Source organism: Pithys albifrons, chromosome 3 (genome assembly GCF_047495875.1).
Source record: "Pithys albifrons albifrons isolate INPA30051 chromosome 3, PitAlb_v1, whole genome shotgun sequence".
NCBI lineage: Eukaryota > Metazoa > Chordata > Aves > Passeriformes > Thamnophilidae > Pithys > Pithys albifrons.
The window spans coordinates 94,907,726-95,051,904 of NC_092460.1; the positions used below are offsets into that span (position 1 = coordinate 94,907,726).

General features: G+C 42.3%; 1 protein-coding gene across 3 annotated transcripts; it reads left to right on the forward strand.

Annotated features, from left to right (window-relative positions):
• The first annotated feature begins 51,476 nt into the window (after positions 1-51,476).
• FAM107B (family with sequence similarity 107 member B) lies at positions 51,477-112,455 on the forward strand. Of its 3 annotated transcripts, XM_071552773.1 has the most exons (5): positions 51,565-51,656; positions 53,513-53,633; positions 102,943-103,126; positions 107,189-107,342; positions 109,306-112,455. In XM_071552773.1, exons 3-5 carry the CDS (start codon positions 102,999-103,001, stop codon positions 109,420-109,422), a joined length of 399 nt encoding a protein of 132 aa, XP_071408874.1. In that variant the 5' UTR covers positions 51,565-51,656; positions 53,513-53,633; positions 102,943-102,998; the 3' UTR covers positions 109,423-112,455. The 3 variants fall into 3 exon arrangements, with proteins under 3 accessions (XP_071408876.1, XP_071408874.1, XP_071408875.1); XM_071552775.1 differs by lacking the exon at positions 53,513-53,633 and having other exon boundaries at positions 51,477-51,656; XM_071552774.1 differs by lacking the exons at positions 51,565-51,656; positions 53,513-53,633 and adding an exon at positions 94,877-94,970.
• The last annotated feature ends 31,724 nt before the right edge of the window (positions 112,456-144,179 follow it).

The window sequence follows — 144,179 nt, forward strand, 5'->3', positions numbered from 1 at the left end:
GAGCTCTGCTTCACCATGTACAAACACTGAGATTCACTGTGGTTGGCAGTACTGCTGAGATATAGGCTCTGTGCTCCACTGAGCTCCCTGACCTCTAACCTCATCTGTCCTATCCTAAAGATAAGAAGCTGTCCTAAGAGAGTTGGGGTGAATGGCTTCTCCACACTGCATATGGACAAATCCCACCCACACGGGAGGACTGCTCCATCCTTCTATTTCCACCTTCCTGCCTGAATCCAGGATATGCCCTGGCAGGCAGTCTGCAGGCTCAGATGACCTGTTGGCCTCAATCCACGCCTCACATAAATTCTTCAAGGAAGTCTGTCAATACTAAAATGCCCAAGAAATTAATTTCTATCACAGTCCTCTTATCTGTCATAAGGTATATGAAATCAGATTCTAGCTGACTGTTAAAGGTTTGACCACTTCACCTTCCTGGGAAAGGAATTACTTTCCTTTACATCTTGCATATTGTGAGTCTCCCAACATCCCTTCAGGATAAAATTTTTCATTCTGCTGATATGGCCATGCAAAGTCCTCCAGAGAGTTAGAAATCATTGATCATCTTCAGAAGGTTGATGTAATAAAAAGGAGGCGCTCTGAAAGAAATCCATCTGACAAAATGAATAGCCTGAAAAGGCAGAAGGAATCTTTATGCATGTCTAATCTAACCTCCCAAAGAGCACAGCCATTGACGTATACAGTAATATATAGAACAACAAGAAAATTCAGCAGCTTTTCAGTTTGTCTTTGAAAGAGATGTCTGTTTTACTTCATCAGTTTTGAAAGGAACATTGCTTAGAGCTAAGGAGTGTAGGGGTTATTCAGCTTGTGCAAAAAATGAGAAGGAGACGCAACCTTCTGCTCACTGTCGTTGGCTGGAATTACTTTTTTCTCTACATTCTGCTAGTTTTAGCCTCCTGTAGATATTTTTGCTTGGTTGACTTCTAGGAACTGTTTCTCAGTAAGGAAAGATTCCTTGTTAGCAGCATCCTAACCACCACATTCCTGATGGGCCTTTCAACTCATAGGAAGGCAACACCTTCCTTTTCTTGAAAGCAATTCTCTTGAACAGCGAGGAGTTGAAGGCTATTTGTGCTTGGAAAGCAGAATACAGTCTGATAGGAATGCAACTGTTTGTTCCCAGCCAAAAATCACACCTGTGAGCCTTTGATTCAGGGAATCCTATTGTGATGAAAAAGGCTTGTAAAATAGCAGTGCAGTCTCCCCCTGTGAAAAAGAAGATTAAATCATGATCACCCTGCTGTTGACTCAACTGTTAGCAGCTGAAATATTATTTGCTCAACACACTTCACTCAGTTATGATCTGCAGAAAGATGATGTGGTTAGACTGACTCCAAAACACAATGGAGCTGCACAACTTCCCCATTAAAAGAGAATTATTTTCATTTACCAAAGGGAAAATTAAAAGCAGGTTTTCATGAGAACTTCAAGCCAATCCAACTCGGCCTGACTGCCAAAAGGGACAGTTCTGCTTCCTTGTCCCATCCCACCCAACCCCATTCCTGGGCATGCATTCCTGCCACTGACCCCATGCCAGGCTAGCAGTTGTGAAACCAAACAGTGAGGCAGTTCAGCCTGCTAATCTGGCTGAAAAATGACCCAACAAACTGATCCAACTTGCTGGTAGCTGCATCAGAAGTTGTCCTGACACAGGGGAGCAAACAGAAACAGGCAACCATAGCAGGGAGTAGGCAGGACCACATCTTTGGTTGACAGTGTGGTCTTAGATTGACTTAAATCAATTGTGAACCATGGGTGTAGGGACTGAAGGGTCACACCAGTGTTCATCCTGGTCCAGGGCAGTGAGGTTCTGCTTCCCTCAGAAGGTTTTATAAGCAGAGACCAGAAAATCCTGTGATGAAGCTCAAGAGAAAGGCTGGTGTTGACTGCAACCAGATCATGGAGAATGTGGCTTGAGTGTGATGGAACCCAAGCCCAGCAGCCTGGCCAGTGCCCACATGTGGGAGCACATCACTGGCTCTGCCCTGCCAAGGCTTGTTGTGGTCAGGAGCTGGTTTATGAAATCCCAACCCTTTGCACTGCTACTGCTAAGTAGTTGTAAATGCACATGCTAGTCTTTGCAAAAGGTGATGGTGGTGCCTTCCTTGGACATGTACTTGCAGAAAGGGACCCAGGGAGGCCCCAAACCTTTTCTCCTCATGAACTCCCTGCATTCCTGCATGTGGGTGAAAAGATGAATTTCCTAGGGCAGCAAAAGAGGGAGTAACCTCCTTCACTTTGCTACTACCCCATGCAACATGCATTTAATGAGTCGTTCAGTATAAACAACTCTGTTCCCAGTGCAGCTGTGTCCTCCCCCAATACACACATTATTGGCTGTTCCTGGCTCCCAGGTTTTAATACACCCTCAGCATGGGCATGTCTTTCTCCAGATATAATTTCTGTGGTCTGCATTTTTGTGTGTTTCCTACTGTGCCTCATGCTGTACTGGGCCTCCCGCCCCGCGGCTGATGTACAGCCCAGCTCCTACACATGCCACCTGCACAGAGCGGGGGTTGGAGTAAACTTGGGGATAAATCACTGAGGAGGAACGTGCCCTTTAAGGGGGGACGTGACAAACCCCTATGCTAAGGCGCCACAGGGCTGTGCATGTGGTTTGCATCTTGTGAAAGCAGAACATTTTTAGATCTTTTTGCTACCAACTCTGGTGGTGTTTAGTTGAAAGAGTTTTTCATGTCTCTTTGTCTTTCATGGCTAGGCTTCACGAATGAAGATTTGGGAAGGGCACTACCCACGCTTGCTGCAAGCGTGCTGGTGGCTAAAAAGGCCGATACGGGATAGGCAAATCCGGTCACAAAAAGCACAGCAGAAAGTCTCCTTTGGCGATATTAGTGAGGCCACCTTTTCCAGATCCCTCTCCATGTGGAGCAAGCAGTGCTGTCCTTCGAAAAGGATGCTTGGTCGTTCAGGATGCAACCCCATGAGACTGTCACCTCTGAGGTCAGTCTCGAATGACCAATATCCTGAACCGCCTGCATGCAGGGTTGGGTCTCCGGCTTCCAACTGCTTCCTGTCACCTGCCGTTTTTGACCCTCACCTGTCACTACAATGTGGGCTTTGTAATGTGGGTGAACCCTTCAAGCCTGCGCAATGGATTTTTTAGGTGAGGCACAGCGTGCGCAGAACTGGCTCCACCCTTTACTCCTAAGGTTCATCTGCCAGGACTGAGCGAGCTTGGACGGTGACAGCGAATACCTCAGGACGTAGATTTGGTTAGAGTATCTTTCTCATAGATGGTTGGTCTTACAGGGCTAAGGGAGCTCCATCTGCCCGGGTTTGAAGTTAGAGTTGTCCTCCTAGGATGGTTGCCAAGGGGCTAGTGAGCCCATCCTGCCCGTGGACACACTTTGTCTGACCCTTCAGCTGAGACCTGTCTGGCATGGGAGACCCTACCGGCGGCACAAGCCACTGCCAGCATAGGTCTCAACCTTATGAGGGCATGCAAGCTTCACACCCGCGACAAGGGGGTGTCCCCAGAGAAGTCTCTTTGTCTTATTTTCCTTTCTAATGCCAGCAGAGAAGTGCAGCCCCTCTGATCTGGGTGGTGGATGTTCAGGGATTCCAAGCCATTACTGCTGCAGCTGTCCATCCTCCTTGCGCTGTACATGTGCCATCAGATAGCACCCAAACCACAACAGGGAGCTTTCCTTTTGGCAAATCCCAGCTACAAATATGGGAGACCTAATCCTGAGCCAGCCAGAGATTCAGGGACAGGGCTATAACAAGGCAAGGGAACAGACAGAGTGGTTGAGGCTGAGAAACTGTCCTTCAAGGCTCCTACAGCATAAATTCAAGGTGAAATTTATCATTACAGACCAGCCAAAAAGGGTGATCCATCCTCTCCCCCTACCTTCTTCACATTGCTGTCCTTGTGCTGGCATGAAGACTGGTGCCTTTATAGAGTGACCAGGTATGGGGAACAGTTACAGGGTCACAGTGCTGACATTGACTGAGCAAAGAGTTTCACCCCAACCCAGTTTGCTCCCCTGAAGGTTCCTTGTGGCACTCAGTGTTGGTGCTGACCTAGGGGGCAAGTTAGCATCCATCCTGCCCTTCACTGTCCCTCCCTGGAGCTCTCCCTCTTCTCCCAGGCTGTGAGGATTGCCAGTTTGTGGATCATGGGACCATTCAGAGCCCAGATTTTGTCCTTGCTCATGCTGTGCTTGTGGCTGCCCACAGCTCCCTGCTGAGCACCCTGACCACACTTGCTATGCAGCTCTGGTTACTTGGGAGAGAGAAAGAGCAATAGTCTGAATGGCAAGACACACCACAGCAGCGGATTTCAGAGGTTTTGTGTTGAACACTGCAAGAAATCTCCACTTTTCCATGTAAAATTATGACAGCCCAAGCTTCCAGCAAGTGGGTTCAGGTCCCTCCCTTGCACTTTCTGTTATTTTTCTGAATCCAATGCAAACCTCAATCAGATTGGACTTCCCATTAGTTTTCCTCTGCACTGTTCAAAAGGCTCTACTGCACATGCCCCATAGGACTGTTCTGCTAGACAAAACATTTATTGTTAGAATTATTAAAGCTACTTTGCTGACAAAGATCTCATCCTTCCCTCCCCCAAAAGCTGTAGTAAGTTTCATTAGAAATAAGAGCATAGAGGCTGCTGCTGTTTTGCTGCTGGCTGCCCCATCCCCTACTTTAGGGTTGCAGAGGAGTTTGAGGGTGATCAGTTCATGACCCAGGAGGACCTTTCCAGCCTGACATATCCATATGCCTCTGCCACATGTAGGGACATGGTCTGGCAGGTCTCTCTCCAGCCCACTTCTGACTATACAAGACTACCAGCCTGTTCTTTCCAGCTTGTGGGAAATAGCTGGATTTTCTCCACTGCAGTTCCCCTGAGCAAGACTGAGGGGGTTTTGTCAGGCTCTGCAGGTTTGGATACCCATGGACCTGAGTGTATCTTCTGTGCCTGGTCAGCAGACAGAGCCTGCAGTAGACACTGCACTGTGGGAAATGGGGACACTTACTAAAGGGGTCTAAGTTTGCTCAGACTTTCACAACAAGAACAAGCAGACTGGAGAAGTCTTTATCTATCAGATTATAAGTGACTTAAAGCAAGTCGCTTTCAGGACAAGAGTACAGTGACCTCTGAAGGAGTAATAGCCAAGAAACATTGTTATTACACTAATTAATTTATTGATAGCCAAGTACCAGTCATGAAAGAAAGACACTTGCCTTTCTAAAAAGTTTATCTGAATTTTTATTGCATTACTAATTTGTGCTTTTGAGCAGACCAAGTTGTACATTAATCTGAGTCTAGTTTTCCCGAAGGGCAGTTCAATTCCAGGTTTTCAGCACTAATAGACATTTATGATTGCAGAAGTGAAGTTGAACATAAACCAGAGTCTGCAGAATGCTCTTTACCCTGAAAGTTTGGAGACTTGTGAAGGCCAAGCGGATTTATGTATTTCTGCTTGTAGAGGTCACATATTTTTAGCTTGCAGATAGTTTTGCAAGGTACAGAATAATCTGAATCACTGGACTCTGAGACAAAAGGATGCAGGGCCTGTTTAAAGTTGATTCTGGTGGCTATGTTGTTTGCTCTGGGGTTTTTTTGTCTGGTTGGTTGTTTTTTTCTTTTTATTTATTCTAAGAACAGAACATCATTGAATGTGCAGGGATAGAGAGATGGCAGAGGCTCTTTGAGAGTGAAGAGTGGTGGCAGAAGGAAGAGTGAAGGGGCCATGGTGAAGGGACACACCTGAAACCAGGATATGGGAGTTGAGCAGCCCCTTAAGGAACATATAAAAGATGCTCAGCATGTCCCCAGTCCCCAGGGCCAACAAGGAGGTGTCTGCTAGAGAACCTCAGTTGGGGAGGTTTGCATTGGAGAGAAGGGAAATGGGGTGCTGTGAGGTGCAGGAGGCAAAAATATTTTTGCAGCCATGATTCCAGATGCTAAATCAGGAGAGGTGTTGTGTGGGTGCATGACTGAAGCTGTTGAGAAACCTGGAAAAAGGGAACAGAGACTATGGGTGTACAGGAACTGCTGGGCTTGTATATGTGGTGCATCTGAATATCACAGGGAAGGGAGCTGAAGAACACACATCTGAATAGGGAGATCTGCTTGGTGAATTCTAGTGGTATCTACACACATGTAGTGCACAGCCAGTGTAGTAGTTTTGGCTTTAGTCAGCATAGGTCCCCATTTCTTCAGTTATCTGAAGAAGTTACGTCCTGTGACGTACTGTCAATAGAGGACCTCACTGCAAGGCTGTTCGACCCAAGTGACATCTGGATTGCTGTGTCACTTGAGGCCTCTAGTGTGCCACATGTCTTGGAGAAAAGGCCAGAAAGTATTGAAGATTCAGATTGGAAACATTCTTCAGATTGTCTGTGGCATCTACTTTTGTCCTTACCCTGCCCTGCAATGCTCATTTATTCACAGGATAGGCTTCACCTTCTCTTCACAGACTACCAGGTAAGGTGCACTCACATTCACATCCAAATATGGGATTAAGATTGATTTGAATGAGCCTTTGGGGTGCCCTGATTTTTCTTGGGAGCTGCAGTGACCCCTTGCAAGTACCAAGTAAGTCAGCATCCTTCCCACTCTGTGGGACAGAGGCACAAGGGGACTGTGTGTTCAGTGGGATGCTCATCCCACATCCTGGCTGGCCATCCTGGCACAGAGGCTCCCCAGGCAAAGCACACATGTGGCTGGACAATGGCATTCAGGGACCCAAAGGCAAGAGCCTCCCTGCCCTTTCACGGCTCCACTCACAGGACATGTGCACTGACCATCCTCTGCCATCCCAGAACAATACGATTTCCTTCTGCTGCTGTAGCCTAAAGGAGATCAGCTAAATGTTACAAAAGCAAAAATGAGAAGAAAAAAATCTTTCAGCTGTTCGCCTGCTGTGCAGGAGCACAGGAACAGCTGTGAGGCGTTTTAGCTCCTACCTTCTGGAAGAGGACTTACTGGGAAATGATGAACATTCACCAGCACTTTAAAAGCCATCCTGAGGCAGTCAGTATAATGGACAGTGTTGATGACTTCAAGCTTTGATTTATAATCTGATTATCTAAAGTATTACTGTAGCAAAGATAATACAACACAGTAGTTGTGCTGTGTCTGTCACCCACCCACCCCTGGCCTTGGGATAGACACTTGCCTGTGGGTGACCTGTAGGTCAGGGGATCCTCTAAAATTCCTGGCAATGGGAAAATGACTGGTTTTGCTTTTCTAAGAAACCCCCACGTTTTTGGAAAATGTTTTCCCCATGGTCACCTGTAATCCTCTGAAGTCTCCAAGTTCTCCATCAAACTGAGAAGTGAAACACTACTCTCTCCCCATTTCCTCCCTTTTAACAGCAACGTGAATGGCTGAACAGAGAAGGGAAAATGCATAAGCAAACATTTCTTTGCTTCTTAAATAAATTTCAATCAAATTTATTTAATTAAAAAAATTATTCAATTAAAAAACAAGAGAGAGCACTGCACCTTTTCTACCTGACCCTTCCCCTGCCCTGTCTGCTCTGCTGGAAAAGACCCATCTTGCCCAAATACCCAAGCTCTGCTCAACCAGTAAATCCCCTTGCTCAGCCAGGGTGAAGGCAGTTTGCTGCCTGTTAGTGGTTTGTGTATTTTGGTGTTGCTCCTGCTTGGAAGCTGTGCTGTGTATCCCCAGTGCTTCCTGCATCAAGCACAGGGGAATTGTTGTGGGACACAGAGCCTATATCCCTCCGTTTCCCATCTTTCATGTTCCTCTGCTCCTCTAGTGCAGTTAATGTACTGGTGTCTCTGGTTTGCAGCTATTACAGGGACTCTTCTGCAAAAGCCCAGGGGCAGCAGCCTGGGCAAAGGGGCTTTCAGAGAAGGGAGAGGAGTGAGCAATATGAGTTGGTCTGGGAGTGTCTCAGAGCAAAGCCCACTCCCAGGGAACAGGGAGGCTCCATGAAGGCTTCTTGCTCTAGGTCTCTACTGTGAGTTTGAAGAAATCACCTGCAGTATTTGCTGGGACGTCAGTGGCCTGAGAATACGTTTTCTAGTCCTGGATGTTTGGCAGCTGGTTTTAACCAGAGAAACCAGCAGCTTCTTCTTCCTCAATTCTTATCACAAAGCTTTGCAGCATTGCACATCTTGGCCTCACATCTCAGCCATCTGGCAGTATTACTGCATCAAGGGTAAATATATAAATGAGGATTTGATGAGGATTTCCTTTCTTTTCTTGTTCCCCTTTGGTTTCAACTTTGCTTTCTTACTTGGGGTAAACTTACCTGCCTGTCTTTTCTAGCTATGGGACATAAATGTATGGAAATATAGAATCATTACAGTTGGAAAAGACTTCCAAGATCATCAAGTCCAACCTTCAAACCAGCACCACTGTGCCCAATTAACCACATCCAGAAAAGTCATACTCTTTTTCTGAACACTTCCAGTGTTGGTGACTTCTCCACTTCCTGGGCAGCCTGTTCTAATGTTTAACCACTCTTTCAGTGATGAAATTTATTTCCAATCTGAATGTTCTCTGGTGGAACTTGAGGCCATTTCTCCTTGTCCTATCACTGGCTGCCTGGGAGAAGAGACTGACTCCCATCTGGCTACAGCCTCCTTTCAGGGAGTTGTATGAAGTGATAAGGTCCCCCCTGAGTCTCCTTTTCTTCAGGCTAAACAATTCCAGCTCCCTCAGCTGCTCCATATCCTTCAACTGCAACATCATCTTCCCACAGTACCAAAACTGAGGCCACTATCATGCAGCAAGGGCGAGGAGGTGGACAAGTATTTTTATTCAAGGAAATTATCTTCTAGACTGTATTCTTTAAATATCCAGTCTCTCAAATATAGACACACCCTGATAGGATAACTAGTAGTGTGGGATGTGACGAAAGTTGAAGGAAACTGTTTCCAAAAACTAAATGTCTCAATGACAAGACTTTAAGCAAATGTCAGTGAAAGTAAAGAAAGAAGTAAAGAAGCCTGCATGATTTGGTGGGGGTTTTTTTTGTTAAAAAACTGTGCAAATACTACTGTTGTGATAAACACCATCTGTGTTTGTGCCCTCTATATAGAAAAGTATATGTGTGTCTGCTGTGCAGAGGTGGGGAGACCTGGCTCAGCTCTCTCCCTGTGTCCAGCTACTCTTCCCACTGCCCAGAAACTCCCGTGTATTTGCTGCACTGACATTTAGCTGCCTGCCAGTTTTTTGATGGATCTCCTCTGCTCTGCCTCTGACCTGCTCCTTTATGCAGTGAAAACTTTGACCAGACTCCTCAGTGACAAATTTTGGGCCACAACTCATAGCCTCATTCTGCTTGAGCTGTTTCCATGTGTGGGTTTCCATGTCCTTTTTGGCTCTCGATGGACTCACGATCGATTTTTATGAGCTTTAGCCTTCCTTTCTGATTTGGGGAAAATTCCTCACAGTGTTGTAAAGCTCTTAGAAAAGGAATATAAAGATATTTCTATTTTGCTCAAATACCAAGAAATCCTTTCTGTTGCAGTCTCCTGTCTCCTTAACTTTCTGGAGTAATGACATGTAGCTTTAATCTAATTCCTACCCTCCTCACTGCTTTAGACACTCTACCGTTATTAAAAATGTGGCTATTTCAGGTGATTTCCAGTAAATTCTGGGTTTGGGGAGCAGGATCAGTCTGCACTCTGGAGCTTGTGTGTTTTTTCTCCAAGTGCAGAGCAAATATTGCAGGGAAGGCAGAAAACAGGATAGTAAAAAAAATCAACAAGTTGAGCCCAGGAATGTGCTGTGTCATAGCAGTGAGTTGGTTTTAGATAAGCGGTTTGAAAATCACAGCCTCTTTTTGGTGGATATATTATTCCTGGGAAAACAAAAAGAAGAAAAATTTGATTTTCCTGAAACTGGTACAAAAGCAAGAGCTTTCAAAATGTTCCACAAACATCCTGCATTCTACAAGAAATCTATAAAATGCCGGGTCCCCAGCAAGGTTATGGTATTTTGTATCTTGTATTTATTATAGGACATGGGGTCATCTTTCATTCAGTTTATTTCAGCAAACCTTTTCTCAGATTAGAAATACACTAAAACTGCGTGCCCAGCCTGCTCTCAGGGCCACCTTTGAAACCCAGAGAGTGGAAAAACTGGATTAATCTTCTATTTTTGACAAACAGGATGGAGACTGGAATATGATCCCAAGCTGAGACATTACAGTTAAGTGTTTGAGAGGCCTTTTTTATCTCGAGGTGAAATTAAAATTTGTTGATGCATCCAGTGCATTTTAATACAATCAAGAGGCTTAGAGACAGCCAAAGTGAGGCTTTTATTTCAACTGGAAAGTGGTTTCTGTCCAAAGAAATTGTGAGAAAATGTTTCTGCAAAGAGACAAAGAGGTTTTCCAGGCAGAAAGTACAAAAGATGTTTATATGGGTTTCAGCATTTGATCACAAAGCCCAGGGCAAGGCTGGAGAGAGCTTGTGACAAAGCATTCCTGCCTGAGGAAAACCAACAAGAAGGAGTGAACTGCAGGAAGAGATCAGGCAAGACCAGTTTGACTGGCTTTAAACCACTCCAAAAAGCCAACCCTCTTTGTAAAAAGCCTTTCTACCATGAAGAGGACACTTTGCAAAGCCACTTTGCAATTCTGGCTTTTCCACTAACCTTGTAACTCTAACAGCCACAAAATAAACGAGGTGAGGAGTGAATCCTGTGAAAATAAAAAAAAACTTTCTCAAATCTAATTTTGAGAAATCGTATTTATTTCTATATACCTATTTGTATTTTAAAAAACCAAACCAAATCAAACAAAAAAAGAGAGAGAGAGAGAAAGCAAAGAAGAATCTGGGAAATTCCCTGGTGATTTGCTATTGATTTTATGCAGTAAAAGCTCAGATCCCTCAGCAAAGAGCAGCATACATGCAATTCATAATGCATCTGGAAGCTTCTTCTAGAGCTGAAAACCCTGAGCCAAGAACAGCCTCTGGCTCCGACATGCTTTTGGGCTGTGTGACTTGCATTGTTTAAGGGAAAATGTGCCTGCCTTAGACTCACACCCCAAGCTGAAGTCAAGAGGAACCTCCTCAAGGACCTCTGACCTGGGCAAGGGATGAATGGACATGTGGCCCAGCAGCTGTTTTCTGACCTTGAAGTTAGTCTGGTGCCTTTGTTGAAGGAATAAGATGGGACCACTATTTCTTTTTTGTTAGATTATATCAAGTTTTATACACCTAGAAATAAACATTTCTGGGGATTCCACTAAAGCCAGTTGTAGCCCTGATGAAGTAAAGTTCTTACATATGACTTTATCAAGGCCAATCATACAAACAGTGCCAGTTTGGATGGATTAGAGATGTTCCATTCTCTACCACTTTGAAGACAGAGATTACATCTGGCACCCAGACTGGCTCATGCTGTGCCTCACCATCTCTGGGTCTTGGATTACAGAGACTGGTTTGGCTTTTGTCTCCTGTCCTGTGGTCCTTGTGGGCATGAGCAATTCACAGATTATTGTAGATTCTTTGGAGCTCAGTGTGATGATGGTCATGCTATAAACTTGAGATTCAAAGTGACCTTCACAGTGGCACCCTCCTGCCATTTCGAGAAGAGTATCCATGAAGGGAACATTGGAACCTGTGTCTGTGTCAGGAGTCTGGGCTTTGGTCAGGACAAGCCAGAAAGCTCTTTCTGCTCAGAAGGATTAATTTGACAGTTCTCAGAGGAGGATGTGGATGTTTTGAGGGCAGCTACTAGCCTCCAGGCATTTGTGTGAAAGGGCAGTGGGTTTCTTTGCTGGGATTTTGGAAAGCCTGGGAGCGGAAACTGGGAAGTGTGGGTGGGTGTGATGACCCCCATGGCTTGTCCAGGCTGAAGAAAACCATCTGTCAGATCAAGTGCTCACTGCTCGGCTGGTGGGCAGTGAAAAGATATGGCAGACAGCACATATGTGAACACCCATCCTCCGTCCTTCCTGTGCATCCTATTATCAATGGCTTTTTCAGGATCCCACAGATTTCTCCAAGCTTTACATTTATCCCTAGAGACTTGGTATGTTTAGTTCTTTCTCAGGGACCAAAAAGGAACAGTTTATGTTACAGAGGCACAAAGACAGATTTTCTGTCAAGGGGGGAATTCTGTGGCTTGTCTGTGAACAGTAGAGGCACATCAGAAACAGGTGATGATCAAGCTGGAAGTCTGAATGGAGCCATATTCCTCATATTCTCTGTCTCCTTCCCCTTGACATGGACCTGGGGAGGTGAATTCAGAAGATTTACTGATCCTTTATTCAAGATTTATGGATAGTCACTCATTTACTGCTTGGGCTTCCATTTCAATTGTGTGTGATCTGGGGGACCATTCCAGGGCTGGATATCTCAGGGTCCCATTCAACATGCTCATCCTGGCAATACACAATTGAGCTCTGTGTCTTAGGGAGATGTCCTGGAGCCACCAGAGGCCACACAAGAGATGTGACTGCAAGACTGAATTTATTCAGCCCCAGCTGCCAGCCTCTGAAGCTTATCATGTCTTTGTCTATGAGAGCGAAACACCCCCAAATCTGATCTGAGGAAAGAGGCACAGCTCTCATATAATTGGAGAGAATGATTTCTGTTACCATATCCCACAAGGCCAAGGAGCAACCACAGTGGAGCAAGGGAATAGCTTGGGAAGTGAAATAAACCTTATAGCTCCATCCTGCATACCAGTACAACACATACACAGGGAAGGATAATCTAGCTAACATGTCAGGCTCAAATAAACTGTCAATAGCCAAAGTGAAAGAATCTCTCCATCCAGGAGTGATCGTCTGTCTGTTGCTATAAAGTCTTCCTTGACCTCAGGTTTGGTTTTAACCCACAGTTATAAGAGGCAGCTAAAGATGCTTCTTCTCCAAGCAGAGCCCTTCCAACCTGTCTCTCAGTGGGGCCAGCTCATGGGGGCAAAGAACTCTGCTTCCTCATGCACTCTCCTTGTGTTAGTCCTCTGCCCAAATTTTCAATGAGTTGTGGCTGTGCTGCAGCAGAAGGATGGAGGTGATGAGTTCCTGCTGGACAGAATCCCAAATAATTCTCACATGAGAAGGGTGTCACTGAATTGAAACCAGTTGTGACTTACCAGAGGAGGTGGGTCAGGAGAGAAAAGGGGAGAGCTGAGAGGCCAGGACCTGGCGTGAGAGTCATGCACCCAATTGCCACAACCATGGTCTGCTCTCAGCCCTGTGAGAACTCCCTTGCAGAGTGATACAGCTGCACGCTCTGCTGGGCCAAGGGAAAACACAAAAAAATCAGCTGTAATTGTTATAGGCCAAGTTACACAATGGAACGAGCTGATCGTGTAGTTCATCTCTATGTCATAGTTGGCATAAAGAGCAAATACACACATTTCCAGGGATTATGGGCCAGAAATTAGCTATTATAAATCCTCTTATCTATCCCACAAGGTCCATAAGAAAACCTTTTCTTTTTATCTTGGAAGTGTTGAAATATATATGAAATGTTACTTGCCCTGCACACCCATAAATATGGCTCTTGTCTATCACTGTGCTTTCACTCAAGACGCTATTTCATCCCCTTGGCATGACATTAACCACACCATCCCCTCCTTATCAGCCTACTCCTAACAGAGAGGAGCACTTATGGACTGCTTATCCCGCTTTGTTTTCTGGTTCATTTGGGTTGGGCACATGATCCCAGGTTTGGGTTGTGTGTGTGACCCTCTCTGCGAGGCAAGACACAGGGCTTAGTGCTTATAACCTCCAGGGTCTTTGTTGTATGAAAAGTTTATCTGGGACCCAAACCAGGCTAAACCTGTGCATGGTGTAAGCCCCAGGGATGTGAGCATCCTCCTTTCTCTCAGAAGGGTCCTTGGGAGCTGGCATTGAGAAGATATTCTCATCACTTACTGGCAGGGAGTGTGTTACTCCTAGCTTCCCTTTACTGTTCAAGGCAGCTGCTTTTCTGATAGATAAAAAAATTCATTTATTCTGAAAAATAAAAAAGTAGGAAAGTGTCAGTCTCCCCTTGGATCCACCCAGCAGCTCCTGACTGAGTCCTACATTGCTCTGAACTCCCACCAGCACCATGATCCCACTGACAGTGGAAAACATGTGATGCTGTCACAGAAAATACGGAGGAGAAAAAGTTTTCCCAGCCAAACAGTACACTGGGACTGGGTCATTTTGTCCTACAATCCCAGGAGGTGCATGCAGAAAGTCATTTAGGACCAGGCTGCTGAGTCCTAAGCAGGTTTCATAACAGCTTTTTGGTTTGAAATGCATGGATGTGCACTCACATGTGAGCAGCTGTACCAGGAATTACTCATTATATGTTAAAGCTGCACCTCCAACTACCTTTATGTGTATTGATATATTTATATATCAGCAGGAGTGGGAAGGACAAAGGCATTTCTTGCAATTAGCTTTTTGCTGCAGACTACCATGATGGCATGCTCTTATTCATTCTAGACACAACCTAGAGAGAGGATTTTCCTTCCTGGGAATGGGCAGCTGGGGTATTTGCAGAGGCTGATGTCTGGTGCAGCATCAGTGCTAGTGCATTGCAGGTAGAAAGTGGTAATTTTAATGGATAAAAACCAGAGAAAGTAAATACTATTTACTTCCTTGGTTACTTCTCTGTTTGAAACACTTTGTTACTGGACACTGCATCTGTCTCTAAGCATATTTTCTTTCTTTGGTGCAATGTAAGTTGAAATTTTTACTTACACACAATGAGAACAGGCAGATGCATGAGGTGCATCCCCACATGTGCAGTCAGCTCAGGTATAGCCTGAGCTGGTTTCTATGCATTCAGGAACCCCTGTCCAGCTTCAGTCCTGTATAGTTGTTCAGCGCCTTGTGTGAAGCCACTCATGCTTTGCATCCTTCCTATTGCCCTTCTCTGAATATTTTCCAATCCTGTTATAAGTATATAAAAGGGAAATGTTCTTCAGTTCCCTCATAAAAAGGAAATACTCCATGAGTCTGAGATCACAGAATAATAGAATGGTTTGGGTTGGGAGGGATGTTAAAGATGATCTGGTTCCAATCTGCTTGCCATGGCCAGGGACCCCTTTCACTAGACTAGGTTTCCTGAAGCCCCATCCAACCTGTCCTTGAACATTTTGAGAGATGTGTTACCCAGAATCTCTCTGGGTAGCCTGTTCCAGAGTCTCACCACACTCAAGATATTTAAGTCTGATTAAACTTTGCCAGCAGAAAGTGGTGGCCCCAGGTAGTAGAGAGTTACAGTTGTTTAGATGCTTCCATATTCCACCTTGCAACTACAATAAATGCCTCCCTTACCAAAATTTTTGGTATGCTGCAGTAAAAACTCAGGCAATATAATTTCCTTATCTCAGGGCTCCAACTGCATCCTGATCTGTATCTTCCAGGATATCTGGCTTTTATCTCTCCAAAATCTGCCCAAAATTTCCCCTCCCCAAAAACAGGAGATGGTTTTAGAGATGGAGTATTGCTTATAAGGTGAGAACAGAGCACTTACAGCATACACTACTCAACTATAAGCACAAACCCAAACTAAACACCTGTGAGGCATCTTGGCAACATTCCAAGGGTCACTGCCTTCAATGTCTGATGAATACTGTTGCTTTTAAATTTTCACTAAACATGAAGAATTTTCCACTGAGAATTTTCCTGTGGAGAAGGTTCAAATTGCAGCAATTTAGTGGTGCTGTTAATGGGGTGGCAAGGCAGCTATTGGGCAGCTGCTTGGGGATGAATGATGAGGGAGAGTGAAATGGTGTAGGGTATGCAAAACCTTTGCCTACAGATGGTGTGGCTCCCTGCTTGGCATCTACCCTTGCATCCGACACTGTCAGCTTTAGTCTGTTACAGGGACTTTCACTGTGGCAAAGAAATAGTACAGCAGGTGGAACCCCATGTGCTCCAGAGCAGACACAGCAGTGGAAAGCCAGGGACATGGTAGAAGCTGGTGGTGCCTTCACCCTGCATGTTCCAGTGGCATTGCCTCCTCTTCCTCTCCATCACTGCTGTTGCCAACTCTTCTCCACCCCTATGATTCCCACTTTACTTCTCTCCTCTCCCTGTTCTGCCTCACTAAAGTGATTTTCCTAAATCAATGCGGAGCTTCATTCTCATTCATAGTCTTATTTCCACACTACAAGATTATAAACAAGACTCCAAGTGGAAGAGAACATTTGCTCCTTGCCCCCCACACAGTTGCTTTGTGTAGTTTCTGTCAAAACAATGCTGAATAGCAGCAAACTATTCACTGACCCGTCACTCGAGAGGCTGTTGTTGTCAGCAGGTTCTCCATAACCACCTCATCCATCCTCCAGCTCCACGTGGTGACTTGGGTGTGTGACAGATTTGCAATCCACACTGCATTTTTAATAAGCCTGTCCTCCCTCTTTGGATGTCAAAGGCACCATTCTGAAAGTCAATCTCAGCCTCTGACCTCTCTGAGCTTCCCTCTTATAATTAATCTGGAAATACTACTCTGGAAGACGAATATGATCTCCTGCCTGTTTTATGCACTGGCAGCTGCTTCCTGCCTTGCCAGCAGCTCTGTGGCATTTTGCCATTGCCAGCACTGAGCCCTCCTGTCTGCATCCCTTACACTCCTGTCCATGCCCAGCTCACCCCTGGGTATCCCAGCAGAGGTGTGCACATGGTGTACAGCCTGCAGGAGAGATGTTGGATTTTTCTTATGGGTGGAAAACTGAGGCATGGAGAGATGGAGTAGCATGAGCAGGAGGAGGTGGAATCCAGTCCGTATGCTGGGCTGTACTATGGTGAGAAAAACTTGTTGACACAATGCATGATCCACACTCTATCATTTTGCCATTGCTGCTGAGAAAGTTCTGCTGATGGTATTTTTTCCTATATTGGCAAGTTGGATGAAATCACAGCTTTCTGGGTTTCTTGATGAATATCTGCTTGGCTGTATTCCCTGCATGAGGTCAAGTTGTCCCATTGGCTGCAATGAAGTAAATTAAAGTGAAAAAAGGCACTAAGTATTTTAAATACAAAAAACTATTCACACCAAGGAAATGTTATGGGCTATGTCACCAAAGCTGGTCTGAGTTACCCAGAGTAACTGTCATCTTCCAGTCTGGCACCATGAAACCTGCTTCCATCACACACTCAAACCTCCATCCAGATCTCTTGAATATGTCCATCCTTTTCCCCTATTACATCATATGGTCCTTTCTGACAGGCATTACCTCAAGAGACTTGAAAGTACTAAAAGAAAAATCTTGATTTCTGTTTAAGTTCAATTGCACCTCACAATGGTAATTCCAGACTGTCTCTGGCTGCAGTCTTGCATTGCAACGATCTGTCCATGAAGCATCTGTTCAGTGCTCAGCACTGATTTATATCACAGTACAGAATCACAGAATCATTACGTTGGAATAGTCCCTTACGATCATCAAATCCAACTGTGAACCCAGCACTGCCAAGTCCACCACTAAACCATGTCCCCAAGTGTCACATCTACATGTCTTTTAAATCTGTCCAGGGAGAGTGATGCCATCACTTCCCTAGGAAGCCTGTTCCAGTGCCTGACAACTCTTCTGGTATAGCAAATTTTCCTAATATCCAACATAAAACTCCCCTGGTGAAACTTCAGGCCATTTTCTCTTTTCTGTTAGTTTTTACTCGGAACAAGAGACTAATCACAACTGCACTACACCCTCCTTTCAGGGAGTTGTAGAGAGTGACAAGGTCCTCCCTGAGCCTCCTTTTCTCAAGAACAAACACCCCCAGCTCCCTCAGCTGCTCCTCACAGGACTTGTGCTCCAGACCCTTCCCCATCAATGTTACCCTTCTCCGGACATGCTGCAGCCCCTCAATGTGTGTCTTGTAGTGAGGACCCAGGATCAGAACCCAGGATGCAAGGTGTGGCCTCAGCAGCGCTGAGTACAGGGGGATGATCTCTGCCCTGGTCCTGCTGAAAACATTGTTCCTGATACAGTAGATGGAAAGACCCATCTGATCTTGCTCAAGATGTCTGAGATCTGTGTGTCTATCACAGGACAGTCTCTGGTTCATCATAAACTCTTTCCAGACTCCCCTCAGTTATCTTTGGTGACTCTCTTGGGTGGAACAAGTCACCAGCTGGGGATGCCTGTCCCTGGAGCCTGCAGGGCAAACTTCGAGTAGATTTGGGGCAGGTAAAGCTGAGGAGAGAGGGATATCTCTTGGGACAATGTGCCTAAGACATGTAAGAAGACTGAAGTAGCATCAGGGACTTGCACTGCCACCTCCACAGTCCTACAGTGATCTTCCCCTTGTTCTGCAACATGCAATAACAAAGCTATTTCCACTGCGTTGAATGTAGCTGTACTTGTCCTGCACAGGCAGCATCAGAGGCCAGCAGGTTACACTGTTAATTAGATAAACCCATTTATGAAAAATATTGGGCTGCTTCTCTTAACCAGTCTTTGGGAGATGGTGAATCCAAACTTTAGCTGTGAACAGATTTTTCCTCTGAGTGCTGAAGACATTCAATTACCAAGTGGCAAAGTCTCTGAAAAAATTATAATTCAGCCTTTTGCTTTGTCTGTGGTTGACATCAATGGAATTTTCAAAGCAAAAGAGTTAGTATTTTAATAAGGAAAAGATGAATAATTCTAATAAAACTTTCACTTATGAAGTGGACAGAGAAACTTAATGTCTTCTGCTGGAGCATGAGACAGGCAACACTGGGTTCTACTGCCAAGATTAAATCTTGGGTTTAGAGCTGGCTGCCAGCTCTACCTTTCAAATGCAGTGTAGTTTTGTAAGGCTTCATATGATTCCTGAGCTTCACATTCTCCATATGCACTGTGGCATTATGGGGAGGTGATATCTGACACAGCCCTGCTGGGAGTCTTGCTTTCATATTAGGCAAGTATGTTTGATGAAAGATATTTCTTATGTAATTCATGTTTGTGTTTGGTACTAATATTCAAAATTTTCTGTGTCTTTTTGACAAACAATTTAATGGCTTAGATTTTCCCTCTTGTTATTTTTGTTTTCTGTTTTGTCTTGGAAAATGCAATATAAAAGGAAGAAGAAGATGAAGATGAAGAGTCACCACAGAAGCAGCTGGATTTGCCAGTCTTGGAGAACGAACCCTTACCAGGTAAGAGTGATATGCAGAGCTTGTATCCAATCTGTGGTGCAAATTAAAACCAACCTTTTCTGGATTGACCTGAGCTGGGATGATAATGTGCTGACATTCAGATCATGGCAAACGAAAGGAAAGATCTCTGTGATGACAGGCCTGGGACTTGTTGCATGTCTGGTATAGCTTGTCTATCGTCTTGGGATTTGTTTTAATTTGTTAACATGGTGGTTCTATGGGTCAGGCATTTGCAGCTAATGCAATTGAAATTGCCTTTGACTTTCCCCCCTGCAAAAGATGACTATGGGTACATGCAGTGTTTGATCTCTCCTTCAATTCACACACTGCAGAGACAGGTTCTTACAGCATGAATAAAGAAAAATTTGTCTCTCTCCTCCTTTAAAGAACTTTGTTCTCTTTTTGCTCACAAGAAATGATGGGCCATGAAACCTCTCTATAAAGTTTTCGATATGAATCACAGCCAGACTGAAGGTTGTTAACTCCAATGTGGTAGATCTGCCTGTTATAATCATTGGCTGTTCCCAAAACATCCATTAAAATGGTATGAGGCAGTGACTGTTTTCTGCAACTCTGAGCTTGTTTTGGTGGGAAGTTCCTGCTTCACCTACCTTTATCTGTCCAGACATATTTTTGGGAGTCTAGTGTACCTCCTGCTTCCAGATGTGTGTTGGGACCAGTAGACAAGAGGTATTTCCTAAAAAGAGAAGACCTTAGGCCTGCCAAGAGAGCATCCATCACCAGTGTTCCTGTCACTTCTCAAGTCTAGTGCTGCATTGACTTTGTAGACTCAAAACTCAGACTGGTGGTTAATCTGATGTGTGACCAGACTGTATTTAAATTTGAGTTGATTTGGTGAAATTGTATGAATTCTGTTATTAACCACACTTGATGTATCAGCTGACTGGATGGAAGGATGTTCAGTGAAATTCCTTCAGCTTCTGAGACATGGACTTCACTTACAACAGCTAGAGGGAGGAGACCCCAGATAATCATGATTCCAACGGTGTACAACAGTGAGCATCCATGTGCGAGTGTGGGTTTCTTGTAGCCTCGTGATGCTGTGTGCTGAAGGAATTCTGCAATGATATGGTGATTCTCCTGGTCCTGGATTTGTTAGGCTATTAATCTAGGAGAAATGTGCTCTCTGAGAGCCCCCGAGAAAGGACAAGCAGAGACCACCGGCGAGGACAGGAACAAAAAGGAAGTTTATTCAGGGGAACAGGTTTATATGGACTTTGGAGGGATAAAAACTCACCAATAAGGGACAAGAGGGGAATCTGGCTTTGGGCCAATAGGAGTAAGGTCATTTACATTCAATGGGAAAGGGTTTCAGGTAACATGAGGTCACAATTTTCCCCCAGCCCCCTGGCCTGGCAGAGGACTCTCGGAAGAAGAAACAGTGACACTGCAGCTTTTACATTCAGTACATTCAAACCACATTAAAAACATCAGTTGTTAAAGCATTCTCAGTGGCTGGTTGATTTTCTTCATCAGCCCATTTCTGGCAGGACATTCTCCAAGCCATGTGTTGAGAATGCATTGCTACATCCATGTTTCTTGCAGAGGTGCTTATTATGGACTCCCATAATATTTGTAAGTGTTGAGCACACGTTGATGCCACAGGAGCCTTGTGTGAGAGGTTGGATCCAAAGGGATTATATTTTATCCTTGTGTCTTTCTAGATAATGCAAAACAAACAAGAGTCCAGCACAAATTTCAGCTGTGTAGGGTCTCCACCACTTTTCCCTCCCTACCTAGTTGGTTATGTGCAGAGGAATAAAAATGTTCTCAGCAAATCTGTGCTTATGGATTGAAGTGAGGCCAGTGTTTAATATGGGCCCATCCAGACAGCAAGGGAGAGATCAGAGATGGAAAAGGACCCTGGAAAAAGCTGCCTGGGCATCTGTTTAGGGTGCTTAAAATTTTCTGGGCAAGTGAATTAATTGCTTGGTAATATCCAGTGCTGGAAAATATATGAGCTCTAACCTGAATGCCCTGTTTATTTATGATAATACAAACCATTGTGCAAATGATTGTCCCCAGCTGCATATGCAATGGGAAAACACCACTGTATCAGCTGAGCAGCTGCTGGTCAGGGCAGTGCAGCAGGACAAAACTGCTGAGGGATGATATTTGAGCTGATAGAGCTGTGGAAAAAACATAGGGGGAAAAAAACCATTGAAACCAAGCTCTCCCATCTTCCCCACTCATGTCAGCACTGAATCTGCCTGGCATTGACACATGGGGTTCATGTGCAATGTCTGTGCCATGTCCTGATGGCAGCATTTGTAAGGGAGTAGCAATGAAATGGAACATTTGTACCGATGCAGCTTTTACTCTTCATCAGTTAGAATCAATCTCAAGGTTGCTTTTACTTTTTGTGGCAGAGAAATGAAAGTGAACCTCCTGGCTCTGGCATTTGTGTTACAACAAGCAAATTAGGGAGCAGAGATACTCTGAGAAGCACACAGCCCTGGGACTGGTGTATGAAGAGTCAACTGGAGATCAATACTGAGCCCTCTGAATTATGATTTATCTCAATTCCACTAAAGAAATATTGTGAGCCTGGTTTGTTTAATTTTCTGAGCAGATGACTAACAAATATTTTCCATGTAAAGTCTGAAAAGTTCAGACATAATTTTTATTGTTTTTTAATGTTGCTCACAGGAATGTGCCTTTTTTAAAAATGAAAACCGCATATTTTCCTGGCTTGAGAATAATGGCAAAAGAAAGACAAGTTCATGAAGAATATACTCTTAAAAAAAATCAACAAAGCTAGTTTTTTAAATAAATCATAATATGCTCTGGGAATGGACCTTAAAAATCATCTAGTTCCAACCCCCTGCCAGGTACAGGTGCACTTTTCACTAGACCAGGTTGCTTAAAGCTTCATCCAACCTGGCCTTGAACAATTCCAGGGCTGAATATCTGAATAAAATCCAGTTCAGGACCAGCAAGATGCCAAGAGGAACTGGGAGGAGAGACCAAAGCTGTGGGAACCCCTTTGATGTCTAGCTGCTGTCTGCATCTGTCTGCAGATGACTCTGAAGCACAGAATAGCCTTTCCCAATCCAAACTCAATCCAATCCCAGAGGCTGAACATGGAATCTGGTAGGAGATGTGCTAGGTGGCTGTGAAGCTGCTTTTTGGGCCCTACATAGTGAGGCTGAGGGAGTTTTCCTCTTGGTACCTCCTTAGACTTGCCTCTAGGTAGGGTTTAGATTAGTATCTTCCTCTGCTGCGATTGCCCATGACCTGTGGCTGCAAAAAGGGGTTAACTCCGTCCTTAGGCAGCACCTTCATATTGCGAGGACCTTCCTGGTGAACGTGTAGGTCCCAACTAGCTGCAAAGAGTGGAAGAAGGTGCAGTACCCCAGGCAGAGCCAGGAGGAAAGGGAAGGACATTTTGATGCCTGGGGAGCAAAAGAGGATGGGAAGCTCTGCCACAAATTTCTCATCTTAGTGTCTCCCAACCTTGCTGCAGGAAGCCAGCTCCATCTTTGCTCTCTGGGCTGGAGTGGGCTGTCACCCTTCCCCTCCTCATGTTCTCTTGGTGACAGGACCCTCCTTAGCTCTGGACCACGATCCAAACGTGTGGCACAGGGATTCATGCTAATGGATTTAGTGTAAGCCCCGTGCAATGCAAACAGCAAGTTTTGTCAGCCTTCTCACCACTGCTTTGCAACTGCTTCTTCACCAGCCCCATCATCCATCACTTCTCCCAGCACAGACTCTAAGAGCAGCACTGGCACAGGCTGTGAGTGCCACAGGGAAATGGCATCCTAGGAAAGGTCAACTCCACAGACCAGCTGAAAACCACCATCCCTCCTCCACAAACCTTGAAAGCAAAGCCAAAGTAGGAAACCAAGGGAAACGAAGGAAAAACAATGTTCTGGCTTCTTGCTAAAGAAAACCCTCGGGGTGGCTCCTCTCTTCTTGTTGCTGTGGTGTGGTTACAGCTGCACCACAAGCCAACTGGCCGTGATCCAAGCAAAGCAGAAGGCACATTTCTGAGCAGAAATCAGAGGGTTTGCAGGTAACTGGCAAGTGGATGTAGCTGCAGTAATTTAAGATATTAAGGACTCTGACTGCATGTGCTGCTCATCTGTTTCTGTGCCAGAAAGATGCTTAAATCAGCTTAGAGAGATAAAGAATACCAAAACGCCAGCCCTGAATAGTGAGCTGCCCAGTAAGACATGGGCGTGTGTTCATTTCTGCTGCCTTTCAGGCCAGCCTGTGCTGCCGGTGACACTAAAGCAAACATCTGTTCTGTTGCAAAAAGACTTTTTTTTAAATGCCTTTTTTAACCCAGGGCAGACTTCCTTCAATTCCAGAAGGATCAAGCCACAGGTATTTTTAACCAGTGATGAAGCAACTGCAGTTGCTCAGCTGAAAAACAGACAGTTTTCCTGGTTCAGCAAGTCTCTCCTCTGCTCATGGCTCTGTTGCTCACAGGGCTTCTCCTGTAAGCCACAACTTCTTTCTTCTCCTACCAGAGAATGAAATATTTTGTGATCTGGAACTTTATCCTTTTCTAAGATGGGCTCAACACAAAGCATGAACTGGCCAAGATGTTTCTATTCTTGGCCAAAAAGCTGCTTGAGCAGAAGTAGAACTGCAGGTCAAAGAATGACAAATGAAGAGGGGCCTAAAAAAGTTGCTGAAGTAACCCACTGGTGCCAACTGAAGTTCAATCTGAGATGGATTTGGGTCTTGCAAACCAGAAAATACTCCATGATTCAGATTTATTTCCCTTCTACCTCCCTCAAGGACATTGCAGTTTCTGTGTGTCTGACTGACGATCAAGCCAGTTGTGTCCTTACAGCAAGAGTGTGAGGCTGTGGGTAGGAAGATTTGACTCTGCTTCCATTCCTGTTACAAAGCCATCATATCCTAGGGTTCATATGTGTTCCCCTCTGCAATGCCATCTACAAATGAGAGGTTGAAAACCATGGGCAGTGCTAGAAGTAAACAAAGAGAAAGGATGAAAGGTGTGTAGGTGTTTTATTACAAAGAGCTCCCTCAACATGTCTTACCATCCAGTGACATAAATTGAGTCTTTTCTTGCTCAAAGCACCACCAGCATCACAATTGCACTTCCAAATTATGGCCCTTTTGTTTACATTGAGGTAAAAATAAGAACCTTAAATATATCCCTTCCTGCAGCACAGGATGCAAATATACAGCACACACCTTGAATATAATTTAAAATAGCAACTCATGGCACATGTGACTTGATAAAAAATACAAACTCCATGTAACACATCAGGGACCAGAGAGCAGAGCCTTTCATGTTAGGTAAACTAACTCTAACCTGGCTTTCCTGAGAGCAGGAACCTTTAGCACAGCTCATCTGAAGGTGAACAGACAGAGGCAGAGGGCACTTTGGAAGCTTCACCAGATGCCAGGGAGCTGGGGATGCCCCTCTCCAGGGATGTCCCTTCCCTGCTCTCAGTCGCTGACATGGAGAAAGTGCAGGGAATGGAGCACAGCCAGTGCAGGAACAAAGTGCAGTGGATATTGCTTTCCAAAAAGCAGATGGTTTGCAGTCTCCCTTTGGTATGGTTGTTAAACCAAGCAGATGCTGGGGGACTTATCCGCTTTTCTTGAAATGGCCAAGTGGAGCTGGGGAGTCTGGAGGGATTTTTGGTATTTCCTACTTCCAATCAGACTAAATATACTTAAGGATGACCTTTATCTCGATAGCTTACCTCCACCTCTTCTAATCCTGATGTGAAAAACAAAGCAAAGAGATTCCTGGAAATGTGAGGTTGAAAAAAAAGGTGCTAGTCCTTCTTTTTTCCATCTCTGGAAAGGGAAGGTGGTCATTAAGGGGTTTGGCAGTTCAGCCTGTTTATTATTTTATTCTGTATAAATCCAGAGTTCTTTCATTGTGCTCAGTGAAAATTTCTCCACCTCCTGGCTTTCTATAGAAAATGTAAATCACTTATTTCTAAATTACTTTAGGACCACCACAGATCCCTAGCCATCAGAAACTTCTTACTGGAGTATCTAATGCTCTCAGTTAAAATATCAGTAACCATGAAACAGAGACAGCAAAACTTCTGACCATTTAAATCTTCAGCTTTTAATCATAAATGTCATATCCCAAAGCAAATTCCAGGGGAACAATCTGTTGTCAGCATGGCTTTTAGGGAGCATTGAACCTCTGGCAGACCTGCTAGATAGAAATCCTCTTCTGGAAGCTCCTCTAAAGAGTTTTCCTCCAGCCTTTTGTATCCCACAGATTCTTCCTCTCCAGGATTAGGCCTTCCTCTGTGCTCAGTGGGAGATCAGCCACTTTGGCACTACAGACTTGGTTCAGGTTTTTATTTCTCACTTGGGATTCTTCAGCAGCATCAAGTTAACCTTTCTTAGAAAATTACTTTAAAAAGGAAAAAAATATTAATTTTTTATGTTACAAGTATTTCATGCCATATTTCAGGAAAGTCTGTGTGCAAGGATCCAGATGAACTGTTCCTCTACAAGTTTCCATGTGTAAGGAAGGAGATTCTTCTGTCCTCCTGGAGAGTGTGACTTTGCACATATTCTTTATGTGGTGCAGCCTCCAGCAGACAGACTTTTCAGTGAAGAAATTATTCCCAATATCTGGTCTAAACCTCTTATTTATCTTGTTACAATCTCCTTTATTTTAACCCAAGATAATGAAGTACTATATATATCGTCAAGGTAAATGGAGGTTTTCAAAGTTTTCAAGTTCTTCAGTCTTGAGACCCTTTTGTTTATTGGGGAGATATAGAGCTTGTATGAGTCTACTTAGGGCAAGGCAAATATAAAAAGACCAAATTGAAGAGGTTTTAAGATATCAGCATTTCTAGAAGGGAAATATAATCCTCATGGCTGAAGGGATATGCTTATCTGCCCTTGAAGCCACTGCTTTCAGACTTACCTGGAGGTTGGATACTCAGCTAGCTGGACTTCAGGTCAGATCCTTGGTAGCAATCCTCATGTTCCTTCTGAGCATTCACATGCCACACTGCCTGCAGCTAAACTCTTCCTGATGAGTCAATTTTATCGGTTGGACCTGGCCCTAATTCTCTTCTGTTCTCTTACAATCCCAACAAGTCTCTAAACCAAGTGCATATGAAGCAGAAAATGTGTGTGTTCTGCAGAGTAGGTATGGAGCAGGACTCCAGTCCTGCTGCTGGAAAGAAAATTTCAGCAACAAGGAGCTATTTGTTCACAATTCAAGGATTTGGCAGCTCCTCTTACCCAAGTCAGTAGAAAAGAACAGGCTTTGAGTGTTGCTTTCCACATTTGGTGGCACTGTGTTTACTAGTCAGCACTGGGTTTATTTGTGACAGGAGAGTTGCAAACAAAGGCCCAGCTATCATCCCCAGGAGCAGGGGAGGCTGGATTTCCTACAGGGAGGAAGCTGGACAGGTGGTGGAAACTTTGTGGAAAGATCTGTTTTGCCAGCTGTGGTGCAGTGGGATACATCCCAAGCACCCCACACCTATGCTGCCTTCTGCCTGTCATGCAGCAAGAATAAAACCTTAGGTCTTTTGGGGCTTGTTCGGACTGGAAAGTGCACCCTTAGAGCCAAAAAGATTAGCAGAGTATTTCCTGCCTCTACCCTGCAAAAAGTGGGGTGTCAGCAAACAGCAGCATATTTCTAAGGGACAAGGGGAGACAGGGAAAGTCACTGAGGTATTACACAGAGCCCAGAAGTATTGTTGGAAACTACAAAGAACTGGAGATTTTGTAATATCTGTCATATAAGGACTGACAACCAGTGACAGATTAATTTCTGTTCTTTGCTATAAACAGCACAGTAGCACCCACACTCCCCAGCACCAAGGCATGCCCTAAGCCTTCGACCAGTTAGTTAGCCCAGGCAGGGATGAAATCTCCTGATGCTCTGGGGTTAGAGCAGGCAGGACATCTGCAGACACAGCTGCTGCCTACAGGGGTTATGGTTGACAGGTTAAACAGCACTGCAAAAAATTGACATTTCCCCCCAACCTTCTGTCCTGTTTCAGTGAGGAGAGTGGGAGAATACAAGAGTGATGCCAAGAGGTACCTAAAGGTCCTCCAGCAGCACTGAGAGAAGAGTAAATAAAAAAGCAGATGAATTTAGGTGGTTTTTCACTGATCACACAGTGAAAAATGTGGTCTTCCTCAACTTGTTGCTGGAGAAAGGACTGTCCTTTCTAATGGCTGGAACCGCATGAAGCCTCCTAGTCGTGGGCCCTGCCTGGAGCAGAGTAAATGATGTGCACTGTAAAATATGTCAGGTTTCTGTATCAGACTGGCTAAATATGCTTCTGAGGCAGCAGGATCTCCTCCATGCTAGACTTTGCTGATGTGTTTAAAACAGCTTCTACGCTTCAGCAAGCGCGTTTCCTGTTCTCACTGCGGCCTCCCCAGTCCGTCTGCTCAGGCTGGCAGAGCCCAACTGCAAGAAGCAACAAGTTGCAGGACCATCTGGCTCCGAAACACTGGCACCAGGCAAAGCATGGTCCAATGTAAAGGAGCAAGAACAGAAGAGATCCACGAAGGGTAGTCTGTGCCCACCATGTCCCAGCAGAGCCAATCAAAGTGTCCACAGAGCATATCTACAGAGAAGAGAACTCATGTCATCCTGGATAACTTCAGAGTATTAAAGCTCAGGATACAAGAATAACACACAGTGCTGCTACGATTTGCCCTAGGAAAACTATTCTATGTGTTTGGAACTTCAGGTTTCTCCTGGACTCCAGGACACAGACAGAACACAGATGGAAGGTGAACCTCAGTGTACCTGAATATCTTAGGTTGTGTCTGTGGAGGTGTATATTGGATATTAGGAAAAATTTCCTTAGCAAAAGAATTGTCAAGCATTGGAACAGGCTGCCCAGGGAAGTGGTGGAGTCACCATCCCTGGAGGCATTTAAAGGGCATGTGGATGTGGCACCTGGGGACATGGTTTAATGGTGGACTTGGCAGTGCTGAGTTAATGGTCGGAGACGATGCTCTTAAGGGTCTTCTCCAACCTAAACAGTTCTACGATCACCCCCCAGTTTGTGTCTTAATGACCAGTGTTAATTGAAGGTGATGCAACTTTCTATGTGGGAATGGGGAGGAGGAAAGACAAGCAAGACTGCAAAGAGTTGAACCATTGCAGAAGGAGCACAGGGCACAGCCAGTGCGAGGAATTTGAGAGCATACAGTAAATCTGGCCCAGTGGCAATTTATCTGATGCTTTCTTAAATTTCCACTTGGCTTCCTTTCCCACCCCAGCCCAGCTGCCCACCCTCTCATTGAATATCTAATTTCCCAGCTGGTAATGCTCACCCCATTCACATCCCTGCTGAATGTAGTCTAGACAGTCTAATTGTATATAATCCTAGAGCTGTATCAACACCCCACGCTAAACCCTGCAGTTCTGTGCACGCCAGGGATTCATCTGCACTACTCTCTATTGAGCATTCAGAGCACGTCTCATTAAGGAGAAGGTTGGGGATTAAAAGGTCAGAGTGAGGTGAAGATGAAGGCAGGTCCTTCACAGTGTGAGATAAACAACATTACCTCAGACTGATTTTTGCTTGTGAAGTGACAAATGTTGAAAGGAGTCATGATGCTATGTCAGGGCACCTCTTTGTGTCCTTGCTCTTCTATGGCTATCTCCATTTCTTGCTCTCCTTCTTACCTTGCATGGTCTCCCCCATGACACAGCAGTGGGCATCTGTGCACCCTCCACATCTGTGCATGCTCAACATCTGTGCACGCTCCACATCTGTGCATGCTCCACTGTCTACAGAAGAGCACAACTCCACCAGAAAGACTTCTCTGGTCTCTGTGCATGCTCTGTCTGCCTTGCAGAGGAAGCCATTGCATTCTTCATGGGTGCAATTCAGTGTTGCCTTGTCATTTCCTGCTGTAGAAGCTAGAAATCTCTTGAAATTACAACCTTTTCCCCCTTTTGTCTTCTCTCTCTTGCTGTTGAGGGAGTCAGCCTTGGGTAGGGCCCCCTGTTAAGTCACACTGGGAGACCCGAACTGATCTCAGAAGTGACTCCACTGACCTAGGTAAGGTGTTGTGCGAGATTATGGAAAAGGCTGTTGCACAGTGAAGACCTGACTGGTGTTTTGCTTAACACAGGCTATTTACAACCTGCCTCAAGGGCTTGTCAGCATGCAAGTTTCAAGTTTTGGAAAGTGTGAAAATGAGCTGGATGAAATCAGGAAGGGAACTTATCTGGCTTTGCAGTAGAGACAGGGGCCAGATGCTGAGAGGTTACTGGGAAAAGAGTTGACAAGTTTTTTTATGGCAAGTGTTTATCTTCAATTGTTCATAAGCATTCTTTGTCAGGAGGGGATGGCTGAGGAAGAACAATATCTTCTTCTATGCTTTGAAGCCTTAGAAAAAGAGACACATCCTTGCCATGGCAAACACCCTTGCAAGATCCAACAGCCACATGTAGCAAGGAAGCACTGGAGTGAGTGGGAGATTTTTTTTGGCAGTTTCTGTTGTGGTGCAACACTGGGTGGTGGTATCCCAAAGCACATAAACATTGAAGAGGAACTTCATGGGAGTTGGAGGAGAAGGTAGAGAGAGGACAACCTTGCATTGGGACTGGGCTCTTTGGGTTGTGACAGAGAAGTTTTGGAGTCATTCCATCCAGGTGATGGACTTTTAGGGGCCTGTTCCTAGCAAGAAAGGCTCACACATGGCTTCTCCTGCAGAGAAGACTCACTGGAGGAGATTTAAGAAGCAGAGAGAAGAGAGCAATAAGAGAACTCTTGTAGCACTGATCTGCAGTGCAGTGTGAAAGGACAGCCAAGACATGCCCACGAAGGAGCCAGCTACTCACACTGACATGCACAGCTCTTGAAACAGCCTAGTGAGGCCAGGTTTCATTGTTTTTCCTTCCCTGTACTGACTTTCCTCCCCTCTTTTCTTTTTTTTCTTCACTGTACCCAAAGTAAACAAACTCTCTGCTCAGACTCCTGTCCTGATGCAGCAAGTCTGGCTGGGTTTAATAGCAATCCATGTTTTCAAAGTTCCACTAGATGAAGTGTGAAGGACTTCCAGCCCTGCTTGCAGGCTGGCTCCCGGAGGGGTCAGCGGCTGGTGCAGGGAGCAATGTGTTTCCTGCCCTGCAGCAGCAAACAAGGGGTGAATGGAGGAAACAGATGTGGAAAAAACACCTCCCTTTGCAGTTTGTTGCTGAGAAGCAGCAAAAAGCAGATTTGGGCTCTTTTTCGGTGTGGTGGTCATGACTGCTAAGTTTTGCTTATGGAAAAGGGATGCTGATTCCAACAGTGGGGTTATCATGTTGCCATGCAAACATGCAAAGCAGGAAAAAAACAGATTTTGTTTTCATCTTTTACTATTTTTCTTACCATGAGTCAGGTAAAAACTTCACAGGGCACCTTGTTGAGTTTCTCAAATGCAGCCAATGCAAATACTGTTCTCTTGTAAAACTGACTGCAGAGGCTGGGTGTGATGACTGTTGGTCATCTCCCAGCACCTTGCAATGACAGCTAAAAGGCTGAAAGTCAGGTTCAACAATTTCAAGCGAGCAGAAGAAAGTTTTATCTCCAACAGAAGTGAGTGTTCATTAGTTTACATTGTCTACAGCTCAGGTCCCTGCAAGGGAATAAACACACCACTTACAGATGCAGTAATTGCCTAAGGCCTGGGAGCATAAACTGAAACACTCATTGGGGTTTCCTCTGGAAACAGAATTTGACAGAACTAAACTATTTTGGATAGAAAATTCCTTAAAGATAGGGGGTGCATTCTGCACCACTCAGCAGAGGTTTGCTGATGCTCAGTAAGCAGTATCCTATATGTTAAAATTGATGCACATGCAAGTTCTCTCATCCTAATGTCAGTATCTAGCTGAGAAAAGCCAGGATGGAAATTCCTGCAATTATTAGCTATACACTTAATTTAGTCTTGCTTTCCATTTGATCAGGAAGGGACATCTCATAAGGGTTTGGAAGAGGGTTTACATTCCTCAAAATACTCTATAGAGAATAAATCCATGAGGGATAACATGACTCTCTTGGTTAAATAGATGTGCGTGATCCCAAAATACCTGTTCAGTTCTTACCTATGGTGAATTTCCCAAAGAAATCCCTGTTAGTTCCTGCCATGTCTCCTGAACACCTGGGAATCCAGAAGGCTCCCAGCATATCACTGGTGCAGCCACCTTCCTCTTCTCTTCAGAAGAAAATGGACATGGACATGAACAAGAAAAGTTTTATAAGCCAAGCACAGAGCCAACAGAGCTAGGACTGCTGCCTGGATCAGCCAGCAATCAAATAAATATTCACTAAATGAAGAAAGCACTGCTGTTGCTGTTAAAACCACTGGAATTTTTATCTTTGATTTCACAGGAAACTGGATGGGCCCCTTAATCTCCCTTGCTTAGGGAAGGATAGGAGTGGGAAAATACAACTTTTGCTAAGGAAGAAAAAATTATGCAGATAACGTGTGGTGTGTTTTTCAGGCTCTTAATTGCTGTTGCCAAGGAAATGTATCCTCTTGGGTCAGGGATAGTGTAATGACAAAATGCAAACAGCTTGATTCATGTTTGTAGAGAGGCAGAGCCAAATTCATCCCTGGTGTAACTGGGCCAAAATGCAGAGATGGATTTGGCTTGTTACATAGCTAGCAGTTCTGTATTAGCATGTTCTGCCAAGCTATTTTACAAAAAACACCTAATTTATTAAAAGGGAAAGTTTAGGAAATGTTGGGGGGTTTTACATGATTTATTGCTACTTGCCTGCCAGTTGTTCGAACAAGGACTCCACCAGTCTGTTCTTTTATTTGTTAAAAGAATTGCTCTGGCTTAGGGATTTTGAATCTGCCTCATCAAGCTTTCAAATCAACAGCAGTAATCCCTTTGCCCATGATTATCACTTCTATGTTTTTTTTCAAGACAACATATCTAAAGCAATCAGCAATTATTAAACTCCCATTTGCAATATCACACTGATCACACAACACTTTTACTACCAATCTGCAGTATAAATTATCACTGTAGATCATTGTTACAATTTTAAAGCAAGAGGTTGTAATTAAAATACTTATAAAGGTCTCTTGTGCATTGTCTTCCCTCAGTCCCAGCTCATTCGTGTCCTCATCCTACATAATGAAGACCAATAGGAGCTTTACTGCAGTGTAGGATCACATACACCAATCCGGGCTGTGATTATGGAATAAGCTCCAGGTGTCTGGGTCTGCACAGGACCCTCTGACTTCAGCACAGTCTCAAGCATGATTCAGTCCTTGTTTGTAATTTTGGTGCCTCAGTGCTGCACCTGTGCTGGGTATCGGCACTGGATGCCTTTTCCTTTGCTACACAAAGTGGAAAAATGGGAACATTTGGCTTGCAAAGTTTGGAAATGCTTGGCCACTTGGCTTTCAGATCAGGGTAGGTCCATGTCCAGCCAAGTTAAAGAAGAGCTCAGATCTCTGTGTACCTCTCCTTGTGCTCTGGGGATACACACAGCCTGCCCTTCCTTAGCAGAATTTGAAATAGCTTTTCCTGGCAAAGCAAAGTTGACATCAGTGTCTCCTGCTTTTCCAACAGAACTCGAGATAAAAGCTGAGGTTTTCAAAAACCAAAATGTGTTTTCAGAGTAAATACATTTTATAAGAAACTTATAAATCCCATGATATAAATCTCATGAAAAAAAAACTGTTTCAATGTTCGCAATACAAAACTTAAAATCATCTGATTTGAACCCAACATTTTTTGATTTTAGGGGTTTACAAAAAATCCCAAAGATGTCTGCAGAGGAAATCTCCAGTTAGCCATTACCAGACTGGATTTTGGCAACTCAGGAATGTTGAGCACTGATATGGAAACTGTCAGGGTGAATAAATCTGTTTCTAAAACACTGAAAAGGAAACAAGCTGAGGAAGAAGAGAGGGAGGGCTACAAATAGATCTTTGATAAGGAGAACTTTTAGCTTTAGTGGAATGAATTTGCAGTGTAGTTAGGGGAGAGCTTGGATGCTATCTTTAGGAGCCAGGAAGCAGGAAAGATTAATCTTAGTTTTCCAAAAGGCCTTTCTATCCCAGCAGAAAATGATAGATGCTGTTGGAAACTTCTCATTCTTTGCTCTAATTGTAACCAAAAATGTCCACAATGTTCTTGTGAAAGTTACAACTGGAACCAAAACAAAAAAAAAAAAATCTATTAAATTACTCAAGATATACAAAAATAAGCGGAAGACTGAGAACTTCAGTGGGGACTTTTATATCTGCTTCATAATTTGTATGACAGGTGCCTGACTAGTACAGAACTTGATGTAAAATCTTGAAAAATGGGTACAATTCCCCACCAGCAGAGCATACAGAGCATCTTGGACTACAGCACAATTGATATTTTACTGAGTTTAATGAATCAGACTGTCATAGAATCATAGAACACCCAGTTGGAAAGGACCTCAAAGATCATCTCATCAATCCTCTCTTGACAAAAGCCTGGTCTAGATGGCCCAGGACCCTGTCCAGTTGAATCTTAAAAATGTCCAGTGTTGAGGAATCCATCACTTCCCTGGGGAGACAACTTCAATGGCTGATTGTTTTAACTGTGAAAAGCTTTCCTCTTATGTTCAATCAGAATCTCCCTGGGAATAACTTTCTCCATTACTCCTGGTCTTCTCTATGTGACTCCTTGTAAAAAGGAAGTTTCCATCTGCTTTGTAGCCACGCTTTAAATACTGGAACATGGCCATAAGGTCTCCTCTAAGCTTCCTTTTCTCAAGACTGAACAAACCCAGGTCTCTCAGTCTTTAACTTCCCAGTCCATGGATCATCTTTGTGTCCCTCCTCTGAACCTCCTCTAGCCTGTCCACACTCCTTTTTCATATTGGAGACCAAACCAGAACACAGAATTGCAGGTGCGGCCTGACAAGTGCTGAGTAGAGGGGGATGATGACCTTTTTCTCTCTGCTGGTGATGCTGCTGTTGGTGTAGTCCAGTATCTCATGGGCTTTCTTTGTCTCAGCAGCAACTGTTCACTCTTACTGAGGTTGCTGTCCACCAGAGACCCCCAGGTCCCTTTCACAGCGTTTCTCCCCAGCCTCTGCTGCACTCATGGATTTTGTTTTCTCAGGATTAAGACCTTATACTTGTCCTTGTTGAACATCATAAAGTTCATGTTAGCACACCCTTACAGCCTATCCAGGTATTCCTGCAGAGTGGTTCTTCCTTCCAAAGTGTCCACTTCTCCCTTGTCATTGGCAAATTTTGTGAGTGTACAATTGATCCCACCATCCAGGTAAGGGATTTGTTGCTAATGTGTCCTTCACAAATGTCTTCTGTTACTTTCTGCCTTAACCTTAAAATTGCATATTTTTAACCTGCTGTTTACTGTTATCTGTTGCACATGAACACTGGAAAAGCTCAGGTTTAAATAATTTGGAATACCCTGGAGGGATCTTATATTGATGGCTTTGTATTCAGTTTCAACAAGCTGTTACATTTTGTAGATATGTAAAACCACATTTAAAAAAAAATAAAACCCAAGATCAAATTAGGCTGGTCCTGGACAAACTTAACAAAGTTTGTCTATTTCCTGTCAGACACACAGACTGTTCTGCTCAGGAATTTGTGCCTTTCAGTCCACATTTAATTCCATTTGCTGTCTGATTTCTATTTTTAATGCACAAAACAACATTATTTGCCAGTAACACTTTAAACAATGCCAGCAACATACTGCAATGTGAGCAGCACAGGAAAGAGGAGAAGGCTTTCCTAAATAAGTTACTTGACTAAATTTCTGTCTTGTTTCAGTGCTCAGGGAACCACGGGAATGAATTAAAAGTACTCAAGGTTCATATCAGAGCCTGGCAATTATGTGTTAATAAGGGGCTGGGGAATAAATATTCTGTTAAACATGTGGTGGCCAGAGGGGGAGGCCCTTTGAAAGGGACCTTGTTTTCCTCAGGTTTTGTCATTCTCATGGTCTGTGATTTTCTTAATTCTGTGTACACTATCAAAACAAACTATTGCAAACTAAACATGGACCAGACTAAATCACTGGATGTTATCTTCCTTTTTCTTCCCTTCTTTCCACAGATATCTCCATCTATTACTGTACCTCTGTGCATGTGTCTTCTCTAGTTTTCTTCAGAGCACTCAATTTCCCTCTCACAGTTTTCCTCTCCTGTTGCAGTATGTCCCTCTATCTGCTTTCATGTTTCCTCTCATCCAAACCTTTGTTGAGTGGCTCACTGGGTTACACAGATAAAAGCAAAATTCTTAGGCAGTTAAACTTGTGACTGAATGTCCATGTCTTCAGGTGATTTCACCTGAGGCAGATCCTTCAAACACATTGATTCTTTCCCCGTAGGGAGCTCAAATGCAGGTGTGAGGATCAGCAGATCAAGAAGAACAAAAAATGGGACAGTTGGATCTTGGAGTCTGGTCTCAAGTATGTTATTCTGTCAGTCTCAAGTAAAAATTCTGTCAATTAAATGACACTACAACCCACACAACCAGCTAAACACCATGTAGGAGGTGTAGCATTGCCAAACAGCAAGTACAAACCCAAGGAAAATAGGTAGTTAATCATCAGTCTTTGAGTTATGGGATGTTTCAACTGCCAGTAGTTTATATGAGTTGTCTTATGAACAAATTCATAGAAATCACTGAAATAACTGAAGGTTTCTAAAACCCAAAGACACCATCTGTGGCTCAGAACATGCCATACCTTGATAAGGACTGGGAAAGCTCTACAGCTTTGGTCTGTTCCTACATTCTTCCACATACCTTTAGTGCTGACCCTTGTTGAGGGCATAAACTAGAAAACAACCATAATGAGACAAGTCTCATCTTTTAATGAAACTTAGATGACAACTAAATACAAACTTCATTAAACAAAAACATTGTGTGCTCCACATCCTCAGAAATGTGAGGTTAAACCAGTAGCATCTTACACAGGATGAACGACCGTTTTTGGCTTTGCTGCTTCCTTAGGTTTAACTGTTCAATAAAGTTACGGTAATTCAGAGCAGAGACACAGTCCAAAGCAATTAGCTCTTAGTCAGGAAGTCCCCCCAATGTCAAGAGCATAAATCTCCCGGCCCACGCAGAGCTTTGCATTCCTGCAGCACATGGGGCCCATTAACGCCCCTTGCAGCCCTCAGGAACAGCAATGCCAGAGCAGCTCTGTTCCAGCATCTTTCAGCTGCCACATCTGCTCTGTTTGCCCCTGGTCCCTTTGGGGCTATTTAGGATTTTTTTAGTAAGCCAGATGCTCTCATGATGGCAGACTCCTTAGAAAAGCCTTAAAAAGAGTGGGTCTTCTGCACTGAACCCAAGTCTGTGCCAGGTGCTACAGAAGGGGCTGGTAGCTCTTACTTTGCTGGCTTTGAGGATCATGTTGGTGCTGAATTGCTGAGCAGTGCCAGTAAACCCTGTAATTTTGCCTCATTATGTTCTAATGAAGCAGGTTGAGACAGAGCTTCAATTTAGTGCTGTTCTTTCTCAATAAGGCTGAGAAATGTCATCTGTCACTGACCAGTGAAGCTCAGAGGACTCAGCAGTGGCCAAGTCAAGATTCTTCCTGTTCAGATCAGTTCTTTAAAAGCAAGAGGCTCTTATCACAAAAAGAAATAAAAAGTCCTTGCAAACTCCTCCTGCCTTTTGCCAAAGATTCTCACCATCATATCTATGAATAGGTCAGGACTAGTCTGCAGTGTCAGTGGTGGAAAGAATTCTGGCACCTGGTCCTGGATGTGGACTTGGTTTTTTTAAGAGAGGAGATCCATGACAAAGGAACTACATCAGCAACTTTGTGAGAGGCACATCTCACTCCCTGTCTTGGCCTCATCTCCAACCTCAGCTGTGTTGCAGCAAGTAAAGGGAAGCAGGAGCCCAGTGTACAGCTGTAGACACCTCTTCATAGGGTTTCACTACCAGGTTTCCTTCCACTACAGCTGGCCAGGGCTATTTTTGGGGGGGGGGCTAGACCTGCTGGTTTCTTCTCATGTGATTACAGTTTTTATGAAGAGAGAAATGGGTTGTAAAATACATGACTATTTTCTCACATGGTGAAAAACGTGTGTACCCTCTTACTGGAAAAAGGAGGCAGATACGGCCCACAGCATACTTGTGAAGTACCTAGATCCATCTGGACTAACCTTTGTCTGAATTTCAAAGTTATTTATAGTTATTTACAGATATTTTAAGAAAACAACACCAGTAAAGCTTTTTTGGCTCTGCCTCAAAAGATGGGAATGCATAGGGTGATGCATAATGTGTTTAGAGCTCAAAAAGTTTATATCATTTTCAGTCTAAAGGGAGACCTGATTTTGCCCTGTCTAAATGAAAATCCAGATGTGACTCTCAGTCTTAATAAGTCCTGTGAGTGCTGAGGCACTCAGCCAGGGTTCCTAAATCTGACTCAATATTTTACGTAAGACAACTTCAAATGAAGACATTGAGGGTCACTGGTAGCCTCATGGGCAACGGAAATGTGAGACCTCGGAGTCAAGTAGGCACAGCAGGATTTGACCATGGCTCCATCATCTTAAGAAAATGCTCTAAATTCTTAATTCTTGCTATTCTGTATTGGGACAAGCTGATTATCATTTTGTATCATTTTTCCCAAAAATGCCATTGTTGTTGAAACTGGTGTGAAAAAAACCCTCAGCTCAGGTGGATCAGCTTTGATTTCTTTGATTCCTAGCAAAAATCCCTCTCGCTGGAAAATTCTCAATCTTGTCTAAACATTATCCTTATAAATTGCATCCATGGATGCATAATTGCAGATGTATTTTGTTTTCCAGAACTGGGCACAAAGAAATCCGTGCCTGCAGTTTTGCTAAGCCCTGCTAGAGGCACAAATGATCCTCCCCTATAACTGATGACAGAAAATCACACCCACAGTAATTTCTGGGTACAAAAGAATAAAATGTTTTTAAAAGGAATAAAAAAGTCAAGGCCCTGTTGCAGAGCAGGGACCTGTGTCTGCCACGTTCAAACGCACATTCAGAATGTGAAAGAGTAGTCCCTTCAAGCAATTTAAAGGTGTGTCAGGAAAGTAGGAAAGCAAATTAAGAAGGTAAAACACAGAGCAGAGGACTGAGTGATAATCAATGAACTCTTGCTAATCTACTCACCAAAAACATGGGCACAGGAATGTCCTATCGATGATCCTTTGTGCAATTAAATCAGATTTGTTGCCTTTTTGATTTTCATTCTAATGAAAGGAGTAGAACCCTGCTCGTTCATCGTATTCATTTAATTCATAGTATGTGTGATGCTGAGGAGCCCAACTCCTGCGTGACTGGCAAAGAATCCATGTACTAGTGCAAGCACATGAGCAGGGAGGTGGAATCTGACCTGAACTGTTCAGATCAAAATCAAGGTGGTGTCACAGAATGATAGAGTAATAGAATGGACTGGGTTGGAAGCAACCTAAAAGATCATCTAGTTCCAACACCCTGCCATGGGAAGGGGCACCTTCCAGTAGATTGGGTTGCTCAAAACTCTATCCAACTTGGCCTTGAGCACTTCTTGGGATGGGGCATCCACAGTTTCCCTGGGCATCCTGTGCCAGTGCCTCACCACCTTCAGAGTAAAGAATTTTTTCCTAATATCTAATTTAAACCTGCTCTCTTTTAGTTTAAAACCATTTCCCCCTTGTCCTGACACTGCATGCCATTTTCAATAGACTTTCTCCACTGTTCCTGTAAGCTCCCTTCAGGTCATGGGAGGCTGCAATTATGTCACCCCAAACCCTTCTCTTCTTCAGGCTGAACAAACATGCTCTACCATATTTTTGAAAATTTGTAAAACTGGGACTCATTTTGTTTACCGCTTAGTTATCCTGTGTGAAGGGCACCTCACAATAAGAAAGGGGACATAAGACAGGGATCCAGTTGCAAGTCTTTCTCCATGACCTTTTGGCAATAACCACTATTTATCCAGGAGATCTGCTTGCTTCCCTGGTGCTCTCATGCTGCCAGGCAGAGCACCCTTGGCAGCAGTGGTCAGCTCATGGGTCCTCTCAGGAAGCAGCTGGTACTCTTGGGTTGCTGTACTTGTTATAGTATTGAGGGATGTGTCCTTTGACCTCCCCCACCACCTTTGTGAACTGGCAGAGCTCAGTCACAACCGTTCTCAGTTTCCTTTACTCCAAAGTGAAGAGACACAGCCTTTCCCACCTCTGCTTATGAGGCAGCTGCTCCATCCCCTTGACTTCAGTTGTCTTCCCTGTACCTTCTCCAGCTCCACCAGATCCCTGCTGTCCGTGATACATCAAAGCTTTCTGTTCACTGCTGAGATGAATTGTGCTGGGTTTGAGTCCTGCAGAGCCATCTGACTTGTGTGACAAAGTGATACTGTGCAAATTATGACTCACACAATCCTGGCTCATACAATTTGGAGGCCAAGAATTATCTCTTACTCATAACATATTGGATATTAATTATTTCATAATTAATAAATGTTTCCTCATTTGTTTGCTTGTTTTAATTTCACAGTCTGTTCATGAGCAGTTTGTGGACATAAATGGTGCAAAACCCAGGGAATAAATAATGCTTGGGGTTATTTGCTAAGCTCTCTTTTGTCATGAGTTTCTTGCCTTTGTTTTAGTTAAGTCCTTACTTTAATTTCTTGCATATTCCTGGTTTTTAATCACAACCTCGTGAGAATCCCCTGGAAATACCTTGCTTGCCCATTCCTAGCAGAAGAGATCAACTTGCAGCTGGGTTTCAGTACAGTTGATGAGAAAAGCATTTCATTGTTTCAGCCTAACTACCCCCTTCTCCTTGTTTCCTTCCACTGTGAGCTCTCTAGTTAGCAGATTATTTCCTACTGCAGAAAAAAGCCATCAAGCCTTTGGTAAGGCTCCAGATCTGCTAGGAAAGCTGTTGTGCTGATGGACTGAATGCTTCCAGCTCCACCCTTTTCCTCTGTCCCTTCTTGCCATCACTTTAGCCCATTCCCACGATCCCAAGCACCCAAGTGGATTTGCAGACCCAAGTCCTGTATCCTGTAGTCAGACATAGGGCCATACCAGGGGATTACAGTATCCAGTAATTTAGGTGCCGGTTTGTTAAGGAAATTGGCTGGAACTGTTGCATCATACATGAAATATGACAATCTCTTAACCCATATGTACAATTTATTAATGATGGTTGAGATGAGAGAAGATAAACTGACAATATAGATATTCATGCTCTAGAGCTCTGAACAATCTAAAATGTCAGAAGCACTGAAATTAGTCTAATTTTGTAGATCTAAATAGCTCAGGATTGTTTTAATTGGGTTATGTATTTAGTTTAAATGAGCATGAGATGGCTCTAAGCAGTCACTGAATAATAAGATTAACAAAGGAGATGAATTGAAACCAGAACCAGAACCATTTATCTAACACTTCCCAGTTAGGGACTTTTGATTATGTTGCAGTCATTCCCACTTTGGATTTTGCAAACAAAAATCTGGCATATGCAATCAGGGCTTCAGATTCAGTGCTCAGATTGGTAAAACCCCATTTGTATGCAAGATATGGCAGGTCCTAGGAGGGCTGGTGACACATGCTAAGGTTCAGCTTGATCCCTTGATCTCAACAGTCTCTGAAATGAAATGTGCCACGGGGCAAACTTTTGCCAGATTTTTTCCATTCACTTAATTGCTAACAAAATGTGTATTTCTACTCTGGATGCTGTGAGACCAGGACAATGACTCCAGTGGACAAAGCCAAAGGGCTATGAGTAAGCACTACTGAGATTCCCTCTCCAAAATCCACCCTGTTAACAGATACATAAATTAGAAAAACCCATTGATTTTCCATTCTGTCTCTTTCTGGGAATACACATATGGAAAACCCCCACTCATGATAGGACATGAATGAGATATTTCTCCACTCCCATTAAATTCAGGGAATACAGACAGGGAAATACACACAGGGGAGAACTTGGTGTTAAAGGCAGTGGAAATGCCATTTGTCCAGGCTTAATGCAAAGGAGGGTTCCAGAAGATGCTTATAAGGAAGAACAAACTGAGAATCCCCCACATTACAGGGTCTGCCCACGATCACCAAAAGTCTAACATCACTTTTTCTAGAAGAATTGGTATTTTCAAAGGAAGATTTTCCTAGAAACTGGCCTGAATGGAAATATTTATTAAAACTTTTAGGAAGCCATGTGGGTTTTGGTTAATACATGAACAAACTCTGAAAAAAATGTTTGATTTTAAACTGATACAAAATTGTTTTGAAACTTTCATTTAAATATTTTGCAAGAAAACTAGAAATTATGTCTAAACAGCTCCTTTTATCAGATCAGCATCAGCTTGAGTATTTGTATGTGTACCAATAAAGATATAAATTTGAAGCTCAGTATAAATCCTCTCAGATGAGTTTATATAAACTACTGCCAAAATCCACCCTTTAACTGTGTCCATCCAAGTGGTGCACTTTCCCTCATGATTTCCACAGCACAAGGACATTTATTCTGTGTAAAGACTAAATGCTTTCTGCAGGGCTGTGATGGTGAACAAATGCACTGGGAAAACTCCACTCCTCTCCACAGGCAAGATGTTTACTCTCTCCTTTGTAGGACTGTATTTTTGTAAAGGTTCATTTCTGATGTTTTCTAACCACCCTTTATTTCCACAGGACACTGAAGTGAATTATTTCACTTCTACGCTTCCAGGAAAAGCCAGCAGGAAGCTCTTTGTTTCCTTTTCTTCCTCTTTTGTGCTAGGGGGATTTATTTAATACAGCTGGGAGGTCAGGCCCCTGGAGGTCTATTTGTATGTAATTCTACAACTGCCTTGCATTATAAAAGAATGCAAATGCAATATGCACTGACTCTGTGGGTCACGGTGGCACAGCTTGTTTGGGGAAATATTGAAGTTATCTGTAAGTACATAAATAAGGGAGTACACTGAAGTGTACTGTATTTACAGGGTGCCTCTGCCTTTGTTAATAGCACAGAAGAAACAGCTGATCCAAACCAGAATGCAAATGGTATAAATTTGAGGGAATTACAAGATCATCCAGATTAGAACCTTTGATAAAAGGGCCCACACTTTAGCTAGACATGTGCCGTAGCCATGTAAATGAGAGCAGAGCTTTTTATTGGACCTATTTGTTTCAGTAATTGTTTGCAGTGGAGCAGTCCCATTCACCATTCAGCCTTTCATCTTTCCTTAAGAAATACTCTGTAGCTTTTTTGAAGTGAAATTAATGTTTTGATGAATCTTGCTAGAAACTAAAGCAGGATTACAAAGTCAGAGCTGCAACAAAGGATATTGGGTACTGAGGAGAGATAAAACCTCACTTTATCAAAGTTGTAATTTGGTCTATTTTTTCCTGTCACCCAGGATTTGTGGACCTAACTAAAATTAAAAATCTCTTGCTGATTTTGAGGGGGCTTGAGTTAAACAATATTACTGAGATCCAACACTAGAGAAGCCTGTGGAAGTTTGCCTCCATTGACTGTAGGATCATGTTTCCTATAAGAAAAATTGTATTAACATTTACAAAAAATATATTTAAATGCTCTAGCATAGTATCCTCTAGCGCAAGAAAAGATCACTGAGCTTTGCAATTTCTTGCCAAAAGATACTACCAAAAATCCTACATAAACTTAAGGGGAGCCTGGACAGATTCAAGAGAAAAAAGGTCTGTCGGCAGACATATCTAGACATCTTCATCTATTTGTAGAAATGAGTAGAAATCTACAGCCAGCTGGGGAATCTGTGGGTGTTTAGAGGCTGTGATTGGGGCACAATGTACATTTGCTCTGTTCTTATAGTATTCCTTGGGAATTTATTTTTGTTCACTGTCAGAGATGGGTCTAGATAGATCTGTAATTTGAACACTGCAGCCATTCTTGCAGTCTTTTTATGTCTTTACACTGTGATGGATCAGGAGGAAGTGCAAGAAAAGAGCTTCCCAAGAGAGTCCTATGAGGCCTGTCCACAGGACAGGCAGTGCTTCCTTGGGCTGGCAATGGAGGTTGAGGCTGAGGAAGAATGATCTGTGTGTAGTCCCATCATGCCCTCAGATGAATGGTCCTCTTTCTATCTGACATCCCAATCCAGCCTGCCTTCACTGGCACAAATTAATGATCTAACAAACAGCTCGCATAGATGACAGCAGCAATGAGACATGTTGTTGATTTCCCACCAGAGATATCAAAACTCACTCTGTATTTGAAGCCAGGTGAACAATAAACTTCCCTTAGACAGAAAGAAATGCTGTGGAATAAACATAATCTGGGGCTTTATTGCACAATTAGAATAAGGCATTAACGTTACATTGAGTCAAACTGCCATATAACCTTGGCGTGGGTTCACAGAATCCATTAATTTCATTGCTAGATGCACATTTGCCTCTGAATGAAAAAAATCCTTCTGCTTCTTACTATTTATCTAGATGAAAAAATAAAGCTGAAAATAAAAGTCACCTATATACTAGTGCTCAAACACATCTTTTTAGATTTGTATAAAGGCAACATGCAACATGATGCTTTCTGCAGTGAAAGGGTGCTCATGAAAGGCAAGGTTCAAGAAAGGCTAGAGCTCAGGCAGGACCTACAAAGCTGGACATTGGTGCTGTGATGTGTGTGGAAGACCACAGAAAGTGACGGCAGTTGTCCCAGGTACTGGAACCTGGAGCAGGTAGTGATCCAACATGAGCAGTAACAGCCTCCTTTATTCACCCTTTATTCAGTATGGTAAGATGCTTCCACAAAGGAGGTATTTTTGTTCATGGATCTACAAGATGGACTAATTCATCTCCATCAGCACTGATGTGTTGAACTCATCTAGCAATCCAGGACATCATTCATCTGCCTAATGTGCAAAACTGTTAAGATAAGGTTGTTCCTTTTCCAGTTTCTCTCTCACATTCATTGATCTCATAAATTAAATGTCTTTCCTGTATCTTGGCATGGCAATGAAGCATCTCCCAAGACCTTCTGTGGCAGACTGGGAACTCTAAAGCAAATGACTTACCCAATACTTTTCCTAAGGTTGTCACTTGAGCTGTCACACATGTGGTTCTTGCAGACAGAAATAAGAAGTTCTGCTGACAGGTAGAACTTTTAAACTGATTTTAAAACTGATTGTGGTGAAAAAACAACACTACCAGGAATGGTGACATATTATTCCTTTGGAAATCACATGAAAATCAGGAGAATGGCATAGAAATGTTTAGCTTCACTCTTGAGTATTCATGTTTACCCTACTTAGGAATAGTTTATCTAATTTCACATTCACTGGGGAAGCCACTTCTTGAATTGTACTCTTCAATAATTGGAGAGACATGCAGGATTAGATCAGGATTTATAATGAGGGTAGAGTAGCCCTGAGGCAGAGGCTCTTAAGCAGAGCTATAATTTACTGGCAACCTTACCTAAGATATGGTCAGTCAATAAGAAAACCTCAGAGGACTTCAGGGTAGCCACAGTGTCAATCAACCTGCTGATTTCTTTATAAGAAATGCCAGCTGGCTACTAAACCACAGGGGGTAGACAATAAAAGTGAAGAGTCAAGGACAGAATAATCATTCATTTCAAGTGGGCAACCAGGAAAAAAGTTTGAAACCTACTTCTCTTACATGTTGGTGTTGCTGTCATTACTCTTTGTTATTATTTGTAGCAGAACTGGTGACCAGAGACTCACTTGAGATTGTAAACTGATGAAGCCGAAATGGACCTATTGTGTTTCTTCACTACCAACTGCTGAAGGCTCAGATAGAGCATTTCCCATATTTTCTTTCTTGATCACACACAATACATTGTCACTTGGCTTTGCAGCCACAGTTCAAAGTGCAGGCTATTACTCTGCTTTCTCCTGAGATTCTACTACATTTACTTTGTCTCTTCAGTTTCTTCCCACACTTCTCCCCATGTGTCTGGAGGACCAAGACAAGTACTCACGTGATGAATGACTCACTGAGAAAGAATCAGAGCAACTTTGAACTTATTTTAGCACAACTTCCCCAGGAAGAATGACCCCAGAAGTCCCAGTAGAATGCAGGGCCAGAGATAATCCAGGCAGAACTTCATGGTCTAACTGCTTAAGATGGACCTGAGTTAGCCACAGATGCCACATGTAGATCACAGACCTGAACCAGTTCTGGGGTGGACACACACTCCAAGGTACAACCTGCCTGTTACTGGGACAGTGAGAACACAGAGCTCTGAATCCTGATTCCAGAACTGCTACTGACCCAGTGTGTTGGCTTGGATGTCTCTGTCAACCCTATCACTTCTCAAAATTATCTGCCATCCTGTGGCTTTTTCTGGTTTTTTTAGGAAATTATGGAAAACCGCAGCAGCTTGGCTAAAATTAAGGATTTCTGGGTGCTCAGCAACTCTTGTGGTATGATTAGGTGGTTTAACCTGCCCATGCAAGGGAATTTGGACACACTCAAAACTACTTGGGCCTGTACCCAGCAGTTCTGCAGAACTTGCACAGGATGTCTGAGATGTTGAGCTTACTCAAGTATCTGCTTGGCACACCATAACACATATTCATAGATTTCTGCATAGGAAAACCCACACAGAAATATAGGAAACTGAAGAGCTAGAGATGAAACTTTCTGCTCTTAGATATCAGAGGCTGGCAAGTCTTTGGTTTGTTACTTTGTTTGGGATTTTAAAAAAATTTATTTTATTTTATTTTTTCCACTTTATTTTTAGTTGTGATGATCTCTAAGTCTCCCAGTAACTCCAGCTGGGGTTGGCAGTTCTCAAAAATTGAAAATCTGTAGTTTTTCATCTTTAAATTAGACCTGCTTATATATTCTGGTGATGGACATGCTGCAAACAGCATGGTTATTGATACCTTACAGTACTAGCTACTAGGAAGATAATTATTTGTATCACAGCCCAAACCAAGACAAGTTGTTAGGTTTAACCAGGACTTTGAGATCCTGTGATGGAAGAATCTTGATCCATGTGCATGGTCTTCCACAAGCATGTACCTGGCCCATGGAAAGTCTTTGGAATGCAATCATTACTACACAAAAGACAGAAATAAAACCACTTTTTCCTTGCAATTTGCATGTATTTTGTGGTTTAGAGCACAGAGAAATCTGTCCATCTTTCCTTTCACAGGGGAAAGAGCACTTGATTATTTACTGTGTTGGGAAATTATATGAGATTGTCTGCTCCAATTGCTGTAGGACCAGTTCAAGTACAGCCTGTCACCTTTGGTAAATAAACAAGGTTGGAAATGGAAAAATTTGCCCAACCTGCAAAACAGTACAGATGTGTCCTGGTTGGAAGTAGGGACAGACCTCCTCAGAGGCTTTGTCTCACATTTTCCTATGTCTCCAGCTATTACAAATGTATTTTCACAGACCTTCCTGTGTCATCCATGGGAAGACAGCTGGGCATGTGTTTATAGGCCCAGTCCAAGCAAAATTCCTTATGATCTCTATGGGAGCAGGAGCAGTTTCTGAGCCTTCCTCAGGCTTTGCTCCTTCATCTTATTCCTAAATGAGACAGAAATGAGGGCTCAGTCTAAACTCACTTGAGGGCTGTGCAATTTTAGCAATAGCTTTAATTAGCTATGGAAGAAACTTTCTGTGTCAGACCTGACTCTAGAGAAGTCACATGGGGAAGAATTCTGGTATTACTAATTGTAGCACCTCAAGGTTTTGACCCTACAGTAGATGTCAGTGATATGTTGTTGAGTCTGTTAAAATGTTCTTCACTACAATTCTGAGCCCATCTATAACTGTATGTCTGAGGATCTGATTTCCTCAGAAAAGTGCCATGAAGTTCTAGGCACTGTGTATTTGTAATATATGGGATGTGTATCCTGTCCACAGATCCTGTGTCCTTCAGGATCAGACTGACATGTAGGCTCAGAGACCTTGGTGCCTGCTTACCTGTGCCAGGGCCAGTGGTACAGTTTGTGCCAGGGGTACAAGCTTGTGTTATTAGCATGATGTAATATTACTATTAAAGACATGAGAAGGCAAACACAATCTATGGCACATAAAAACTGCAAGATTAGTGCAGAAAGTGGCCAGAAAACCACGATCCAAGAGTACCTGTGATTTTCTGACCTAATCCTGTGAGACCTCTAGATTCTAGAGGTCAGTAAGTAATTTTGTCTGAAGATGAACCTTGCTTAGTGTTTTCTATCTGCAGATTTCAAACTGTGTCAGCAAGGAAGTCACACTTACCTTCTCTGTTCTACTAGAGCAGAACCTAATATAAAATTACTTTTTCCAGATTGTCCAGGGAGCCAGTAGGGGAGGCAATATGAGAAGTTGGGTCTTAAGAGTCCTTGCAGAGGAAGCACAGAACAGCTCTTTAGAGGCCTCACTATAGGCAGGGATAAAATCAGTCTCCATAAGAGGGATCAAATAAAACTCTGCTGTTGGAAGGTATATTAAATCCCCTCTTTTTCTGCAGCCTGGGGAATGAGCATGTTTTGGATCCAACTGTGCGACATTAATCACACTATGGAATATTTGAGCCAAAGGTCAGCTGCAGGGGGCCGACTATTAACATATGGGATTTATCTGTCTCCTTCTTCCATAAAGATGCAGCATGCTGGATAATTAAACTTCTGAGTGCCAGTGTGGAGTGTAGTCTGTTTTTTTCCACTGCTCTTTGTGATTCGATCCAGAACCATTTCCTTTCACTGTATGCTCAGAAGAGGAGGAAACAAAGGTGGCATCCTGATCTTCATTATTAATACACAGGAAAACTTGGAGGAAATCCCTTTTATGCCCCTGGCTTTGTGTAAAGAAAACCTTGCAAGCTCCAAAGTCATATTGTTCAGCTCCTATATATATATTCATATATCTATGTGCATAACAGATGTTTCTTCAGATACTTAACTGATGTTTCTGCAGAATTATGGTATGGAAAAACCTTCATAGCAACCTGCATTCCAGTTGATTTACTTCTAGTAAATTAAAAATCTAAAAAAACCCCAACATTTAAAGTGGCTACAGGGGAAAAAAGAAAACCATATTCTCCTGTGATTCATGACAGTGCTTCACCATATCATATGGAATAAAAATTGTGGTGTACAGGCAGTGCTCAACTCCTGTTTACAAATGGCAGCAGACAATGGGGAGGTATTTTGCCACTTTGGGTAAAGGAATTACACAAAGCTGTAGAGATTCTGAGGAAGGCATCTAGCTGAAGCTGGTCACATGCTGCTTTGTTTAACCAGCAGAAGCACTTGCAGAAGCAATTAATACACATCTAATACAGTCACCTAAGGGAGGAGGCACGAATCTCCCTCTGGAGGTACCTACCTCTTCCCCTAGCCCACATGACCTGCTTAGACGAGACGTCTGCTTTCAGACAGCTAAAATTAAGCAAGGGGAATCCCACAGCATCTGACTACACTTTGTTTCTGCCACAGTAAAGTTGTTATTACTATTATTTAAGGTTATAATGTGGTAACACTCAAAGGCCAGGTATGGTGCAGGCATGGAGTAAAATACAATTCCCTGCCTCACAAAGAGGACAACTCAAATAATTAAAGGATGCTTTTGCTTTTAATTCTGCAGTTTAACTAAAAAGAAATGCAAAAAGAAACAGGCATTTAAAGTACATAACACTTGATTCATGAGATACCAAAATACCAAACTCCATACCACATATGTCCCGTGACACTTATACAATAGAATGACTGTGCACTTTTGACTATTAATGTTAATGAAGAGGGGATTTATCATGTTAAGTATTTCCAGTGCATCATTCTGTTTCAGAGTCGTTCTAAATTGCAGCCAGTTTATTAATTTTTTGTTTGTTAATTCCAATACACTGCTTTTCATTTAAAATAAACTGGTAATGTTTCACATTTATATATTGCTTTTCATCTAGAAAGATCCCTGAGGCCTCCTTGAGCACTTTCTGGAGTTTCAGCACTAGGGGAGAGAAGGCTTGTCACAAGTAAAATGCAGTTGTGGCCAAATTTCTTCATCACATGAGCTACACACTGTCATTTTCATGTGGTCAAAAGCAAGAGACACATATGATGGGCCTTAAAGAAGAAATAGGAAAGCCAGAAACTGGAGTCGCTCACAGATGGCAGACAATACTGACTCCTCATATGTCCCTGTTCCTCACTCATGGGCTGGAGCTGAGCTGGACTGACTCCTTCTCCTGCAGGGTTTGGGCTACCAGGCAGCTCTTGCACCAAAACCAGGCAACACGATGACTGAAGATGACCCTTCAATTGCTTGTGAGATGTCTGACTCAGAGGTATCATTTGACCACTGTCTTGTGTGAGTCATTGCATGAGGAATTAAGACACCAGGATAGCAGGCTGATATCAGCAATTGCTGGTCCTCAGGTGTGTTCTTGGTGAGCCCTTCTATTTTCTGCCCTTCCCAAATCTTTTCCTTTCTCAATAAAGTCCAGCAATACTTTTCAAGTCTGGATTCAGCCATGGTAGCTTAGGGGTTGCACAGCATTACAGTCATTTCATGGAGCACAAGATAATAGTGTGGGGGGGGAGGAACTTTGCTAAAGCTGCACCTACCAATGATGTCACACAACCACACAGCTGAACTGAATGTAACTTGAACAAAGTAGCTTTCACCATGAGAACTGCTTGTGCTTCTTTGACAAACCGTGAATTTTTTTGTAATTTTGCTTCAGCAAAGTGTTACATTCCACTTAAAGGTGTGGGTGTGCAGGATCTGCAGGGAAGACTGTACATATCACAACAAAATGACTGTCTGATCCAAGGAAGGGTTGAGAAACACTGGTGTAAAGTGTCAGATTTCAGAACAGGGACAACTGCCTGTGCAGTGTCTAAGTAAGGGAGATAAAAACTTGATCAGGGCTACAAAGTGTCTTTAGAATACAAATGCTTAATGTTTTTATACAGAAATGGTATGAAGAGGTCTATAAGGTCAAGAATGCAAAAGGTAGGGAAATCCAGCATTCCACTGGCCTTGCAGTTTATTTCATTGCTGTTTGCAATTCCCTGGTCATAGACTATTTTCCCCTCCCATGCCTCAGACTGAGGGCCTTTCACAGAACAGGGAACTAATCAATATTAGGCACATCGTTTTACCATGTTTATTTAAAAAAATCAATTTTTATGAAGTTTCTCTCCATACAGTATTCATGAGCATCACATATGGAGCAACTACATCTCACAACTCTCCTGTGAAGGAAAGGGCAATGGGGAATGAGGCTGCCCATTGTCAGGGCTAACACCATGAACATGGACATCACAAATAGGTTTCCAACTTGGCACATCACAAGAGACTTTCAGAGGAGCATGAAGAATTTTTTAGCATTTCATCTGTTCACAACACAGCTCTGGTTGCATATGTTGGTGCCCAGCAGCAGGTTTGAATTGACCCAGACCTGACAGTGGCCAACTGTGTTCTGGAATTCATCCATTTCATAGATTCCATCCAGGCCTGTTTTCTTCCTAGTAAAAGAACAGCTGCAAACAAAGACCTGAGCAGTCTTTTAGTACACACCAGGACTCTGGACTTCAGCCCTGCCTCACAGAAAATGTATTTTTCTGTACCCATTTCCTGCCCTTACAGTGCTGGGGCAGTGTGTCATTTAGGATAAATTCGGTGGAAACAGCACCATCTACTGAGCACCCAACAATCTTCCCGCTGGGACTTCTGGACCTCGAGGTTTTTGGAGGCGAAGGGTCTGTCTCTGCCGCCCAAGAGATGCTGAATGCTCAGCTCCTCAAGTTACTGAACTCCTGAGATGAGGTTGAAGCTTTCCATCCCAGAGATGCCTCTAGTTGCTATGCTGTTATTCAAATCACCTGCCTTGAAGAAACGCAAAATAATCCTAGTGACAAATATATAAAAGAAATCTGTTTAATACCGGTATGTACCCCAGTGTATGAACACACATTTCATCCTCAAAAGTCTTTTTTGTTTGGATTCATTCGCAAAGTCTCTACACGCTATGCTGCGTCCCAGGCTCTCTCTCATGTGCCCATCGTGTAGTACCCACTAGGAGACAGATTTTGGGTACACTGAAGCACGCTGTGGCTGGCTGGCCGTGGCCTCTTGGCCTCTGACTTGGATGGGGACCTTGAGTCCTACAGAATGACGGGTGGGAATATCCAAAAGGACATGGTTCCGAAGACACAGGAAGGGGGAAAGAACCACTCGGAGAAAGTTAAAGGCTGGCACAGCAGGGAGATTCTCTTCCGTGAGAAGGATGGCTCCCGCAGGTGAGCGGGGCCGCTCCGCGGGCCCACGGCCACGGCGGGGGTCTGAGAACCACCCGTGGGCGCCCCACGTGTGTTATCCAACCCGGGGAGGGACGGCCCGGGCCGGGCTCCACGGTATCACCGCCGCCCCCCCCCCACACCGTTTCTTCCCCTTCTCCCTCGAGATGTCCAGCCAGCCTTCCCCGCCACCAAGATTTCCCCACGCCTGACAACAAAGGAGGCGGCGGGGCGGCCGCGGCGGTGACTCAGCGCCGGTCCCGCCCCCGGCCCGCCCCGCCGCTCCCCTCCAGGCGCGGCCGGGCCGGCTCCGCGCGTGTGGCGGGGCCGGGCGGACACTCCGGCGGGCACCGAGCGGTGGCAGCTGCTTCCCTTCGTCCTCCCCTCCTCGGCTGCCCCTGCCCTCGACCCCCGCGCTGCCGGGCGGGCAGAGCCGCCGCGCCGAGGTAGGTTCTATGTGTTCTCCGCACACAAAGGCGCTGGCGCGGAGAGACCGGACGGGACAGCCCAGCCCGGGCGGGCTGCGGGACGGCGGCTCCCGGCGAGGAGAGCGGGGAGCGGGGGGGTCCCTGCGCTGCGCCCCCTCGTCAGCTCTCGGGGGCACCCCCGGGCCGTGGGGCTGCCGCGGCAGAGCCCCCTCTCTGCGCTTTCAGTCATGAGAGGAAACACGGGGAGCTCATCGCTGCTCTGCATAAAAAAAGGGGGGAGTAAGTAGAAAGAAGGGTGTGCGGAGCACCAGGGATGCCGCCGGTCCCGCCGCCTCCCGCGGGTGGCCCCAGCTCGCCGGGGCCATGGAGCCGGTGGGTGTTTCTGCTTGTCCATGGGGTGTTTCGGCTGGTCCGTGGGGCAGCTTTGATTCTCTGGTGACTCTTGCAGCGGTGGGAGCACCCCCACAGCCCGGCCGGGTCCGTGTGTGCGGGCTGGTGGGGCAGGGGGAGTGTGGTGGTGGATGGGAAGAAAAGATAAGGCGAATAAAAAGGATACGTATTTTTTTTCCTATGTGTGCTGCCCTGTGAAGTGAGCATTCAGAGCTGCTGAACTTCTGGTGTGGGCAGTGGATGGTTCCTTACAAATCTTTAAAACAAGTAGAAGCTTGTAGCGGGACAAGCTTCGAGGAGCTGCTATCGCTTGTGCTCCCACCGCTCCAACCTGGGTCTGTCAAAGTTTCCTTCAAGGACCAGGAGAGTCCAAATATCCAGGTTTTCCTATGCACTAGGTTGAAAGACTGTGCAGCTGACCAGGGTAACTGCATGGATAAATGTGTTCTGGGGATGCACAAGAGGAATGGGTGCATTGCGGGAGCTCTGTGTGACTGAAGTACTTGTTTGCTTCGGCCATTAGATTTTTTTTTTCATAGCTCAATGAGTTCTGGCATAAATCAATACTGTGCGAGTGCAGTGTACAGCCATGGCTGGCATTGGAGCAGAAGTCTGGCCCTCTAAGTCCAGGGCATGCTTGTGGCAAACTCAAGAGAGAGGCAGGAATATGTGAATTTTTGGGGTTTTGTTGAGCATTCGCATAGTTGAACAAAAATGCAACAAAAGGAGGAAAAGATGCTTCTGTGTGAGTATAGTGTGGTCACTGTGTATAGTTTGTGGTGGGAGTATTGTCTGGCAGCAGAGCTGCTCTGTGTTGTGGTGTATCTGTGTGTGTAAAGTCCTGTGACACCAGTCAAGATATTTAACTTTCATTGACTTAGCAGAGAAGTAGGAACATGGAAGAACATTACTGAAAATGATTGCTTGTGGATCTGGTAGGCAGTTTGAGACGTATTTAAACTGCCTTTAATTTCCCTGTGATTTGAACAAGATGCTGAGAATCTGTTGCTTTATTTATGGCTGTTTTCCTAGCAATATATGGACAGAGAGTGTGTGCTATGAATGTGATGGCTGCTTGCCTGTTGTCAGTGATATTTGCTCAGGGACAATAAACAATTGTTTGCTGGGCTTTATTATAAAGAACCACAAATGCCCTATATGTCCAGAAACAAAGCCTTTATTGTCTTAATGCAACTGTGGGCCAATTTCATGCTTGGTGTAGTTCCACTGATGTTGGTGGAGTTCTGCCAGGGACGATTTTGGCAGGTGAAGTGTCACTTCTGCGTCCATAATGCTCCAGAGTAATGTTGCTATATTGTCTTCAGCACTTTGAGTATTGTTAATTAAAATGGTATGCTGATGCTTCCCAAAAGTTAGAGGCAGGAGAGTCATCTCATCAGGTCCTCATAATACCTTCCTACTTGCTTTCTCCTTTCTGCTTTAGGTCTCATATCCCTTAATTTACTCTCTTCCTTCTTTTTCAGTCTTAGCATCTTTTTTCTCTCTTCAAAATTAAGAAGTTTCTCTGAACTCCAGTTCACCCTCGAGCATTTAGAGGCTTTGAGACTGACTGTATTGAACCCTGCACCTCCCCTGCACGACTGGGTAAGTGAGGAGCTGTGTGGCAGCTGCAGTTGGGAGATCCTCCTCGCACATGCTCTCTTTAACAGGCTGATTTGTGTGGTGGCTCTGGCCAGTGCCTTTGCTGAAGTGGCAGATTGTTTGTCAGAGTCACACAGTGGAACAGCCTGGCTTGAGATGACGGATAGACCGGGCTGGGGGTGGAGGAGGGGGAGTCACTGAGTTTTTACATAAAGACAATACTCAGGACACTGAGAAACAGCTGATTTTGAGAATACTCCTTCATAACATCATAAGGACTGGGAAATCACCTAAAAAATGGAGCAGAAGGAAAACTGGGGAAAGATAGAAGGAAATATTCATGTTTACTAACTGTGGGAAGAAGAGTGGAACTGTTTAACCAGTAATTGGCTCTAGCAGAACTTTGGCTCCGTCAAAGATTTTACTGGATAAACCTGTGTTATCTTTGTACGCGGTTAACAGTATTAAATATATGTGGCCAGCTCTTAATCTGTTCTGGGACTGTGGTAGTCATAAACAGACCAAATCTCAACGCTCAGCTTGTGCTGAGCAGTTTTGTATCTGACATCTCTGCTGTGTACAACTTTGTATCTATTTGCATCTCATAAGAACACAAAAAGAGCGTGTCAGACACAACTCATGGCTGATGCAGTTCTGACACAGTATCAAAGAGCAAGATACATGCACTGTCTCACTGTGGAGGGGAAGAAAATACACTTAATGCTTCTTCTTCAATTCAGTGATTCTTTTAAAGTTTGTTCTGGTTTGGCCAGACCTGGCGTGTTTTCTAGTATCAGTGCAAGTATGTTTTGCAGCTTAACATGATGTTGCCAAGAGCCTGCAGCTCTTCTGTGTTTACTTAAAAAGCTTGTAAGCTGGGGTTTTGATGTTTTGTTTTGACATAAGACAGTGGAAGGGTTCAGCTGTGGAAAGGGAATTGGTCACATGTTAACCTGAACATAAAGCTGCAAATTTGATAGGAAAAACATCTCATGTTTTTAGGAGAAATATAAATTATGTAGCTACAACCACATTTCTTGTGATACTTCCCACATCTTGCATGTTCTCAATAGGCTTATCTCTGTGCATGCTTCATTTACATTAATCTTGTAAAATCATGCTGAAGTGGAAAGGTGCCCCATCTTCCCACTGTGGGGAAGACACCGTCCCTTTGCAGATGGGGAACAAAAGCAAAAGCAAGTAAACGGGTCATCCGTGACCACACAGAACTGAGTAGTGGTGCAAAAACTTGAACTCGTGTCTCCCGAGCCACTGGCTAGTGTTGAAATGAAAGTTCTTCCCTCTTCAAGATGTAGGAGAGGAGAAGAGGCACAGTATGAAAATCAGTTGGGTTACCTGGCTGTGAAGCAATTCGTGGTCGGCTGTTCTTCCACCACCCACATGCATGTAGGTCCTTTTTAGGCTGTGAAAAACAGTAATAAGTTCTTAAGCATTCAGCATACACAGAAAAAAAAAAGAAGGGGACATTTTTCTTCTCTTTTCTACACCTGCCTTCAAATAGTGGATGCTGTTTTTACAGGTGAGTCTCTTGCTGGATCTTTGGGGATGTCCTTCTTCTGTCCCGTTGTACAGTTGTGTGGAAGCAGGTGCCAGCAGAAGGGTAGAGAAGGCTTTGCAGAGCCAGGAGGGTCATGGCAAGACCAGGACTGCCTTTCTGTGACCGCAGCAGCTGGGTGAGGTGGTGTGAGTGCAGGTCCAAGCCCTGAGAGACCAGGCTCATGCTCCTTTTTAAAAGTGGTTTCTAAAGTGGTGGGTGTTGTTTCTTGTGCTATGCACAGACACTCACAGAGCTGCTGTTCTCACATAGCTGCTCTTCTGCTTCAGGGCATTGGTGTGAAGGGCTGTGGGTGTTGCATGACAGTGGCGAGGTGTGTGGCAATTTCTCTGTGGCAGAAATCTTACAGGGGATATATGAGCAGGGGGCACTGGTGCCTGCAAGAAAAGGATGTGGTCTTTTCTTCCTCTTACTCTATAACTCAAAGCAGTGGAGGATACCAGCGATCTCCATGTTTAGTCACTCTGAGAAAAGTTTGAAGTAATGCTTCTCCTTACAGTGCTGTGCTTGGTGCCTGATGGTTATCATTGTGAAATCTGTCACAGTTGTAACCTTGGTTTCAAAACATGTTTTGAGCTGACAAGCTACTTTTAAGGTTTAGGTCAGTGCTGTAAGTTTTGTGTACCGAAGGATGCGAAACTCACAGGTGGGAGAACAGTATTTCAAAGTTGTGTCCATAAAAGAATAAGCCACAAAGACTTCAGAGCAGTTGTATGAAGTACTCTGTCTACTGATCAGTGTCATATATTAGAATAACTTTTGAAATCAGTACTTACTCTAACAGTTAAGCCTGGGTCTACAACTGAAAGGGCAGCTTCTGTGGTGGCTTGGTGCAGTTGGCTTGTAGCATAGATCTAGTCTAGCATGGAGTTTATTGATTTTTTAGCAGGTCATCAGCTTGCTTACATGCGACAAGGATCCTAGTTTCATGATGTCAGCAGGGAGCACAAATGCAGTAACCTTTGGCTTATTTAACTTTATTTATCCTAGAACCAAAACTCTTGTATCTGCTTACATTTTAAAAATTTCTCTGACAACATGAAGACAGAAGGTTGCCTTTTGTGCACACGTGTGCTTCTCTTCAGAGAGGACTAGCACAGTCATTTAGGAACAGTGGAACAAGTCCCTTTCTTTTAGATAAATTAAGTTTTGGTTTTGTTGTTTTTTGTTTTTGTTTTTTTTTGTTTGGTTTGGTTTGGGTTTTTTTACATTTACACTGCAGTTTTGGGCAGTGTATGTGCCTTCAGGATGAAGTGTGAAACCTCTGTTCTGTCCTTTAGCAAATCTCAGGCTTTTACATTTAATGCCCCTCAGAGTGAGCTGCATTACAATCCTGTAGAGAGCTTGTGATGACAAAGCATGAAATATGCTCCTACTATCAGGGGTGCTTTAATGTACTGGAGAGAAACCTTTGCTACTTGTTGTGATGGGATAGGTTGTATTTTTTAGAGTGTACCCTGGAATTGCTTACTTCTCTTCTAAGCCATAGAGCTGAAACTCACAAATGCTTCTGAAGGAGAAACTACCCTCATGATTGACTTGGATTGAAGCTCTGCTTTGCAGTATAGTATAATTTATGGAGGGGAAAGTTTTTGTCATTGTGTAGAGGGAAACCCACATTGAGCTGCTTTTGCTTACTTGAATATTAAGAGTTTTCCTGTCCGTCTTGGAGGGCATTCAGTTCACCAGTGCCCAGTAGTGCTAACTCACTCACCAGGCCCTGTAACATCTGCTCTGAATGCGAGGCAAACTCTGCCAGTCAAAGGTATTTCAATAGCAATGGCACTCAGTGGGTTGGCAAGAGGAGGATGATGATAGGAAATAATAGAACAATTCTTTTCATTCCTTGCCTGTACAGTGAGTGGGTATTTGTCAGACCTCATGTACATACACAGGCTTTTGTTCTGGTGCTAATAATAAATAGAGTTCACAGCTCTGAGTAGTCAGGACAATGTGACAAGAAGTGGGTCAAGACCATTCGTGTGTGCATAACTGCACTCCTAATCTAGGCCAGTGCCTGTGCTGGATGCTTCTAAACAAGCAGAAAAGATTTCAGGGAAGCTGGAGTTTATGCTGTCAGCTGGGTAAAGTGCACCTCGAGCTGAGCAGAGCACTTAGGGACAGGAATCAGAATCAGGTCTGGAGTAGCTTTACATGTTAGGCACACCACAGAGACACAGCTTTACTGTTTAATACCTCTGAAGAGCTGGAAGTTTAGTCTAAGTCAAAGGAAATTTTCTTCTTCCTGACAGGACAACATGCTGTGCAGCCTTTCAAATATGTCCATTGCTCTGCTGTTTCCACTGTAATATGTCTCTGCTACCTCAGTTTCCTCTGAAGCGTCACTGGGGACAAAGATGACTTGCTGAGCATTGCACTGCTTTGCTGTGATGTCCTTCAGACTTGCTGTGGTTGATGAGCTCCTTGGTGCTCTTCAAGGAAGAGTAGGTGCCTGGGCACATCCTGAGATGCATATTGGGGCTTGGCTGCTGGTAGAGGAAGAAAGGCAATTTCCATCTGAAACCACTGGGATTTGGAGGGGTTATTTTTGGAGAGAAGAGGGAGGAGTTTGATTGGTTTATGATTTCCTTTATGATGCTATAATTCTTTTTTCATCCTAGAACTTTTTGAGGTTACTTGTCCTTGCAGATGAGCTATGACATACACATGTTTAACTCCCATAATATGAGACACGTCACTTCTGGTCCCTAAAAACAGTCTGTCAGAAATCTATATCCAGGTTTGGGCGAGAATGGAGGAAAGGATAAGGGAAGAGTCATTGTAATTCTGGGATTTTCATTGGTTAGGGAATGGTGTTTTGGTATTTCTAAAAGTAAACCAACCTTTTATTCCAAAGAAGAGGTTTGAGGTCACCCTCCTCTAACATGCAGAAGCAAACCAGAGCACTGGGTGAAGAGGTGACCTTTTGAAGGTGAGCACAGCCTGCCTTCCACTGTCCCACCATCCTCCTGTGTCCTTTGTCACAGTGAGCAGTGCAGCAACACACTACCTGATCAGAAGTGCTCAGGCACAGGGAGTCTGGTGTGTTCTGGAAGGAAGACCTGGCTGTGCATGGATTGTCCTGTGAGAGCTGTTTGTTACCACACATGGCAACTGTGGTAGCAGGGTGGCTCTCCAAAGGCAGTCTTGGTGTGCCTCTTACTCTTCATTGATCTATTTGTTCTTTCACGTACAAGAAAGCTAAACAGGTCATAAACTTCTTACACAAAATATGAGCAAACATATTCTTCCTTTTTCAAAAAAAATCTCAAAAGCTAACTAGAATTCAAAAAAATTAATGTCTCTGAAAAGCAGAAAGCATTTATCTCTTGGTGTAAATCTGAATCCCATTGAAAAGACTTAAAAAACCACTTTTCTGAAGTTTAGCAACTAGAAAGCCAGCATTTAAGCTTGTTGTGAAGACTGGAATTTGTGACTGTCTGTGTCACTCAGTCTCAGGTGAAGGATTGACTTTAAAAGGCTGAAGCACACGTTACAGATGCCATTGCATCAAAACCCTCCTTTGGGGAAGTTCAAATCTGAGTTCACGGGCCTCTCTTGTTTTCTCTGTAGTTAGTGAATCATGAAACTGAACAAAAACAGAGGTTGGTGGCATCAGCTGGATGTGTTACATGCTACATCCTTTACCTAGTCATACAAAAGTTCTGAACCTTTAAAGTGCAATCACTGATTATATATATATTTTTAATGTAGTATGTAAGCAGAATAAAATAAATTTCTTTGTTCAAGAGTGTGGGGATAGGTTAACATATGAAGTTAAAAAATAAGTGTGCCAAGTATTGTTTTGTTTGCCAGTGGCTTAGAGGCCCTTCCTGCCTAGCACTGTCCTAAAGAGACTGCCCTGAGGAATTTGCAGTTTAATTAAGGAAGAGTGTGTGAATGGATATTAGAGACACAAAAAGGTGAAGCATATTGGTGTGCTTTTTTGGAATTTTTTGTGACACCCACTCAGTAGCTTTCAGAGTTAAAGTAGTGATCAGTGATCAGTTTTGGACTGAATGCAGCTGCTTTGCTGGAGAGCCAGTTTTTTACCGAAACTTCCAATGTATATTTATGTTTCTGTATAAAGCTCCTTCATTGCTCATGTTTATTGCACTACAGAAACAAGTTTTTATACTATAAGCTGCCCTATAAGGATCTATATAATTTCCAGCTAGTTAGGGCCTACTATTTCTCTGTAGAAGCACTAAAAAGGCATCTCCTGAACCTTGTTACCTATTTCCAGGTAACTAATAGGATTAGCAGATCCAAGATGACATGTTCCTTTAGTTAAATATAATCCATTTGCCAGCTTCAGCCAAAAATATTGCAGGGGGAAGCACAGGTTTATATAGTAAATCTTATTTTCAAAGAAAACAGGGGTTAATAAAAGTTAGACCAGTACTTTTTTTCCTAGAAAATTTTTCACAGCTGGTATAACTTTAATTGTGAAATTTCTCTAAAAATGGGGACCAGTTTGAAATGCAGAGTCAGAGGTCAGTCAGGTGCTAGGATAGCTTTTTAAAGAACCTGGATGAAGAACTTCAAAAGGGGGGAATGTATTTAAATCCTGGGGGGCTTCTTGTATGCTGCAGCAGTGGGTCATATGGATACCTAAGCAGCTAAATTTTCTGCTCAAACTGTAATTGCTGTGCCTGTCTAGTCTCTTCCTAATCTGCTGCCACAATTTGCTATGGCTGAGTAGTTCTTCCTTCCCTCAAAGCTGTCACAGTGTTGGAAGCACAGGATGACTGTAGGCAGCATCTGCCAGGAGATGCTCCTGTTTCTGTGGTGCTGAGGTGATGGGCGGCTCAGTGTGTGATGGACACAGCTCTGCCCCAGAAAGATGCCCCGGTTTATCATTTTATGCTAATTATGGTCTGGGTGGCTGCTGTACATAATTTTTAATTGCTAAAGCATCCTCAAAAAACATCTTTGAATATTTTTTTCCCGCTCCTCTGCCTCAGAATTATGCAAGGAAAAGGAAACTGTGGTTGCTGTAGCACAATACTGTCACCTATTTTACTTTCCTGTGGATTTTTTTTTTGGTACTGATGGAAGGCTTTGTTTTAATGCTCAATTCTTTTGACTGCCGTCCTCTGATAGCATACAGAGGCAGGGCTGCATGTGTAATGCCTGTTATGTACACTGAAAGACAAGAGTTTAGAATGAACTTTAAAGCAGAGGAGTGTGTGTTGTCAAAGATTTGATTTCTTTCAACATGGAAATTGAATTAATGAAGAATCGCATCAAATTTGGCATAAAACAATAAAATGGTGCTTTGCTAAATAACTGCTCTAAGGGATCATTCCAACCCCTTTCTCCCATTTTACTATTGGATCTTAATCTCTTTATTGCAAGTAGCATCAGCAGTAGTAGAATTAAGAATTAAACTTTGAGCTTGTGGTGAGTTAATTTATTCCTATTTTATCTCTAATGATAAAGAAGCCTCAGCTGATTTCCCGTTCAGGTTTGATGCTTCACAAGATTTGGGATTCATCTTTATTTTATCTCACTTGGGTTTAGGGTATTTCTTCATCCTAGTAGGAAGCTGATTAATTGACTGCTAAAACAGCCACAGATATAGTCAATTTACTCGGAGTGCCCATGTTTAGAGTGTGAGGAAGTCAGGCAAGGTTTGGATTTAGAAAGCACCACATTACCCATACTGATCAAAAAAAACATTGAATATCACAGATAACTTACTGATGTAAAAGCAGTGACATAAGGAGCTCGTATTCCTCTGGGTATTTTCCTCCAGGAAGCAGACTAGAAAAAAAATTCTGCACTCTAATAAATCTTAAAATTAAATGTCTTTGTAATCAATGTACTGGTGTGGTGGGATTTTTTGTTTGTTAGGATGCCATGAACTCAGCTCAGGATATCAGGGTTTGCTAAATGGGAGGCTTTAGAAATGTACTGTAGGAAATGGCCTTCCCGAGGAAGGAAAGGATGTGAGAGTTCAACAAGCCATTTACAAAAATCACAGTAATTTCAGTTAATGTGGTTAAAATAAGTAATTTTTGCATAGAATTTTGGAGTGGTGTATTTGAAAAACTAACTGTGTCAGAGTAAACAAATCCTTCCAATATCTATTTAAAGTACATAAATATTTATTGTTGTCCTTCTTTTACAGATTGAGAAACAAAGGCTGAATTGACTTGCCTACAGCTATAACTAATTAATGCAAGGATAGAATTGAACTTGGGACTTTGAACCAAGAGAAAAATAAACAGATGAAACACTGCAAATGGAAACATAATGAAAAGATAATGTAAACTTTATATTTCAAACATAATCTCCCTACCCTAATACAGAACTTATCTTCTTGGAAGTGCCTTGAGGCTAGAAGGCAGCCTAAAAAGCTGCTTCTTACTGAAAACAGGGTCTGGTTAGACCAGATCATTACTTTGCTTGCCAGTTTTGTGTGCCCTGCATTACCCCCGTTAATCTTGTTGCTTGTGAGAAAATTCCTAAAGACAAATTGAAATTTAAATTAAATTTTCAAATAATTGAAGTTCAAATGAAGAGAACAAGGCAAATTACACTTCATCTTGAAAAGCTGCAGCAAAATCATGTTAGAGATTTCCTTTACTTATCTCCCAGATAGATTATTTGTGTGAGTCACTCAGAGCACTTGTATGAAATGTGGGAATGGAGCTGACTCAGACAAGTGATTGGCATCATTTTAGGGGTTGTCACCAGTGGCAGCATCATTAAATGGCAGTTTTCCCTCTATCCTGGTCAAATGTTAATTTTCATTGCAAGTTTGGCTAAGTGCAGCCTAATTTTTTTCCTTTTTTCTTTCTTTTTCTTTTTAATTCTGTGGATCACAAGGGCCATCACCTTTAGTTTTTTAATGTAAAGGACAATGGATCTCAAAGCACAGTTCTCATTTGCTTCTCCCAGTTGCATTCCATTGGGTTGGTAGCACTCACACGGTTACTGCACCACTACAGTGTTGGTGCATTTTGTGAGAACTGTGAAGTCCTGTAACAGAGTTTGGGTTTTCACTCCCCTCTCACCCTTTTCTGGAAATTCATTTATAAATAATTTTGGAAATAATTTAATTAATTGCAGTATCTAGCATTTCCAGTCAATGCCTTTGTGTCACTGATGAAAACTGAGAGAGAGGAAGTTTTTAGTTGCATTTCTGCATAACTTCAACAACTTCAGACTTTCATAATGGTAATTTTTTGTTTCTAAGCTTGAAAAGTTAAAAAGCAAAGAAAACTTCTCTTAGTTTTCTGGGCTTCTAAATGTCCTCTGAACTGGATGTTGTTTAAATTGGGTTCCTTTGCCTTAACTGTCTTGTTCGCTCTGGTGTTTGTGACTCATTTGAACATGAACTAGCCAGCACTTGAATAATGGAAAACCTAAAGTAAATAAGTGATAGTGCATGCTAGAGAATCAAAAGGCCCTACAGTGAGCCGTGGTGCTCTTTAGAACAATTTAAATATCTTTCTGTAAACAAACTGTTGAATGAAAAGTAGTTGAATGGAAGTTGAAAAGCTTGAATCATTCAAGTTTGGGACATTGAAAGTCTAGACTAGATTTAAGTGTTATTACTTTCAAGTCCTTAGAAGGGGGAATAGAAGAACATTTTTAAAGGAGCTTTCTTTCTAAGTTAATCTGGGGTTTGGAGTATTAAACTGGGTTTATTCTCATTGGAGCAGTTAGACCTTGTTACATTATCCCACATAGGACAATTTTTTAAAGGTTAGTAGTTTATTTCTTTTTTCCTGTAAAGTGAAGGTGCCTTAGATTGTAGATAGCAATTCTGGAAGTAATGAACAACAGGAAAATTGTAGAATGACTGTAAGGGGTTCATGAACATGATTAAGCTTAAGACTCTCTCATCATACTGATGGGGTGTATTTCCTAATAGAAAAGCTCTTTGTATTTTGGCTTCTGGGGCTCTTTTTGTTTGTTTTTGGGGTTGGTTTGTTTTGGGGAGGGGGGGATTCTAGAGGGGGAGGGAGAGGGGGTGTTATTTTTTTTTACTTCAATGTGCCACAAAAGCCACAACTCTCCTACAGGACACCTTCTTTCAGAAGGAATGCAGGCAGTTAAGTACATTAGAGCTGATCGTTTAATCATCTTCACATTTGAAATATTTTGACAGAGAGTGGGTCAGACTGTAACACTAGACTGTAGAGAAAGTGAAATATGAGATAACTTTAACAGCAAAGAAAGAAAAAAGGTTGTATATCTGTTTGTGCTATATGTATTTCTGCTACAGCCTGAAGCTGTAAACTTTCTTGCTGATCTGCATGAGATAAGCTTGCATCAATCTTCTCTTCATCCTCCCAAACTTGATCTCTTCTGTGTTGCATAACTACATTCCTATTGTCATACAGTTAACAGGTGGTCAGTGTGGGGACCTTCCAGTTTTGCCTTCCATAAACCTTGGGTTTGTTTTTCTGAGTATTCATTTCCTGTTGATTCAAATTCTTAGAGTTTGTTTGTTGTTGTTTTTAACATTGTTCCAAAGGCAATTACTTGTGAGTGTTGTCTGGCAGCACTGGAACAAAGCCTGTCAGAGCCTGGACTCCTGGATGAAGTCTTTCATTGCTCAGTCACCAGTTACATGAAATTTAGGGAAGCTTCATAAAGGCTTCAAAACCTTTAAAATTTGGCTAAAAGACAAAAGTTAAGGGGAGAAGCACAAGTGCACACTTAAATTATCATACAAGAAATCCAAGAAGGCTGTTCAACTTAAATTTCCAACCTGGCCCTGTATTTGCTCCTTGGTTATGGAATAGTCTCTGGACGTGTTTTTGCAGCTTAACTTTGTACCAAGGGAACTCTCTGTGGTGGCTCTTGCAGTCTAGTTTTGCTAGAGCCATACTGATTTCATGAAGATGTGGGCATCTGAATAGTGTCGTAGAGTTGTCCTGCTTCTTGTGTGAATGCTTTACAACATGGTTGCTACCTTTCTAGAAAGGCTGTTGTGCAAGCAAACCACACCAATTTCCTTCAGCATTAAACTGCCAACTTGTGGGTAGTTGAGATGGGGAACAGTAGATGTGCTTCCGTTCTTGCTGATTTTCTGACCAATGAACCACATTAAATTTTTTAAAGCTGAAGGTGGAAACAACCCAATATATTTCAGTCCCCTCATTTGGTTACAAAAATAAGGGTAATGTTCATTTATCACTTCCTTCTAGAAGCTTTCTGAGCTATTCTGGTAATTCAGTGCCATGTGCATCACAAAGGCTTGAAAGTTGGAATGGATCAGAAACCCCCATTATTTCCAATTGTTATGTAGTTGTAAACTGGCTTCAGGCCTTTAAGCTGAAAGACTGAACATCGATTTCAACATACTGCTGGGTTGTATCACAGAGAGATAAAAGTTAATTTTACATGAAGTGGAAACTTAGACACACTAGTGTGGAACTCAGTAAGCCCATAGTGAATATACATTGGCTACTTTTTTCTTTTTTTTTTTTTTAACAGTCACAGATCATATCATAAAGCAATTTTTTTTTATCAGTGGCCTGTCACATCGTGTAAGATCAATCTTTGCTTAAATAGGGAATACTTGTTAAGGAAAAACTGCTGCAGACCCGAGCTTGCATTCTAGCATTGTTATCTCTGCGGGCCAATAACCACATGTTTTATCTGGTATTCTTCCCAGTGCATGAGCATGCCTAGTGAGTAACACATGAAAACCAAATATAACAAGGGTTGATACATTTGGCAGACATGCAGAGTATAAGGATCTCATTATTTTTTCCTACTTCCTGCCTTTGTTTTTTTATTTTAAATTTATCTGTTTAATACAGTATTTCTCCGTAGCAGCCTAGGAAAGGTTCTTTCCCATATCATCTGAAAGTTAGTCTTTCTATGGATATGGCTATGTTGAGTGATGAATTTTGTTGTTATTTACTTATTTTTGTGGTAGCTCTTTTTATTTGTCTCTTGTGGAATCTTACATAGTTATTTTTTCTTTTTTTTTTTGTACATCAAGGAGGGCTAAGGATGACATTGTACAAGGGAGAAAAAGGTAGGAGGATGTCAGAAAAGTACCACTTTTATCAATAAAACTTTAACTAAATGCTGTGTTTGGCCTCTTGCCATGCAATATATAAAAATCAGAGACTATTGTAAGTCATTATTACTGGTTATCAAAAATACTTACGTTTCCATTTACATTTCCGTCCCACAGTGAAGTTGAAGAAGAATTAGCCAGCAAGTCTCAAAATGCAAAGAAATCTTAGTTATTCAGGTTATGCATTTCCCTACATTTGCATGTTCGCGCTGATGTACTAAAGAGTCACCTTTATCAAGCCAATCCAGGTTTAAAATTCCCTTTGTTTGTGCAAAAAGTGTAGGTGCCACAGCAGGATTCCTGTTGACATGCTTGTAAGGTCTTCCCAGGGTTTGTAGAATCAGAATGGTTTGGGTTGGAAGGGACCTTAAAGATAATCTCATTCCAACCCCCCTGCCATGGGCAGGGACACCTTCCACTGGACCAGGCTGCTCAGAGCCCTGTCCAACCTGGCCTTGAGCACTTTCATGGTTGTCTCAATTTACTGCAGTATTCAGTGAAAACCTGAAGAATTCCTGGGAGAGGAAAACTCTTGCTCAGCAAAGGCTGTGCCTTGCCTCCTCCTGTACCATTAACTTGGTTTCTGTTCATGTGATGTCTTTCTGCTGCTCAACCCATAACTTGGGATTTAAACTGTCTGAGCAGGAATTGGGCAGCTGGGCTTCCAGTGCAGATGGCAACTCATCTTGCCTCCCCCAGCAGGAGCGAACCTCCCTGCTCCAAACCTCTGTGAGGTTTTTGGTAATTCTAAGCTTTTTCTACTGGAGATCAGGAACAGCCTGTCCACATTTCCAGAAGGGATTGAAGTAGTGTCGGTGCTGATTGCAAGTGGATGTCCTTTGGCTGCAGTTACAGTCATGAATAATGAGAAGGGAAACAACTCTGACTGCCTTTCTTTACTTTTTGTTCCCGTATCTCCTGGTTTTTGTCTCTAATCTTTGGGCTCAGACAATGAGTAAGGTTTAACTGCAGATCCTAACACTGAGCTGATTACGCACAGATCGGCGGGTCAGATGTTAAGCTGTAAGAAGGTACACTTGCTTTGCTGCCCAAGATGAAGTCGTGTCTTGTTAGATCCCCATCTGACAAACCAGGTGTTACCGTGTCTTTCCAGAGCCCAGTGGTCCCTGGGCACCATCTCATGTGTACCACAGGAGGGGAGAGCTCAAGGACAACATCTGCACTGTTACAAGTGCAGCCCTGGCACCCAGGTGTGAGCTGGGACACTCATCAGCTGCAGCTTTGGTGTGATTGTCCCCCAGTCACCCTCTTATGGGCTGATGCCCTGCGATTGTGGTGCCCTCTCTCCAAAGGCTCACCTGCATCACCTGCTGCAGGAACCAGTGGAACTGTGGTCAGGTGGCCCTTATGCAGTGTGGTGCTGGCTGCCAGGGATGACTCCAGGCAGCATTAGCCACCACTGAGCCTGGCTGGAGAGGGCTCCTTGATCACCCATTTCCCATGAATTGCAGATATTGTCAGAGTCTCCCAGCTTGGCATTTTCTTGGCAGTGTTGTTGCAAGAAAACATTTTTAATAGCTTCTTTTCACCATTAAAGTGATTATTCTGCCATGAATCAGAGCTGACTTAGATGCAGGTGAAAGATGACTCCCTGAGCTGGAGTGTCTTGGCCAGACCCCCAAAGCAGCTGAGCTTAGGGCACATGAGCTGCCTTACATCATCTGCATGTCCCAGCAGGGGGTTTGCCACAGCTGATAGCAGCCTCCTGTGACAGCCTGCACAGGGTGGGGGGAAAGGAAACACCATCCTGAAATCCCTCTCCCTACAGATGGAGAGCCTTGGCGACCACAAATGGGATTTTCTGTGGAAAGATGGGACTTTCCAGGGCTGCTCCTTGGGGCACAGGAAAATCCATCATTTTCTTCCAGCCCAACTTTTTTATTTCCTGGTTCACCACTCAAGTTAAATTTCCTTTTAAGAGCTGTTTATGTTTGCAGCTTTAAAAATGTGGGAAAGGCTCTCTCATGGCAGGGTGTAATACAGTGCAAGTAACTATTTCAGAGCTGGTCCCTCCACTGCCTCTTGCCCTCTTATCTGTCATCAGCTCCCTCCTGTGTTCTGTGAAGATTTTGCTTTGCTCCTGACTGTGGCACAGCAAAAAGTGAGCTCATAGGGTGCTCAAATTACTGTTGAACCAGTTCTGCTCTGTTTAATGGAAACCTTCCTTCTCCAAACACTTTTGCACTCCTTTTGCTTAAGTCATAAAACTTCATCTGTTTGAACTTTATGAAAACAAACCAAAATCCTCTCTGTGTTAGTTACAAAACACTTTGATTCATTTCCCTGGTTTTGTTTCACATTGTTTACTGAACTGCTGCTGCAGGAGCGTCTTGGGGTAAAAAGACACTGCTTCTTAGCCAAACAATTTAAATTTTTCATCAGGGGAGATGTATAACCAAACTCGTTGTGAAATGAGTTAACCATCCATTCCAGCTCAAAGCTTTAAATAGGAAACCTGGATCTTTTCAAAATCCAGGAGAATTTGGACATGATAGGGTACGGATGCAATAGTACTTCAGCAGCTGTGGATGTAAAGGAAAACATCTGACTGGTTCTGACAAAAGGTGGCATAAATATATACCTTCAGGTGTACGTGTGTGCATCTGATCTCATGAGACAGAGTGAATTTTTGCATGTTATGCTGAGTGGTATGTGAGCATCAACCCATATGTACAAAATTCTGTGGTAAGTGTCTTTTTCTTTTTTTTCTTTCCTTTTTTTCTGGAGGCAGAGATGTGCCAGGATCTATTGTAGACCTTGTTGAGTAAATTTCATCTCTCCTTTTTTATTCTAGTTCTGCTTTTTGACTTTCTTTGCTACTGGCTAATCTGTTAGAGATGCTTAATTTTAAAGGGACCTCAGTCATTGCACAGTCATTCATGTGAAACAATAAATAAATTGTATTTAGTTCTGAATTTTTTCTCTGAACATCTTGTTACCCTTTATTTTTTCTGAGATGGTGTGATATTGTCTAAGTTATTTTGGCATATTGTGGAAAGCTTTTTAAAGTGGTCATCCTTGCATTCATGCAGGAAAAACTTTGGTATCTTCTGCCTTCAGAATTTCAAGAAAGCCCCTATCACTGTAGAATCATTTGGGTGTGGGTTCTCTCCAGTTACTGTGTTTGACTTTTACAAGGATCTGTACAAGTTAAAAAAAAAAAGAGAGAACTAATACGATATTTTAACCCTGCAGACTCATTTCTCTGTAAGTATTCAGCAAATAACTCTTATTGACATCAATGGTTTCCTGGGTTTTATTAGCACAGCAGTTTCAGCTGGTCCTGTAATCTCACATTTCTTTTTATAACTATTTTATAAGGAGAAGGACCCAGTTAAACCAGTTCAGGTTTCTCTGTTACAATGCTCTAATCTTTGCTGTCATTGTAACATGCCTGTCTTGGCTGTCCATCTGCTGTGCCTCCCAAGCCTCTGGCACGTCCCCCTGGCACACCTGTGTTTGTGCTCCTGCAGTCGCTTATGCAGCCAATATCTTTTTGACCATCTTTGCCTCCTTTTATCCTGATGTGTACACAAAAGCACGCAATCCAATGTTTGCTCGGTGTTTTTTAGCCAACACAGGCCAAGATTGCAGGGTGGTTCCACCTCTCCATGCAGGACTGCTCTTGGCACTGAAACCTTCCAAAGCCGGAGCTGCGTTCCCCTCACATCCCGGATGGAACTACTGACTCCAGAGCAGGGCTGGTGCAGGGAGATGGGAGAAGTGAGGGGAATGGGAGAGCAGGTGGCAGCTACTGCAGGGTGATTAGGACTTCTGCTATCTGATATAGGGAGCCAGGTGGTTTCTGTAGGTGCCAATAAAGGTGAGGATAAAAGGTAGGCAGGAAAGAGGGACCATCCTATATCTGCGTCCATTGCCTAAGTGCAGATCGCTGGGCTGTAGTAAGAAGACAAAGCCTTTAACTCTTGGGCCTTTGTGCCTCCTACAATTGTTTTCTGCTTCTCCAGGGAAGAATAGTGCAGGTGAGCAGATCTCACAGGCTTTCTGCAAGACCTAAGGCTGATGTGAATCTCATCCTGCTCTGGTAAGTGGTAAAGTCACACTGCTGAGGTCCTCACTGCTCTGCTGTCAAACTGGTGGGTTCATGAGGTATGGAAGTATCCACTGTGTTTGTACAGGCAGTCTGCCATCGTTGTGATACAGGAATGAATCTCGTCCAGGATGAGGTCAGAGGAGTTTCTCTCAGATTCTCAGTTGGGGTGACAAGACTGAAAAGCTGACTGAGCTGGTTTAGGATGGAATGCTTTGGTTTTTCTACTTTAAGATAATTTTAAAGTATTTTGGTGAATGTATAAATGCAGGTAGGTATTTAGGATAGTGCAGATCAAAGCATTAATTTTAACTGGATCAGAAATACATAAAAGTAATGGTGAAAACTCTTATTTGTAAATAATTTTTAAATAAATGTGTAGTCTAAACCTAAAGAAATAGTCAGTCTAACTTAACTTTCCCTCCTCCCTGATCTAAACACTTTAAGGCTTCCTTCTTTGTGACCTGTTGAAATTTACTGGTTAAGAGATCAGAAACAGATTTTTTTTGAGAAACAAGCAAAATTTTTCAGTAGTCTTTATGTCAATTCAGAAATACTTTCTTGATTTTTATTTCATTCAATGGATTCAGCAACTAGTTATTTCAATTCAATAAATAGTTATTCCAAAACTAAGAAAGTGATGAAAAGTCAGGAGTGTGATTAAGATAGAAAAAGATAACTCCAGTAGTTCTAAAATCTGCAATCATGACCAATAATAATCAAACTGTGAACTTGAGATAATAATTAGTTTCATAAATTTGACCTATAAACAAAATGTCTGTTCCACTTTGTGCCCAGCCTGCTTCAGGGTTTTTTTTTTCCAAGTAAATAAAATCAGTTTTGCTTTGATGGTTTTGTGGACCTACTCTGCCTTCACTTATTCTCGTAATGAAACGTTGATAGGAATAACAGCTGAAAGTGTGTTCACTTAGAACAGTAGAACTGAGTCATTTTCCATGTGTAATAAAGATTTGAGTAAGTGTGTACTATATGGGACAAATTAGTGGCGCAATTTATCTGCCTCTTCAGCAAACAAAAGGCTCATGTTACAACAACCCTTTTGCAGACAATAGCAATCAAGATTTCTGCTTAAATAATTTTCATTTTTTAGCATCTGTTCATTTCTGGAATACAAATCAACAGCAGTGCATTCTCTTCTGATGTGTCTTGTTGAATCCTTTTTAGCTGAAGTGAAAAATGGAAGCATGGGATTATTTTGAGCCTGCATGCGCTTTGCTCTTGATGTAAAACAGCAAAACCCACAGACTGCAAGCTTGCAATACACAGGCATTGCCCCTGGCTGTGCAAGGAGATATTTAGATGTGCAGATCATGAAGAGAATTTGTGGTCCTTTAAGGAAAGATTACATTGGGTAAAAATGAGTTTGAAAATTGAAGCTTGCTATGATTTCTTTCTCAAATCTAATAGATGCCTGGATAAAGGGAGTTACTCATAAGAAGGAAGTCTTAAAACTGTTTTGAATTAGATTTCAAAGGCAAGGGTTATGTTGGTCATTTAAAACCTTGGATTTCTCACCGCCACTGGAGTCAATAAATAGCAATCTAACACGAGGCTCTGGCAAAATGCAGTCTGGTCTGCAAAGGGCCTTATGCAAGTTAAAACAGAGTGGTTTGGGACCGTATTTACCATCTGTGGCTTGTGCTGGAGGAGTACATGAGAGGAGACTGCTTGTTCTCACCACCACAGGATGCTCGGTGATCCAGCTGAAATGGGCCCATTATTTAAGTTATGCATGTTTTGACTAGGCCTTCAACCCTGAGTTGGAGAATGTAGGTCAGCTGCACCAGTAAGGCTCTAGTTTATGAAAGATTGCCAGTCCTATCCCAGTGCCTCTTTCCAGTACCCTTTGGGCTTCATTAACAGTCTGCTTTCTGGCTCCCTTTGGCACAGAGACTATTAGCCATCTGATACTCATTTGCCCAAGGGCAGCATGTTTGCTCAGTAAACGAAGGAAATTGGTACCCAGTAAGTTACATCTTTTCAAAGCTGTTACAATTTCTCTACCACCTCCATCTTTACTGTTAATCTGAATATTTGATATCAGGAAAATCACAGTAGATTAAATAGCATTTTCAATTCCAATGGGATATGATTGCTTCCAGGATACTGCCAGGCAGTATCTGGAGACATTTCTATCTGAATACAAAACTTGACTGATGGGAGAGGGAAGAAGAGGCTGCTAATGAAATTATGAAGTAAATATTGGCAACCAACGTTCTGTCTCATGGAGACTGGGGAAGGAGAACAACAATTTATGCAAAATAAATGGAGACCTTGGTTTACATATTAATTATGGATTAAAATTGGTAGTTTAAACAGTGGGATTTTACCTGTTTTATGAATTAGGATTTTATAGTCAAAGTTTGTGGAATAGGCTGAATTGGGGATAAATATTCAAAACATAAGTATTGCAGGATTTTAATCTAGAAGTGAGAGGAGAAATGGGGAGAAGCAGGAAAAGCAGCTAGGCTCTCTGGAAGGCTTCAAGCCCAGGACTTGTGTATTCAAAGGGAGATGGGGGGCTGTTTTGCTCTGTTGTTTTCGCTTGGGTTTTTTTCCAGTCGTGTTGGTTACTGTACATTGATTTTTATTTTAGGGAAAGTGTAATCTTTTAACTGTCAAAGTTTTAGTGTACAATTTTCAGTAATATTGTGCCATGTCAATATTATAAGCACCTGGTGGTTTCTGTAAGAGTTTCTGCAGGCTTGTTGTTCATTTCATCCTGCACTGCCTGTCCAGCTGAACTGTCCCTGCTTTCCTTTGTAGTCTGTGAAAAAGTTTTTGCAGCAACTGCAGTCAACTCGGGTCACTGGTCTAGACTCAGTGGGAAGAATATCTGCTGTTCAGTGGAGCTCCCAGAATTGCTCTGAATAAAGTTTTCAACGGCCCTGTGAAGGCACAGAATGCATCTTTCATTTCTTTTTTATTTTTTTTCATCTGATGCCCTTGGAGAGGTGGCCAGTAATATACACGTATCTTCTCCTCTGAGATGTCAAGGACCTCTGAAAGAGAGCTTAACCAGGGTTACCAAAAGAAAACATATAATCTATGGTACTCACCTCCTATTAAATTGTTCCAATGCAGAAGGTTTTTCATTGAGGGTAACTTTTCTTTTGCATCGCATCATCGACACTTCATTTTGGTTCTTGAATTCTGCATCAGGCTGTCTGCTATGAAGCCGTTTATTGCCTTGGTAAAGAGTGGGGTTTGTGGTTTTGTTTTGGGGTTTTTTTTTGCTTAGAAAACATTTGTGCAGTGATGGCACCTATTAAGCATGAAATGCTTCTATGATATCCCCTGGAAAGAATATTCATAAATAAAAAATGAACCACTTAAATCAATACTATTACTTTTCTTTCTCTACTTTCTTAATCTTGCCTGTTGCTTTTATTTTCTTTATTAGCTTTCCATGAATAGTGGAGTTTTATTTTCAAAAGAGGCAACATGGCCCTTTTATTCTCCATTGTTTTGTTTCATGTGCCGCTCACACAGTAATGAGATTGGGAAGTTGGGACCTATAATTTAAGAACTGCACATGCAGGTAGTTTGTCTTTAAAACATCCTTTCCCACCCCTCCCCTTTGCAAGTGCTTGGGTCTTTTGCCATATAAGCTCTGGTTTTTTACTGCTTTTTATTATTTCATTTTATGGTATCTCACACATAGTCCCTGAATACAAAGTAAATCAGAGGCTATTGCAGCATTTTCCTGATTAGATGGGGTGTCCTTGCTCTCACTTAGATAAATCTTAAATAATCCAGAGCACTTTAGGTGGAAGTATAGTTTAAATAAAACTTATTCTGTGTTAAATTCCTGGAGATCTCTGTCTTTATAATAGCAATCCTCACCAAGATTATTAATGTAGGGTTATTAACTTTCAGATGTTCACTGGGGCCAAGTCTTGTTCTCTTGTCTTCAGTTTTCTTTCACCAGTTTAATGAAAGAGCGTCATTATAGCTTTGTCTCATCTGGATTTTTCTTTTATGTGCAGAGGATAGCAGTGATTTACTGTCTTAATTTAAAAATGTCTAAATTTTATGCTAAATACAGTGGTCAGCATTCATTGCAGTTGACAGACCTTCCCTACAGGAAGGCTGGTTTGGTGACAACAGAGGAATGAGAATGAGAGTCACTGAGTTAGAGAAATGAGTAGGTGTTAATGCTGAGCAAAGAATAGAATATAATGGCCAGGTAGTGAGAGTAACCCTCCAGCACTGACTTGTATTGAGACCAATTTTGTTCCTCTATTCTTTTCATGATCGCAAAACTAGATTCTAATTTAGTGCAGATTTTTGTTCTTGCCCTTCCATGTTAGCATGGAGGTGGTCACAGCTGGTGGTGGCAGTGGCCCCACGTACTTTACAAAGTCAGGGGAGGCTCCACTTTACTACTGCTGTGCCCAGGCCCATTTAATAAAGTTTGAGAGCATGCAGCAGCAGTGTGTGCATTTTATGGCGATGACAGAGCCTCTTAGGCTTTAAATGTATTTTCTTTCCAGTAGCATGACAGGGTTTCCGTTCAGCTTGGTGCTGTGTCTAAAGCTACCTCACCATTTCCATTATAACCCCCTTGTCTCCAGCTGTGGTGCTGTGCAGCAGCCCAGTTACAGAGGACTTAGTGGAAAAAGGTTTCGCTAAGATTAGGAAAGATTTTCAGCCTCTTCTAATGTTATGTTCACTAAAATATCAGAAGGGAAGAAAGCCCCTGTGTGTGTGATTAAAATGGCCTTAGATGGAGTAAGAGCACGTCCTTAGTAGTGTGGGAACATGGAGGGGAGGGTTAAAGGTAGAGCAGGGTAGTAGCACTTCTGAGTAGGTAAGGACTGTGAAGTTATTGGCATTGACCTCGGGTAGTAAACATAAATGTTAGCAAGGCTCCTGCAGCGAGTAGGGACTTGAGTGACTATAATGTTGTTCTGCTGGAGTTAATCACCCCTATGCCCTGGGAGCTGTGCCAGCCACAGGGCTCTGCCTGCAGAGCTGTTTCTCTGTATCCTCATATCCATTAAACGTGATTGCCAGTGACCTCTGGCTCACTTTATTCGGCTTGGTGCTGGAATGGTGTCTTCTGTTTTGTAGGGAATTGTCCCTGGCTTGGAAGGGAAACTCTTGGATCTCTTCTGAAGGCATATTTGTGACTTGTATAGACTTTTCTCTGACCATGAACTACGTGGTTTGCAAAACTGTAAGAGGAAATTAGTGGAACATCTGGCCTTGTTTTTTAAGGGTCATACTTTCATTTTTACTTTCTTGAGTAGAGTTTCATGAATTCTGAGTTAGTCTGAGGTGCAGTGACTTTTTGACTAGGGTAAAGCATTGTCTTGCCTTTCTTTTTCTTTTCCCAGTTTAAAAAGGTTAAATTTTCTGGATCTGTGAAATTGTAATTCTCAGTTGTGTGTAAGGTAGTCATTCCTTGTTCATACACACAGATCTAAACTCGTAACAGTTGGAGGCAGTTTGTGGTATTAATTAGTGGAAAAGGAAGCCAAGAGTTAATCAACTCTTAGTAAATGAAATCTTAATGCTTATATCGACAGACTTCCAGCACTGGCCTTGTGGGCTGTTGTAGCAATTCAGCAGTGTGCAGTAATAATCACTTCCAAACCAAAGGTCTATTAAAAAAGAACTGCTGTCTTTGCATGAATTTAGTTCTACATAATCTGTATTAATTTATAATTTGCTATTTTTATGTAAATTAAATGAATATTTGATTTAAACCTAATAAAGCAAATGATATTTCAGATTTTTAGAGTGAGAAGGGTTCTTCTGGCATTAATGCTAAACAGGCTTATGTGTTATGCAGCCTACATCTTTAGTCTGCCAATCAGACTTTGTTTTTCACATATTTTCTTAATAGTTTGCACATTTGGGGAATGCATTTTACAAGAAACACTGTAAAAATATCAAATAGGGGCGATTCATCAAGATCTGATTATTAACAAAGGCTGTATGTGTGAGTATATATGTACATATGTATCTGTGTGTTTATGTGTATGTTTTAAAACAGCCGGCTTTAGTCTTTAGCCACACACAGAATGTAATTACATTGTGTTTTCTTGGCCACATTTGTGGGCAAGAAATGAAATATTTATTCTCTTTTTAAGTCCATCAGTGGACTTAAAAGGAAAATAAATATATGCAAGCAAGAGAGACACTTGGGATTATAAAGAAGTCTAATATTCTCTGCCAGAGTTAGGGTCAATTTTTTCCAATAGTGGAAAATTCATGAGTCTTCAGTTAGAGTTTAAGTAGGCAGCATTTGAAATTACTGCACATCTAAAAGTGTAGGAGTTGGTTAAATGCAAAAGGACTTATCTTCCAGTGTTCAGTTGGGATTTACATGATCCAACTTGAGCTTCCAGTTCCTCAAGTAACTTGATTTTTATTTTGCTTTTTATGTTTTTTCTTTTTTAATGTTCATCTTCTTACAAAATACAGAAGCTTGATCTTGGCTCTACAGAGTGCCATGAAGGTAAATTGGGAAGAGTCAGTGGATGAACACCATGCTTCTGCTCCTGACTTTTGCCCTGGACATTCATGATGACCAGTCAGGTGTGGAGAAAAGCCTCCAGAAAGTTAATCTTTTGTATATATGTTTCCATATTGCTACCAACTGTAACAAAAAATATTATAAATTCAATTTTTGAACCCATGTTTGTGTGTGTAGGTTTGCAAGGTGAGCCATCCTGCAAGCTGAGGACCTGCACAGGTGTCTGCTCCTACATTCACAGTGTAAGGCAATGCCAAAAAGCTCTTGAAACTGGAAAAAACACTGGTGTCTAATGAGAAGTCTCCTGCTGATTTAAACAGATATTTAAATTGAATTTATTTAAGTAACTGTGAGAACATGTGCTACCAAATCCACTTTTCTCAAGACCTAATTGCTTTTAAGTCTTGAAAAACCTCATCTTGTACATGCACGTCTGCAATTCTAAACAGCTTTAACATAAATGTAGATTAATGAAATGTCTTGAGAGTGCTTGCCTATACATGCACTCAACCTAAATGGATGAATAACTGATTATATGAATGTTTCATTACAGAGAGACAGAGGAGAGTATAAAGTTTTTAATTTAAATGAAGAAGGCTGGGACTGACTTTTGTACATGTCCAAATTGTATTCACATGTCTCCTTGTGATGAGTCTGCCACGCGTTTACAGTCTGATCTCATCCCTCTCCAGCAGGAGCAGATGGGGATTCTTGAACTTGGCCCAAATTCCTAGAAAGTCACTTCACTGACATTTTGTAAAGGTGTGAGAGGGAGAGGAAATTTGGATGGCAGAGGGTGCTGTAGCAGAGAATGGTACAAGGAAGAAGCAGCGACACTTTCCTTCACATCATTCAACACTGCAGTGATGACTGTGAATATAAAATATTTCAGTGTGGCAGAATAAATGCTTCTCTCTTGCCATTTAGGTGCCATATTACATGGGTACTCTTTGCTTGATTTTTGTACCCCACCTCTATAAAGTTAGCTCAGAATTTTAATTTTTCATGACATTTCCAAATTGGAACATGTTGATACTTGAGTATTTTCCTCTCTCATCTCCAGTTCAGATTTGTATGGGAATTCTGCTACTTTGTGGATATTTTGAGGCCTGTGATGAAGATGGGTCTGAAAACCAAATTTTCCTATTCCTCTCCCTTTGCCTGTTTCCTTGTGGTCCTAGCATTGCTGCTCCCTTCTGGAGGAACCTGGGAGGACTCAAATCCCAGGTGATTTTGAACAAGAACATGTCTGGCTCTGCTACCCGTTGTTATCTAATGGAACAAGCAGAGATGAGTGTGCATATTACTGGAAATAGAAGAGGGAAATCTGAAATGTTATATTTAGTAATAATAATAATAATTTTAAAATGTTCCACATGGAAATGTGATTCTTCCTTTTTTTAACATACAATTCTCACTTGTAAGCTAGACTGGTAATCCCATTTACTCACAGCTCTTCTGATTGAATTCTTGCTTTGCTTCTTCCAGAGTTTTTTTGAGCAATCTTGCAAGTTGTTTATCCCTAATTTAAAGCAAAACATTAAAGAGAAGTGTGTGCTTCTTGTGAAGTACCTTCTAGATAAAAAATCCTCTTGCTTCTCTCAAAACATTAAATACGGACACCAGGAAAGGTCTGGAAACTTTCCTTGAAAATATGTGTCTTCAGCCTCAGTGCCAGCAAGATTTCTGTTAGAATGAAATTGCCATATTGTATCTGACTACAGTTGTCTCACTATTTATTAGGTGCCTACTTGCGTGATAGGCTTTTCAAAGGAGAGCTGAGCACATATTTTGTTCATTATAGCATTAATTAGTAGTGTTATTTTAATATGTGGAAAACCTGTATCTGCGTGTGTGTAAAATTGCACACTAAGCTGAATCATTGCTTTGCAAATTATTTTCAGTTGGTGAGCTTCAATTTGTTGCCTTTTTTTTAAGTTTCAATGTATCAGTTATTTGTTCCACTGTTCCATCAAAAAAATTCCAAATATTATTAATTCATATATTTTAAGTCTCTGGGACCAGATGACACTGTGTAACAGGGGATTGAAGCAGCAAAGGAAATTATTGCTGGGGAGTGATTAGATGGATGCTGGTTTTCAGTATCTAGCAAGAAAACGGGCAGATGTGTAGGCTGCAAACCTGGTATCTGTATAATGCAGGCTGTTTGAGTTATTATCTGTAATACCCAGCTCTGACTAGCGTGGACTAGTCTTGTGTGCATCTCTGGAGTGTGTGAGTCATTTGCTGCTCTGCTGACTGCACAGGTCTTGGTCTCTTACTGGCTGCTTCCTTCTTTGTCTTTCTCTACAACCAAATAGCCAGCACTGAGAACGGCCCCTGTCACTGCCTTGCTGGTGTGAACATACTGAGCCATGTCCTCAAAAATTCCACCACAGCTTCGAGGCTCCTCTGGCATCAGCACAGTGCTGGGATCTCCACTTCAGATTGCCCTATAAACCATGTGCAGTTTGTACCAGGCCCTCATTCGGCCTAGAGACACTCCAGTCCTGCCTGGAGTGCTTTCCTCTTTGGCACTGCTGTGTCAGCAGAGGGTTTAGCAGTGCAGCTGAAAGCCACACCAGAGAAAATGCAAGGAACAGTCTGCCTTTCAAGCTAAATACTTAAGCAGCTGCTTTGAAGCAGCAAGCCCACCAGTTTTCTGGATGCAATGGGTAATAGTATCCCTTGCTGTTGAATCTCCCTCCCTGTTAGGAGCAGGCCTCAGATAACATTTCTCCTCAATATTTTTACCCCCATTTTCAGGCCTGCACATGTGTTCATAATGTGGTTTTCTTTTAAACTGTATCATACAGTTCCTATAGTGAATCTTAATTTAATTCTTGTCTGACAAAGGTCCTCTTGTCTGCTTTACAAGAAGCATATGCTGACATCCACTCAATTTTTTTCATCAAGTTCTTGGCAGTGTAATTATATATGAAGCATTGTTCAGGTCATATACCTGCTGAAAGATTTGGCCTACAGTGTGTATTTCTCCCTGGGTTTTGATTTACTCAGCACTTGGATGATATGTACAACTGTGGGTGAGGAATAACCATCAGTATTCAAAATCTGCAATTGTTTATTTCGCTCTTGACTTTTGGGTTCATATTTAGTTTAGTTTACAGAAGCAAAACCCGTAACCTGCACTTGCTGATGCACAGACTGTATAAAGGATTTAGAAGGGTTCAACAAATTCCATGTGCTAAATTAAACTTAAGGGTGTTCGTGACTGAGGTTAAGGGTTTGCTACTGAAAGCTTCATAATTGCTGTCCCTCTTGGAAGGACTGGGTCTCAAGGGATCTCTGGAATAACGGAGACTCCCTGGATCCTGCCTGCCTTGTTACTTTGTTCAATGGCAAGTTGGGATCTAAAAAGAAGCAATCACCTGATATTATTTTATCTTAGCCTCTTGTGGAGCACAGGTTTCAGTAGCAGCTGGTAAGCTGTTAGACTTTCCTAAGTCAGCCCTGGAAATCCCTGGGTCATCTGACCATGGACATTTTGGTCCAGGATTCAAGTAATATTCCAGTTAATGGCTGTCCAATTCTTGCAGCCCCACTCCTGTTTGTGCTATAGAGGATTCACCTTAAATGGGTTTGTATGCAGAAGTCCTGGATCCCTCATTGAGTCACTCTTTTTGTGAGACAATTTTGCAATAGGCATCACTGTCTGTCTGGTCACCTTGTGAGGGAACAAAATTCATGCCATCTTTCACAGTGAATATGCCTGGAGAGCTTCCGATCAGTGATCTGTTTTTTGTTGTCTGAGCTTTGTACATCTGCAAGATTCAGCTTTTTTTTCTCCCCATTGACACAGATGTGGAACAGGTGGAGGTTTTTATGCAATGGATGTCACATCTGAGTAGATGGCTGACAGCTGAGACTGAGTTACTGATTGTTTGGTGCTCTGTGTCCATCTTTGCCACAGTCACACTCTGTATTTCACAGGATGAGGATGGGAATGGGAACTGACAGACAGCAATGGGAACTGAAAGCGGGGTGGCCTTCTGACCTCTGATGTGGTAGGCCAACAGACTTTGGATGTGATACAGCCACTTCTAGAGATAGAGATGTGGAACAGCTCAGTGTAACTCCAACTTTCACATCCTTTTTTCAGTGTTTGAACTTTTTAAGGAATAAGAAGCTGATGGACAAAGTGAGCAAACCCAATAGGCAGCGACAAGCTTCCAAGTGAAATTAAAGGCAAGACTTCTGTAAACAAAAGAAAGACAGCAATGCCATTTCTCCTTTCTGTCAGGTTGAATAGAGCTGGCTGTTACAGCAACTGGATGCTGCTTGTGGATGTTGAACAGCTGCTTTTATTGCAGCTGCCAATGTAAGACCAATTGGGTCTTCAGGAGGACATGAACTAGTGCAGGACACCTCTGGCTTAAGTGGGACAACTGTGCTTGTTGCCTTTTCAAAAACAAGAGGAAGCGTGTTGGAGGAAAGCAGGAAAGTCCTGTGCAAGGGCAGCTGTGAGAATTTGAGCTCAGGATGGAAATCTGCCAGTGCAGATCACAGCAGGCACAACATCTCTGACATGGGTCACAGGAAGACTCACACATTTGTCACCAAGAGACACCCTGCCTGTCACTTGTATAGAAAGCAACAGAGCCACTACAGATGTTTCTAGTTTAGCGCTTTTGCCTTTCTTGGTTGTTATGTGATTTACTGATGATATTTAATGCTAAGGACCAAATTGTTTAATTTTACAATTGTATGGCTTCTAAGAAAATGCTTTCCAGGTCTCCATCTCATTAATGCCTTTTTTCAGAGTGAAGATCCAAGCATGATGACTAATAATAGAATTTAGCACTGTTGCTTTTGATTTGACAACTGCATGAAGAATGGTGTTAAATTAAAATACTTAGTGTTTTGTGTATTGCTTTTTGTAGTCTGAACTCTTTTTGTGACAAGTGACATTAATTTGCTACAATTCTGGAAGAAAGCAAACGGCCATCTATTTCTAATTGCTACTGGTTAGGAATATGATATGTGTGTAATGCAGAAGAGATTGATTAGACTCATTATGACATGAAATGAAAATGTCAGACCACAAAAATAAGCAACAGAGTTGTTGCATTTTTTATTACACTCTTGCCTTGGGTTTTGCATAATTGAAAAAGGATCATACACACAAAAAGGAATCTTGCCCTGAAAAACAGAACATCAGAGAAGAAAAAAGCCCTCTCAATTATTTCAATAAACTGAGTCCTGGGAGATTAAGGAGTATGATTTGTCTGAATAATTGCATGCAAAGAAATATATAGGGGAAAAAATAGAAGAAATAGATATTCTGGCTTAAAATCTCAATGAGGAGACTGGGTTGTATCTTTTCACGAGCACAAGGCTATTTTCAGGACTGTGGCAGAAGCAATGGAAACATTTCCAAACAAATCTAGTGATTCCATGCCTGGAAGATGTGGAAGGAAATAAATGCTCTTATTAGTGTGTTATTGTCTTTAAATAAGCTGGAGTGCCTTGTTACAAGAATTGAGGCCTTGCTTTAATAATTTAAAGCTTCTTTTAAGACTAGGATCTGATGTCCAGACTCTTCTCCCTTTACCACAGAAGAGCCATCAGCCAGTTAGTTCTGAATCCTTCTGTGTGGCTAAGAGCCATCCAGGTACTACTTTTGCAAAATGGTACATTTAATGGCTTCCCCTGCCAGCCTGTCCTTTCTTCCCTCCACAAACTTTATCTCTGGATATGTGCCCTGGGAGGTTTGGGAGGCAGGGGACTGACTGCCAGCTGTCTGCTCCTTGTGAATCTCTGCTGAGCCTGTGACTTTCTGGTGGGAAGACAGAGCGGGGAAGTACAGGCCCCTCTGCCATTGCAAGGGGACTTGTAAAAGCTTGTAAAAGCTGGGAGGTCAAAACCAGGCTTGATCAGAGCAAGGCTGGAGACAAGAGCTCTCTCTGGGAACAGAGTGGCCTCTTCTGTATGGCAGTGGGAACACCCGCTGCCTCTCTGTGCCTGTGGAGAAGGATGGCCTCTGTGAGAGCATTGCAGGTTTTCTCATGACCTCTGTGGTCTCCTCCAGATGTGCTAAAAATATGTCCTGCAATGGAGATTAAAAAAAAAGTCTGGTGAACAGTTTTTTTTTTTTAATTTCTGCAACATTTGACTCCTTCTCTAGAGAAGTCATTAATTCTACCTGTTTGTATCTTCACTGGTCCCACGATAGCAAAGGCTCAGCTCTGTGTTCACATTGGAACTAACCAGCCAGTTTGACATTCTGTATATTTAGTAGCATTAAATGTCAATGCCTGGGGCTTAAAAGGAGATGAACAGCTGGGTTTAAATCACCACTTTGGATTAAGATCAAGAATGAAAAATTCTGCCTCAAAAGTTTCCTCTGAAGGAGGAGACACCAGAGGTGTGTAGGTGTGTGATAGCTCACCCTGTGGCAGAGAAGAGAGGAGTGGCCTCTTGAAGGTCCTTCCAGCCCTTTCTTTGTTTCTACAGAAATGTGATTACAGTGGTTGCTGGCTGTGCAAATTGCTGTAGATAAATTGCTTTCAGCAACTTGTGTTTTATGACTGTCTTCATCATTCCAGTTGATGCGCTCTTTCATGGAAGCAGCTTTCCAGATACATCCATGCGGGTCTGCAGCATTGCGCTGTTGAGTGGGGAGGTTACCTGAGGCCATTGCTTTTGCCAGCGCTTCTGCATGTGTGACTTTGTGGAGAAGTGCAATATTAATATTGCCTACAATACCTGAGTGAGTCAGATAAGCTGAGGAAGATTAATTGATTGTAGTAGACTGGCTTCAGCTCATGCCGGCTGAGAGTCTAACCTGATGCTATTTGTAGTAATATTTTTCCAGATTGTGTAATTTATGTAAAAATTTGAAATCTTGAATGCATGAATCTGATTTTCCACATATATCTGTAATTTCTGATCTGCTCAACTCATACACAACTTGAGCTGCATATAGGGTGGGCTTTGTTTACAGCTGGAAATACATAAGTATTAAAAAAAACCCAAAAGAAACAAAGTCCCAAACCAACAATAAACCCCACAATTCCTCACTGACAGTCTGTATTGGGCAGTTGGCATTTTGTCAGTTCAACCCAAGACACCCCACAAAAAAACCCCAGAAAACATGCACACAAAAAATATAAAAATTGAAATATCAACAACAATAAAACCACCCACCACAGAACCAGGCAGTAAGAATATCAGGTTGATCACGTGAAAATATAGTTTTCTAGTGTCTTCAATTTTTCTATCTATTTAATACTGAGAACTATCTGTTCTGATATATTTTTAAACAAGTGCCCTGAGAACACAAGTGAAAATGTTTCAAGTATTTCCACAGAGTCCTATTTTAGTAGAATTTATTCTGAAACTCATTTTTGCTGAAAAACATCACTGGACCAGATTTATCCCTGGAGTAATTTCCCTTGATTTTTAATAGCATTGCAAGAAGGGTGAATTTGGCTTGTGTTTAATTTATAACACAGGAAATATGTACAGCTACAGAACATCTTTGCCCAGGGTATGGTACACAAGGGGAAAACATGCATGGTTCTATCAGTACTTTGTTAATTTAATTGTAACAACAGATGCAGCATTAAATTTGTTTGACTGTTGTTGCTGAGTTGCTAATTTCTACTCTACTCCAGCTCTAGGGCCCCCAACAGGGGAAGGACAGGGACTTGTTGGAGTGGGTACAGAGGAGGCCGTAAAGATGGAGCACCTTTGCTCTGAAGACAGGCTGAGAGAATTGGGATTGTTGAGCTTGGAGAAGACTGGAGAGATCATAGAACACCTTCCAGTACCTAAAGAGGCTACAGGAGAGCTGGAGAGGGACTTTGGACAGAGGCCTGTGATGGCAGGACAAGGGGGAATGGCTTTAAACTGAAGGAGGGCAGTTTGAGATTAGATATTAGGTGGTGAATTGCAGAACAGGTTGCTCTAAAAAGTAGTGGCTTCCCCATCTGTGGAAGTGTTCAAGATCAGATTGAACAGGTGAGCTGGTTTAAAGGTAAACTGGCAGGAGAAATGAATCCAGCTCAAGACAGATTACAAGTCAGAGTTACAATGTACTAAAAAGATTACAATAAATACACTGATAGAGAGGGAAAACAGATGTGTTATCCAGCACTCTGGGACCTGAGCAGAACGGTGTTGTTTAGCCCCTGTGCTGAGCACCATGTGGTCCCCCTGAGAACAAAGTAGAAGGAAAGGCAAATCTGTTGGTGAGGATGATGGTCACAGTCTTGTCAAGAGTGGCAGTCACAGTCCTGTTGAGGGTCTGGTCCTCCTCTGGATCCAACAAGTGGTACCAGAAGTCCAAAACCCCAAAGATTATATATGCTCAGGTTCAGATGGGAATGCCCAGTACCTTCCCCAAGGTGAGGAGTTTCACAATGTGTGATTTAACTCTCTGAGTCATGGGATATTTTTGGAATCGTTTGATGGTCTAGGCCATTGCAGTGCCTGTTATGCCACTCCCTAATGGCCCATTAGCACACAGGACCCCTCAGGTTGGGTGTGAAGGTGCTGATGCCTTCCTGGAGGGGAGTTTGCCACAGCTGTGTCATTGGTGTGAAGACAGAAATACTCCCCTGCCTCATGGGGTTCTTTAACACCCAGCTTGTAGTCTGAGGCATCAGGTGTGCCCTGGGCAGCTGCTGCAAACGATCTATTATTAACAGTTCATCAGAAATTACATACAGGGTGTAAAATACACAGTTTTGGCTATAACCACACAGTGAGGAACTGGTCCCAGCCCCTGTAACTAGGACAACAGGGTTTTGAGCAACCTGGACTAGTGAAACATGTCCTTGCCCACATCAGGATTGGTGGAACTGAATGTTTTTTAAGTTCCTTTCTAACCCAAACCACTCTTTGATATTTAAAGGCTATGTTTGTTTTCCCCAGCTACAGAACTGAGTGAAAAGCCCCACAGCTTCCTGAAATGTTGAGCCATTTTGCAACTTCCTCTGTCTCTGCCTCAATAATGTAATATTTTTGCCTATAGCACTTTGTTTTGAAACTAGGAGATGTAAATCTGTCTTCCTTACTGCTTGTACCAACACCTGTTTCTTCCTGTGTTCACAGCAAGAAAAATGCCACACGAGAGGCTTTCTTCTCTTTTCCTCTTTGTTTTTATAGTTCCCTCCTCTCCTCCATTTTGAGGTTAGAACACACTCAGAGTTAATTTATTTATTTACCAAAAAAAAAAAAAGAACTCTCTTGGAGAAATAGTTTAGGCACATTTATGTTCAAGGGCATTTGGTATGTGTTCAAGGAAGCGCCTCCATTAAAGGCATTTGTCAAATTGGAAACCAGAGTAGTAAACTAGAAAGTGCTACTTGTGTTTGGTGGCCTGGGAATAACAGAAATATTTCCACTGGTATTTCCAGTGGTACAGTTTAGATTACCTTCAAACAGAAATCCATGCCTCTTGCCTAACCAGGACACATGGAAATGAGATGTTTCTAGCTGTGTTCTTGGTGGTGATATGTGGCCACATCTGTGGTTAGGGAGAGCAGTAATTCTGCTCAAGGGCTTCCTTCACTTGTGTGGGTGTCCTAGGTCCAGAGAGGAGCAATATCACCTTGGGTGTGGTATCTCCTCAGTGCTGGACTGCTTTTGTTCACCAGTACAAGCATCCCCCAAACATGTTTATCCTATCCTAATATAAATGTCATCAGTCAGAGTCATGAAAGGGTTTGAATTGGAAGAGGTCTTTAAAGTTGATGAAGACTTGATAAAGTCCAATGCCCCTGCAATGTGCAGGGGCATCTTTCACTAAATCATATTGCTTAAAGCCCCATGCAACCTGACTTTGAACACTTCCAGTGGTGGGGCATCTACAGCTTCTATGGGCAACATGTGCCAGTGTCTCACCACTTTCATTGTTAAAAATTCCATCTTTTGTGTCCAATCTGAACCTATACTTTATCAGTTTAAAACCATTGCTCATTGACCTTTTATTACAGACCCTGCTAAAAGGTCTTTCTCCACCTTTCTTATAAATTCCCCTTATATATTGCAAGGCTTAAGGTCTTCTTTGAGCCTTCTCTTCTTCAGACTGAACAGCCCAACTGTCTTCAGTATTTATTCATAGGAGAGGTGCAGCTCTCTTTTTTTTTTTTTTTCTCAGAAAGTCTGGATCAACATAGACCAACCGAAAGGGCCAGCTTAGCCTGAGCATATAGTTTTTAAGTGTCACTGTTAGAGCAAGTGGATTGTCCCACTGAGTGACTGTCTTTGTTCCACCCTTGCCCTGTGCCTGGAGAGAAGAGGGGGTATATGTGTGCCACCTTCTCACCGGTCAGTAGTGGGGATCCACTGGGCTCTGCAGTGAGTTCAGCCATTGATGGTATTGCACTACACTTTGGGATTCTACATAGAGAAGTAAAAAATACAGCATTTACTTCACAGGTGCTGGCTGCTCATTGGATTTCAAATGAAAGAAACTCAGATGTGTTAGACTTGGTGACCCTCCTCTTCATTCTTTTAAGCAGTTTGGCTTCCAGGTGGAAAAGTGCTTTCTTCTCTTCAGTTTTCCCAGTGATTGGGACTTTCCACAGTTGCATAATGATTTAGTCACCTTCCTGCAGAGGGGGGAAGGTGGGGGGTTTTTCGCCCTTATGTAGCAGGTAAGGGATTCTTCTTCAGTTCAGCTTCCCTCACACCATAGATGGCAGGAGCACATAGCTCTCATTCTTTAGATGACTGCTTCAGACCGACAACATTAATGGCACTTGCAGTCATTTTGTTATCTAGATAATTAATCCACAAGGTATTGCACACAATGTGGTGAATAATACAGGAAGTGATTAAACTGAGTATTTTCCATGGTTTTGCATGATGCAGTTTGTGAAGCTGGAAGTAGCTGACATACTAGAGATACTATAGAAAGCAGTGGCAGGTTTTATTTGTTCAGTATTACTGCAGTTTATGAAATTTGGGTTGGAATATCTAACTATTTTGATTTTTGAAGGGACCTTGCCCACTGCTATTAAAAAGCAGTTTGGGAGTCTAGGTTCCCTGGACTTATAACCCCAAAGGAGGAAGGCAGGAGTGTCTGGAAGCTGCTTGAGAGTGATATTTGACTTCAGCACTGCTTTGATTTGCCCTCTGGATAACCATGCTAATGCTATAAGGAGCTTGCTTTCCCATTTTAGCCGCAGCAGTTAAAGGCCTAAAGGTAGGTGACATGAATGCTTCTATAAATATGTATGTTTTAATCAAGCCATCGTTTATAATTAGGTAATAATAATAATGGTATAAATGAGGGTTAGAGTGGGATATACAAAAGGTCTTAAGAGAGGCAGGTACAAGTGGTTGATGTCTTTTTAACTGAGGCATTGGGTAACATTCAGAGAAGACATTTACAGCTGAACTATGCTGATTTATCTGATGTAAAGAAGGATGGGATGAGATGTGAGAAACTGGATGAAATTCTTGTTGCTGTGGCCTTCTGTGTGTCTGCCTCGTTTAACATACTGTCTCCTCCTGCCTCTCGAGTCCCTTGTTGAAGTAATGCAGCTGTCCCAAGGGAGGGTTTTGGGAAGGATATTTAAAAGACATGTTTAAAGATCTTCTGTTAAACGGATGTCAGCACCCTCTGGCAATAGAAATACCCTCTGGATGAGATTAAAGAACTCTGAAATTGTGCATGGATCTCTTTTTCCTGATAAGTGTCTGTGTTCTAGCTTTTACAAACTTACCCATTTTTGGCTCTAGTAGAAACAACTATTAAATTTGTTAATCACCCTACTACTGAGAGTGATACTTCTGAGGGTGAAGTACATCTGCTGGCATGCACTGCAGCAAACCTGCTGTTGCTGTCTGGCAAAGTTCATCCATTGATTTCAAACTTTTAATGGTCTTATTGCCATTTTTTCTATCACTATGCGAATTTAACTAAACATTGTTTTCCTGGAAGCACCGGGTTTTCAATGGTAGTAAATGTTTACGTTGAATAGAAGCCATAGGAAAGCACTGAGCACAGTAGGGTGCAGATCAAAATTAAGTTGCAGACATACACTTCCTGAGTCAAAATCTGCATCCTTGTCCAACCACAAAGACCTTGTGTTTGTTCCACTAGGCCCTGAGGTGTATGTGTAATTAGGTGTGTTGGTGAGAAGGAAATGGCTCTTGAAAAGAGGGTGTCTAACCCAAATTAGTGGGGTTGTTAGCTTAGCTACATTCTGGGTGGTGTAGTGCTGGTGGACTTTCATTGGGGTGACTGTCACCCTGCTCAAAGGCACATAATATTGCATCTTCTGCAGCCCAGTTTGCAGCAGACAGGTTCATAGTGCTGACAAGGTGAGGTTTGGGGATGAAGTGGGTAACCAACATCCTGTTTTATCTGTAAAATCTGCACTAAACAGTTACCTAAAATGCGAGCAGGATGTTACATTTCTGTTAAAGGAGCTGACAGCTGTGTGTCTCTGGAGGGATGCAACATTGAGAGCAGTCAGGAAAATCTACGAAAGTTCTCCTATTTGTATATCCGAGTCCTTTGGTTTCCAGGAAGATACAGAATATAAAGTGGAGCTAATGTTTCGGCCCTCTGTGTAGACGAATGGAATACAGTGACTCCTTCAAGTGTGTGTGAACAGTGAGGTTGATCTAATTTTGGTTCCAATTGCCATTTGTAAACTAAATGTATAACATGAGCTCTAATGAAACTTCAGTATGACTGAAATCTTGTCACTTCAGTGTTACTGAGATTCTAACCTTTTCCTACAAGTTGTTCTGCTTTGTCTGTAGGTGGTAGGTTGAGGTGGTAGCATTCTCTGAACTAGCTGATTTTGTTCATACTGGCACCACTGTTCCCACTCAGGAGTAACTTCACTGCGTACTGATACAGATAGAACCATATGCTGATTTTCACTAGTACATTGCAGAGGCAGAAACTTCACAATTCCAGGTGAATGTGTCTGTTTCTTCTGAGGGTTTTGCTTCCTTGCAGGGCCTGTTTGCTCATGTGGGTACAGCACAAGTTGCTCTAGAGTTTCTCAGATATGGGGACGTGGGAGCAAACTGTTGTCTGCTGTAAAGATCCTTAAGATGCACATCTGGTTAAGCAAACACTCTGTTCAAACCGCATTCACTGTGTTCAAACTATATTCACTGTGTTCAAAGCATATTGACCGTGTTCAAACATTTAGCAGTTGCAGAGTGGTGCCATTGGTACCTGTGTTGTTGCTGCTCAGAACAGTGCTGGAAAGGTGCAGGTGAGAGAACAAGAAGTATTAATGACAAATCTGTGCAGGGGAAGGCTCCTGGATTAGTTCTGCTAGCCTGTTTGCTTTCATAACCAAATGCATTGCTAAACTGGAAATAGATGCTGTCACTGCCTTTGTTGTGTTTCTGAGCAGCCTTTCCAATAATTTTTTGGGATCAATGTTATAGCAGCTGGGTCCACATCCTCTGTGCAGGAAGGCTGCAGGACTCAGTGTAGCAGTTCAGAATATCATGTTTAACATCGTATTATCTTTGATGACATGAAGAAAGTTATGGCTGACTTGTAAACATTCACATTAAAGGATAACTATTAACATTTTTTAATGAAATGGGACTCAAATGTAGCAAACATTTGCTGTAATTTTAAACACTAATGTATATAACATTATATAAACTCACACTGGAGTAGTGGCTGAAGGTGCAGTATTTACACCCTGCTGAGCACCAAGGCTGTTGAGGAATACATGCTGTTTTAAAAAGGGCACATTTTGATAAATGAGTCTCTGTCTTATTACTGGCTTTCTTGAGAACATGCTGTATTCAGCAGTGGGATAGAAAAGCCTTCAGGCTTCCAGCTCTCATTTTTGCTTTTCAATGTGGATTTTCATCTTGTTGTTATTTCTGAGAACATATTTACTAGTGCAGCTTAAAAAAGCATGTGTTTAATGTGTCTCTTTTTGTTGTTGAGATGGTAAATCCACAGACAAATAACAAAAAAAAAGAAAACACTGGGGACTTTGGTAATAATTTGGGAAGCAAGAAATTCATAAAAATAGGCTTGGGGTGAAAATGGTGTCGGGTCCTTCAGGCACAAGACTTGCAAATCCCTGGCATTACTTTTGCAGCACCAAGTTCACAGTCTCTGTGTTATTAACTCTAACTCTTTCCACATTTTCTTCTGTGTATCTGTTAATCTGTTAACTTCCTACCTTATTTTAAACATCGTCTGTTTAATTTTCTGAACTTAATTCTGCAAATTAGTTGTTTGGATTTTGCCTCTTGTTTCTAAAACAAGCATTTGTTCAATCCTAAAAAAAGTGTGCTTAGCATGAAATGGCTCCAAAACTTCTGACAAAACGTTTTCTATAATAGACAAAGCATAGTGTTGTTGTAATTTAGGATGTTTCTTCTGATTTGCTCATCCAGAAAAGCCTGTCTTGCTCTCTCCACACTTGGTATCCATCATGTTGTCTTCTGCTGACAACCACAGCTTGTTCCAGAGTAATTTAAGCCTCAGTGACTTGCTCAGCATCACAAATCCAGTTTTTGGTAGAGCTGAGAATAGAGCCTCTCTCTTCTTTGTGACTCCGTTCCTCCCTGTAATTGCAGGACAGCCTTCCTACTGAGCCTCTGATGTGACCAAGACCATTCTAATGAATAGTCCCACTTCATAATTTGATTAATTCCCTGCGCTCAGTAATTTTTTGCAGCTTTAAAATGTAATTCCTCAGTCAATCGTGGCAGATATGTGATTGTCTAATTAAAAAAAATGAAGCAGATGTTAATATTCTACTTTGCAATCTGGAATTCTTCACTGCTTGTTAAGCAAGCAGGTTGAGAAAGTGATTGTGTTGTAAGATCACGGGCAAGTTGTGGTGTGTGTAGGAACTTGAGCAACTTGGGTCAAAATGTTTGAAAGTGCTGTGGCAGGTGGGTTTGCTTTACTAAGATTTATGGGACTAGTAACAGGTCAAGAATTTACAATAAAGGGGCTTCCACTTCCCTTTATTTTTTTAGAAACAGTGCTCACATTTGCAGACCATCTTTCCTATAGAGAGGTACAACCCCAGGAATCAGCAATGCATGACATGTCTACATAAACACCAATTCATCTTTCACCCTTGATCATAAAGACAGTTCTTCTCTTTCTGATAAGTCCATCACATGTTTGTAGGTTATGCAGTCATGGAGAAAACTAGTAATTAATTTAATGATAGGAAACATGAAAGACAGTGCTTGCTGGGATGCAACACAGCAGCTTTTTTGAAGTGCTAGGGGTTTATATGGCCTTGTTGGAATTTTAATGATAATTTTTCAGGTTTGCTTTTGTTTTTTTACTTAAATAGTCCATTTAGCTTTGGAAGGAGCACAGGAAGAGGATGGCAGAAACACTTCTTGCCGTTTCTTACTTCTACAAGCGTCTGAGACAGTGAGATGATGTTCTGCAGAGAACATCACATGGTGACATTTTTAAGGAGTCCTAACCATGCAGTTTAGTACCAGCATAGAAAGTTGGTTGGCCTGAAAGTTTCCCTCTTTGGGCCCGGGAGGTGCTCAGAACCCCCTGAGTTGTGTGTTCAGCAGCAGAACAAAGAGCAGAGCTGGCTTGGCATGAAGAGGTGCAGCTAGCAATGGAGGTTATGATTGTACATCAGTAGGTATTCGTCCTTTTAATTAAGCTGCTGCTGTTAAAAATGGAGCTCGAGGACAGCCCTTCAGCTTGCCTGTTGTATTGGAAGCTGAGTCACCTGTGAAATTATGTTAATAAGAGGGCTCTAGGGCTTGTGAGGAGTCTTTTTTTAAAACCTTCTTCTCTTTGGGCTGGCAGCACCCTCTTTCAGAGACGTGGCTGCCAGGCTGCCTATCTGCCAATGACAAATGGCATTCACTGGTAGCCCTGCACAGTGTTTTTGTGAACCTTGACTAGCGAGAGCCAAGCTGTGACCTCACACTGCTTTTGTTCCTCAGCTTATGATACAGCCTCAGCTTTATGACAAAGCCTTTCAGTCCCTTTCTTGGCTCTACTCAGGTCTTGTTTTGCAGCCCTTTAGTTTTTTGCTTCTTTAAGGTTTTTCTTTTTTGGACGGGGCGTAAAGAGACAAGTATATGCACATTTTATTTTTCTCACTGTCACCATTGGGAACTAGCGACTTTTTGGGATGCTGGTGATTTAACTGTTTGATGGAGACCCCTGTATGCCTCTTTGGACCACTGAGGGTTTTTTCTTGTTCAACTATGTACTTAAGAGTTCTTGCAGTTCAAGTTTAAGTCCAGCACATAAAGCAAGTGACCCACCCTCTCAAAAGCCCTGGAAAAGGACATGAGGAGCAGAGCTGAGAGGTCCTACTAACTCCAGTGGCACAGCTCACCCTCTTCACAAGTGCTGGTGAGGAAGGACAGCCTGAGATTTTCCTCCAGGTGGTCTCTCAAACAGAAAGGTAACAATTGTAGGAAATTCCTGTCTTGCCACCAGCTTACAAGCTCAACAAACAATCCCTTTGTGGAGACACTGGGGTCATCCCTGTGGTTTCTAATTCTTCTTTGTTAACTTGGAATTTGTTGAACAGTTCCTTACTGGAGGGATTAGGGAGTGGTGGTCTGTCTCTCCCTTCCTGAACCTCTTCAAGCCTTTCTAAGAAGGCTAAAGAAGATGATGTAGAAAACATTCTAGAAACAGTCCTGTGTCACCATATACAACTTAATTTCTTCTGCCAGAGTGTAAGCTAAAATCACTCTTCTGTACATGCTAAGCGTGTGTGACTGCTTTTGTTTTAGGTGTTGACATTCTGGATTCTTTATTCCAGGGAGGCTGAAAAGCCAAAGGCAACTCAGTTGTGTGAGCAACACCTCAACATACTGTTCAGATGGAGGCGTGTTCCTTTAGAGAACAACGCCCTTCCGTCGAGAAGCGAGGCAGGCTCTGCTACCCTTTCAAGTGCAACACACCGGCTGCTACTCAGCCCTGCCCTGGTGTCACAGCTTCCTGAGTTATGAGGTTGCAGTAGAAGCTGCTGATTGTAGCTGCTCATCAAGAGCACCACTAAAAAGTCATGAGTTTTGAGATATAATCCAGTGTCAACATTTTTTTTTTCTATTTTTATTTTCTATAAAGCCTTTTTCTTCAGAACACTCATTTCTTCCAGAAAACAGCGAACAGAAGATATGCTATTAAATGCCCTGTGGCATGTCATGTTCTTTGCAGAACTCCTGTTGCTCATTGTTGCAGTTTAATAAAACCATGTACAGCAGGCTTGGCTGCCCTAGGCCCATGTGGTATATGGCCTGCACACACTTCCAGGAGGCTTGTTCTGGCTGCCAAATGCTGTTACACCCACTCACTCCTTTTAAACCATTAGAGCATCGTGCCTTTGGTTAAGGTCATGAGTAGGGTGTGGAACTGCCTTTTCTTTAGTATTTTATTCTACCTCATTTTGGAAGATTGGTCATCAGTTTTACTCGTCTCCTTTTTTTTTTTGCCTTTTCCTTCAGGTTTTTCCTTCCTTCCTTTGTAGTGGTTTCCTTTTCAAATAAGTTGCAGTAAGGAACCACATGCTTAAAATGTATCTCTTCCACCTGAGAGTGGATAAAACACGTCTGGACAAGGAAGGGTGTCTCTTTGTGGACACAGTGCAGGCTGGAATGTGGATGTAGTTGCCTGAGCCAAGACTAACTCCTTGAGGTGAATGTTTTATTTCTTTCCTGCGATTAAGCTGGGAGTGTGTTAGTCTGGAGTAGCAACAGGTTTAAGGAAATGATTTCTTTTTGTTTCCTTTTCTCTGTTTCTAAGAAATTACCGTGTTTTAAGAAAACAAAATAGAGGCTGGTACTTGCTCTGACCTGTTTGTCACCAAAAAGAAGAAAAAGCAATCTTTACTAGTGCTGAAATTTCCTAGGAAAAGGGTTTATTCCTAGAAAATGAAAGGAACTTGAGTTGTTGAGTTGGCAGGTCATTGGTACGTATTTTCTCGGTCTGAAGAAGTACTTAACTTTTACATAACTACCTAGGAGTGTGTTTAGGAAACTGGCAAGCTGCACTGGACTGTGTTTTTCATTATGTCAGTGTTTTTAAACTTGTTGAAAATGAGCTTCTTTTATGGGTGGTTAGAATTCCTTTTAAGTTGTCATTCAGAAAGCCCCAGAGGGGAGGAGAGCTGTGACAGCTCAGCAGATCGTGCTGTGCCCGAACTCCAGGCAGGATGCTGCTGTGCCCTAAGGAACAGCACGTGGCACGAAGCAAAAACTGGTTCAGCAGCCCCGCTGTGCTCCGTTGGCAAGACTTGGGGATTTACAGCACTGGAGTAACCGAGGCAACATGTGAAATACTTTGCTTGGTCTCATTTTTGCTGTTTGAGCTACTGAATGCATAACTACCTGATTAATGCAAAGATTTTAATCTTCTGACCCCCTTGCAAACACTTATTAATTGCACTCATAGATTTTAAATTTGTAGAACTGGAAGGGTAATTATATGATTCTGTAATTTGGTCTCTCCATGCAATTGAACTAAAGCTAGGGGTTTATCCCCCTCACTTTGAAAATGTGCTCCTGATTTAAGCAATTTGGTTTCTAGACAGTCATCAAAATTTCTTAAACCATTGTCAGGCTTGTTGCTTATAGGATGATCAGGCAGGTACTAATCGTCACTTATGTAAAATCAAATAAGCAGAGCCCTTAAAACTGCCTCAGTGTAGGGCATGTTCAGTTCATAGATGTTGCTCTTTCATTTGCTTTTTAACTTCCTGTTTTCTTTATAATTAAGAGAACTGTGTTTGCTGCGCTCTTAGTTTGCTATTTGTCATGTTTACATGGATGCCAGGTAACCTGCCTCTTCTCTTGCTCCAAAATATTTTTTTCCCAAATATTCTTTTCATATGTATCAAAGCTAATTTTACCCTTTTTGATTTATATCTGACATTAACTTCTGCCTGGTTGAATATTTGCTGCGATCCTCCATCACTGTCATCCTCGTTATCATCCCAGCATCCAGAAGATTTGTTTCCCTTTTGATCCTGGACGTTGCTTGACCTCACTGGGACACATGGAACTCTCTAGATCTTGTGAAGAAAACACAGAACAAGTGCAAAAAGAGCCACCATAAAAATGTTTCTCTCTTCCCTGGAAGAATCTTGCCGAAGTCTTGTGAACTAGATTTTAAGAGCATTCAGGACTCCCCGGTCTCCTTTCAGGTATCTCAAGTCAGATATTTGAAATGTTTCCGCTCACCGACTTAAAAACAGTTTGCTGGCTGCTCTGGATTTCCCTCTCTCCCTCAGAAATACACCTGTTCAGTGTTAAATCTCTTGTGTTTGAAGATTCACTGTCCTCTAATGATGATGTTTGCAGAAATAGAATGACTTAGAAGTGAGACTTTCTGGTAAAATGCTGTGGGATTTAGTCTGTTTGCTCTTCTAGTTTAGTAGTTTTGTGTGTAAACATGAATTTGGGTCAGTCTTCCCCTTCCACCCCCCTGAATTTTTCTATTCTGTTCCTGTTTGCAGGAAGTCCTTTACCACTGGGTGCCACTGTTTGATAGTTCTTAACATTTGCAACAGTGAAGCCCTGAAGAAATTGCCCACTCGCTCTCTGGACTTCTGATTTGGAATCAAGGCTCAATTTTCACGTGGAATCCCATATTTTAATGTAGTTAAATTTAATTCAAACAAATTTGCCCTGATTTGTGATTTAGTGGTCCATGCTGATTGGGCTACAACAGTGATGGTGTGCTGTAGCTACAGGGAGCATAAACTGATCTTATTTGCTTTTCTAATCTCATACTCTCTTTAAAAAATGCGTCATTTCAGAATTGCATAGGAGTCACTGTTGACCCATGTATAAATAAATTGCTTTTTACGTTTGGGGATTAATCTAGTTGCAAACTGTGCTGTTGAGTGCCTTTCTTAAGAGGCATAATTTCAATTATCACCTCCTGAAAGTCATTTTGTTGCGGTGTACTAATTACCTGTATAGTGTATGGGTGAAAGTTATTTGTATATTCAGTTGCATGCCTTTGCTAGTCATGATTTATTCCTTTCAAAGAAATGACATAGAGCTGGTGTGGGGTGGTTTGTGCAACATGCTGCTGTTCTGCGGGACAAAAACACTGTAGTTGCTAAGGATCCCTTGGTTGAGAGGGTCTTCTCCTTGCCATCAGAATGGCTTTCTGTGTCCCTAAGCCTGTCTAGGGGTTTCAGTAATCACAAGGTCCTGAGCAAAATGAGTATGGGGAATATAAAATCTTCAAGAAACATGCAGGAAATTTTGGAAGGATAAATTATATAAGATGCATAGTCTGCTTTATCTGCTGATAGTCCCAGATTGGAACCACAGTGTTACAGTGGGTAGTTCACAGACATGGATGCTGTTCACAATGTGCTGGTCTTCATCCTATGCCTTTCTGTCTTTTACACGGCTTGTATTTAAAATGAGATGTTATGTAGTTTGTTGCGGGGAAAATCTATATCCCAGATTCACCTGTGTCAAACAAAAAGGACACCTTTTGGAAGGCCTTCTCTCCCAGCACTCTTAGAGCACGTCGGAAGCAGACCTTCCACTGCAGTAGGTGGAGGGAGGCACTTGCTTGCTTTCTTCATACAGCTGCATTGACACCTCTTCAGCATCTTAACCCAGCAAGAGAAGAAAGAAATTCAACTATTTAGAGCTGGTACTCTGTTGGTTTCAAAGCCAGTGGCAGAGAACTTCCTTGCTAATCTTGCAGCCTGAGGGAAATTTCTTTTGGATTAGTAAAAATTCCTGTTCATGAGGCCTGAGGTTTTAGTGAAAGGTGTGAGGCCGTTGCATTCTTAAAGCCATCCATGTCTTCCTACATCTCTTTTCGAAGCAGAGACCAAGAGGAACTAGCCGTTCTGTTGTCATCAGCCTTGCTCTTTAGCCCTCTGCCTCTCAGGGGGTGTAGGCTGTTCCCTTCGCACCCAAGACTTGACTGAACTTCAAAGCACAGGAACAGAGACTGCCTGGTGGTGTTTAAATTGAATGGGAGCCATAAGCATCTCTTTACACTGGGGAGAATTGTAACAGTGTCGAGCACTGCCCCAGATCGTGCACTCTGCCTCCCTGTAGGTGTCAGTGTCAATGCAAACATCTTTAAAATGACCCTCCTTCTTCTGGTTTCTCATCCAGTGGATGTTTTATCTGTGCTTTGTTGACATTACTCTCAGCAGTACTTAAGAGAAGAAAATTAGTGTTAACTATATTTCTTTGAGATTTTTAGTAGTTTTGTTAATGTTCTCTAAAGTGACAACAGGAACAGCTTCAATAACCAGAAGCTCTGCTTATTTCCATATCCTTGGCATCACTAAAATTGCTAGGGGCTGCCCTGATCTGATCAAATGAGCAGCACCCTTGTTCCCAGGACAAGCCTATGTTGCCTGTCAGTCTTTTGGCAGCCATGAAGCTGTTAACTGTTGATACCCAGTATCAGGGAGATGCTATGAGTTAAACTGTCCTGGCATAGTATGGACAGAAAGTTCAGTCTTACTCCTTCATTTTACATGCTGGGACCTGAAGATACAGAAGTGCATGACAGGCAGCAGCAAGATTGGCCTTGCAGGAGCTCATGGTGGTTTCTGAGATTCTCTTCTCTTGTTACGTGTGTGAGCTGGGATGCACAGGGATGAAATAACCCGCCTAAAAGTGGTAAGAAAAGGCTGGAGCCAGATGTCTGCCAAAGGTTTTAAAAGTCCAATGGTCTTTATTTTGTTTAAAGAATAGTAATGTAGTAAGTAACCTGGTAACAGGATAGTATTCGGTGAGCAATCCCTGTGGCACAGTAGGGACATGCTACTCTAAACATGTTTTATTTCAAGACAAGTGAAGACACTACTCTTCTGGTCTAGTAGCAAAACTCTTGCACCTGGGAAGTGACAGCTTGTTTGAACAAAACTTGAGGGGCTGGGAGGAATTGCAGCCACCAGGATCTCTCTGGTCCTCCCCTTTCCCTCCACAGGCAGTCTGGCTGTGTTTTACCATGATCCAAACCCCATCCTGCCTTTCAGCCACAGAAGACAGTGTAAATAAGAGCCAAATTCCCTGGACGGTGTCTGGCTTAAACATCTTGGCTGGGAAGAGTATTTTGTATTCTGTTTTCAGGAGCTCTTACTTTGAATTAAAGGGTGAACTGTGGGAAGTTATTAATGCTATCTATAATCAAGGATTAATCAAGTAAATCTCTGTAGTCGAGTGCCTCTTTACTGCACTGAGAGCAGAGAGATAAAGAGGATAGCGGTGTGAGCTTTCATGTGCAAACAGTGCTGAGGTGGTGCCTGGAAAGCAGAGTCTGCATTTAAGTAGCTCTTTTGCTTTCTACCCCAGCTGGCTGATGCGAGGTCGTGCTGGCAGTGTAACACCAGAGCAGAGACATGCTGAAGAATTTTTATTTCAATTCCTCCTGAAATTGGAAGGGGACGAGTAAAACAATATTTTTTTTTTCTCAAAGAATGCCTTTGGGTTACTTGTAACAAACCGCAAGTCTACGCGGTAGTTTAAAGAGCTAAATATGTAAGTCTTAAAAAGTAGCATTTGATGGTTTACAGTACAGCTCAGAACAGATGTTGAAGTTTTTTGAGAATAAAATATTTTTCAGGAGGTATTCAGTCTTTGAGCTAATGCTTCTGTGGAAGATATTAGTTCAAGAATTTATTAAGGCAAAAAGGAAATCACATGAATGTAGCCTTAATGTAACTTTTGGATGTGATCTAGTCTATTATTTTCATGTCCATTGGTATTTTTTGGCATTTATTTGTCTGCTTTTTAATGGGCCTCAACTCTACATATGCTTTCACAGCTGGAAGTAATAGTGGGAATCATCTGAAGGGGGAAAATGCCATATACGAGTGTAATAATGTAAATATATGGTGTCTCACAGGAATTTTTATATTCAGATTCCATATGTAGAGGGTGATTTCTGGTATGAGGAATAACAGATAGAAAATAAATGCACTTCCCTGAATGCCATATAAATATGAGTGTTTGGGGTTTCTTTTTGCATGAAATTCACTCTCCTCTGGAAGCCATGGGAGCCCTGTTGTAGCAAAAGCTCTGGCAGCTGCTGAATCAACCTGGCGTTGTTAAGATCTACTTTGAATCTATTAAAAACACTAGTGGCTGTCTATAGCTCTCTTTGTACATGTTTCCAGTGTTACTACCACTGAGAGACTTTTGCTGAAAAAACCCTTTGTAGATAGAATAAAAAATATCATTGAAAGAAAATGTATCTGATTGGATAAGTTCCCCTAAATGTGATTCTCACACTTCTGGCATGCTCTGGCTTGGTTGTTTCTCTTTAGTATGATCAACTTTTGAAGGGTGTCTTCTGTTCTCCCTGAATTTACTTGCCCTCCAAGAAAACTAAATGAGAGAATTGTGAGTATGTGACCATATCATCTTGAATCTTCAAGGCTGAGGTACCTGTGTGGTAGTACGTGATTGCTATATGAGCATCTTTTTGTCTGGAAGCATTAAACTTCTGTCTGGGAGGATATTTGAAGTATTTTTTCTACAGAGGCATTTTCTTTGTCTAGTGGGATAATGAAATTGTTTCACAGCTCTATTTGTGGAGTTAAAATTCCTCTCCCACAAATGGGATCCCCCATTTATTCTTTCTCAATGAAAATCCACATGTTCCTAAGAAGTCGTGGACAAAGACTATGAGAGTTACTCAGGCACAACAAGATAAGGTAGATAAATGCTTTTGTGCTGCTTGTGCAGCCACAGCTAATTCAGCAAGTGCACTGTGGAAGCACCTGCCAAATTAGTGGGTATATTAAACTTGAGCGAAGGTGAGTTGAAACATCCCCTGAATCCCAATCTCCTTTGTTTTGAAGCAAGATAATGGGGAAACATAGAAATGGATTGTGCATTCTCAGTTGATCATGTAACAGCAGATGGTTAAAAGGAGCCTCTCGGATGCTCTTAAAGCAGCATATTCCTGTTAAGTGATTATTTGGATTATTAATGTCCCACTGTAGCACCTAGTGATGATCTGAAAGCAGCTTTATGGGCTGTGACTTCTGTGGTGATGAGCACTAGAGACTCGTGGAATTAATAATGTTTCAATTGTTACTGCTTGAACATTGATTAAACTTTGTTTAAGGACTTTTAAGGGATTCTATCAACGACTGGTTTGTTGGTGTGAGTCTGAAACTCAGGTTGAAACTCTGGGGCTAAAATGCCTTGTCCCTGTCTGCCCTTGGTGTGGTGAATCCTTTGTGCCTCAGTTTCCTTTTTATGTGAAACTTGCCTGTGCTTTTGTAAATGTTTGTTTTGAAAGGGTGTGGGCAGAGGTGACACTATCTTAATTGTATTGTTTGTGTATAATACTGCACATGACTACAGGACTGGGCCCGTGACCTCTGGCCAGGCTGAGGTTTGCAAAGGGTGTGAGAGGATTCACTGAGTGGGAACTGGGTGCCCTGCGATGCTGGGTCTGTTTGAAAATCCTAGCTGAAATAATTTGCAGCTTAATCACACATGGAAAGAGTCTTTAGTTTCCCAAGGGAGTTTTATTCATTCATGTTTGCTGCTAGTAGAGTTCAAATTACAGTGGGAAACCATGATTCCTGACCTCTGAGTTGAATACATGTTTTAAAAATAGAGGTGGGACAGAAGAAAGAAGAATAAATAGACTTCACTCTAAAGGCTTGCTCAAACCAAATTTATGTGCTGCAAAATATAGCATCAAACTTTGAGAAATGATTGAATCAAATTGTTTTTCAGGGTCTTGTGTTAAAAAAATGGTAGATTTTTTTATGACAGGCAGTTGTAGGTAATTCTGCATTTTTCATCTTTGCCTAAGCAAACAAGACTTATCTTGAAGCAGCAGCAGGTTATTTTCAGATTTACTTTAACAGAGAGCTGTTCATGATAAATGGCTTCTCCAAGACTCACAGCCCCATCAGTGCAACAGAACTGATAGAGGAGTACAGCAAAACAAATATTAACAGAGGAGGTTTATTTTGGGTGGAGGTTGAATATGTAATATTTGAGTTGTTTTAGTTGTGATAAGCCTGATGTGAACACTGACAAAGTATGAGGTGTTATGTTCTTATGAAAGAAAAAAACTGTAGCTGATTTATTCACTGTCTGGTAAAGAGAATAGACTTCTACAAATGTGTTATTAACAGCACAGTGCTATGTGGTGCGTGTTGAGAAGTTTGTTGTGGTTTACGGTTTTGGGGAGTTGTTTTTTATTATATAGCATCCTATTGAACAGTGAGGGATTTGAGTTATGAGTTCAGCAAAGGGCCACCAAACTGGGCTATGGGCTGGAGCACAGATACTGTGGTGGATGGAGGCTTAGGGACCTGGACTGGCTCATCCTGGAGCAGAGGCCGGGGGGGACCAAACAGCAGCTCCCTGTGCCTGGAAGGTCCTTATCAAGAAGACAAAGCCAGACTCTTTGCCAGGGTACATGGCTGGAGGGTGAGTGGTAACAGGCATGAGTTGAAAGAAGAGATTCATGTGGGCATAAGGAAAAATCACCATGAAGACAAGTGAGAGGGTTGCCCACAGAGGCTGTGCAGCCTTGGAGAACTGCAGCACCTTACTGGGTAAAGTACTGAGCAACCTGGTCTGATCTTAGAGCAGTTCCTTCTCTTAGCATGAGGTTGGATTAGAAGTCTTCCAAGTTTCTTCTGACCTCAATTTTCCAATGATCCTGTATATTTGGCATGTATGGTGTGTGAGCTGTAACACTGAGGAAACACAGTCCCCATCATCCATTCAAACAAAGAAGCTGAAAGGTCTGTGCTGGGCCCATTGGACACATGCAAATCTAGAGTGTTCTCCTGCATTTTCTTTAAACTTAATGTTGTTTTGCTACTTCAGCTGTAAGTAGCCTAAGCTGGGGGATGGTGATACTGCTCAGTTTTAATGTACTGAAGCATTCATGGAAATCTTTCAACTATATCAAGTGGATTTTGATCAGACCTAAGCAAAAATATGAGATTCCTACTGAAAGAAAATAGTTTAGGGATTAAACTGCAGCTGAACATGGGTTTTTTATAGCCCATGGAGTAAGAGAGGGAGGGAAGGGGTGGTAACTGCAGGATCTAAATTAAAGCACATATTCAGCTTTTACTGGAAAATGTGCCGCAAATCCCAGTGATTGTCTGATTTCACTCAGCTCCGTGTGTACAGTGTGCACCATTCAGCTGTTCTGCCAGTCAGGCAGGTGGAAATCTCTCGCCTTTTCTTTTGTGTCCCATTGATGCATCTCTGCAAACCCACATGCTGTGAGGTGACTTTTTTGGGTTTTTTTTGAGGGGCCAGTGTTTCAGCAAACTGACTATTGCAGATTCTGGATGCAGGTTTTCACAATGGCAGAGGCAGAATTGCTCTGATGTGCTTTGTTTTGGATGCTAAACTTCTTGTGATTGAGGCTTTTTAATGGAAAGAGGTATGAATGGTCATATATAAATTATTTGAAAACTGTAGTTTACTTGTCAGTTGTTGATTCAAGTGTTGTGATTTGATTTGTAGATAAGTGTTCTACAGGTAAGTTTTCTATAGCAGGATAAGAAAATGCTGAATTTCCAAATTACATAGCTCATCAATTGCCTTCAGATCAGTGGATTTATGTGGATTTCACTGGGCGAAATGTGACCTTTAAGAAACAACCTCACCTAGCTTTTTCTCCTCTATCTTTCCACTCAGAAATCAGTCCACAATCCCAAAAGTTGCAGATCTGGCAATTTCCACACAGAAGCTTTTGCTCTGTACAGTTCAGGGCTTATCCACAGGTGTTTTCCTCATAACTGACATGATACTGATGGCAGAAAATTATACATACACATACATAGTATAGTCAGTATTTAAAATGTCTTTGGGGTCTCAGTACTGCTGATCTAAAAAATGCTTCATCTGAATAGGCTTATTAAAATCAATAGGGGTCTTCCCACACTTCACCTGAGTTATTTGTCTAGTTCCTCATAAAAGGGGGGAAGCTGTGTCTCCAAGTCATTGGATGCAGGCTGTTGAAGATGCCACTGTTATGAAATTGCTGTCTATTTAAAAACATGCTGCTGATGTTTGCTCTGAGAACCTTTACTTACTGCAGACAAAATAAATCCAGGAAAAACATAACTTGACAAAGGCTGCCTTTATGTTTTAGTGTATCTTTAGAGTTTTCCCCCTGTTTTACAGATACTGTGAACAAGGACACTGAACCCAAAGATCCATATCCCATTCCAAGAAAGATTATGGCTGAACCAGACTACATAGATGATGACAATCCTGAATTAATTAGACCTCAGAAATTAATTAATCCTGTGAAGTCATCCCGGAATCATCAAGATCTCCATAGAGAGCTGCTTATGAATCAGAAAAGGTAAGAGTCTAAAAACCGCTTGTGCCACTCTCCCACCCCAAAGACACAGCTTGAGTTTTGGTTTCATCAAAATGACATTTTACCCAAAACCCAGCAGACGCTTTTGATTGATTCAGATCTTGTAAAATAAAATATTCTGATTCTTAACCATGGCATTTATTTCTTTGAATTTCAGTTTCTCTGCAAAAGCTTGCTATAGAAGTCTTCTCATTTTGTGTTTGTGAACACTCACAGGTTCAGTTTTGAGAGAAAGCACTTCAGTTTCCCCTGTCACATTTCATGTAGTTACCTGGGCACTGTAATTTGGCTTGTACTCTTAACTTCATGAAGTACTTGACAAAATTTTGCTATTAACAACAGGATGATAAAAATCTGTGGGTTTTCACCATTCTGAGCACATTGAGTTTATGAGGCCACTTTTAAATCAAAGAAATCATATAGTTTATTTCACATGAAACTGTTCTCCACTTCCTTGATCTGTCTTACAATGCAGTGTGATAGTCTGGTGCCTGCTCTGCTGCTGTACAAGTGTTTCTTTGCACGTTATGCAAATGCTGCCTCCTCCATTCTGGGGTGGGATGCACAGCTCTATATATTGCTTTTAAAGATGTAGTTAACAGTAACTTCACTTCATCGATTTCAGAGGCACAACACCTGGCCCAGAAGTAGCTGAAGTTCTGTTACTAAATCTCTTCAGCAACAGAGAACTCATTTAGAAAGTACATTAAGAAAATAGTCACCAGACCACATAGTGGAGGAAAAGCCACCAAGCCTCTTGATGCTCCTTCGTTTAAAGCAACAAAAACTATGATATAAATTAGGGATTTGCTGCATGTAAGCCACCCAAAATGGACTTTCCGAAGGCAAGATGTGGGGATCTGTAAAACAGAAGTGGAAGAATAGTATTTCAGCAAACATTTGAGAATAAAGTCGGTGATAGCAGCCATTCAGGCTTTTTGAGACTCAGGACCTTGACAAAGGAGAGTAGAAAGCTGTGGTTCTGGCTGCTCCAGCACACCTGGATTTGTCTGTTTGGCAGAAAGAGTCACATTATGGCGGTTTCTCATTTTTTTTTCTTTTTATTTAATCCTTTGGCAGTATAATATTTTAGGTCTTTCTATGTGTAATAGCAAAATCTTCACAAATGCTAGGCTTAGAGACTTAATTCTAAATGAATTGCATACACAATATAGCATTTCTTTAGTGATGAAGGAGTAGAGATGTTTTACAGAATGCCAACTGAATTGGAAGAAACTGGCCTAAATAGGTGTTTGTCCTATTTTTCGTTAATGGGATTAAACATCAAAGTCAGTTCCCAGTACCAAGAAGTTTATAGTCGTTGAAAGAAAAATAGTTGAAGTTTCCCAACTTATGATCTTAATCTAAAGGATGTGAAGACTGCAATAAATTAAGACTATTTTTTTTCCTTTTAAGTTTATGAAAGCATAAAGCACTTTTAAATCGTATGGAGTTCTTTTCTTCAAGGAGAATATCCTATTACACAGAGAAGTTGTGCAGCGCTCAGTACCCGCTCTTATTGTGATTTTGATTAGCTGCAGCTGTTAATTTTAGAGTCTTATTTATTGGTGCAGAAATGAAATACTTTGAGTGTTTTCACCAACAGAAAAAATGGTACTTTTTAGAAAAGGGTGGTTAGTCTTCAGTGCTTTGTGCCACTGTACTAGCTCTGTTAGGAGGCTTTTCAGTAATGCAGGTATTAGGCTTGTGTTCTGCTTTTTTACAGCCAACTGTCATATGTATGGAGGACTTTTAGTGCTCTTATAAGAGTCTGCTTTACGTGCTGCTTATTTTATTGTGAAGACTCAGTGTAGACACCAACAGTTTTAGGGTTTTTTTACTAGTCAGCTCCAAACAGCCAGAAATGGATGTTGGAAGGTATTAGCCAATACTGGTCCAATCATTCATCATGCCCACTCTGAGCAGTGTCTGTTGGGTCTTGAACTGATGTAGTTATTTACTTGCAAAAATGGTGGTTGTTTTGGGAAAACTAAGATTCAGGTAGTGCTGTCTCAAGGCACTGGTCTCTTAGCTTAGCCTCAGCTCTGCAGAATATTGGTCCTGTCCCCTCCAGAGGTTTTAACCCTCTCAGCTCTAACTTGTGTTGTAGCACACTTTGTTTCCTCTATATCACAACTTCAGGGTTTGTAATTTAACCAGAACGATCAATAGGAGGTGATACGAGACCCCAGTTAATCCAGTATCTGCCAGTTTGATGCTTTTCCTGAGAGTAGAAATAGGATTGCTGTTCCAGTTCTGTTACAGATTTGACTGGCAACCCCACCTGACCTGACTGAGAGGTTACATTTATGTGTACCTTCTGCAGGCCCCCTTTGTTACAGCTGCTGCACATCTAAGTCAGTCTCATGCTTTGTTATGGTGCAACCTGACAGAAAAATAGCAGAAACAAGTAATGTTACTTAGGAGCTGGACTCTGTTTTGTGGCTGTCTTGATTGCTGATTGCCAGTGTGGAATCTTCCACTGATTCTGTTCTCACCAATCCAGTAGTAGTAGGAGTAGGAGTAACAGTAGGAGTAGCAGTAGGAGGAGCAGGAGCAGCAGCAGTAGCAGTGGCAGTAGCAGTAGTAGTAGTAGTAGTAAAAAAAAAATCACTTCAGCTTTTCCTGCCTGACTTTGGTTTTATGTGTTAAAATGTAATTAAAATAGCATGAAACATAAAATATGAACATGATCTTGTAGCTTCTGTTGCATGCAGGCCAGGAGATCTATTATGAGAGATACGGAACAGCATTTGGTGTTGCTAAATATTTGATTTTTCTGTCAGAGTATGTACAGGGACAGAGTGTTGCATAATAGATGGAGTCATTCCTAGATGCCTCCATAAAATGGCATTTTAATGTTTTATTGGAAATGCTGTCAGATATGCATATTAAGGAATAATTAGGCAGCCACAGTTGTATAGGAAGTAGGAAAGTATAAAAATATGCTTTCTGAAAGCTTATTCAGATTATTGAATTTCTTCAAGTTGAAATAAAAAATGGCTGATGTTAAACTCAATGCTGGACACGATCTTCTTCACAGGGAAGATGACAATAACAGAGACAAATTTTGGTTTTCTCTGCTCTGCCTTAAGTGATGCTAATATCTGAATAACAGGCAGAGCTTTGAATCTTATCATAACAAATTTTGAAACCATCATAGCATACCAGAGATAAAAGAAATAGCTGAAGTCACAGAAATAAGTAGGAGTGAGTATCCATGTGTATGCCTGTATAAATAACATCATGCATCTTTCCCTAAGAGGGAGCTTTCTCATTTCAGAGTAGTTGGCTTGGAAAGCAATTTGTGCTGAACAGACTTGAAACATTCAGTTGATGTAGTACCCAAAGGCTTGTGAGAGGGAGAATCCTCCAGGCTTTGTCTGGTCTCCAAGGTGACGGCAACATTTTTATTCGGGATTTTTGTTGTCTTAGGCTCTTTGTGATGTTCAGTGTAGCCTTGGAGCTCTCACTGGAAATAGCTTTACAGCTAGGCATGGGTAAAACTGTCACATTTTCAAGGAAAGGAGAGAATCCATGATTTCCAGGGGCAGCATGACAGACCACTTTTTAGTTTTGTCCATGCAAATATCTATGGGTAGAATACCCTGCATAGGACAGTCTGAACAGTGTCATTCCAAGCTATCAGCCAGCAAGGAAATTCCTCTTGTCCAAAATTTGTTTCTAGCTCAGCTAGTATCTGGATTTGTGATTTTGTTTTTAATCTATTCTTTTGGAATTGCAAGAACAGAGTGAAGACTAAAGATGAAAGTTAAAATAATGAATTATACAGGAGAGATACTAGCATGCATGCTAAGGGAAAATATCCACAGTGGGTTATATGGCTTAAATTCTAGCTTAGGGATTTGGTTAGAAACCAGGCAAAAGTCTGCATGGGTTTTTCCCTTTTAATTAATTATTTATCTGACAATGTATCTAAATAGGCAGCTACTTGAGTTTAGAAAACCTGCCTGCAATTCTGTGTGAATTTCTGCTAAGTAAAGCTGATCTTTCTTCCCTCCCTTCCCACCATTTATTTTGAAGGGGTCTTGCACCTCAGAACAAACCGGAGCTACAGAAGGTGATGGAGAAAAGGAAACGAGATCAAGTTATTAAACAACAAAAAGAAGAGGAAGCACAAAAGAAGAAATCAGACCTGGAAATAGAGCTACTGAAACGACAGCAGAAACTGGAGCAGGTAAGATGGGGAATAACACTGCCCGTACACATCTGCATCTGAGCTACTCACTTGAGGCTTCCTTTGTAGACAGGAAAGAAGCAGCAGCCAATTTTTGGCATATTTCCTCTGATCAAAGGAGATACCGCTTTTAGGATAAGTTAAATCACAGTCTTTAATTAGCTATTTGTTGTTACTTGCTGTATAGAAACTACATATGGGGGGTCTGCCTTTGGTCAAATGAATCTTTCACCAGCCAACAAGAATGTTAGTGAAGCACTTACTTAACCACTGAAATGGTAGTGAATTAATCAATTTTTGTAGTCTAACTATGATTTACTAAATATGGCTGCTAGGCTGTAGCACATCAAAACTACACTTAATGAATGTAAAAAATCAATTGATTCCCCTGCATTATGTAAGAAACTAGATCACTTTACAAAGATTTTTTGTAGTCTTAAAACATGAACCCATTGGTGTTTTCAGATGAAGAAAGAGATCCTCTGACACTGACCATGGGGATAATGTGGAGTTCATTGTGGTGAAGCTTTTTGTTAGGCACAGGGCCAGCCAAATGTCTCTGTGCTTCTGAATGCACTTTGTGTGCCTGCAAGGAAATATCTGTACAGTGAAACACCTCATCAGAGAAGTCACTGTGCATTAAGCATTGCATTTATTTTTAAATAAATGAGTGCTATAAATGAGTGCTTTAAAACAGTATCTTCTGTTTTCCTCTGTGGAAATCAATTAAGCCAAAGAATTACTCTATTAAAAATGACATATAATCCAATAATTATTTAGGGTTTAGGGTTTTATTATAGCTTGGTGTTTTTTTGTTTTAATGAGGCTTAGAAATATTTTTTGAGAAAGTTATTGTATTTTTAAGTGTATCATCCTGTCATTTTTCTTATCCACTCTTAAAGGGCCCAGCTTTGAATAGTTCAGCTTTTGCGAAGATTTCATTTGAAACTGAACTGTCCAATGTAGATTATGTAGATTAGAAAATTCTGTCAAAAGAGGAAAAACCTGCAAATTGCAAACAGTGCTGTGACTTTGGAAACATCATAGGAATGGCATTAATTGACAACATGATTCATGGAGGAACGTTGTTGTCATTTATCGAAACAAGGCCAGTGAACCAGAGACAAAGGAGAGATTATTTTGGTGAGCCATATGTGGTTCCCATTAATCGGGGAGACCTCGGTCTACTTTAAGAGGAAAAAAAAACAAAGAAAAAAAAGCAAAAAGAAAACTCCTTTCAGACACTTTTGTTAGTTTTCTAAAGTGTTTTTAATTCCATTTTGCCAACTTATCTGCCTTTCTTGAGGATCACAAAGCAATCCATAGTCTGTGCCATGTGTGAGCCTGTGCTCTATGAGCACTGTACAGCTGTGTCGACTCTCACACGGGATTTCCAAGTCTCTGCATGGGCAGGAACTCCAGCTGGGTTTAAAAAGTCAATATATGGGCTCTCAAAAATGAACAACTAAGGGCCAAGAAGGATACTTACTTTTTATTGCTTTTTGAGATAGACAAACCAGATACTCCTAAAGAGGCTCAAGTTAGATACAGAGCTCCATACCCAAACACTCAGAAATCACTTCTGTGCATGGGCTTGTAGTAGCTGTTCACATGTTCACATTGTTCCTTGTTCTGTTGTAAAGCCAGAGAAGGGAAATATTGTTGTTTCTTCAATGAAGATGTCCAAGGATTTCTTCAAAAATGCTTCATCTTGTTCTTGTACTGGGCTTGCAGAGTTTTTGTCCCATCAGGCAAAGGTGGACATCTGGAGCATGCTAGAGCCAAGGATTTGAAAAGATTTATTGTTTATGAGAACAGATACTCCCAAAGAAATGCAACTTCATCTTTTCCATGAGACAAAGAAAGGAAGCAGTTTAAAGAGTTTGGCATCGCCAGTTATTGAAACCTTTAATTTTTTGTCTTGTGTTTCAATGATCTGTTTTCTATACTTTTCTTTTTTAAGCTGGAACTGGAGAAGCAGAAGATACAGGAAGAGCAGGAAAATGCTCCTGAATTTGTCAAAGTCAAGGGCAACTTGAGGAGGACGGTCCAGGAAGCAACAGAAGCACCGGACTCCTAGAGCCAGCACCTGCTAAGACTTCCAGCTTTCCTGCAGAGAGAGGCTTTTGCAAGTTGTCTCACATTTGCTCCTCAAGGGGGAATATAAGGGCATCCAGCTGACACTTACTGAAGATGAGATTTTTAATTCCTGGGACGTGTGAATTAAAAAGACAGTATCGTAAACAGATCGACTTGCCAAATACAGTCCTGAGATCAATGGATAAGGAGTGTCTTTGTCAGTTCAGTGTCACAGACCAGGCTGACGTGCTTACTCAGAGATTTTAACCAGGGATACTAGAGAAACTCCTTCAGTTTTGCACTGCTTTAACTCTTGTGATCCTAATTTAGTGGAGATACACAGATTATATTTTGCTTTAAAACAGAACAAAAATCCTCCTGTGATATCTTATTAAGCTTTGCTGTGCAGGTTGATTTCCTCCATCTAGACCTACAGCCTGTGAATATCCCACAATAATTTGTCTTTAGTTGGAATTTCTATCAAATCTAGGAGCATACAAGATATGTTGGTCACTGCTGCTCATCCCCACTAGATGGGCAGGTGTGGGCAAGATGAGAATGCTTAAAATTCACCAGCAGTGAAAAGTTAAGCAGCCTTAAAGCCCATTTCTTGCTGTTTGGCATGTAGAATTTGGGCTATGAGAGAGCAAAAATCTGATTATCCTTTCACCAGGGAGACCCCAGAAGCTGATTAATCTCTAACTTACACTGTTGTTAACAGGCCTGTGCAGTGTACCTGTGAATTTACCTCTCAAAGCAAAATGACCTGTCTTCTACTTTCTGTGTTTTGTAATCCTGCTTTGCTGTTGTGGCCTTTCTGCTCCAAGGACACGCTGATCTGAGTACAGTGTTAACACATGATTTGGGAGTGTTTAAACTCATTTGCTGAACAGAAATCAGGAATCTGATCTGCCATGATTTCCTGATCTTTGTTTGCAGGAACTTGTTGCAGTTTCTGCAGTAGAGCAGTGTCTGAGCCAGACCAAACTGACCATTGGAATATACTGAAATGGAATTTTTTTCCCCAATGTGAGGCATAAAATGAAATTTATTTTATCTCTTCTTCCCTTTAGCCTCAGGAAGGAAGGGAAGTGTGTTACCACTGAGTCTTCAGGTCAAATTCTGTCATCTTCTGCCTTTCCACAAGTTGCCCCTGTGACTTGCCATTAAACAAAATATTGCTCAGCTTGCACAGGGATGACAGAATCTGATCCTTCATGCTTATGACTACTAGTTATCCAGGAAAGCCTGGGAGGAGGAGTGGGGAACAGATAGCTCATGTAGGATTATAGAATTGAATTCTTACCTGGTGTGATTGAGTGCAGATATGTGGGGAGAAATCCTCACCTTCCTTGGTCGGCACAGTCCTAGCTTTCACTGAAGCTGTGTTCATCCATATCAGCTGAAGGATCTAATCCCTAGCCTTTGCCTTAGGATGCTAAACACAATAATTTCTACTTTGTAATTACATTGGACATAACTCTTTGAGAAAACTTTTTATTAATATGGACAGTGGCATGTTTGTATTGTAAAGGTGGTGGGGGAGGGTTTGTTGGTTTGTTTCTTGAGTTCCTTTTGCTTTTCCTGTAAGTACTGAACATTTTAAATACAGTTTCAGCCTAGCACTTGGAACAAAATGCTCACAATTAGAAATGTTTCCTAGATACAGACATTAATTTGTCAAGATACAGGCGTTTTTTTATGAGGACTTAATCAGATTGAGAGTAAATTGAATTGTGATAAGTGTATTGCCATTGATTTAGACTTGCAGTGTGACTCATGTCTAGAAGATTAAATGTGAAGATGGTCTAACAGACTGTTCAAATTATGGACATACAAAAGACAAAGGCCAAACATAGGACTCTTCCATGTATTTTCTCAACAAAGGAACACCCTGAATGCTGCAAGTTCTTCCCTTTCTCCTTCCCTTTTCCTGGCAGGAGAGGATTTTTTTTCTGGTGGCGCATTATTTGATGAACACTTGCACTGATTGAGTTTGTTTCACATTGTTGAGACAGAACTATTTAGGAGCCTTCCATGCCACGCTCATGCTTTATCTTAGCTGCTCCCAGCCTACCGAACATCAGCCTCTTAATTTCAACTCCACATTATCCCTCTTCTCAGTATGGAAATGTCTAGAAGTCAGTGAGGAAATCCTTCTTTGATTTGAGCAGACCATTTCTTGTCAGCCATTTCCCCTTGGTAAACATGACACTCCTCCCACACGTGCACGGGGAAATGAAGTTGGTGGCACCAGGGTTGCTGGGGGACAGAGACCTCTTTTTGGCTTCAGTGGGTGTGTTGGATTTGGGCCCCTCAAGGCTGAAGGCATTCTGCTTTCTCCCCAGGTTAGCTTGTGATTCAGTTTAAAGTTTCTGAAACAACGGGAGGCCAGAAAACTTCCTTGTACATACAGCATGAAGTTGTTTTTTGTTTTTCATTGGAATTAATTCTCTGTGTGAACAGAACAACAACATGTGTGTTAAAACATCTTTGAATCCTGCTAACCCTTTAGTCTAGGAACCCCAGCCACCTTCATGTCGATTGGACAGGCAATCGCTTGTCTTTAAAGTCAGGATTGGGCAACCCTTAAATGGGTGGCCAGCTCGTCACACCACAAGTGTCCTGTGCGGCTACTCAAGTCAGAAACTGCTTGCCAGTGAGCATAAGCAATTCCTGCTCTGCCCTTTAGCTATGTGGGTTTTGAAGCAATCCAGCAAATACTTCAGTGATTTGAAAATTGCTCATTTACCACTTTGTACTTTTTTAAAACTCTTGCTTTTGATAGTATAGTAGTAATTTTTTTAGCTTTTTTGTGGCTTTAACCTTCTGTTAATATCTGCACTTGTTTGAGTGTACATATATAAATATATATAAATATAAAAAGGGAGCCTTAATGGATTTGTTTTCATAATTTAATATTTTTTGTATTTGCTCTTGTATAATTGTTTTTAACTAAAGGTATTACAAGAATGAGGGTGAAATACTTAGAACCAAAGTTATGCTTAATAAAATCTACTACATGCTTGGTGTACATGGTGGTGTCTGTCATATCCTGCCAAAAAACAAAATGATGGGGGCTGTGCTGACATATTCCAAGTTATTTAAAATCCTGCAATGCAGGGGGTAGTATCAAGATCATGATGACTCTTGGTTCCTCAAAACTGGATCCTTGTTTGTATATGCAAAATCATTGGCAAATCAGTTGGCAGAAAGAGCTTGTTGTGTCTCTTAGCATTATCTTTTGAATATTTTTGATGCAGAAAGTTTTTAACAGGACTGTGTGGCCATTCAGGTAGTGCAAGGTGAGGAAAAACTTCAGATGGGAATAAAATAATTGTGCAAATCATTCCTTTACCCTTGAAATTGTTAGCATTGCAGCAGCTCTATTCCAAAAGGCAGTGAGAAGAGAGCAATGTGGCTGGTCCTGGGTTCAAGTCCTACAAAGGTCATTTTAATTTAGCCAATACTCAAACCTGTGGTTGTAGAAGGAAAGACAGGCACATGAAAAAAAGTGCAGGCACAAATTATTTGCTGGGTTAGGGTCAGATTGTTCAGTGCCATTTTTAAAAGCAAAATCCTGTGTCAGCAGCAGACACAGAAAGCAGCATGGAAAGGAACACAGCTGGAAGTGTGGGTCATCAGATCTCCACAAGGATCCTCACTCTTACTGGTGAGCCCTGGTCAGCCAGGGACAGGTGGCAATGGAGGAGAAACATGAAATGAAGTGGGGGAGGAAAAGACCAGTGAATTCAGAACAGATGTCAGGAAATGCTTTTTCCTCCAGAAACTGCTCAGCATGTGGAATGGGTCCTGGCAGTACTGCTGATGCAATGATGCTGGACCCACTCCAGGGGCAGTCAAATATGAGTGAGATAAGAAAGAATAGAGTTATTAAGGGGTGAGTTTCTATGGCCTGTTGGAGATACTGCCCTGTGCTTTCCTACCTCAAGCATATCCAAATGTGTTTTGAATTATCCTTTGATACTCACTCCAGAAAGAGAATAGTGAGGGCATGTGATCTGCTTTTGTAGCATGTCGAGTGGAAAAGACTATCCTCTTTTTGTGTGCTTTTTTGGATTGCACTGAGCTAATAGGTTTTGTCCTGTGACTTTGCAAGTACTGGCCAGCTGGGGTGCTTTGCTTGTGCTCCTGTGGCCATATGCAGTCGGGCTGTTTTATGCCATGGCTATGTGGAAAGAAACACCTTGAGGTCCTTAGCTGTTCCAGGGTCAATGCATAACCTAAAATGGCTGGTGGCACTCGTGGTGACCAGTTGCACTTAAGAAAATACCCGGACACTGAAGAGCTTCTATGGTGCAGTTCCCATAGGATCAGAACTCTCTTTAGGGTGAAGAATGAAAAGGCAAGCTGTGTTCTCAAGGCATCACAATAGAAAGAGCACAAACACTTAGTGAGGTCTGGAGGAGTGGAAATACAAGATATCCTCCCACTTCCCCTGCCCCTTTAAACTGTATTCTACTTGAAATCTTCCATCTGTCAGAGTAAAGGTTTGTGGTGCTCTTGTCAATATTAAGGATGAATATTCTCAATGAAGGTGGCAGAAACCACAGCCAGAGGAGGTATTTAGTAGTGTTAACAGAGCACAGACATCCTGACTGCTACTCCAAGGTAAGGGCTGCATTGGGTCCATTCCACTGCCATTCTGTTCTTTGGGCAGCCAGCGGTCCATTTTGCTGAGCCTCAGGTACGTGCATTTGAACTAATCTGCTTTTCATTTATACAGCGAAGAAATCAGCCCATGAGCTGGAGCCCACAGCACCTGACTCAGAAGGAATGCTGCCTACATTGCAAGGATTCTGAAGCTGAACAATTCAAAAGCCACCTCAAAAACACCCCCTCATTTTCAGGGAGTTTAGCTCCCTGGAATATCTGAGGCACCTGGATACCTTTAGTAAATTTGGCCCTTTTTCTCTCTGTGGCTCCTAAGCTGATAAGAGAGCTTATCTCTCCGCTGTGCTCACCAGCTCTGGTGCTTTGTGCCATGGAATCCTCAGCCCAGGTGCTGGGGGGACATGTGGCCTCTGCTGGGGGCTGGGGAGAAGGGGGGACCTGCCTCAGACCAAACGCCAACCAGTGGGAGGGGAGGTGGCATCTCCACAGTAGTATGAGGGAAGAAGATGTAAAGCACCTGAGAGAGGGCTCCAAGAGCCAGAATCACCCACTATAGCTGTAGTACTTAATTATTTGAGTAATCATTTTTAGAATTAACTTCTATTATGCACCCAAGTCTAATCTGCCCAGGTGGATGGCATGAGCAATTTAACACAGATTGAGCCTGGCACCCAGAAACTTCATCCTGATTAGGTGAGAAGGAGAAACGTGCTTCTTTTCCACTCTTCAGCTATTTGGAAACAAATCTTTCATGGTGAAATTGAAATGCCAAGTCTGCTTCATTGTGCGCAAAAATTAAACAGCTCTCAGCAAGCCTACACCCCTTAGTGGAGTTCACTTGAGGGATGCATCACTCCATATAGAAAGGCAAAGGGAGCTGAGTCCCACCTGCTCTGTAGTCAGGACGTGGCAGCCCAGCCCATCAGAAATGGTCTTGAAGGAAGGGTTGTGTCCCACAGCTATCTGTCCTTTAACTCTTCCTTTGGTAAATAAAGCCTAAAAGATTCTCCAGTGAAAAGCTGATCAGGAATCTGCTTTCAGCAGTAGCAGCAGGAAAAGACAGGCCCCTTTAGACTTATACTGTCACTCTGATCGTGGACCACAAGGGGTGATTTATCCCAAGGTGCAGTTTCAGCACTTGTCTGCACCCAGCTTTGTTTTCTTGCTAATTGTTCAGGTGAATTCTTGTCTCTGCAACTTCAGGGAACCACCTTCACGAGCTGAGCTCAGCAACAAAGTGGCTTTTGGGAATTTGCTAAGCACAGTGAGCTCCATGCCTCACAATCTCTGGTTTGTTAGGGAAATTTTCCTCTCATTTCTAACAGAAACTGAATTAACTTTAAATACCAAGGAGCAAATTCTCTTCAAACACAGATCTTGCATTTTTTTCCATTTTCTTGATGCAAGGAAGTTGCTTCTGGTTTACACTAAGAACTCTATTCCCTGTATTTTAGGAAATTTTGCTGCTGATAACCAGACTAGAGGTGAACTGCAAAGTACCTACAGGCCCTTCTGTGGGTAGACCTGCTCAGTCCAGACGCTGGAAAGCAGGGGTTGCTGTCTGGGGAGGGAAAAGTTGGTGTTAAAAAGGAGGAACAGACAGTGGGAAGGCAAGTGCCTGACTGATGAAAGTTTCGACCTCATATCGAAGGTTAAACAGCAGCTGTGGGGATGATGGACTCAGCCTGAATCTGTGCTCTCATCTAGTGTACTGTGTGCCTTCACACACACACACACACACACACCCCCTCACCCCCACCCCCACCCCCATCCCCGAAGCCTCACTGTGCTTTTGATTCCTTTTCTATTGTTTCCTTTCACCCCAAGCTCTTCCTGCCTATTCAGGCCTCCCTGGCCTTGGACTATTTCCCAGGGCTGGTTTGTATTGAAAGGCACTTAATTAGCGAGGAATCCTTGGGATAGATCCTAAAATGGGCATTTGAGGCTTACGACTGCAGAGTGAAGGGAAACCCAGCACGAAGCCTTAGTCTGTGGGGAGTGGAGATGAGGAACACTGGTTATGCAGGGGGAAGCAGCAGATGGGAATAAAAATTCAGAGTGGATATTTGACAGAGCATAAATGAGAAACCAATATGGATGTCTCAAAGATTTTATCTCGGAGCCCTAATTAAAAGGGTCGTGATGAGAAAATCCCTAAGGGGATGAAAAGGAGGACGGTGAAAGTTTGTAAGGTGATTCCTCCTTTACTTCCTCTCCCCTTGTGAAACCCCATCTGGAGTACTGCATCCAGCTCTGGGGTCCCCAGTGCAAGACATGGACCTGTTGGAGCGACTGCAGAAGAAGCCACAAAGACAAGCAGGGGCTGGATCACCTCTCCTATGAAAACAGGCTGAGAGAGTTGGAAAAAGAGAAGGCACCAAAAAAACTTCATAATGGCATTCCAGTACCTAAAGGGGGTTTATAAAAATGAGAGAGAGTGTCTTTTTGTATGGGCAGATAGGACAAAGGGGAATGGTAAACTAAGAGAGATTTAGGTTAGATATTAGGAAAAAGTCCCTTAGAGGGTGGCGAGGCCCAGATAAGTTGTGGATGCCCCATCCCTTGAAGTGTTCAAGGCCAAGCTGGATGTAGCCCTGAGCAACCTGGTCTAATGGGTGGCATCGCAGCCCCATGGCAGGGGGTTTGGAACTAGCTGGTCGTTAAGTTCCCTTCCTAACCCAGCCTATTTTGCTTACCAAGAAGCTTAAAATACTTCGAAGCAATCCCTGGGCAAAGCCAAATTGTTCTGCTTAAAGCCATAAAAAGCCTCTTTGAAGAATTTTCCGTGCAGGTATTTGCTTCCCAGCCCGCAGCGAGGAGGGTGCCACGGGCGGGTAGGACGGGACCGTCCCCGCGGGGCCAGATGTAACAGGGATGGTCTCGCAGCCCCGCGCTGAATTCCCACCTGCTGCTGCCCTCTCCTGGGCATGAGCGGGACGGAGGGGTTACCTTTCCTTCCTCCTCCAAAGGTTTCCTCCAAAAGCACCACAGCGCTGAGCTCTCGAGACTGGCTGCGTTGTAATCTGGTGCTTTCTTGGGGAAATGCACTAATATTTCGCGATTTTTTTAATGCAGATGTCATTAGCTCTTCCACTGCGCTGAGATGTCGCTGAGACATTCGTGTTAAAAAACCTTGACTGTTTCAAGATCTCAGTAATCCAGCAGCTGGATTCACAAAGACGTGTTTGGTGTCTCTTGTGTTGAAACGTGCAGTCTGCTTTGCCATGGAGAGGTCTGTGATGGCTGTTGTGGAGTTTCTGGGGCTGTTTTTCACTGGCAGAGATCCAAGGCACTCTCAGGATGATTTGGAGCTGTGATAAGCCCAAACCTGCCAGGGCTGTGTTTGGGACAGCTTTCTCCAGTAGCTGGTCCTTTACATTACATGGCAAAAGCCACTGATGTAGTCTGGGGTCATTTCAGAGGATTTACCTCCTGCTGCAATTTCAAAAACGAGCCCATCTCTGTGCTATGTCCCCTCTGCCCCCTTCCCTTCCCAATGCCTACACCACCAGCAGTGCTGTTCACCCTGCTGCCACCCTGACGATGTGCCCTTTGTGGCCTGGCCACCCTTCTCGGCATGAGAGGAACCCTTGTCAGCCCTTCATTCTGCCTCAGGGAAGGGGCACAATGGGACACCATCTGAATGCAGGTGGGGAGAATCCTCAATTCCCACATATCCCACTCATCCTTCTACATTTTCCATCCTGGTGTCCAGATCTAAAACTTCTCCCTTTCTTTACTCATTCAAACTCCCTCCTTTGCTTTCTAAAAATGTCCCCTTTCCCCACCCTCGGCTCCATCCTCTCGGCTGACAGCAGCCTCCTCCTGTTGCTATAACAACGAGCAACAGCCCAGCCAAATCGGCCAGACCCTGCCACATTTCCCTGCCTGAATCTAAATCACCTCCCTATGTGTGAACACGCTCACTTCTTCCTCAAGTCTTTGCCATCTGCCTACAAGGGGGAGATTGCTTCGGTTGGGGGGCTGCTGTCCCCCTGCAACCCTCATATGCCTCTTTTCCCCTCTGTTCATACTTTGCAACCCTCCAGCTGGGTTCACACATGTGACATGGACCAAATTGGCTGTTCCACACACCTTCCAAGCCAAATACCACAGTTATGGACTGTAAACCCCATGCAGACTAAGTTACAAATACAAGAAAATGGGGAGGATTGCTTGAAATATGGTGAAAAAATGTGTCCAGGGCTGTACCCTGCTCTGGTTTGAAAGTTGGAAGATGGGTCTAACACGAAATTGCAGGGAAATGAAATAATTCTAAAGCAGATAATGTCCCTTCCCTGTGGCCTGAGCCTCATGTCCGGCCCAGGGAGTATTTGTGGTGCTGGGAAAATTCCTCTTTGTTACTGCAAGCTGGATGTAGGGTGCTGTGAGCAGAGGTTGCTGGCCCTGAAGAGAGCAGGGAAACAAGCCCTGCCACCCTTGAGCTCCTGCAGGCCCTTCTAGCAGACATTCATGGTGGCTTTTCCACCCTGTATCATGAGCTCCAATTAAAAACTCCATTCTCCAAGCCTTTCTGAGGGCTGGCAGCAGCAGACTGGAAGATGCAGGTGAGAAAGGGTGAGCTCCCCTCTGGTAGAGAAAGCATGACATGAGGCTCCTCATCCCAAGATGCATCTCTGCTGCCAGTTCCTTGAGCAAACTGCTGTATCCAGGGCTCATCACGAGGACTTCTGGTCACTGTGCTGAGAAACCCCTGGGACAGCCTCCTGAGCTAATGCCAGTCTGGACAGACATCAGGGCCCGTACCTCGAATCTTGGGTTCAGTTTTGGGCCCCTCACTACGAGAGACATTGAGGTGCTGGAGCATGTCCAGAGAAGGGCAATGGAGCTGGGGAAGGGTCCAGAGCACAAGTCTGATGAGTAGCAGCTGAGGGAGCTGGGGTTGTTCAGCCTGGAGGAAAGGAAGCTCAGGAGGGACCTTCTCCTCTACAAGTCCCTGAAATGAGGGTGTAGCTAGATGGGAGTCAGTCCCTTCTACCAGATACAAAACAGGAGGAAATGGCCTCGAGTTGCACCAGAGGAGGTTTAGATTAGTTATTAGGAAGTGTTACTCAGCGCTGGAACAGGATGCTCAGGGAAAAGCTGGAGTCACCATCCCTGGAGGTATTTAAAAGATGTGTAGATGTGCCACCCAGGAACATGGTTTAGTGGTGGACTTGGTGGTGCTGGGTTAATGGTTGGACTCAATGATCTTAAAAGTCTTTTCCAGCCCAAAGAATTTATGTCCTCTGCCATCTCATCACCTCAGGATATCAAAGTGCTCCTCAGGGAGAATCTGGGGGCTTCACAAAACAAATAATGTAGCTTCCTCTAGTAAGTGGGCTGGCCAGGTTGAGGAGCTGGTCTCCTCCAACACTGTTTGACAAGGAAGGTACACAGCCAAAGAGACCTCCTGAGAGTTTGTTCCCTAGAAGTACCTTAGTGCACATTTTAAAATTTTCTAGCCCCTTGGCATTCGTATCTCACCCTCACTAGCTGGAGTGAAATTACTTCAAAACCAGAAAATTGAAAAGTGCTCTAAAATACTTAGCACAATTTCTGCTCATTGTAGCAATGAACTGGTTTTGCAATCTTGGCTGCAGCTGGAACTACATATCAGCTCCTGATAATTTTGGGGGGTTTTTTGTGGCCTCAAATGCAATATAAATGTATTTCTTTATATATGGAGCTTTGGGTTAAAGAGCTGTTCTTTCAGTTCATCTTGGATTTCTGGTTTCAAGACCTTCCTTGTTCCAAAGCTACTGATCTCATCTTTTTTTTTAAAAATGACTTCTAGGTGCAAAATGCTTTTGGCTCAGTGTACAGATGGACTTTTTACACAACCTAGATTTTATAATTGGGAAGAGGCTTAAGACAAACTTGAGTTGCTACTGCCACAGTTCCATCAGGAGGAAACATATGTTCTTCCTGTGACCACAGGGGATGGTGCCCCTTTGTGCTGATTTTTTCATCCTCCAAGGAAGCAGTGAGGATATCTTTAATGAAGCTGGTAAATGTTATGGGTTCTGTTACCCTAGAGAGGTTTGGTCCCACGAGTGGAGACCCTCAGCCACCCTGTTTTTACTGCAGGCTCAGAGGTGCACCCTGTGCCTGCCTTTAAGCAGGCTCAGCTGAAATCCATGGCAGGTCCAGGCTGTGCCATCCCAACAGTGGCAAACAGGTGCAGATGCTCTTGTCCTCACCTTGGTTTATCAGCCAACCTGCTGCTTCCCAGTCAAATCTCCAGTGGTATTGGCCTGTCTTCCCCAAGGCTGGGATGCCCCAGAGGCAGGGACAAGAGCACAAGTACTAATATGATCTGGGACATAGAAGATAGGCCTTCACCCAAGCTGACATATCCAGTAAAATGGAAGAAGCCCCAACAGCATATCACCGTGACACCAGTGATCCTCCATCACCAATTTTCTCTAGGGAAAGCATCATTCTTTCACTGAGCCCATCCAAGTAGGAGTGTATGATGGATCCTGCCTTTGCACCTTCCATTTCAAGGGCATTTCAATCCTGCCAGCCTACATTAAGTTGTGGCTTTTTGAGTCCTTGTATATTTTCCAGTCCAGTTTTTAAGTCATCCTGACATGTAGGGTTGTTAATAGGAGTGTGAGAAGGGGTTAAGGCTCAATAGTTTGTATGGCTTTTTCATCCTCTTGCCACAAATTTTCAGACCTGAGCAGAGCTTCTGAAAACCTGTTTTACAAGCCCTTATCAAATACTATGTGTCAAAGAAGTTCTCCCAAATTTGTTTGTTCTCACCTTGAGATGGATTTGTGCAATCAAGCATTCAGGAAAAGATAATGGCTTTTTTTTTTAATCAGCAGTTATTTTAATTCCTAAAGATTTTAGCACTATCTGCTGCATTTCATTCTGGATTCTAGGCTGAGTTTGTGTAATTGGATTTTGTTACCAGGAAGTAAATATGCAGTAATGATGACATCTCTAAACTTAAGCTCATATAAAATTGATCTTTGGAATATCTAATCTTCCAAAATAAGAAGAAACCAGAAAATACCTGCATAGTTAAGTGATGGTATTCAGTGAAGGCATTTTGTATGTACAGCTCCTTCAAAGTAGCCATCTTCATAAAGGCCAGTATTCAGCCAAGAAAGTTTCAAAAATCACTCATTGTCTTCAAAATGTCTTGATTATCTCAAATGTAGGCAGAATGGGACTAGAGGACATGCTTGATCCTTTTTCCATCCATGACTGCCTGATTAGTGTGTTTCATCTCCTTTGAGGAGAGGGTTATCTCATGGAAAGAGCACTGAGGGCAGTTTAGAAATATCTCAGCCAATGTTTAAGTTCAGAGGTATTTGCATTACAGGCAGTGTGAATGTCAGTGTTTTCTAAGAGTTGCTGGGAGTGGTTCTGGAGATGTTTGCAGATGGTGCTTCACACACACGTAGCTCCAGCTCTCTCCATTGTGTTTAAACGTGGCTGGAGCCTGCAGCAGAACGAGCAGAGCTCCTGCAGCATGAGGTTTTGTGTGTGTGCCAGGGGAAAACCTCCTCAGGATAATTCATTAAGAAAAATGAAGTAGGGGCTGCTGTTTGGATTATCTCATATATGTAGGTTGTTCTTTTCCTTTGTGCTAAAAAAATGCTTTGAAGAGTGGCATTGTGTCATGAATGGCCACTTGAACAGTTTCTTCTGTTAAAAATTTAGTGTTCTTTTATATGTGTTTTAACATTCTTATTTTGTAAGGCGGGTTGAGGAAACATGACACTGAGCCTCATTTAAAGTTATTAGTACTCCTGAAAATCCACAAATGTCAGATTCCCAGAAGTCCATTGTTTTCAACACATATTGCTGTACCAGATAATAGTGACCTGTGTATTTTATTATTTTTAGATCTTAGCTTTCAATGCAGTTCTTTGTACAGTTTTATTTTCTCTCAAGTGTGTTCAGATTTGTTACATCCCTCTCCTCAAATATTTTCTCTGTTGGTTACCTGGAGCATCAGGGACTGACTGCAAAGATGATGCACAGGCAGTCCTCAAATCATGCATGTAGGTTGCTGTGTCATCCCTTATTGCACTTACATGAAATCAGTGGAGAGATGAAGCCTAATCCTTTGTCCTGAATGGGGAGCAAAGAGCCAGGAAGCTCCTGGGTTTTATTCTTGGCACACTTTGTAGCTCACTCTGCATCCTGGCCTCCTCCTCGAGGCTCCAATTCAGCCAACCATTGCAGCTCTTTGCTCCTGTTGAGACACTGAACAGCCCACTGAGCTCAGTGGGAAGGCAACAGAATAAATGCTTTTGTGTTTGAGTCTTAATTTTCTGGTACCAAGTGTTCTGGTGTCAATATGTTGTGTATGTCGTGTACCCAGAATGGAAAAACATGAAGGTGCATGAAAAATGGAGGTGTGTATTTACATCTGGGTTTCTCATTGCCATTTGTAAGCTTAAAAGGCAAAATTAATGAGGAGTAATTAAAACAAAAATGCAATGTGAGAAAGCAAGTCCAGAACACCAATTAACCTGACATTTTATCTGTGGCAGTCAGGAGATAGATGTCATTTTGGCTGATGAATCGTTCATATAGGTGTGGACCTGCAGAGTTAGCATCTGTTCTTTCACACTGTGTTAAAAACAGGGACTCTGGTGCTGTGTGGAGTGTGTACTCCAGGGAGCGGGCAGCAAAAACCTGATTACACAGAGGTCCTGTGGGACACAGGTCCCAGCTGCTCCTGGGATCCTTCCTAGACACGTGCAAAGAATGTTGGTTCCTCAACCAAGAAAGCTTCAGACTTGTTCCTACACCCAGAGCTTTTCCCTCTGTCTTGCTCTTTGCCTGTACAGAAAAATGAGCTGCCTTCAGGTATGAATTAAAGCTGCTTATGGTGATTTAGGGATGGAAATCCCCTTACTTTTTAACGTGATTTGTCTGCCTCTAAGTGCCACTTTGAAAATATATTCCCTGCTGATTAAAATTAATGAGGAAGTCTAGAGGAAGGAAAATGGTGTTCAATATTCTCTGCTTTCTGAGTTTTGGAAGGCTGCCTGGGAATATTTCTAAGTTTTGGAAACTTTCTGAGAAAAATCTGTAAAACTGAGAAGCATGAGGAGAGTTTAACTGATATGGCTTATTTCTGTGCCTGGTTAATGAAAATCAAATAAATACATTTGTTCTCAAGCTGTGTTTTCTCTCTGGAAAATCAAACCACAGAGTGACACTGGGTGAGATGCATATCTTTCCCTCCTTGTCTTTTGGAAGGTCCAAAGAAGACCTTTTGCTGTAAACCCCAATCTCATGGTCTGTCCTGTGCAGCTTATCTTGACTTATCCTGTCTGTGAACATGGGTCTGTAGCATAATTCAGCTGGCAAAGGACCTCTGGATCTCTCTGATGCACCCTAAAATCAGGGTCAGCTTAGGGGAGGTCACTCGTGGCAACATCCAGCTGGTTTTGGTATCTCAGTGGATTCAGGGATCCTTGTGGGTCCCTTCCAGCTCAGGATATTCTGTAATTCCATGATCTCCAAGGGTAGCGATTTCACCACCTCTCAGAGCAGTGTGCTCCAGTGCCTTGTCACATTCCTCACTCTTCAACTGGGTACCTCTCTTGTTTTATTGCGTTCTATTTTGGGGTTTCTTTAGGTAAGAGTAACCCTCTTTTCCCTGGCTGATAAGCCATGCTGCCCAAGGCACATGGGTAATGCTGAGCTTGGGTTCAGACCCTGGAAAGTTGGAGTGAGAGATGAGGGGGAGGATGGTGCTGCCAGTCAATGATGTGAATTGGCTGAGCTGCTGACTTTGTTGCATTGATTTTTGTTTTCAACCACTTGGAACTCTGGTCCATTATGGCAGGAATATCATATTAATTACTGGAGCTACAACCTGAGTGGGACATGACAGTCAAAATCTCTTTGAAAGGAGTTCTAAAGATTTAATACATATAAAACATCTTATGTCAGTATTATAATAATACAGATATTTAATGTCTAATGTTAAATTTATGACATGGCCAAAGGGTTTATCCTCTGATAGGTGACATCCTCAGTGGTACGGAGGGCTGATGGTGTGGAGCATGATGAATAGTCAAATGAGCTGCAGGGGACAACCACAGTCAGGCAAGCTATAAATTTCAGCTCTTTGTTCTCTGCTGAGACCAACCTACAGTGACTATATAAAAATATGACATAGGTGCATACCTGAAAAGGAGAGGTTGACAACAGTAAGATTTCCCTGCACAGAGCCTCTGCTTTTCCTGCCAGAGGTGCACTGCAACAGACACAAACATTAGCATTTTCTGCTTCACAAGGCAACTGCTGGATGGGGAATTTTTCATCCAATAGTGTGGAAATAAAAAATGTTTGACAGAGGCAGAGCCTGAATGGCATGTATGAATAATCAAAGGCCCCAGCCTGCATCTGGGGTTTACAAAATGCTGTAGCACACTGAAGTTTTTTTCTAAACAACCTCCTTGAAGTTTGAATTCTTGAGCTTCCAGACTTCTCAAGGCCCAAGGGCACTAAAGAAAAAAAGAAAGATGTACAAACAGAATTTTAAATAAAGCTCTCTCCAGAGAGGAAACTAAAAAAGAATAAGACTGCTCCTATGAGGGAGAAAAAGAGCTGAACACACAGGTCCTTTGTTGCATTAGACCCTTGAACTCTCCTGCATGTTGCTATCATTTTCAGTGGCTTTGACTCAGGGTCGCTGACACCAGGAAAAAACAATGCACGACTTTTATCAGCTTTGTTTTGAGGGAGACTTTCAGAAACTAGAAATCTCACCTAAACTGTAACTGTTTTACTTTTGTGAAGCAGCAAAACAAAGTGTGGAGGAAGGACTCGCTCAGAGTTAGTGGAGCAGCTCCCTCTGCTCTAGCACAGCTTGCACGTTTGGCAGTGGGCAGGGCACCCACCCCAAAGGGCTGCTGGTCTGTTTGAACTCATAAACTACTGGAGGATTTGAAACACTCTGTTCATTGGACACCAAAGCTCTTGCCTCTTGCTTAGTTATGTAAGTCTCAGTGCTGATGTGAATGTCCAAGTTGCAATTTACCAGTGACCCAGGTCTTGGCTTTTAATTCCTAATGATATCACTGGAACATGAGCCTGTGTCTAACATCACCATCTAGGACATTTAACCTTGGAAAAGACCACCTGTGTCTATCTACAGAGAGATGCAATCAATCAAGGGTCCTCAGCTGGGTATGAGCCCTGGAAATCCTCCAAGACACCTTTACCTTTCCATTGGCTACACAGGGGATTAGGATACTTTAAGAGGATTTTTCATTAGAAGCAAATATGTAGTACCTTGTTTCATACATCTGGCACCTGATGCTCATTACAGGATGGAGACTTAAAGTACAAGCTTGTGGTCAAGAGACTTCAACAGAAATGTAGCAGACATCTGAAGATCATCCTGCACCACTGAATCCAGGTGGGACAGAGCGCTCTGCAAGACATACTCTTGCAATCATGCAAACTTTGAATAAGGAAAATAAAAGTGCAAGGAGTCTATGAAGGAAAAAACTTGTCCACAACAAGAAGTTACAGGTAATCATCTGGTGCTTAAGTGAATTTTGCAGAGAAACTGGCTGGTTTCAGCATGCTAAGACATTGAACATCTAAAAGTTTTTTTCTGAGTTTCTTGCTCAGCTGATGAATAGGAAAAAATGAAGTGGAGAAAAAGCTGCTGCTGCCTCAAAGTACCCTGGGTTTAAATAGCTCCTTATGCATCACCACGTAAGTGTTTTGATCCCTAACAAATAAAAGAGCACATATCTTGGGAAAAAATGTAAGGAATTGTTTTGCAAGGAAACCCTTTAGTGAAAGTTTGCATGCTGGAGGGAGGAAGTAATCTCAGTTGTGCATTTCCTAAGGTATTGCAAAAATGTCTTGAGATTGTGCACTAATCACTCCCAGGGCTACAAAGCACAGTGAGAGGAATAAGGGGTGAGCCTGAGAATGTTCCTCTGGGAAACTGATTGTCCTGTCACGAGCAAGAGGCCTTTAACCCTTGGAAAAAGCCTCTAACAAACTGGAGATGTGAAAAATGTTCACTGCACAAGTAGCTCTCGTGTGAGAGCTAACAAAAAATGGGGTCATATTGCACCCACATTGTTACAGAGCACTCGTCTAATTGTTGCGAATAGAATTTCTTTCTAGCCTAGAATTAAAAACTACTTAAATCAGAGGATCCCACTGGAAATCCCTCACTGTTGACACTGTTTTATCCCTCTCTTCCTGATCCCATGTCCCAGGAAGAAGAAAAGAATGGGCTGCTGCCCCTCAGCTGCCCTGACCAGGGGTTCAGTCCTGCCAGGCTGTTGCAGGGTTCCTTGGAGTACAACAGGCACCAGCAACCAACTCCCCCTAATTTTCCTGCCAGAAGCAGCAAAATCAAGGAACTAAAATTACTGGTCCCAAACATTCAAAAACTCAAATGGGAATTAAAAAATTCATGAAACAAGCCTTAAAAAAACAGGCTTGAAAAACCCTCAATGGGACCATTTCATTTTCTGCCTACAATTTGTCTACAGCTTCAGGGGCCAGAAACTTGTGTTTTAAAGTGATGGATGGATGGATAAGCTGTCTATGCAGTTATGTATGGTCAGGAGGCAGAATTATTAACAAATATGACAAATCTTTCTAAATACCACAGGATTTACCAGTTATTTACATACAGCTCTCAGTTTTGTAGTGCTGTTGCTGAAAAATAGTCATGGTGAAAACGTCTCTGGAGAGCCTTTTCTCCATGGTGTTGTGTTACCAGGGAATTCCTGATAATTCATTCTTTTCTCCTTCTCCATGGTGGTATCTGAACAGCTTCTTGTTGAGCCTAAAGCACATGAGTAAGATCTGTCAACACTGATTACAGCTTTACTGCTGCTGAGACACTGTAATGTCAATTCTTCTTACATTTAGCTTCTCAATAGCCCCGCTCTGAATTCAGATGTTTGCTGTAATTTAATAAAATACTCTAACAAATATATTTGTGTCAAACAGAAGTGTCCTCAGTGGTAAGTAATAAAACACTTAATCCAGCTGCAGAAGCATGAAGTGTAATATTTCCTGTTATCATTTCCTTTTCTGTCTAGCAAGATGACCTTAAAATCTCTCAGAATGTGTTGAGCAATCCTGATTTACTCTTCATCACCTAATGAGCAGGGTTTTTTTCTTCTCTGATCTCCAGTCTGAAAGGAGAAGGTATAAAAGAATAAGTACCATGCCTATCAGAGCACTGAATGATCTCAGCTACACATTGCTTAGCTTGTTTTAAGTGATTTAACACTTTCTTTTTTCCTTTATTTTTATTTTTTAAAATGCCAACAAACTTGAAAAGACAGTTTTAAAATTTGCTTTTCTTTAAAGTAGCAATTTAGCTTTGATTTTTAATCCAGTTAATAAAATATAATCTTTTTGAATAGAGCAAGAATCTCTTTCCTCCTACTGCTTTTATTTAATTTATCTCAAATTATTGGAGAATATCTATGAACCAGTGAAGCTCTAGATCCTGTAGGAGCTCTTTATGGTTCACCCTACAGCTTGTAGGTAGGACTGGAAGGCGTTTGGGTGTCTTTCCCCTCAATTTTGGATTATTAGCAAGTAGGAAAGTTTTCCTTTCTTGATGTTCCTTCCTGGGGCTTTCAAGCATGAGAAAATTTTCAATTATGAGCTACAAATAGTGAATACATGAGGGTGCAGCAAAGTGCACCACAGAAAGATGTGAACATCCAAACACCACTGCTCCAGCCTGGTATTATTAATGACTGCTACCCAGGGAAGGGGCTGTACCATGTCCTCTCATGTTGTATTTCTTTGTCTGGTGCATAAAAAATGTCCTTCCTTTCTGTGCTGTACCATGGCAGATCCTCTCCCAGATCCTCATTTATTTACACAGCCATTTAAAATACATATATTTAAAAAGCGAAAAATGAGTGTAAGAAAAAAAACCCCAACCCAACCCAGAGGGACGCGTTGACTTGTGAAACTTCAAAGCAATTCCTTTCCCGCTGCCTCCTGTGACTACGCATCTCTCAGTTATGAAATGATGGTGTTCCATTTAACTTGCTGCCACCAGCACAGCATGACCTTCCCATGTTTATTCTGGATGGAAAGAAGAAACCACACCCCAAGGGATAGCGATGGGCACTGCAGCTGTGGTGGAGAAGGCTGAGGAGTCCCAGCTCGGCTGAGGGTTTGTGACACACACTCCTGGCCCAGGAAATGCCCAGTACTTGGCTTTTCTCAGACATCCTGCTGCCCCTTCCAAGCACAGGTTCACAATCCACCACAGATGGGACTCACCAGGAGGCAGCAGAGACCTGGGAGGTCCACGCTGTGCGACAGGGTTTGCAAAGAGCAAAGGTATCGTCCCTTTCTCAGTGGGCCTCCTTTTCTTGCCATGAGATGCTGGAGCTGTCAAGACGTAGTGAAGCAGATCAGAGAATTACAGACAAGTTGGAAAGAAAATAAAATCAGAGCTATAGTGGGAAATCAATCTCACTGCTTTTTTATGGGTATTGCACATAGAGTCTTATTCAGCAAGAGTTGGTAAAGGGTGAAGCAGATGGCAGAGCCCTTAATTCCTACAAAAGCTGTTTGTTTTGTGGTTTTGATTTCCCTTATCTCACCAAAGGTGGTTCCTGCGGGTCAGAATTTGGTTGGGGTCAGCACTTGGACAAGTGAGACTGGCTAGAAGAGAGGGAAATGGGACCTGGGCATCTGAGGGCACTTATTAGAGAGGCATCATGGCTTGGGAAGCAGGAGTCTAACTGATGTTCACATTTCTGGAGCAGCAGTAATGCCTCTTCTGGGTAAAGCAGAATTTGCCAAAGCAGAATTTGATGTGCCTGAAAACTAGAACAGAAAATCCCGAGGCTGTTGTGCCCAAACTAATATACAAAATAAAGGACAGAGTCGATTTCCTCCCCTGACATCTTGCTTCTTGCCAGATCTACTGCACTGTTTCAGCATATGATTCCAATTCCCTGTGAATAGGTCCCGGGTTTAGATTTGGTAAGAGGCACTGGGTACAGAATGATTTCTGAGTCATGTAGAGGACTAATAGCCAGCAATTAGATCATTCTTTGGAGTGTGAAAGAGCCAGGTGCTGGTCTCTCCTCTGCTTCACTTGAAATTTGCATTTAACTCAGGCTCCTGCCTCCCCAGGGATGTACCTACCTCCTGGGCATTCAGAGATGTCATAAGCTGTGTCTGTCTTTGCTGGCTTTTATCCACTTTCCATGATAATTGAGATGATGGAAGCAAGGGAAATAAAAGAGAAAGCTTGGGAGGGGCAGCAAATAAGGCATTACACAAATATAATATGTACTTTAAAATGTATAAACTATTTGAAGGCCCAATACTTAAAATTATGCCCTCATTTATCCTTAAAGAGAATTCAGGGCTAGGTTTTAAACTGATATATTCTACTTTGTTGCCCATTTTTAAAAACAAAAATTAAGCAGATCCTCACATTGTGAAGAATGGGTTGGCAGCATGACACCAGCTAGAGCTTTAAGACTGAGCTTATTATTTAAGCCACTGTCCTCTGACAGAGGTAGAGGTTCAGGTTAAAACCTGATTTTGTGGCTCGCTCTTTGGGTTCCTGGAGGTTGGGTAGAATGGCCAGCAAGAACAGGAGCTGATTTACCTTGATATAGCTTTAAAGATTTTAGCTTAACCGTACAGTTGTATGTCACCAGGAGACCTCAGTTGGGGTATTCCATTTTCTTCTCTTGTTTTCACCTGCTCCCATGAGATTTGGAGAGATGTCAGTCCCCTGCAGGGTAGGGCACTTTTTCTTTATTTAGAATAATTCCTCAATATTCAACAGAGTCTGGTGTAATTTCAATCACAGCATCCAAGTGGAATTTGATCTGTACAGACTCAGTGGATTTGTTCATTACTCTGCCCTGATTAAACAGACACATCAGTGCATCTCTGTTCTCAGTCACAGACTCCTTGGAGTTCATTCTTCAGGAACATTAATTACTCCAGAGCTTGATTGTGGGAAGCCCCTTTCTCGTGTCCTCCAAATTGTGCTTCCTCTTCACAGTGCCCATGAACAGCTTGAAAACCAGCACATCTTTGCATGTGTTCTCAGCACAAGGGTCTAGGCAGAGACCCGTGTTCTGCTGCTGCATCCCTCCCTTCCTGCTTCTGCCAAGGAATCATGTACAAAGACAAGGGGACAGCCAGCAATATGCCCTTCACTCTTTTTGCAGAAACCTGAAAATGAAATACACATTTAATTGGTGTTGAGGCTTCTGAAATAATTTATCTTCTCTGAATCTGACCGCATTTTTTTAAGCAACAAGGCTGACATATAACTATCCCCATGTGTATGATGCTGACAGCTACTCAGATAAACCTTTTTGGCTGTGCAAAAATGAGTATTATATGAAATACAACAGTAGTTGGTCTTTGCAGTTTTTTTTCAGGTGAAAAGTTGGTGAAATATAAAGGGCATGTGGCTGTCTCTGCACGCACAGACATGCACAGCCACCCACCCTGTGTGCCCCTTCTGGGCACAGCTTGGCAGTAAAATTTGTCCAGATTATTTTATACAACATACAAAGCAATCTTTTAAGTCTAATTTTTTAGTTATGAGAACTTTAGCGACAATATCTGCAATATAGCTCAATTCTCTGGAAAATCAGTATCATTCCTTTTGGAAGGTTGCAGAGGATTTGGACACTGACGGTTCCAGAACTGCAAATGCCCAAGTATGAGATGCAGAGTCCAGAAGGGTCCTGGAACAGCTGCTTTCCATCTGCTCACATCTGTCCCAAATTGCAAAATATCAGACACTTTCAGCATAATTCCGAACACCAGATCAAAAATTACAAGGAGAGAGCAAGAAGAAGGAAGGGGTTTATCAGCTTTCTGCAGCTGCATTTATAACTGGAATTTCTGCATACAATGATATTTAAGTAGCCTTTTTTGAATCTTGTTTAGCAGTTGCCAAGAAAAACAAAAATTATAGTTTTTTTAAACATTACCTTTCCAATAAAAAAAGAGGGGAAAAAACCATCTTCTTAAGCAATGTGAAATTTGAAGTATTTTTCAAAGTTAATAGCTTTTGCCTGTTTTTCTTTTATGGGACAAATACTTTTTCAAGTCAACTTCATGGAAAGAATTCTCAATGTTTTCCAGCTGTACCAGTGCATGCAGACTGGTGACTGAGCTGGTGACCACAGGGGTGATGGTGACTGCTGCAGCTGACACAGGGTCACTACCTCCAACCTGACAGCTGAGATTCCCAGCCCTGAATTCCTCTTTGAAATGAGCTGCTGTTTGTGATGGAGATGAAAGCCATGAGCTTTTGTCTTGCTTAAGGATGGGATGAGCTCTTCAGATTATTTGGCAGACTTTAAATCAGTACCCCTCACCTTTTTCACCAACTCTTGAGATGTTGAGTTTGACATATTCCCACTGTAAGACAGGTAGGCCAGGCTGAATTACAGCAGGTTTCCCTGGCTCTGGCAGCAGCCTCGACTGCTATCTGCAGCCTTGTGGCCCCATGTGTCAAGAGCTGGGGCCAGGACTTCAGGAAAGGTGCAAGGTCAAATCTGCAGACACTTCTCCCAAAAGAGATGCTACCTATTTTAAGTCACTCTCTGATCATCAGTGCAGGAGCTAAGAGTAATTCTCCATAAATGCACCACTGGGAATAAACTTCATGGCTAGAGTAAAAGTAGGAAAAAACCTTACCTTGTCTTTGTAGCACTCAAGCTGTTCTGGAGTTAAGAGAAAATCAGACCTCCACTTCCTTGAGCCCAGAGGTGTCAGTCTCTCTCTGGCACAAATAGTTCTCCCTGTCTTGTCAAAGTAACTGTGGATTTTCCAGTGGGATCCCATGATCCCATACAAACCTACCTTTCTGTGCATTACCCCAGTGCCAGTTTCCCCAAGGCCACCCTTGTGATCAGCCATTCACACACTCATACTGTGCTCTGAGAAAGGAGACACACCAGGGCAGGAGGAAGAGGAAAAAAGCCCTAATTGACAGGAGTAGAGAAACCCAATTACAGAGATGAAAGAGGCAGCCTGGGCATATGTTTCTCGGCTTTGGATCATCAGACCTGCCAGTTCTCGTTATTTTCTAGCAAGGCTCACTCTCTCCCAAGAAGGGGCTCTGACAGTATATGGCCTTTTGGAGAAGCATCATGCCTGCCTGACTCACCTGAGCCTCGGTTACCGAAGCACTCGGTGGCAGAAGAAGCAGCATAATTTCTGCAAGGAAAAAAAACGGATTAGAGGTAGATCAGAGAGAGGAGGAGACAAGGTGGGGAGAAAAAAGCATGTCCCAGGAGGATAAACTAATCAAAACCATAGCATTAAATAAAACAAAGCATCTGCCATTAATAATTGAGGAAGCAAGCCCGCGCACTGCGTGCACCGTGGGTAGCTCATTTGTCTGAAGAATGGAAGGAGCAAAAGGGAGGGAAGCAGGTATGAAAGGCATCATTTCCATGTATCTCTAATGAGCACTGCTGCTTTCTTTTTTTCCCCACACCTCCTCCCCTCATTACACTCCCTTTTTCCCTCTCCTATTTGTCATCTGCAAATGTCTTGCTCTTAAGAGGTCACTGGTGTGGTGTCGGGTCTGAAGGAGGCAGCAGAGCTGCTTTGTCCTTGGGTGATAAGCAGGACTTGTACCCTGACTAGATTTCTCCAAAAGGAGAGGAAGAGGGGTCAGTCAGTGGCATCTTTGTGATCCCAGGTATTAGTGCAAGTATCTGATACACTCAGAGACTGCATTTTCATGAGGTGGAGACACAAAGATGGGTGTGTAAATATCTGGCTCCTGCACACAGCACATAAAATGCAGATCTGGAACATTTATTTGGAAGAAATTGGGCACTTTATATTAGGAGAGTGCAGGTTCAATGTTACAACCCAATCTGATCCCTATACATGTGCTGATGTAATTATTTCTTATGTGATTGACTACCATTTTCATGCAGAGAAATGAGTGAGGCTGGGTTGGTAGCTCATGGTACCCTGCCTTGCTGCATGCAGCCATGAGTGTTTGCAAAGATAGCAAATGGGGTTTAAATCCTTTAACTCAAGGGGCCAAATACAGCCCTTCAGAGCTGTCCCATGTGTCCTGAGGACAGCTCCCTGCATGAAGAGTTTAATGATGGATAGTGGCACATATGTCTCTCATTTCCAGAATGCCCCCTCAGGAAACAGCTCCCCACAGCTCTGTTTTGTCTGTCTATAAACATCTCCATTTGAAGGGATCAAAAAGATAAAAATTGCAAGCCCATTTCCATTCAGATACCTTTTTGGGTTTCCAGAGTCTGAAAGCTGTTCTGTTGCCCCAGGCCTCCTGCCTGGCCAACAGAGAGGAACAGGAACTTCTAACACCTACTGCTCACGAGGACTCAGACAGCCCCATAGGGTGAGCCCACCTCTCCCACCAGAGCACAGCGAGTCCAGGGCCACCCAGGATGGCTACAGCTGGCTGCAGAAACACAGGCTGTGGTGAAGAACAAAGCTGAGAAGAGAGCTGAGGCTTCTGACTCCTCCCTGTGCTGTTGACCAGGCTCTGCTGCTGGTCAAGAAGACAGGACTGTGCCCTGTTGTCTCTCCAGCTTCCTTTCCAAAGCCTTTTAGCAGGGCGGTGTCCATCGCCTTCCCCAACCAACAAAGGAGCAGCCACACACCAGGACCAGCTTTCAGACGGGGAGGGCACTGGGAGACACAGACACCCTGTGCTGTGAGAAAGATAAAGGAGATGTTGTGCAATGGCTTATTGAATAAGGGCAGGAGTTTTGGGAATGTTTCTACAAAGCTTAGAAATGCCCTAAACTTCCAGCCACACAGATGGGGATCCAATAGCTCTTTTTGGACCTTGGAAATGGAGCTATTCCTGTTTAAATAAATAGAATGAAAACTGTGGGTGTGCATTGATCCCAAAGTACAGAGTGGCATTTTCAAGATGGTCATGTGTATCAAAGTAGCATGCAGAGACCTCAGCAAGCATCAAAACTTTGCTTGGGTAAGATGCAAACTCTTCTTCTGAGAACACATAGCCTAAAGCTGCATTTTCATAAGTCATTTGCTTTAGAGCCTTGGTGAGATTTGGAATTTAATTCCTCCAGCAGGAGACCCCATGTAGAATTTTTTTGGTTTTCATACTGGGTTTGGTGTGCCTAGGTTGGATTCCTTCTGGAGGACACACAAACTCTGCTACCACCACTAATGTCCCCCATTTTCTATGGGACATACAGGTCCAATGAGGCCTTCAGATATCCTGGAAACAGTTGTGTAGTAGGCATATTCAGTGCAAGGCATTGGGCTAAACTGAATCCCCCTGAACTGCCCATAGGAGAGTTGCAGGGGTTTCATCACTGACACCTTCCATCTCCTGATACCCTACTATACCAAATGACTTAACTGTGAAGGGGGAAGGCTTAAGTGAAAAAGGATAGAAATTAGGACCTCGATGCCTGAATTGCTTCCAATAAGGTAATATAGGTGTTTTCTGATTACACTTTTCTGTACTGATCATCAGCGGCACAGGAGCAGAGAGGACCCTGTGATTAGCACAAGCTGATAGCCTTCAGTGAGTTCCAAATTCTTGGTTTACAGTCCTTCTGAAGGACATGTGTATGGAAGTGAGCCAAAGGAGGTTTTCAGTTCAAAGGAATTCCAACAGCAAATTGCTAAACTACCTGCAGCGGTGTGTAACCTATCACTAGAATCACTTGCACTAGCAGAGAAATTCTGTTAAAAATCAGTTCTGCATTAAAAAGGACTCTGGGGAGCCCATAGAGCTATTACTTGGACTAGAATAACTATTTACTATAACTGCAGCTATGTTTGTTTACTAGTGTATCTGATGAGTGTATTTGACTTCCACACCAGGAAAATCAGCTGAAACTGTAATATAAAATAATCAGTGGACACAAGAATAAATGTATCAGGGGGATAGGTATGAATTCATAGAGAGAAATCCTGCACTACAGATGTGCCAGAGCTCTTTGGGGGTATCAGAGAGGATGTGTTTAGGGTACAGAATAACTTAGCTGGAAGAGAGGTGTCTGGGGGGCCAAGGGGCTGAGCAAAGCTGTAGTGTCTCAGTGGAAAGCAGAAGGTGCCCGAGGCACAGCTGCTTTCTCTTTCAGTGTCAAGAATTGCACCAAAAGAGACCTGCAGGTGCCAGGCTTTTGAAAACAAGCTAAAGGACACCGGAATAGCCATTGCAGTGAGACTGTGCAGCAGCAAGGGTGCACTGTAGGGACTGAGCTGTTTATTCACTCAGTATAGATTTCAGTTGTGGAACTCCTTCCCATGGGATGATCTTGAAAATTTGCAAGAGTTCAAAGAGAAATGAGACAAGTCGATGGAAAAAATTTCTTAAAGACTGTATAATAAAATGACACTGAGTCAGAGTCAGGAAGCCTTTAAGTCATAGACTTCTGGAAAGAGTATTCAGGGATGGCTCTCAGTCCTCTCAGTGTCCTACCCTTGTCCTTTTTCATGGAAAACTTATGGTCACTGGCTGGACTCTCCTTTCATCTTCACCTATGTACCCATCCTTATGCTTTTTTGTACAGTGCTCAGGGGTCATCTTCAAAGTGACTGAGAAGTATATTTTAAATGAACAATGGAAATGTTTTGTCAAAACATCAGCAAAACTGTGGCAGTTGTAAAAAGTGATCAGGGAATCCAAAGTTAAACTGGATTTGAAAAGAAGCTGGACAAATCCATGGAAAATACATCCATCCTGTACTGTTAAACATGATGGCCCAGAGGCAGTGTGAGACTTGGAACTGACTGTGCCACTGGTAGTTAAAAGCTCTGGGGAGATGCCAAGATTACAGATCATGCACTTTCTTATCTCCTCTCTTAATATCCAGTATTAGTTGTTGTAAAAAAATACAACATCCATTTCAGCAGACCACATTAAAGAATGTTATCTTAGCCTTTGTTGCTGCAGGGGCCCATGAAGATATTTGCTGTGATGGCCATCCCATGAAAACATGCCTTTATCTGCTCCAAGCTTTTATCATGCAGAGAAACAACTCCAGCCCAAATAAGCAGGTGGAGAAATGATGCACTGGCACAGGTACAACTATCTAGTGATTATTGGCTCCTTGAACATTGTAAGCCCAGTATAAAGGGAAGCCTGAGTCTTGAGTTTAAGCTGGACTACTAAACTGTCATCTCTTTTGCTGATACAGGTCCAGCCTCCTCCATCCAGCTTGTCTTTGCACATTTACTCAATGCACAGCCTTCTCTAGGAAGGAAGAACCACACCACAAAGGAAATTTTACTTAAACTGAGCCTGAAACACTGACAATTTTTTATGAGCAAACCGAAGGCATTTCTTCAAGCTGCACAAAAATCTGTAATTATTAGCCAGCAAGATCTAAATCAGTTCTTGTAGCAAAGGAAACCTATTTTAAAAACACCTTGGCATTATGAAGATGTTACTGTATTACAAAGCCAGTATATTCAGCATTTCTCTAAAGAAATTTTACCCAGGCAATCACATTTAACTCCAGCTTCCATCCTTGCAGGTCCTTAATCTGTGAGGGGGTGTAGATAACATATAGGCTTTTCAGTAGGAAATCTTTGATCCACTGAGTTGTAAGAAAAAGTCCTTTTCTTCCCATGAAAAGCATATAGAAAATTTCCTTTAAAACCTTTATTTCCCTATAAAACTGGATGGGGGAAAGGTCCATAGTCTGCCTGGGGTACAGCTCTGTAGAAAGCAATGATATGGAAATGCAAGTGAATGGAAAAAGAAGATTTTATTGTTTCCATATTTGCAGCACCGCAAATCTCATTACTATAGTAAAAAACTACATTTTTCTAATCAAAAGAAGCATTATATGAGCTACTGGAATTGAGAGGAAATTAAATACATGTTTAAGTGCTATATTTGATATTTAAAAGGCTTACTAGGAAAGGTGTGGGGTTCTTTTTTCTTATGAGTGACATTTCTCAAACGGATGCTGGGATTCCTATGAGAGTAAAATACCTTCAATCTATATGGCAAGTGTCAGAAGTGTGTGTCTCACTCCTGATATATTTTTGATTCCACAACCATATATTCATAATATGTCAGACATGCTAAGAAGTTGCTGAAAAAATGTGTTGAAGGAAGAAATATGAGTTAAATTCCTGTGGAGCCCCTCCAGAATACCAATGAATAGACTGATCCATCAGAAATATCCACAAAGACCTGATGCATTAAAAAAAATTCCCTGTTGCTGCAAGTTACATGATTAACACAGCTGTCAGACGCTTGTCTTTCTCCTTCTGAAATCTTAGTTTAAAACATAGATCTTCACACTCACCTGCTCTCAATAGTCAGTGCAATATTCTGCACTCCAAAAGTAGTTCCAGTCAGAGGAGCTCAAAGCACCTTACAAATAACACCCAGACACTGCATGAAATTGATAGACCTGCTTTGAAATGGGTGAGAACAACTTCAGGTTGAAGTCCAAAGGCACCCATGAATTTTGTGCAAAGCTGTGGACTGCTGGGCTCCTGTTGTTTCCTTCCTTCCCTGCAAACAGGGAGCAGTAAGAAAACACTGACATCAGCAAAGCTGACAAGACGTGATGCATTTGTCACCTATGGCTCAGCAGTGACATTCTGCAGTAGTTAAAGGTAAAATTCACAAAGGAAGAAAGTAACCAGGATTTTCCCCTGTGGTTCGCTTTTCTCCATGGATCAAAAGAAATCTGGAAGTACTTTTGTCTTGCTTGTCCTCAAAGAAATGCCTTTATTTTGGCATTTTAGTACATTAAAACAGTATTTCGATTTTGGAGAGTGACTCAGCAATCTCTGATGAATATTATCAACGTTTTTCAACAATTATTAAAAAAGTAGGGACATAATGTCTCCATCAGAGGCTTTTTCTGAGCAATTTTCCCCTCCAGGTGTATGAAAGACAATTAATGGAATCACACAGAAAAATAAGGCAGAAATCCTGAGCCTCGTGGCAATATTTGTGTTCAGTATACTGGATTTCTGTAGTTTTTAACAAAAACCTAAAAATCATCTCTCCTCTTAGACATTTCATTTGCATGTTCTTTTATGCCAGTTTTCCAGTATTTGAAAGTCTTTTTAATAAAACGCAATTTTTCAGAGTATAATTTCTAGTTTAAAAAGACAAGACTTTTATCTAAACTCTTCAATTGTGGTTGGAAAAGGGCTCATTTGCCTCTTTTTAATTAATTCTCCTGGGAATGTCTACAGACTTGCCCAGTTTCAGCACTGACCAAGAACATCCAATGTACCGTTGTTTCCATGCAGTCTCCAACTCAACACAAGTAATGAAAAATCCCAGATTTTCTAAAGTCTTTTTGATTTCCAGACCAAGAATCTGAACTCTCATGCTGTAAGATCTATGCCCTTAGAAAAACATCAAAGATGCCCAAGAATTAAGAGGATTTTAAAACCCCCCATAAATAATAAGAAGAGGAGTTTATACTGTATCTCCTAGATGTTGTTTCTGTGCATTAACTCAATTCACTGAGCTTTCCTCTTTGATCTGAAGAACTATGGAAACTCTAAGTCAGCAGAAGTTTTCACTCAGGATAAACTGTTTTAAAACCTCAGTAGAAAAATAATGAAGATTTCCAGGACTCCAACATTTTAATTCAGAGCAAACTCTTGGTTCAAGAAACAAAGATTCTTATCAGCATTTCTGGTCAATATTATCTCACATCTTATTTGTGCAGCAGAGAGATTCTTGTCCATGTAAGTTGTGATGGCAAGACTGATACCAGCCATCATGAACTGTTCCTGGGTTGATGCTCAGTGTAGATCCAAACTTAAGATCCTGGTCATGATGATTCTATCAGCATGAAGACTTTCTCTGGTTAGGCAGCAATGAAGAGCTTTCCAAAGAGCTGTGCTTTAAGCTCAGGTCTGAATTGAGCTGATACAGGTCATGTACAGCAACAATGGGAAGATATCCTATCCATCCACGGAATGACAAGATGAATGAAAGAGAGAAACAAGTGATTAAGGCAGATTACAGCGGTCAACAGCTGATGTTCTCATGTTGTATATTCTTGACTGCTTCTGTCTCACCTTTTATTAGGTCATTAACTCTTTAGTTTGGGACTATATCTGTTGACAACAGAAAATATAGATCCCATTTTTTTACAATGAAGCCTTAAACTGCTGCAGCTTCTGGAGGTATTGCAATGTAACCAACAGTATTAAAGGGAAGATTAATGTGAGGGACTTTGAACAGTAATGGAGGTAAGAAAAAGCCACGCAGAGTTTCAAAGGTGAAATCTGAAAGGAGTTAAGGAAACGAATCATTCTTACTGTTGTTATTATTCATTTGTATTGGGCCATAAGTGCACGTGTCAAATCTGTGAAGCGGAAGTCAGAAGAATCAATATTTTCTTATTGCATTTATGTATTTTTGTCAAAGCTTCATAAATTGCTGCCATTTTTGGAATCAGGTTTTGAACTTCATGCCAAATCCAGCTGTTGTGCATTTCTAATAGAAAGCATCACTGCCATTTATTGTTAGGCATAAAATTGAGAAACTAACCATAAAAGGATGCTCAGCACTGTAACTCTGACAAATCCATCTCAATGAAGGCTGTTATCTAGGGATATATAAATATTGAATGGGGAGATGCTTGTTTCCTTTCAGCACATTCTCCTGGATAATCCACTTGGCAACACAATATCAAAAGCTTTATTTTATATATTAAAGAGATTTGTTTCTTTGGTCTCTACTCATTCTGCCTGTGGTTTGCCTTTCCATTAAACTGGTTGCATTTCAATAGCAGATGCCATGGGTAGGGGAGAGGGTTATTAAAATCCACCAGAGAGAGCAGGTCTCTCCCATCCTGCCACTTGTTTTTAAGAGCTGCCACTGTTTAAAACAGTTTTTCTAATTACTGCTGGGTTCCTGGTATGAGGGGACAAGACAGTTGCCACCAAGGTGCTTCAGACACAGCAGTAGGTGGGACCTGTGTAAGGGGAATGACTTACCAGGAGACGAAGGACAATTATTAATTCACATACTTGAAACACCAGCATTTCATATATCTCTGAGCAGCCATCTGCATTTGAACCCTCTTCTGTATAGAACAGCTTGTATTTACATTAAATACGTTAGACTTTCTCAGGGGATGAAGACCTTATGTGAAGATGAGATGGGGAGGGCTACTGTGCTATAAATAGCAGGCACCTTGAATATGTCAAGGGACAAATGACTGGTTTACCATATAGATAGGCACAAGAGAAAGCTGCACAGAGTCCTGCTATTCATACATGGTGACCCTGCATGAGGCTCTGGTTCCTGCAGTCTTCTTCCAACTAAGCCGGTTGCCAAACACAGAGCTGATAAAGAAGAGGAAGAACAATTTCAGACTTTTGAATGAGGTTATATGGCACCATTGTCCATTGGAACAATCACTGTCTTCAGATCATGAGCCAAGTGGTCTCTCTGTCCTGTGTTCTTACAAGCAGTGCCAAACATCCTCTTGATGACTTTTGGTGCTAATACTTTCCTGCTGAATTCTGAAATCCCTTTCATCCTTGTAGTCTGCTGTGCGGAGAGAAAAGTTTTGTTTTGAAGGTCAGCAATCTTGCCTTTATGTAGGTGTATAAAATTAATCTAAGAATGTGGTTTCCCTATCACTTCAAAATTCAGGAATTTAGGGTAGCACTGTGGTGTTCAGCATTGGCCCTTGCACAAACACAGTACTGAGAAGGAATCCACAGCAGAAACATACAGGAGGGAGAGAATGAAAATAAGGGTTTTAATGAATTGAGTCAGAAATTGGCCACTTCATATTTCGCAGTTCTTGCAAAAGCTGAAGACTTCCAAGGCCTTCTGTAAGTGTCATTCCACATGACCCAGGAACCTCTTGAAGGTGGGCAAAAGGAAAAGGGGAGGCATATAGAACAGTTATCTGTGACTCTTATTTCTGAGTCTTCAGTTGACAACTTCTGCTAACAACATATTCCATTTCCCTCTTTTGTGTCTTCTCTTGCATTTTGTGTAGCCCAGTTTGCAAAGCACTTGGGCTGAGCAATTTGAGATAAGTTGGTCTCCTGCAGCACCCACAAATCAGCACCCCCTGACTGTGTGTGGTCCTTGGAAATTATTACACATTTGGGATATAAGCAATAGGCTGCAGGTGCTGTGAGTTTTAAGGAGATGCTATTTTACAAATGTTTAAACAGATGTACCAGGAATATTTTTATATTTTTACTATCTGACCATCTGTAAAGCCAGGTGTCCAAATTACATGCCTTGAGAACATTAAAATAGAGACATATATAACTAATACATTCAGAAGCTGATGAAATGACTAAAACTACCTCTCAAGCACACAATTGTAGGGCAGCTCTGAATCTTGTATTTCTACACCAAGGAAAGCATTTATCACTAAACTGGAGAAAGCCAAATAGAGGGCTACAAAGATGATTAGAGGATTGGAGCACGTGGTATAGGGAGACAAAGAGAACTGGTCTTGGTTAACTTGCAAGAGACAAGCAAGGGTGTAACAGCAGCTTTCTGATACTTGGAGGGACTGATATGAAAGACGAAGCCAGACTCCTCAGAGATGCAATGATCCCATGCTGGGTGGAAGAAAGGCCTTGGAGACTTTCAAAACTCAATTGGTCACAGTCCTGAGCAACATGATCTAATTAGGGAGTTACCCCACGATTGTACAGGGGACTTGGAACTTCACAAGGCACCCTCAACTTCAATTGTCTGTAGGTCTGTGCTGTTGTGATATGAGGCTCCTCTTTCTATTTCTGAAGGGGTCCATATGATCCTGATTTCTTGTATACAGATGGTTCTGGCTGCCAGAATAACTAAGTACCTTAAAATGCTTATTATGCCTCACAGCTCCTCATGGGATGTGGCAGAGTTATTATTTCATTAGAAAAATGAGGGACTTGTGTCAACCTCTTCTCAAAAAGGAGAATTAATTTCAATCCCCTTTAGCCTTTAGTTAGGAGTCTGATTGATTTACAGCTTCAGCAGTGACTCCATGCAAGCCTTCCCTACACAAAGTCACCCCTTCAACAGGATTGAGATTAGAAGGTCTTTAGGGCTGAGAGAGGTACCTGAGCTATCTTTCCATTCATTTGATACTGGGCAAAAAAAAAGTGGAAAATAATGGACTTGTCTCATTAACTGCTACCAATTATCAGAAGAAAGCTGCAGCTAACTGCTTCTGTCCTGTGGCCTTGGGGAATGAATTCCAGCTTATTGCGGATCTTTCAAGTTTATACCGAATTCTGCACATTTTCCCACTCTTTGTAAAATTATCACGACATTAAAACATTAGTATTGGTACTAGTTATGGGGGAATTATCCATTCTTCAGAGCTCCTACATGCTGAACCATGTGCCCCTAATTTATGAGTGGGGTCTTAGCATGGAGGGGTTTGGTTGGGCTTTTTCTACCCGTCAGAAGCATCAAGAAATGATTACTTCCAGGTACATATTTTGAGAACTGCTTTTTTAAATTTGGCAGACCTAAATCAGTGCGGCCCAAGATCCACCACGGTTTATTAACCCTAGTTTTGGTGTGTCTACCCCCTTCTTTCTGGGAACCAGCTCTTTCCCCTGTACCACTGTCAGGGAAATTGTAATTGTGTGAGAATGAGAAAATGGTTAGTCATCCTGTCTGTGTGTCTTGGTAAAGCATTTTAGTTCATGTCATGGGAAACTATGAAAACATTTGTGGATTTTCTTTTTTTTCTTTTCTTTCCTGATGACATTAAAAAAATCCCCTTGGATCCTCTCACTAACAGGAGATGTGGACAGTGCAGGGAAGAAACTGATGTGGATCACTCCTTATATGTAGCTCTAAGAAAGTTATGTAGAGATGACTTTCAAAGGCATTTTACATATATTTATATGAATTGGACCATTCTCAGGCAGTTCTGAGAGGAGACAAGCAAGTACATAGAAACTGCACTGGCTACACAATACTCTGTGTTTGTGCTCAATTTGTGTTCAAGGCCAGCCTGAACATAACCTGGGCTAGTGGAAGGTGTCCCTGCCCATGGCAGGGGGTTGGAACTCCATGATCTTTAAGATCTCTTTCAACTCAAGCTATTTTGTGATTCTGTGATTCTATTTATGGCCCATTGCTGTGAGGGCAGTTCTTGGTAAGCTTGTGTGAGAACTCACTTCAGTCTCATGCATTCATCATGTTGTTTTCCTTTAATTCTCATTCTTTCAGCCTGCAATTGCTGATAATAATGAGAATAGTAATTCCACAAGGGAAATTTACTGAACTGAAAGAAACACAACTAGATTAAGATGTAACTTTATAAGAAATCTAATAGAAAAAACATAATGCAGAGAGAAAAGACTGATAGAAAAATAACATTTTAATTTCTGCTGGTGCTATTAAAATCCCAGGCAGGCAAATTTCATTTTTCTTTGCTTACCCTAAGTATGCCAATATGTGTATTTCTGTGGTCATTATGTCTGTGAGGAGACCTAGGGATGACAGAATCAAGTCACTTCAGAGCAAAATAGTTGAGCTCTTTAAACTGGCAATTCATCCATTTGGCCAAATAATGAAGTTGTTGTGTGGTCCTAAATTCTGCTCAGAAGAAGGTAGCTCATGCGCCCTCACTCAGATGGGGTATTGGGGAATGGCCAACAGCAATACCCAGTTTGCCAGTGGAGTGACGGTGTTTATATTCAGCAGATTTTAGTCTGAAGACTTGTCCTTTTCTTGTGAAAACTTGGAAAATTAACTTCTGTTGTCCAGAAAATCAGATGAGGCTGGAGTAAATCCATCACCTGGAGCTATTTTCTCTTTCTGCTGTGCCCTTGCCACTCTCCTCGGAGCCATAGATGGGCTGAGAGGGCAATTCAGCAGCTGCAGAGGAAGGAAGGACAGCCAGCTGGTCAGAAACACATCAGACCTTGTGACCAGTTATCAGGTGAAATCCATCTGGAATGTTTAGCTAGAGAAGGCAGTTTGACTTTTTCTGGAGTACTGTAATGGGAGATTTCTGACTGCCTGTGCATTATGTTGTACAGGGAGAGAGGTCTATGCCATGAGCATTGAGGCAATGCCCCAGGGTATGGGAAAAGGGTCACTTTGACTTCCATTGGCATTTGAGATTTACAAGTTCCCTGGTGGTTCAGAGAGCTTGGCAGGGC

Coding starts and splice junctions, on each gene's coding strand:
- FAM107B (XM_071552775.1), top strand. CDS start 102,999: ATGGCTGAACCAGACTACATAGATGATGACAATCCTGAATTAATTAGA. Junction 103,127..107,188: donor CTGCTTATGAATCAGAAAAG/GTAAGAGTCTAA, acceptor TTTATTTTGAAG/GGGTCTTGCACCTCAGAACA. Junction 107,343..109,305: donor GACAGCAGAAACTGGAGCAG/GTAAGATGGGGA, acceptor TTCTTTTTTAAG/CTGGAACTGGAGAAGCAGAA.